At 41.5% G+C, this 144,179-nt stretch overlaps 3 protein-coding genes and 1 pseudogene across 5 annotated transcripts; 3 read left to right on the top strand and 1 right to left on the bottom strand.

The window, feature by feature from the left end:
- The first annotated feature begins 8,843 nt into the window (after window positions 1-8,843).
- Window positions 8,844-9,362, top strand: LOC118586784 (annotated as a pseudogene).
- A 35,057-nt stretch (window positions 9,363-44,419) lies between these two features.
- On the top strand, window positions 44,420-45,451 carry Xcr1 (X-C motif chemokine receptor 1). Its single transcript, XM_036191946.1, has one exon. It carries the CDS (start codon window positions 44,450-44,452, stop codon window positions 45,449-45,451), a length of 1,002 nt encoding a protein of 333 aa, XP_036047839.1. The 5' UTR covers window positions 44,420-44,449.
- Window positions 45,452-48,963: 3,512 nt separating this feature from the next.
- Fyco1 (FYVE and coiled-coil domain autophagy adaptor 1) lies at window positions 48,964-136,982 on the top strand. 3 transcript variants are annotated; one of them, XM_036193560.1, is made up of 18 exons: window positions 48,964-49,064; window positions 71,038-71,188; window positions 73,860-73,966; window positions 75,539-75,664; window positions 82,314-82,420; window positions 83,765-83,908; window positions 86,527-86,617; window positions 87,707-90,073; window positions 94,006-94,098; window positions 94,549-94,667; window positions 98,195-98,362; window positions 100,589-100,738; window positions 101,366-101,577; window positions 104,588-104,732; window positions 124,696-124,791; window positions 129,954-130,164; window positions 132,884-132,993; window positions 136,295-136,982. In XM_036193560.1, the coding sequence occupies exons 2-18, from the start codon at window positions 71,134-71,136 to the stop codon at window positions 136,368-136,370; spliced, it is 4,377 nt and encodes a 1,458-aa protein (XP_036049453.1). In that variant the 5' UTR covers window positions 48,964-49,064; window positions 71,038-71,133; the 3' UTR covers window positions 136,371-136,982. The 3 variants fall into 3 exon arrangements, with proteins under 3 accessions (XP_036049453.1, XP_036049455.1, XP_036049454.1); XM_036193562.1 differs by lacking the exon at window positions 48,964-49,064 and adding an exon at window positions 49,409-49,523; XM_036193561.1 differs by lacking the exon at window positions 48,964-49,064 and adding an exon at window positions 64,834-64,870.
- Window positions 112,813-113,841, bottom strand: Cxcr6 (C-X-C motif chemokine receptor 6). Its single transcript, XM_036192352.1, has one exon. It carries the CDS (start codon window positions 113,839-113,841, stop codon window positions 112,813-112,815), a length of 1,029 nt encoding a protein of 342 aa, XP_036048245.1.
- Window positions 136,983-144,179: the final 7,197 nt, after the last annotated feature.

The following is a 144,179-nucleotide window of genomic DNA, read 5'->3' as shown; positions in this document are numbered from 1 at the left end:
TATAGTAAAATTATATATAACAAACAGTTATCAAGCAAGAATTACAGTTACAATATCTAGTCTATTTGTATTTGGCAAAATTAAAGAAAATATTTTATCATCTGTCCTATATCTGTGAGTCTAAAGTTTCATATCTAATTTATCTTTTATCATAACCAAGGAAAATTATAACTATTTAGTCGTCAACTACATCAAAGACCCCAGAAGGATATAATAATACCTAAATAAACAGGAAGTGCATTGTAAGCAAGTGCCAAAAATCTATAATGACAGAAGCAGCTGGCTGCCTAGACCGTCACCCAAAGTTCCTCTGCAATGTTGGGGGATCCATCTTCAGTCTATAGACCTATAGTTTTTTAGTCGCTTCTCCCTGTGCCCTATAGAATATCTGTCAGTCTCCTCTGTGAAGCAGGAACCTGAAGGACCATCTCACCTTTTTTTGGCAAAATTTAGTGGTCAATTTTCTATGGGTTCTGTATGTCCAGTTTATATAGCATACTGTCAAGCAGTCCAGGTAAGAGGAGTTCTTTGCCCAACAGGCCATTTTGTGCCAAGAAGACCATAAACTCCATATGCAGTATCTCTGATGCCCATCTTCCTCTTGGAAGCAAGTCAGTGCTGCCAGGAGCAGATATGTCTCACTGTCCAGAAAGTCTAAGTTTTTAAAACATTTTAAATGCCATATTCTATAGGTCTTTGAAGTGTTTGAAGATTACCTACCTAATTGAAAACAGCTTATTTTTTCACCAATGTGAACAGCATATGTTCACAGAGTACAGAAAGATACCCCACAGCACTCGCTGGTTATTGCAGCAGATGATCTGGCTCTATACCTCAGGGGAGAGCTTGCCTCACACTCAGGAAAGATGGTTCCACCCCTCACCATATGCATGCACCTCACCTAAGAAGCACACTAGAGCTGACCTTGTAGTTGGGCACAGGTGAGCCGACCCTGAAAGCTTGAGAGCATGAGAGCTGACTCTGCCCCACCACCTTGTCTGCCATGTGGTGGCATGAATAAAGGAAAGATGCCCTCCCCCACTTCCTCACCCATTACCACCTGTGGCAGGTGAAAGAACTGGCCCTGGGGTCATAAAAGTGGGAGAACTAGCCCTGACCCTCACCAGCTATAGCATACAAAAAGCAGCCTCTGCTTCCCCTCTGGATAGTACACTAGAGCTGATCCTATTGTTGGGTATGCAGGTGAGCCAGCCCTGAGGGCATGAGAGCAGGAAAGCTGATCCCACCCTCCCACCCTCATATGCTCCATGCAGCAGTTAGGAAAGAGGGTCCTGCACCAAGCTTGCCTGGGCAAAACAGTAGAGCTGACCCTGGCAATATGAATGAGGGGGACCCGGATCTGAGGGATCAAGAGCAGGAGAACTAGCACTGTTCCTTGCTATAGACTGCTTTGGGTAGTGCTGAATAGCTCATCTGGGTTGTGACAATGACAGAATGCAAGAACTGACCAACTCAGCTACCACCGAGGTCCAGAAACAGGGCTGAGTTGGTCCATTCCAACATCTACCGAATCCATGAACTATTAGAGCATGTGAAAGGGATGAACCTTCAGATTCAAAAGAGTAGGATTTCCATGACAACAATATGATATCCAAAAAGAGCCCCAGTGGTGTAGCAGAAACCAGAGGCCTTGAGCCAGACCAGTTACTTGTGGTAATGAACACTTGCAAGTAAAGATGAACAGACTAAGGGGTAAACTGTGTGTCTCAATGTGCGACACTACAGCTTCAACAAGATGATGATAGTGAAGATGATTATCCTTTTTTGGTTTTGTTTTGATTGGTTGGTTTAGTTTTTGGTTTTTCTTTTTAAATTTGGTTTTGATTTGGGAGGAAGTTTGCAAGGGCAGAGGGCAGATTCAAGGATATAGAGAGATAAGTGCGATTGGAATACATGCTGTGAAATCCACAAAAAAATCAGTTAAAAAAAAGTCATAATCCTATGATTTTCTGTGATGGTCTCCATTTGTTGAAAGAGAGGCAGACTTTGATGAGAGACAGCAGATACTTTTATCTGTGAGTATGAGGATAAGATTTAGAATAATTTCCAGTACCCGTATGGTCTTCCTCCTATTGAGTAAGCCTTAAGTTCAATTAGACAGTTGTTGGTTGCCACCATGTGAGTGTCACTTATTACACTTTTATGCATAGCTTATCATAAGGGTAATTATTGAGATTCATAAGTGTGGCAGCTGTTTAATTGTTTTCCTCCCTTGGCAGTTTGCATAGTATTTCTGGAACCATGGAAGCCAAGCTGCAGGAAAGAGGCTTTCAAGTCAGGTACAGATCAAATCATCACAGTCCTGTATCCTAAGAGTGTGGTGTCTTCAGCAATAGGGGCCCATCTCAACCCCTGATAGGCAAATAAAGGTTACATCTATCATTTATATTTTGAGGGGAGTCACTTGGTCTACCATAACCAACTATTTGAAAGGAGGTTTCTTATGCTTGGTACTGGGATTTTTGTTAGTCTAAGGTTCTTGTGGAGAGCACTGTCAGCCCAAGTAGCTTAACTTCCAGATAGATAGATAGATAGATAGATAGATAGATAGATAGATAGAAGGTAGATATGTGATAGATAAATAAAAAATATGATAGATGATAAATAAAAGATAGGTGATAAATCGATAGATGATAGATAAGTAATAAATAGAACATGTTAAATAGATTATAGATAGATAGATATATACATACATACATGATAAAGATGAGTAAATAGATATATGTATAATAAAATAAATGTTTCCTTGAGGATTTGTCAAACAATCTTGGTGTTATTTTCCCTAGTCCCTCCTTCTTCTTCTGTATTGACTTCCCTCCCTCCTTCCCAGTTGGAGGCCACTCCAATTTGATGCAAAGATCAGCAGATTATGGGGACCTCAGATCCAATGGTTATATCTACATCAAAGCATCTACATCTATGGTCCAGGTAACATTGAGGAAGAGGAGGTAAAAGATAAGAAGGGCCAAAACACCAAGAAGTATGCTGTAGAACAGTCTCTCCTAGAAATAGCTGCATAAACAAGACCAGAACAATGGCAGTATCAATACACATGTTAATAGGAAAGGGGTAAATTTGTGGGCAAGTAATGACTGCTGGGAGAAGGAGACTTAGCCTCTCCCAGGGATGAGCCTCCTTGTTGGTTGTCCAATACAGAGTGGTCAATCTTGAAAACATTTACACACAAACAGCAAAAAGGGACTCAGAAAATTGTGTTTGAATGTATTTGTCCATATACATAAATACTTAAGTATATCTATGATACAATAATAATCCAATAAAAAGAGGCTATCAATCTGAGAGTGGATAAGTACATGGGAGGGGTTCAAAGAAAGGAAGGGAGCTGGATAGGTGAAAAGGTAGGGGGAAGTGGTATAATTCTATTTCAATTTTTTTTTATCTTAAAAGTGAAAAACAAAGTCATTTAATCTTGGAGCTACAGAGGGAAATGTGAAAAAAGATGACTAATTGCAGAAAAACACATAAGGGATCAATTCAGCTAGGACAGCATTCACATAACAGAAGTTATAAGAAAGGAGAACCTTGAAGACATAGAGAAAGAAATAACCAAACAAATAATTGAGTAGCAAGATGTCTGACAGTAAATAAAGGCACTTGTCACCAAGTCTGATAACCCAGGTTCCATCCCTAGGACCTACATGTGGAAGAGGAGAGCCAGCTCATTCAGGTTGTCCTCTGACCTCCACATAATACCCTGGCATGCACACACCCATATATACAAACATTCACACACAGAGAACAAGTAAGTAAAATATAATTTAAATGTTTTTAAAGTAAAAATTGAAGAAAATCCCACAGCATTGAAGAAAGACAAAACCTCCAAAGTATAAGATCACAAGTTCCACACAAATGAAAAAAGAATAGTCCATAGACAATCTCATGGAACTCTAGTAATAAAGGGGATCCTAAATAGTCTAAGAAAACAAGAAACAGAACCAAGAATAAAAAACAGACAAGGATTCTTGTTCTTACCAGGTGTATCCAAGAATTGATGACAAGGGGGGCTTTCACCTTCACAAGAGGAAGAAGTCACCTGATATCTTGCCTAGCAATCAGTCCAATGTGGAAGGGAAGAAAGGCTTATCACACACACATACACACACACAAAGTCAGTGAATTGACTCCCTTTTCATTTGTTTCTTAAGATAAAAACTTTTGATGATGTATTACCCATAAATGAAATGGATATGCAACTAAAAAGGACACAACAGAACTATACATATATGAATTCACAGAGACTGTGACTGTATGCATAAGACATGCACAAATTCAAACCAGACAAAAATCCCATTAAGAAGGGGAAATATGAGCAAGCCGCAGAACTTGGCAGCTTTGGCCATGTGGTTCTGACTTTAGAGTTAAGGACAGAAGAAAGGAGTTAAGATCCTGTGGTTCTTGTTAGCTGGGGCTGAAGAATCAGCTGTGATTAACAAGATACCAGAACTGCTTTGCTGGGATCCTTGATGTTGGTTGGCTATAGCTAAGAAATTAGTGGTGATTAAGAAGAGACCAACATCACTGAGGTGAAATCTTCTGGAATCATTTTCTGAGAGCACAGAGAAGCTGTGTCCCAGAGGCAGCCAAGGTTGTACTTTGTGCTGGCAGCCAGACTTGGTAATATGTGTCACCCAGGTGGTACTGGCTTTGAAGGCATGGAGGGGTCATGGGGAGAAGCTGAGCCTTGGCACTGTGAGAGGCCAGGAAAGGCTGTTGGTGAAGGTTCAGCCTCAGAAGCAATTGAAGGCCCAGGACTGAAGGAGTCATGCAGAGAAGTTGAGGCTTGGCACCATGAGGAAGGCCTATGAGAGGATATTGGTGAAAGTGCAGCATGGATGCAGCAGAAGATCCCAGGGTTTTGGAGATGCCAGTGCCATGGGATAACCACCAAGAACAGCAGCAGCAGTAGAATGGAGCCAGCCTGAGCCCAGAAGACCAACTGTGTTGTATGTACTACAGAGGGCGGAATCAGAGAAGTGACCCAAGCCCTTTGGAGGTGTCCAGAAGATCATGAGTGGATTCCAGATATTGAACAGTTGGAATTTAGTAATTACCCAGACGTTAGAGATGCCAGAGTGGTGGAATACCTGCAGAGAAGAACTGCAGACAGGGAGTGGGACCAGCCCAACAGACAGAAGTGAATTGAAGTCAACACAGCTGAACAGAATTGGAGACCCAGAAAGCGTTTTGACATCAGAGATGTCATGGAGATTCAGAATTTGGAGTTTGCCCAGCTGGTTTCAGTCTTGCTTTGGTCCAGTATTTCCTCACTATGCTTCCTTCCCTACATTTTGAAATGGTAATATATATCCTGTGCCATTATGTTGGAAGTATGTGATCTTTTTTTATTTGACTTTAGAGGAGATTATAGTTAAAAAAAAAAAAAAAAAAAACTGCATGAATCCCAGAAGAGACTTTGAACTTTGGGTTTTTAAACATTGTTGAGACTGTGATAGCCTATGGAGACTTTTGAAATTGGACTAAATGAATTTTGCATTATGATATTGTTAAAGGTTTATGGGGGCCAGGGAATGGAATGTGGTAGTTTGAATGTCTTTGGCCCCCTTAAGCTCATAGGGAGTAGCACTCTTAGGAAATGTGGCTTTATTGGAGGAGATTGGATGACACATGCCTTTTTTTTTTTTTTTGACACATGCCTTTAATGGAGACCTTGAGACTGTAGGGCACACCTTTAATCCTGGCCACACCTTCTGTTGCAGGTGTGTCACTGTGGGGGGCAGGCTTAGAGGTCTTTCTTAAGCTTCATTCAATGTGACATTCAGTTGACTTCCTGTTGCCTACAAGATGCAGGACCCTCAGCTATTTCTCTAGCACCATGCCTGCCTGCATGCTGCCATGCTCTGTGCCATGATGGACTGAACCTCTGCACTTTAAGCAAGCCCCCTCAATTAGATGTTTTCTTTATAAGAGGAAAAAAAAAGAAGGGGGAATAGACACAAACTCTCATCCCTAACCAAGAAGCTATTTGAAAATGATAAATGAAAGGGAAAATCAGTTTTCTCCAATGGAATGTCACTGGGTATATCAACCATACTTTAGGGCAGGCCCAATGCCCAGGAGTAGTTGGCCAACACAAAAAATGGACTACCTTTTTTTGTGTGCATATTTTGTTTTCTGTTTGCTTAGTTGGTTTGGTTTGGTAATTTCTGTCTTAGTGATGTTTGTTTGTTTTGAGGGTTTCTTTAATGTATTTATTATGCTGGCCTGGCTTGTGCACATCTCATCTTTTTTAAATTTTTTATTCATTTTATATACCATAGATTCCCCTCTCATCTTTCCTCCCTTTCCCCTCCACCTCCTCCTTCCCACTCATCCCTCATTCTCTGCCTCCAACAGGGTAAGTTCTCCCATGGGGAGACAGCTAAGCCTGGTACATTCGGTTGAGGCAGGACCAAGCCCCTCCCTGCTGCATCAAGGGTGAGCAAAGCTCTGATCATAGGTAATGGGATCTAGAAAGCCAGCTCATGCACTAGGGATAGATCCTGATCACTCTGCCAGGAGCCCCTCAAACAGACCCAGCTACACAACTATCTCTTGTATGCAGAGGGTCTAGTCCAGTCCCAAAAGAAAAAAAATGGAGTTGAGTGAGTAGGGAGATGAGGCAGATCTGGGAGGATTTGGGAAAGAGGAAAGAATATGATGTAAATATAATGTGTGGAAAATGTTAATTGAAAAAGAAAAAATTCAACCAGGCTTGAAAGGCATTGAAAAAAAATACCAGTACAGATGGACAATCAACCTCAGCACAGATTAGGACATTGCTGAGTCTTGATAAATTATATAATTCAAGACCTTGAAGGTATTTGCAATGTTATAAAGATGTGTTCTTCTATTATAAATCTGTTAAATCTGTTAATCAGAAAGTTCTCAAAACCCATAAGCTATAAATGTGTTTATGTGCCCATGCTTTGTGTGTGTGTGTGTGTGTGTGTGTGTGTGTGTGTGTGTGTGTGTGGTTGTGTGTATAACTGTGTATATCTAAATGGGTTTTAGAGTTCTTGGGCCCTGTTCAGTTCTAGCAGCTTACAGATTTGAATGTGCGTTTCTGTCAAATGTGAGCATTACCACTAAGATAATGTGACTCAGACCATTCTGGCTACAAGACTATCTGGGTCCTACTTTCAGTTGTTAAGAGAGTGAACAAGAACCCTGCTTTAAATCCAAGGCTGTGAAGTTCTGTGAGTCTCATGTTTCTCTAACAGCATTGCAATAATCTGTTCTGAAATCTACTCATATTAACTTTGACATACATAGACCCAATACACTGAGAGACAACAATGCACCTTGAAGATACTTGCAAGCATTTGGGCTATGAACAAATGATAAGCAATCAATGTTTTGCAAGCAACGCAGGAAATATGTTGAAAGTCATAACCACAGCAAAACTGCCACATTAGGCTAAGATGTCCCCTAAATGTGGGGACACCACTCAACACCAAAGACCCAGATAGGATCAAATCTCACTGCCTGTAAGCTTAGATGTCTAAATACACCTTGGCCAAAATGTAATCATCTAATCCAGTGGTTCTCAACTGGTGGGTCATGACCCCACAGGGGTTGCATATCAGATATTTACATTACAATTCATAATAGTAACAAAATTACAGTTATGAAGTAGCAACAAAATAATTTTATAGTTGAGGGTCACCACAACATGAGGAACTGTATTAAATGGTTGCAACATTAGGAAGGTTGAGAACCACTGATAATACTAAATGAAGTTCTATATATAGCAAGTTATTCACAAAATAAAGGCAAAGAAACCCCACATCTCACTTCTACAAAATGAGATGCACAGTGGTGAGATGGTATAATAAATGGCAGTTTGTTGCATAGTGTGGGGTCAAAGTTTGAAGATAAGTGGTAAAAACTAAGAAGTACCCATAAGTTTCTATCCATGTTGTGGTCTATGATGGTCAGCTGTCTCTCAGGAGTGGGACATTTCATTTGATTAATCAAACGCAGTTAAAAGCATGTAAAACCTTGGAGTCCACAGGTTTAATATGTGGGGAAGGAGCCTCCAAGCCACATTAGAAACATTATGAAGAAGCTTTTATGCCTGCAGACTCAGCAGTACCCTATTCTCAAAGCCTCCAAGTGGTACATCTGGAAATTGAAGGGTCAGAGGCACTGATATGGAAGACCTAGAGACTCAGCACACCTATCTATGGCCCAAACTACTGTCAGACCTCATATCTGAGCCCAGAATAAAACCCCAAGGAAGATGTGAATCCAGGCATTCATCTGAGAAAACCTAGTTTAATGTCAGAAGGACTGCTTATTTAGAGGTCAAGAGCACAAAGTGAAAACTTAAATTCAAGATCAAAAGTTCAAGGTCAGATTGGCAAGATAATTCAGTGGGTAAAAGCACTTGCCCCCAAATCTGATGACCTGAGTTTCATTACTGAATCACATAGTGAAATGAGAGAATTGATTCCCAAAAGCTATTCTTGGACCTATATGCATGTATAATGGTATGCACATACATGTACAGAGAAAGAGAGAGAGAGAGAGAGAGAGAGAGAGAGAGAGAGAGAGAGAGAGAATAATAAATATTAAGTTAAATATCATATTCTTTAAGTTAAATGTCATATTCTTTAAGTTAAATGTCATATTCTTTAAGTTAAATGTCAAGGGCTTGAAACCAGACTTTGAAATTTCTATTCATGCTATTGTCCATTATGGTCAGCTGCCCCTCAGGGGTGGGACATTTCATTTGATTAATCAAATACAATTAGAAGCATGTCGCTTTTGTGACAGGCGGTGAACGAGGATGGACTGCCATGAAGGTCTCAGGCATACTCCGGGAGTACAAGGTGGTGGGGCGCTGTTTGCCACCCCAAAGTGCCACACGCCACCATTGTACCGAATGCGCATCTTGGCACCCAACTATGTGGTGGCCAAGTCCCGCTTCTGGTATTTTGTGTCGCAGCTGAAGAAGATGAAGAAGTCATTGGGAGAGAGAGTCTACTGCGGGCAGGTATTTGAGAAATGACCACTGCATGAACAGAACTTCGGCATCTGGCTGCACTATGACTCCCACAGTGGCACACACAAGTACCGAGAGTACCGGAACCTGACCACCACTGGTGCTGTCACACAATGCTACCGAGACATGGCACCATGCCGGTGCACACTCCATCCAAATCATGAAGGTGGAAGAGATTGCTGCGGGCAAGTGCAGCTGGCAGGCTGTCAAGCAGTTCCACGACTCCAAGGTCAAGTTCCCGTTGCCACATTGTGTGTTGCGGCACCAGCACAAGCCTCACTTCACCACCAAGAGGCCTAACACCTTCTTCTAGACCCAGAGACCCACTGGATAAAATTCCAGAGAGTCACAACATTTTTAGAATGCTTTCTTTAGGAGATGCTTCTTTGCCCACCCCTTGAATGACTCCTCTGGGTGGGTATAGATGTGCTGGAGGGGTCACTTCCTGGGGTTTTGCAACAGACCATTTGAGTCACTTAAGCAATCAAGTATGAGTCACATATAGGGTAGATGTGACAGTCAACCCAAAAGTCTAGCTTAGAAATGCTTGTTTTAAAAAAAAGAAGCCCTGGCTTCTTGGAAGAATGTCTCAAGTTTCAGAATGACTAGAAAGCCCCTCATCTGCCTTCTCCAAGCTAAGCATCATCAGATACCCAGAAACCTTACTAGAAAGTCATACATATATGCAGAGGGAAGACATGGGAGGACCCAGTAGTGAGCTACTCAGCAATCCCTCCTCTAGTCCTATACTCTCAGGGCCCCCACATGGATATCACATAGTCTATCTGCAATAATTAGGTTCTGTGGGTTGATGGTATAGCTCAGTTGGTAGAGTGTTTTTCTAACAGGTGTAAAGTTCTGGATTTGATCCCCAGCACCAAAGAAACAGCATAGTCATGAGAGCTGAAATCCCAGAACTTAGGAGGCAGAGGCAGGAGGACCAGAAGTTCACTGCCATCCTTGACTATATAATGAGTTTGAGGCTAGCCTTAGATACATGAGATCAGGACTCAAAAAAAAAAAAAAAATTAGCTGCTAGAAACAGAAAATTCTAATAATAGTTGTAAGTAACAATAAACTAGTGCTTCTCAAGTCATCATATATACATGGAACACCTGAAGATCTTGTCAAAATTAGTACTCAAAGGTCTGGGTTGTCTCTAAGGTTTGGAATCTCTAACAAGCGTCCACCAGTGCCTATGTTGCTGGCTCTTACTCAAGGCACATGTTCATTTCTCATTTAGGTGCAAGAAACCTAAAATCTGACCCTTCTGAAAATATGGAGATCAATAGCAACATCAAAGATAAGAATTATGACTTCTGCTTACCCATCTTTATTCTGTGACTTCCACACTTAAGATCACCTTGTGAACCAAGATGACTTCTGGAAAACCAGACCACTCATGCTCCAAGCAAGCAGCAAGAGGCAACAAGAGAGGGGAAAGTAATATTTTGACAAACTATAGCAGCTCCTTCAAAGATTATTTTTGTTTGGTTTTATATCTGCTACTTCATGATTTGGCCACCAAAAAAAGCTTGCAGAGACTAAGAAAGGTTAAGTTTTCTCTGGAACCAATGTGCTCAGCTTTAAAAATGTAAAGTTACAATATCAACTCCATCTTCCTATCCTGCTGCTTCAGGTTGTACCACCTGCCAGAGGGAGTGTGGGTTTGGCACTTCTTCCAACTGTCATTTTGAGAAGGAAAAGGCTGGGCTCCATTGTCATTACCTACATCATGACAATGTACCAAGCAGAGACTTGGACTCTTCTGTTAGAACCAGACAAAGAAACTGGAAGACATTAGGCCCTGCTTTGAAAACTAGCTTTAGTCTTGCTTTTAAGATTTGAGGTCCATCTTATGCTCCAAAAGCCTTTTCTCCTGGGTCTGGGAGCTTCTTTTGGTGCCTAGAAGAGAATCATCCTCTGTAACATTCTGGCTAGACTACCCACTTCCCTTCCTCCTTCAAAGACTTGATAATCTTGTGCCTACTTCAGCTAAAGTCTGTATCCATGGTTCCCTTCTACTTTCAATAGAACCTCTGGGATGCTAAGGCTGACCCACCAGCAAAGTCTGGTGTATACTCCTTGATGTTTTAGGCATTTTTTCCTATGCTTAATGTTTGTTTTAGCTAAAACTGTCTGTATCACACACAGCCTTCTGTCTTCCCACATAAGGAGGGAAGTTCTGGGATACTTTGGGGAAAAAGCATTGATGATCTATCATAAACTACTAGTACAAGGGAGCTGCCCAACCCAAATGGCAGCATTAACTAAGTGCTATGGTTTAGGTATGGTTTAAGTATGAGCCCCAGATATTCATGTGTTAGAGGCTTGGTAGTCTATGTGGTGATGTGGAAGAGGACAAGACCTTCAATAGGTGGATTTTAATGGGAAGTAATCAGATCAGTAGGGTTGTTGGCCATCATTTCCTGGAAGGAACTGATGCAATTTTTGGGGGGTCCTCCTTCATTCTTGAAAGAGGGTTGTTAGAAAATAGCAGCCTCACCTCCTGTCTCTCCCTGTAATCTCTCCTTTTATGTTAACCACCAGAAGGGCCTCACCAGAGAGCAAAGCCAATGTCAGCCTCCAGAACTACAACCAAAAAAATAAATATATTTTCTTTATGAAGTATCCAGTCTTGGGTATTTTCATAGCAAGATAAGCAGATGAACACATTAAGATAACTGGAGTCCCTCACCAAGGAATGAGGCAAGATGTCACAGAAAAACATTTATTTGTCAGTAACAGTACAAAAAAAGAGGCAGATTGTGAAGCCACAATAAAATATATTAATAGTGTCATAAACTCCTTATTTCCCTTGAGTTAGCATCTTGTTATAAGCCCAGCATGGCCTCAAACTCATATCTCAGCTCCTTGAATGCTATACAGGCATGTGCCTCCATACCCAATTCCCCCAAATTCCTTCTGAGGCTTCCATAACTTCCTACAATAATCAGAAAAAAAATCATAGTTGTTATTTTCTATTCATATCAATAATGTGTGGCATCCCACAATGTGTGTAATTGGTCCATGCAAGGTGCTTATTTTGGTGCCTGATGTGCTAGTTATTCATTCCTGGCTGAGAGTGACCTTCCAGCAGCCCTAACAGAGGAAAGAAGTGTCATTCTGCTTTCTGTACAAAGATGACATTGATTGGGATAATATGAGCATCAACTCTAAGGAGCTCAGCCATAATATTTCCAATTGAGGCTGATGGCTTGAAGGCATTAATGGTTTCCTGAATGTCATAATGATTCAACCACCATAACCAAACCCCTAAGAACATGGCTAGAGCAGACATGCTCACTTTTTTCTCATGTAAAATGTTAGCTAGAATGACAGCTCCATTCTGAAAAAGTGTCAGAATGTCAGGTTCTTTCCATCTTGTCAAAGGTGTCTCAGCATATCCACATTGTATCAAATAGGAAAGATGATGTGGACAAGTTTCTCCCCTCTAAAGGTATCACCTGGAAGTTGCATGGATAGTTGTCACTCAAATTCCATTGACCAATACAAGCATGAGAAATATAGGGAAGTATATTAATCCTATTCTAGGACTAGCTCAAAATCAGAGTTATGTTACTATGAGAAGGAGAAAGTGACAGAGAACATTTCTAGTTTCTGCTGGAGAAATCAGACTTTAGTCTTCTTGAAAAAGAAGATAGAGGGATGGCATACAAAAGTACTATAGCTGCAGGTTTATAAGGGAAGAAACCACGAACAAGCCCCAACATTCTGTGAGGCCAAACATCAGTTAGCACAGCTCTTACCAGTGGCATCCTAACAGAAAACTCTGCCCCCAGTCTTAGAGGATGCAATACCCAGAAGTCTTGGCTGCATCTAAGAAATTCAGTCCTTTTGGACAGTGGTGCCTTCTATGGATAGGGAAATGGAATCTTAAGTGCTTCATCACCTGTCTTCAGGCCTTTGGCCTTAATAAATTAAAGAAGAAAAACTATATCAGAATCTGTTGCTTTTTGCCATTGCTCGATGGGATAGAAATAAACCATCAGTAAGCAATGTTATCTAGCTTCCTTTGTGTGGAAAGCACAGATAGAGATCATGAGGGTCCTCTGACTAAGACCACAAACTCAGGATGTGTGGGCCATAATAATACTTCAACAGATGAGCTACGGGGCCGATGTTTTTCATTGTGTACAGCATAACCAGATACACAGCTCCCTGTGTTATCAGGATTGTTGAAGTTCATAGCTCAGTTAGAAAGTAGGGATTGAGGCCAGGACCTGACATGCAACTGGCTCTGAGGGGATGAACTCAGGTTGCTGGGAGAAAATCCTCTCAGGAGGCAAAAATGGTTCCTGAAGGCTGTGGCTATGGCTAACAGGACTCTTTGTCCAGCAATAGTTAGTTGTCCAAACCACAGAGACTTTTGAAAATAAAAATCCAAAATCACTTATTAGATTTGCAATATTCATGAGCCAATATTGGGCAAGCTCAGAGGTATGGAAACCCTGATAACCTTAAGAGTGGGCATCTGCCAGGCCAGAAGCAGATTGTACCAGAACAGTAAGGATCCTAGATGGCCCTTAAGTCAATATTAAACATGTCAGACAGCATCAGGAGGTCAGAAGCCAGGGTAGGGATTACTGTGGTCCTTGACAATAAGTAACAACTGAACAGAACTGAGCAATGAGTTAAAGTTCAGCCCTGTGAAACAACTACTGATAGTAAATGAATTCATCAGAAACTCAACTCAAGACAGCTTGAGCAACATTGGGCTACATAACCAAACTACCCAGAATTTAAAGGTACAGATGGACTCACAGACAACTGAATTTAAAGATTTAATTATTTTCAGGACTTTCTGTGGACCCACATCTTCATCAGCTCAGCCTCATACCACGAAGTGCCATAGACTTGGTGGCCTCCACAACAGACATTAATTTCTCACAGCTCCAGAGGCCAGGAGAGAGAGAGCAGGTTTGGTTCTCAGTAAGGGTCATCTTCCCACCTTATAGATGGGTGCAGATTTATGCCTGCTTGCTCACAAATGTCTGTCCTGTGGGAGTAAAAATCAGTCTGAAGTGTTGCTATGGTAGTGAGAGTGAAGTCACTAACAAAAAGTTGGCCCTGCCCTTCTATGACTAATGGTAGTTGCTAGTGTTAACTGAAAGGCATCACATTGACCAAACCAGAAAGTAGGAGGTAGCCTCAAAAGCCTACAGCACCAACAGTTTCATCAAAAGGCCTGTCAGCTGCCAGAACTCAGTATCCCAGTCACTGGGCTAGAGTCTGAGGCAAAATGGTTTAAAGTTCAAGGAGAACCCATTCTAACAAAGTACTAGGAATCAGCAGTTTCTAAGAGGGATGAAGAGAAGGAGATCCAGCAAGACAGACAAGGGGTGAGAATAATAATAGATAAACATAGATCTGAAACAGAAGATGCAGGAGATTTCCACAGATGTGAGTAAGTGTCAGCTCTGGGATGGGGTCTCACAAACCACAGTCAGGAAAACAGCATTCATTGTGATGATGAGGAGGCTGCAGAAACAGGAAGCCAGCCAAGCCTGACAGCCTTCTGACCATCCCAGCAGCATCCGGAAACAGTGTGAGAAAATGCTGAGAGTTTAGAACTTGGTTGGGATGCCTGGCCTTAATCAAAAACCTTGAGCTATCACTGTTCTGTAATGATCAACATTTCAAGGTTATCACATAGCCTATGGCAAAAAAGTCTTTGTAACCATTGGCATGAGAATTTGTTTGAAGAAGAAAGGTCCTTGAGAAATCTACTTCCTGAATGACACTCCCAGAGTGAGCTTTGGGCAGCTCTTAGATTTTTCTGCTGAAGGAAGGTCCATCTCTTCACCGCAAAGGAGGAAGGAGGGGGCAGAGCTGGTGTTGCAAGTAAAAGGCCACAGGAGATCCTGCTGTAGTCAGAAATATTTCAAGGAGTTTCTGGGACTTATATGTATGAGAATTGTTTTCTCTGAGTCTCCTTACTGAAATCCTTAGAAAACTTCCCTGATCACTTGTGTGTGCTCACTTCCTACTACCAAGGTGTTGGAACTGAGTGGAACTACTCTAATTACATATGATGTTGCAGTTCCTTTCAGTAAAATCAGAAGTTGTGAGTAGTTAAAGAAGTTGAGGTTCACCTACTACTCTGTAGCTGTACCCTAGGTTACCCCAAAAGCAAGTCTCAGAATGAATTCTGCCCCAAATACAGATAGCTATGAACAAGCAGGCAATGCCTTAAAGCACAAGATATGGGAGGACTCAAACAAAAACCCCAAGCAAAGAAGTGTGCACATGTTAGTAGTATAACTGATACAACTAATTTAAACATATTTACTTACATGCACTTGGTATTTCAGTCAGATACTCATAGGAAGTGGGGTCTACTATTTTTGCTTTCAAAGTCCCCATGTCATCTACTCACCCAAAGAAGCAGAGAAATAGGATCAAGTCTGATCCCTGAGTGCATACCAAGGAGACTTATGCACTAAGAAACATAGAGATGACTTTTTTCAGTGAAAGTGTAAATGTTACAAGTGGAGGTACATTTTGTGTCTCCTAAACCAAACATTTCCATCCAAGGTGTGTACGGTTTCTACCAGGAAGCTCTGCACCAAGACACCTTCAAGGAGGAATAGGGGTAATTGTGAGTAAGGCAGGGTTCATCCAGCCAGCTGCAGGCACCAGAAAGATAATGATCTAGTATACAGGACCAGGTGTCTGGAATCTTCATAGTACAATAACAGAAAAAAAACAGGTGAGCAGGCACTGAGGTCTACACAGCCTTGTATGAAAAATCAAATAACTCAACAAGGAGGCTCCTTAGGAAAGCAGCCATTCTCTCACATCTAGGAAGACATCTGAGACATAGCCTGTAACCACTGAGGTGACACTTTAGAAGAGATTAAGACTCCAGTCATGAGTAACCATTGAGAATGATATGAATAAAAGCAGCAGGTTCTGGGGAGATTCAACCACTCTCAAATATGAATAGAGAGACTGAGAGGAAATTCCAGGTGTCAGAAACCAGATTCAAGTCAGGGACACATGTATAATACCTGAAGATTAGGCCTGGAATATTAAGCTAAGTCTCCTTAAGCATCCCTTCTCAAAGTCAGAATTAACCCCAGAAGTAGGAGCATTTCCATTAGCATTTACAGAAAACTAACTTCAAGTAGCTTAAACAGTAAAGGGATTATTGAGTCACTAATGAGTTATTAATGAGAACTTGGCAAAATAGGCCTGAGGCTAGCTTCATCCAATTACTCCAACTCTGTTTTTCAGTGATTGCTTTGACTCTGCCTCTCTCAGGATGGCTGAGGGAGGTAGTCATCTGCAGGCTAATAGCAAATGATATTCACTGTGCTGACCTTGGGTGTGGATATATCTGCACATCAGGGTCCCTGAGTATACATAAGCCACATGGTATAGTGAATATCTGAACAAGGCTATCTTTTCCAAAAAAAAATTATTGATATATATTCATTGTAAATAGTAAGTCATGTATATTGATTATATTTGCCCCATGCCCTTTCCTTTCTCCCCTCTTCCTCTAGTTCCTTCATTCTACCAGTCATGCTTCTAATCTCATGACATATGTGAATGTGTGTGATTTTATGTATTTATTTTAAATATAGGGTGCAAAAATGAGAGAAAACATGACACTTGTCTTTCTGAGTCTTATTTCATTTAATATGATGATCTGTCCAGTTGCATCCATTTTCCTTTGCATGACATAATTTCATTCATTACTGAATAAAAGACCAATTGTGTATAGATTCCATTTTATTTATCTATTTGTCTGTTGGTGGATAATTAGGCTGTTTCCATAACTTGGTTATTGTGAATAGTACAGCAATAAACATGGATGTGCACATTTTCTATACTATGTCTGCTTAGAAACTTTTGAAAATATTCTAAGAAATGAAATACTGGGGTCATATGGTAGTTCTGGTTTTAGTTTTCTGAGGAACTTTCATTCTGGTTTTTTTTGTAGTGTCTAGACTAATTTACATTCCCACTAACAGTGTACAAGGGTTCCCTTTCCCCTTGTTTTCTTAATGATAACACTCCAACTAAAAGTGTATAATAATTCCCTTTTCCCCACATGTCTATCAGTATCTGTTGTTATTTGTTTTCTTAATGATAGCCATTCTGACAAAGGTGAGATGAATTTTAATTTTAATCTCCCTGATAGCATGGAAGTATGCCAATTTGAACATCCAACCCAGTCTAACTGGCAGATAATGAAGCCTAAGTTGACATCCTACTGTAACCATGTGAGAGATCCCACAGACAGATGAATTTGGTAGAGACACACTTGTTATTGCTGCACCAGGGAGACTGAAACAGGAAGGTTACAACAGGTTCAGGGCCAACCTGAGCTACAAGTTCCATGCCAGCCTGGGCTACACAATGAGACTTTTGTCAAGAAGAAAGGAAGGAAGGAAGGAAGGAAGGAAGGAAGGAAGGAAGGAAGGAAGGAAGGAAGGAAGGCAGGCAGGCGGAGAGAGGGAGGGAAGGAGGGAGGGAGTGAGGGAGGGAAGGAAGGAGGGATGGAAAAAGGGAGAGGGGGAAGAAAGAAAAACAAAAAGGGAATAAAAGGAGAGGAAATGGAAGGGAAAGGACAGAAAGCAGGGGGAAATCCAACAGGTGAACACCCCAGCTGAGCATTCCTGAATTCCTATTCCATGAAATCATAAGCAGAATGGAATGGTTACTATTATATCTACCTATGATATGGAGTGATTTATTACACAACTGAGATGATCAATACATTATTATAGAAGAGTATGCAAAAATCAACCAGGAAAGAGTCAAAATCAACTTTAAGACATAGTCTAGCCTGGTATACATAGTACCAGGACATTCAGGGCTACAAAGAAAAACCCTGTCTTTTTTTTTTAAAAAAAAAAAGTTACCTAAAACTTCTTTATGTGACTATTTTAAGGAATCAGCCAAGATATTGGGAAATTATATGGAGTCTTGCCAAGTCTTGATAATGGAACTATATTTGTTAGCATTGGTGAAGAGCACATGATCCCCTCTGAGTCTCAGAGCTAAGGGCTAATATAAGTCAATCTCTACCTTGGATCAGACCTTCTCCTAGAATGCCTGAAATTTAGAGAGAAGACTAATGAATTATCAAAACCAGCCTAGGGTGAGCACTGAAATGTGATGGGCAGATTTTCTAAACCACCTTAGTTCTTTCCATGTTGTCTTCACACAAGGACAACAAAGACAGCTAGATATCCCTGAGCTTCCAAACTTCCCAGTTGTCTGTCCCTTAGCCCTTCGTGGCACTTCCTCTGATGTCTCAGGGCCCAGCTGTAGCAGTCCCCTTAGCAGCTATTTTTAGTAATTGCACCCTCTGATTGTTGGTTTTATTGCAGTGGCTTTATTAAGGTTTGAATATGAAATGTCTTCCACATACTCATGTATTAGAGCCTCAGGTGTCAAGCTGACAGGCATTTGAGAAGTAATTGTATCCTTCAGATTCTGGCCTGATCAATGGACTCATGGCTTGGTAGATTCATAATATGATAGCATTATCATGAGGCAGCCAAAATAGGAAGTGGCACCCAGATAGAGGAAGCAGGTCATTGAGGGTGTGCCCTTGAAGACTGTTTCTCTCCCCCTTCCTCTTTGTGGCCTTCCTGTCTTCTTTGACTTATGCTCACTGTGGGGTGAACAATCTCTGCCATGCATTCTTTCGACCATGGTGTTCCACCTCACTGAAGGCCTAGAAACACTGAGGCAAAGGGTCATACACTAAGCATCTGAAACTATAAGCCAAAATAAATTCTCTCTTTAATTTGTTCCTCTCAGATATTTGTCACAGTGGGAAAAAAATCTAATACAGAGTATGTCTACAAGGCCTCAAAATGGGGCTGTTGATATAATTCAGTTGGTAAGGTGTTTGTGTATCACCAACAAAATCCTGAGTCCTATCCCCAGCACTGCATAAACCAAGTATAGTATTAGACATCTGTAATTCCAGCACTCAGGAAGTAGTAGCAGAAGGATCAGGAATTCAAGGGCATCCTTGGCTATATAAGAAGTGTGAAGCCAGCCTAGGCTACATGACACACTGTGTCAAAACAAACAAGTAAATAAAAAGTACTGGCATGAAATAGGCAGAACTGGTATTACTTCACTGTGTTAATAGACTTCATGGTAGCTTACACTTCCTGGTAGTCATTTCCTTGACTTGGGCTGACCTTTGTAACAAACAGAGTACAGAAAGAACAGTTTTCTGTCTTGCTATCTTACATTGCTGCTGCTTGAGGCCATGTCACAGGACTCTGAGGCAATATCTGGGGAGGCTCATGAGATAAGGAACTGAGATCTCTGCTAGCAGCAGGAATGAACACCTGTAAGCAATCGAGTTCCACCTCCAGCCAAATCATCTAATGGTGGAATAGACATTTTTTTCATCATCAAAGAAAGATTGTAGCAAAACTTCCCCATTAAGTTGTCTCTAATTCCCTACCCACAAAAACTGTATGACACAATACATGCTACTTGTTTAAGTCCTGGTGTCTTATGGTAATTTTTACTAGCTATATGTAATATATTCATCCTACAAATGAAAAAGTAAGCTCAAAGACAGTAACCAAAGCTGCACAATAGAGAGCACCCTTATCCTGTGACCCCAGAACACATCAGTTTGGGGTCTCTCAAATTCCCATGGTTCAGCAGCCTTCCAATTGACTATAGATAAGAGAGGTAAGGTTGGAGGTACACTGAAGCCATTCCCAAACAAGGTGGGCCACCAGATCAGGTCTCTTAACTGGCAATCCCCGGTAAAAGAAGATGACTCTGATTCTTTTCTCCCCTTGTTTGGAGCCTCCATGGGCAGAACTCTTCTCACCTAGGCAGACTAATTGGTTCATGCTTCTGTGCCTGGACCTCCACTGCCACATAAGGAACAACCACTGACTCTCATGGCTATAGCTCTGTCAGCTATGTCCAAGAAGAGCTATGGTGCAGGGCTTGCACCTGGGATCACTTTGGCCTACAACTCTGGCCTTGCTTCCCAATTCTCCACTATTGATTCATAGGGTCATTTTTGAGAAGTTTCTAGGGGAGCTTTTGATATCCACATGAGTTCTCTCTGATCATGTGAACCCCAATGACCCCTGTACAGGCAGGGCTATAGATTACTTGAGCTCTCAGGCATGAGCAGAATGTGATAGTCAGTGAGTAAGTGTGCAGCAAGTCCTGCTGGTTCTGTCTTTTCATCCTTGACCAAATCCCATCAAGCATTACTATGGCCCCCTAGGCACAACTTGAATTGAGCAAGTCAAAGAGTTTTAGACAAGGAGGCCAAGAAATTCTGAGCAGCCCACTGCCAGTTTTCAAAGGTTTCTAGTCAAGAGAGACCTGAGATGGTGAAACTTGCTGATAAGGTAAAGTAGTATAATAAAAGCCTAGGTCTTCATGTGGAACTCAGGGACTCAAGCACAAAAGAGAAATAAATAGCAAGCAAAGTATAGGATATTTGGGTTCTAAAGTAAACTCTATAGTCTATAGTGGAATAAGTAGGATTGTGTTGCTAGCCAGTCTCTGTCCCAGTCTCCGCAACCTACTCCTTTTCAGACTGCATCTTTGGATCTCTGATGCTCTTCAGAGTTACTTTGGAGTTTGACACTGGAAAAACCTGCTGTCTGATAGAAATATAAAACTGGTCACATATGTACTTTTAAATCTTTTTATAGTCACACTACTGTTTAAAAAAATCTAAAATAGATAAAGAATGTATAGAATTTATCTAGTATGTGCAAGGTCCTAGGTTCACTCTCTGAGAGACTGGGGAGCAGGGGGGTGGGCTTGAAAGGGGTTGAGAAATTAATTTAATGTTATCTTTAACATACCTAAACCATTTTGCCATGTAATTAGTTTACTATATGTACTAATAAGACATTTCACATTTTTTTAGTGTACTATCTTCAAAACCTGGTGTGTCATTTGTACTTAAACACGTTGTAGTTAACATCAGCACACTAACAATACACAACAGCTTCAGTCAGAACTGTGTGCTTGACCTGTGATAAGGAAGGAGAAATTGTCCTTTAAAAAAAAAAAAAAAGGAGATGGTCTCCCCCTGGTGGGAAAATCAGAAAGTGCAGGAAGAACCAAAGGATTCCAGAAAGCAAAATGCGGAAGGCAAGGTAACCTACCAAGCCTTTCACACAGTTGAGTCCAGTGAGTTAAGGAAAGGATTGTATCAACAGGACACTGAGAGTCAGTCACTTGGCCCTCTCCTACTTCATGTGGCATTTGTAACATCAATTTCTCTATAAATATCCTCAGATGGTAAACTAAAATACAAGAGACACTGCTCTACAGCCAGGCCTGTTATAGCCTGGGGCATAAAATGAAAGTAGAAAGCCAAGCATGATAGTACCACACTAGAAGCTGAAGAAAGAGGCTCTCCATAAGTTCAAGACCAGATTGGGCTACAAACTGAATTTAAGGCCATCCTGGGCTATAGAGACTCCATCATCAAAAAGGTGACAGTCATTTAATGCCCTAAAGCAGAGGCTGTAGAGCTCACTGGCTGGGTCTTAGTCCAAGATCTACCATTCATTCTATGATAAGCTGATACAATTTGTATATATATGTCAAGCAGTACTTCCCACCCTTCTTTGTACATACCTGCTGCTCTTCCAAACAAGATCTGGAGTTTATTTCCCCTCCCTTGAATCTAGGATGACTTTGGCATTTACCTTGCCCCACACAATGTGATGAAGTGATCCTGCTTTACCCCAGGCTCAGCCTGGGCCTCTACAGTATCATGATGAAAGGAAGCTTGACTGTGGAGAAAAGGGGGTCAAATGAGAAGCCCAAGGCACTAAATCTGGCTGAATCCTTCTTAATCTCCAGTGTGAACCCAGCCACCAGGTGGATAGAGCCAAGAGAAAGGGAAAAGAACAGCTTGGAAAAGCTTTGGTGGCCTATCCTGAAGAATTATGAGAAATGATCTGTTGTTTTCAGTCATTGAGCTTCTTAGACAGTAACATAAAATCAAACTATATGTGATCTTGATAGTATTTATCCCACAGCTATATGAAAAATGAAAAAGAAAGGTATGAGAATCACAATGCCTACAATAAACACTCGTTCAATATTAAATATTATTGTTATGGTGGTGATGAGTACAGAACTTGGTATTTGTTGTCTCCTCTTGATAATAGAACATGCTTAAGTCATACAAGCCAGACTCACCTACAAGTCCATCAAATTAAAACCTGCATCTTTCAACAGTCATTTCATTCCAAGAACACCATAATCAGAACTCTGGGAACTGAAAGTAGGTGGTGACTGTGATCATCTGGCAACATGAGCATATTCTTAAGATATTTCATTTCTGTTATTCAAAGGACAACACAATTTCAAGATTCTCATAGAAAATTGAAGGGCTGTAGACATGTGATAAGATTTGAGAAATACTACCGAGTATGACAGCAGGGGAGCCCCTTGACACTTCCGGCAGGAGAATGACACAAAACAGCACTCTGCAGACCAAGGTGTGCAAGGTGGGACAGCATAGTCACGTCAATAGAGCACCCGCTATACAACTGGAATAAATGAGACCTACAGTCTAGAGTTTAAGGGCAAGTGCCAGCCATTTCTAGATTAGAGGAAGTATAGGTGGGTGGGCAGGAAGAAGCAAGGTGAGCAGGGAAGACTGTGAAGTTCAGACTGGAATGAGTAAAGCCTTGGCAGAGTTATCCTTGTGCCCTGGGCAGGGTTCCCAAGAAGCAGGGCTTAGAAAAGAGATTATGTGCCATGAAAGAGGGAGGCAGGGTGCAGAGGAGGAGTTGGGGCCAAGGATAAGTCTGACATTAGCAGTATCCCCCTTCTAAGACATGGAACAAGAAGAGTCTACAATAGATAAACCCTCAGCTCAGTGCAAGGGAGAGTAGCATAGACCTTCCAGGGCATTCTGAGCAAGTCAGTGCCTATCAGATATAGAATAAGTCCAAATATGTCTACCATATAAGAGAATCTCCCCCAAACTACTGATGCTCATGTCCCTCCCTCAGAGGCCAAATTCACTTGGTTTGAGATGTGATCTGGTTTTGGAATTCCTAAGATTCCCAGATGACTGGAGTTCAAAGACAGGCTTGAAATCAGTGCTGTCCTCAGAGAAGGGTACAGATATGATCAGCTAGCAGCTAGCATAACATTCCAATACCTGCTATACCCCACCCTGTTAGCACTACTAGTCTCTGTAGTACATTAAGAATCCACTGTGGTTGTGGACATTCACTAAATTGCAGAGTCTGAGAGCTGGAGAGATGATTCAAGGATTAAGAACACTTTCTGCTCTTGTATAGAACCTAAATTAGTTCCCAGTACCCACATTTCAGGAGCTCACCTGTAATTCCAGCCCCAGGTGATCTGTTGTCCTCTTCTGGACTCAGTGGACACAAACATGCATGTGCATATACAGACACACAAATATACACATAAATAAAGGTAAAATGAATCTATCCAAAAATAAAATTAAATGCAGTTTGATTCACAGAGCCCAAGACTGCATTATTAATGAGCTTTGGTGGTCATAAGGCTGATGCTGATGAGTGAGAAGGCTCCGTGCCAAAGCTAACCACTGTAGATGTACAGCACAAGACAGGTGTGTGTGCTAAGTTTATGGGCTGAGTACACTGGCTTGTATTTGTAGAGAGAAAAAGGTCACAAATTTTAAAAAATTTCCCCTCTAACAGTTATAACACTAAATGCTTGGAGCCCAAATGAAAGACTTGTGATGCCTTATATAAACAATCAGAACCTGAGCTAAATAGTTGGCTCAGCAGGTAAGAGTACTTGTTCTTACAAAGGACCCAGGTTCAATTCCCAGCACCCACTTGGCAGCTCACAGCTATCTGTAACTCTAGATCCAGGAGATTGGATGACCTCTTCTGACCTCTGTAGGCACTAGATACAAACATGGTACCCATATGTATGCTCATATGCATAAAATAATAAAGTAAATCTAAAACACATTAAAAAATCAATTTTTAATTTATTCTTTGACAATTTCATATACCTATACAAAATACTTGTTTATGTTCAATTCCCTTCTGCCATCCGACTTCTTCTGGACCCTCTAATATACCCCTTACAAAATCCTATCATCTTCCTTTTATTTTTAATAACCTCCTGAGTCCAGTTAAAAATGTCTGCATGTGCATTGGTATATGACCATTCACTAGAGCATACGCAATCTACCAGGGGCCACACACCCTTAAAAAAGAAAAGGTTCTTCTCCAGCAGTCATCAGCTACCAATAACTCCTCCTCAGCTTGGATGGGACCACATGCACCCCATCCCCCCATTCCATGCTAGAAAGCTGACTGGCTTGATCTTGTGCAAGCACAACTTGTGCTGTGAGTTCATGAGTACAATGGTCCTGTCATATCCAGAAGATACTATTTTGAATCCACAAACTCTGGCTTTTACAATCTTTCCATCCCCATCCCTTACACAATGTTGCCTGAGTTGATAAGAGGGGTGTGTAGTGTGCATGTGTATGCGTGCGTGCGTGCGTGTGTGTGTGTGTGTGTGTGTGTGTGTTATAGGTATCTCATTTAGGGCTGAGGACTCCACAGTCACTTGTTTTCTCCACTTTGACCAGTTGTGAGTCTCTGCATTACCGATGTCCACTGCAAATAGAAGCTTCTCTGATGAAGCCAAGTGCTGCACTAATGTGTCAGTATAAAGGTAAGTATTTATAAGGCATTTTGATACTATGTCCATTTAGCAAATTAATAGTAGTTGTTCCCCCCAAGGGCTTATGTCCTTCCTAGTCATGGGTACCATCTAGTCCAACTTTTAAAGACCCCCAGTGCCTCACCCCAAATGACCAGTCTCAGGAAGAGAAAATAATGTTATAAAATTTACTATATAACTTCCAGGAGCCATCCCTGGTGGTGGACAGGTCCCAGCTGGGAATGTAAGGAGGTAGCAAGGGAAGGAGGTGAGCCAGGCCATAGTGGTGTGAGAATCTTGCAGCCTGACCAACTAGCAGCTAGAGTATTTCTTATTATATTCAGTAAGCAAGGATACATTCATGATGCTCCAAAACACACATCATATCATTTTTGGTTTGGGGCATGTGTTTCACTTCCTCTTGCTCATCTTTTAGTCATCATTAATAAACTATGACAGAATAGTTATCATTTCCAATCATTTTTCCTTAAATATTGCCATCATTGATAAACAGAGTTAACATTTTTACTCATTAATCCAAACCCACAACTCAATTTTTAAGAATATCGAGGCATATGACAACCTGTTCTCAAGCTAGTATCTTTTGTGGCTTCAAGGATACTAGATCAAAACAAAATCTTCAAGCCAGCCTTGGCATATTGCCATATCCCAAGCAGTGTATTAGTATCTCTTAATGGTCAGAGTACCCAAGAAAAGTTCTCAGACCAAAGATACTGCAGTTATTATTTAAATTCTGGCATAATACAATGTTTATATTTTATATCTTTATAAAGTTTGTTTATATGTCTAATCTTGACATTCTATTGTTCTTTGATCAAATGACACCATAGTGGCTCTGCATGTGCTAACTTGCCTAAGAAAGGTATGTCCTGACATCTCATTCTTTTATCATCTTTTTACTCCATTCTCTGTGTAGGGCAGAGGTAACTTCAGCTAATCTAACTTTGTTGTTGTATATGCCACATAACTGCCTGAGTGTATAGTGGGAAGAGGCTTACAGTATGATCTGTAGCCCAACTCCTCTCTAGCCCACTGAATATTGTTGGTCTTTTTAAGTTTACTTTGTTTTGATTATCTTATTCCTGAGTAAGTACAGAAACAGATGTTTCAAGGATGTCTCATAGCCTCATAAAGAGACTTCTGGCTTCTTTATGTGTGTCACAACCTCCAAGGCGTAAGGAAGACATTCAAGTAGATAAGGACATTTCCCTAAAAGCAGGACGGGTAGTATTTTCAGGACTTTCCTGGGGAAAATCAGAAGCAATACTCCTGGGAGAAGGCATAAACAATTCATAAAAGATTTTCCATCGATTCAATATCCTCTAATTGTACAAATATTAAAAGTCCCCCAAGTATACAATAGGTGGAGAGGAAAACCAAAGGTGACATGGAGCCATCATGTAGCTCAGATTTGCTAGATCTTTGTCAAGCAGCTGTGCTGGCTTTATGACTTTTGCCATTCTCATCAGATATGGCTGTACCACCTAAAAAGATAGTCAACTGCCCACTTCCTATCTATTCAAATACAACCCCACACACATAGCCTGGGTAACTTTCCTTAACTTCCCTTCACTGGCATAAAAGAACCCCATTTCTCCTTGGGGGTAGAATTCTATCTGAGTATTCATCTACTGTGTTTCTATCCACAGTATTTATACTTTATAAAAACTTTTATGTCAAATCTGGCATGGTGAATACTTTTACTACCACACTACCACCACCACTGTCACTGCTGATGCCTCTATTGCCATACTGGGCTTCTCCTTGCCTACAAGGCAATATGTGACACATAAGAGGACAGACTACAGAGGAATTTGGCAGCAAAAACTGTCTGACTCCCTGTTATGAGGATAGTGAGCAGGTACTATCCCTCAAGGAATTCCTTTGCTGTGAAGGGAGAGCCCACAGGTCAAAGTTTGGGGAGGTGTGTGTGTGTGTGTGTGTGTGTGTGTGTGTGTGTGTTAGCTTTGTTCATTTTGAAAATAGTCTCTTGCTGTGTAGCCCAGGTGGCTTGTGAACTCCAAAATCCTCTTGCCTCAGTCTCTTTACTATTGTTGAAATTATTCCAATGGAGAAAATAAAATGTTCAGACAATAATATAGGTTATAGAATGGTTGTCCTGATCACAAGGAAGAATACTAAAGTACATTCTGATCTACTTAGGACCACTGACCCTGCAGCTAGCTTTGTCACTACCTGGTTGTGTGACTTGGGCAAGAATCTAGCCTTCTTGTACTTAAGTTTCCTCCACTGTATAGCAAAGATCTTCATAGCACCCATTTCTTGCATTTGCAGTGTGATGAGTCACTCGTGGTGAAGTTTAGTTCTTTAAAAATAAAATGCCAAATGCTTAGAACAGACAGTGAGAAGCCCAGCTCTTGGCTTTCATATACCACCACAGGAATCCCTTAAGAAAACAGCATTTTCTATGAGTGCTCACAAGAGGTCAGTTTTTACTCAGAGTTCAAGAGCAATCTGAGGTACTATTCTCTCCACAAAGCATAGCATATCCTGACAGAAGGATAGTTCTTCTGACAATTACTTTGCTACTTTGTTGCTCCAAAGCCTCATAAATACAGCAGAGGAGCAAGGGAGCATGATGGATGACTGACCAATGAGTCATCCACAAGTTATCACTGATACAAGGTTAGGAGCTCAGGTATCCTGAGCTCTCATTCAGTTATTACTACTCATTTATGTTGAGTCTGGAGTCCAACCAAAAGAGCTGGCCCCCCAATATCACAAGACTCAAGTGTGTGTGAAATGGCTGAGGTATTTTTCAGCTTCATTTCTTTTATCAGCTTCATTAGAGTATAATTGACAGTAATATGCATTTGCTTTAAGCAGGTACACATGAGTACAGATCAGTGTAAATATCACAATCTAGATTCAAAATATATCCATCATTCTCAAAGTCCCCTTATAATTATCTACTTTCTCAGACAATGGCCTACACAAGCAATCACTGATATATCTATGCTGTGGATGTCTTTCTGTGACTTATGAATATGTGTTGCTCTGATTGGTTGATAAGTAAAATTCTGATTGACCAGTAGCCAGGCAGGAAGTATAGGCAGGGTAAACAAAGAGAATTCTGGGAACAGGGAGGCTGGGTCAGCAGATGCCAGCCTGCTGTCCAGGGAGCAGCATGTAATGACACACAGGTAAAGCCACAGAACATGTGGCAACATATAGATTAACAGAAATGGGCTGAGTTTAAATGTTAGAGCTAGTCAGTGGTAGGCCTGAGCTTATGGCTGAGCAGTTTTAATTAACATAAGCCTCTGTGTATTCATTTTGGGTCTGAGCAACTGTGAGACTGTGAGACTGCGAGAGCTGGGACCAGGAAAACTTCAGCTATATACCTATTGTTAGTATATGTTATATACTTTTTCAGAATTTCTCTTGCTATATATTAGATTCATCTTTCCCAGATTTTCCTGTTTCATTCAAAATATGCATTCTTCCACACATTCACATGAAAGTCATCTGCACTATGGTTTGTATTAGTGGCTTGTCCATTTCAATCACTGAGAATGTCATTGTACAGTTATGCTACAGTTGTTGATCCTGTCACTAGTGTTTGGACATTGGTTTGCTCCAGTGCCTGTACCTACAGCATTTAGAAGAAGGTGTTGGATCTCCTGGAAATGGCATTACAGACCATTGTGAACCACTGTGTGGGTACTGATCCCTAGTCCTCTGAAAAAGCAGCTAGTACTTTAATTGTTAAGCCATCTCTCCAGCTCCTGCTGAAGTTTTTTTAGTTAATAATTACAGTGTCAAGCCCTTATAGTCAACTACAAAACAAATGTAGATTAACAGGAAGCTACAAATATAGATAAATTCCATCTAAACTTTACCTGGTTTCTGGCTGAGGTTGTAGCTCAATTAGTAAAATGCTTGCCCAACATGCATGAAACACTGGGTTCTATGCCCAGCACTGCCTTTTATCCCAGAACTTGGAAGGAAGAGGCAAGAGGATCAGAAGTACAAGCTCATTCTTAGCCAGTTCAAAGCCAGCCCAAGATACATAAATAATAATTTATATATAGTAATATATAATTTACATATAGTTCTATAAAATATAAAAATAAATAAAATTATTGCATATAAATAATAAAAAATATAACAATAATCTCAAAAATAATAATTTGGAAATAATAATAACAAATTTAACCAGTTTCCTCTGATAGTTATATCTTCCATAATTATATACCATGCCCATATCAGAAATGGGACATTGCTATATAGTTCAGTGTTATTCTATCCCATGTATGGAGTTCAATAATCTGTAACAGTCCAAATAGAGAGCTACTCCACTATCACAAACTGCACCTTCAGGCTACCTACACGTTTATGGTCATCCAGCCGGCAACACCTTTAACTTCAGCTGCTATATAATTCAATCTGGCCGCATGAAAGTTTCATCTCAGTGTAGTGATATTGGAAGGTGGAGCCTAGTGGTAACTTTTTAATCACTGAACTGAGGCTTCTTTCAAGTCCCAGACTGAAGAAAGGTGAATAGTTCTTCTCCACCAGGCACTCCTGCCAAGCCCCAAACAAATGGGCCAATGGATCTTGAACAGAAGTCTTTTTAAATGAGCCAAAATATAGGGTGTGGTGATACATAATACAACATCCAAAACTTGGAAATTATAGCCAGGAGAAATGAAAATTCAGTCATCATTACCTACGTAACAAGTTGAAGACCAGCCTGGGCTACATAATATCCTATCTCAACAAAAGCAACAACAACAACGACAAAAGCCAAAACAAACCTTTCTTCTTTCTAAGTTAATTATCTCAATTATTTGTTATAATAATTAAAAATCAACTAACATTTTGCCAATCAGAAAACATGAATTTATTTCCTGGCTCTATAAATTTTGTAATCTCAAGAATGCTATGTAAACAGTCAGAGTATGTGACTTTGTGAAGTTTTTTTGTTAATATTAAAGCCCTTGATATCCATCCAAAATATCACATTTATCAAAAATTCATTTTTTTATTGATAAGCAATATCTCATTTGACTACTCATCTGTTTAGAGATTTTGTGTTGTTGTTTCTATCTCAAGGCTATTAAGAATAAATCTATTATAAAACTTAAGTGTGTATGGAAGACTAAATTTTCAGTCCTGGGATAAATGTCCTAGGGCTGTAGTTCTCACCCTTCCTAATGATGTGACCCTTTAATGCAGTTCCTCATGTGTGGTCATCCCCAACCATAAAATTATTTTTGTTGCTACTTCATAACTGTAATTTTGCTACTATTATGAATTGTAATGTAAATATCTGTGTTTTCTGATGGTCTTATGTGACCCCTGTGAAAGGGTTATTTGACCCCCAAAGGGGTCAAAACCCACAGGTTGAGAACCATTGTCCTTGTGTCATTGGGGGGAAAATAACCATTATCTAGTCACTGAAATTTTGTTAGAAACGTTTCACCCTTATTCATCAGGAAAATTGGTTTTTAGTTGTGTTTATTAACTTTTGTACTGTCTTTGTGTAATCTGGGCACTAATATAATACTAATCTTTTAAAATGCATGTGGAACTGTTGATATTGTTTAGAAGGAATGTGTAAAAATTGGCATCATCTATTTAAACATTTGAAAGAACCTTCTAGCTGATCTATGCTGACCTGGAAATGCTTTTTTTGGGAGATTTCAATTATGAATTCAATTCCCTTAATTGTACAAGTCTAGGTAAGTTGTAGTTTTTGATGAATTCATTAGTCTTATCTAAGTTGTTGAGTTTTTTGTACAGACTTGTTCACAATATTTGATAAATATCCTTCGATTTCTAAGGGCTCTGGAGTAATACTACATGTCATGCCTTTTACCGAGCATTTTTCTGTGTTCCTTCTTTTTTGTCAGTCTTTCTACAGGTTTATCACATTGTCTCATGTTTAAGGAACAAATTTTTGTTTTGTTTCTTTTGCTTTTATGTTAATTCTATCCTTTCTTTTTTCCTATTTCTACTTAGCTTACTTTACTTTGCTCTTCTTTATTCTAAACGTTTCAGATAAGACTTTGGATTTTAAGTAAAACACAATCTCTTTTCAAATGTATGCCTTTAGTGGTGTGACTTTCCCTACCAACATGACTTCATGACTTACCTGTATCCCACAGAACTTGATATCCAGACTTTCAGTTTTATTCCATTTGCTGTTTTGTTTTTTTTGTTTTTGTTTTTGTTTTGGTTTGGTTTGGTTTGGTTTGGTTTTGGTTTTTTGAGACAGGGTTTCCTGTGTAGCTTTGTGCCTTTCCTGGAACTCGCTTTGGAGACCAGGCTGGCCTCGAACTCACAGAGATCTGTCTGCCTCTGCCTCCTGAGTGCTGGGATTAAAGGCATGCACCACCGCCACCCAGCTTGCTGTCCTTTTTATCCCCCCTAAGACTCCCATAATCTTAGATTCTTTACAGGTATGTTTACAATAAGACTTGATGCAGATTTTCAAGAACAGTTAGTTTGCATACATATATGCAATCTCTCTCTCTCTCTCTCTCTCTCTCTCTCTCTCTCTCTCTCTCTCTGTCTCTCTCTCTTTCTCTCTCTCTCCGTGTGTGTGTGTCCTTCTATACATGTCTATATATAGATATAGAGATATTCTTCCTTTCTTCTGATAATTTCATAGTGTTGGAAGGAGAACCACACCTGTAGATGGAATTTTCTGTCCCACCAGCCAGCTCCCAAATCATGACATGGAGATTTCTTATTAATTAGGAAAGCTTGGCCAGTAGCGTAGGCTTGTTTTTTGCTAGCTCTTATAACTTAAATTAACCAATTTCTATTCATCTATGTTTTACCATGTAGCTTTTACATCTATCCCATTTTGTGTGTCCAATTCATTCCACATCTGTCTGGCTTCTCTGCCCTTCTTCTTTCCAGTGTCCTCGATGCCTGGAAATCCTGCCTACCTATTGGCTATTCAGCTTCTTATTAAACCAATCACAGTGACATATCTTCACACAGCGTAAGAGAATATTCCACAACATTTCTCCCTTTTGGTCTATATAAAAAAAGGAAAGGCTTTTAATTCTAACATAATAAAACTATATACAATAAGAATAATTATCAGGTAAGAATTACATTTACAATGTCCAGTCCATTTGTATTTGCATATTTGGAGAAAATACTCCATTTTTTTTATCTTGATGAGTCCAAAGCTCTGTACCTAATTTGCCTTCTATCATAACTAAAGAAAACTGCAACTATAACTTCCTCATCTTCAACTCCATCAAAGACCCCAGAAGGATACACTATTACCTGAGTAAACAGGAAATGCATAGCAAGCCACTTCTAAAACACACAGTGTTAAGAAATATTCCACAACACATACCTTTACTACTCAAGGAGACTAGAACTTTGTTAGTTAATTGTGTTGTCATGAAAGCATTGTGAACTGTGCAGTCATTTGCACACACACAAGCACATGCACACATATATGTCCATAGTATGCTTATATTCACACATAATCAGCAGAACTCAAATACTCATTTCTCAAACACAAAGCTGCTAGCAAACACTATGGTAAATGAGAAACACACACACACAAAAAAAAAGGAAGTTGTTTGGTAGGGAAAGTACTAAGTCAGCTTCACATCTTTAAAGAATTAGGCCAAAGCAAAATTTGCAGCGGAAATATCAGAGACAGTGTGTCAGAGTCTGGGTTAGCAGGAACACTGCATTTAAGTTGACAGAATTTACCTTCCAAGTCAATCTTGTAACCACTTCCTATCATTACCACCTCATCTTAACAAAGTTAAAAAAACTAATTCTATTTTAAAGTCTGAAAAGGAAAAAAGATCCCACATTTAATACAACAGTAAAGTGAAAAGTCCAGGAACAAATGATGTATTAAGAAGAAAACAAAGCCAAGGAGGAGAGGAAAAAAATTAAAGAAAGAAAACTGGATCTTGCATAGTAATTCAGTGGCTGATAATAGCATTGCTCTTCTCAGATGCTACAAGTAACATATATAAACATATAAACTACATCTTCTTCCATCTGTTAATTATTAATGTCTTCTGGTTTTGTTTTATCTAGTTGTGTGTTGGTTATTTAAGGAAGGTAGGGTTTATTTTTGTCTTGTGGCTTAAAAAGAGATGTAGTCCACCACGGCAGGAAAAAGGCGTGCCAGCAGAACACTAGACAACTAGTAACATCTACAGCCAAGGACGTGCAGAGATGACTGCTGGAACTCATCTTGCTTTCTTGTAAAGGTGTGTCTCCAAAGTGATTCCAAAACCAGTCAAGTTGACAATCAAGGCTAACCATCATAATCTGGAGCATCACAGAGCTATAGTTTTGCAGAATATTTACTTATCTGGTTGTGTCTTTTGTCTCTTAGCAGCAGCTGAAATGGGGTACTAGATCTTTGAGCTCCAACTTGATTTCCTCCATTTAGCTAAGAGCACTAGATCAGTTTAGTCCAGGATTCCTCAACCTCAGGGATGTTGACATTGTGGTAATTTTCTTTTGTCATTTTTCCAGTTTAGCAGAACCCTGCTTTATTCCCTACTACTATTCAGAAAACCTTTTGAATCACAGAGTCCTTTCAAATAGCCTTGATTTTTTTTCATTTGTTGATCCCCTCAATGTCACATTCTTCCTCCTCTTCCTTCTCTGTTCCAACTACATGCCTTTCAAAACAGTTCATTCCATCACTTTCAATAAGTTTTCTTTAAGTGTCCATGTGGCAGTACCCAAACTAAAAAACACTCCCTCAAGAGTGGTCATATACTCCTCAATTAGGAATATGGGCCTCTGTGACATTTCATAGTTCTGGGAATCAAAGCAGTCCATGATTAACTAATCTAGGAAGGAGTTCTGTTGTGAACTATTACAGTGTTAAGTGTTAAGCTGTCCAGGATTGAACCATCCCAACTCTCCTAAGTCAGTTGATGCTGCTTCTCTTTCCAGCCACAACCCTGGTGCCTGTGCCTTTTATACCCCCACACTTTACCCACTCAGAACCACATTGTGGCCCAGAGAAACCCTCATGCAAAAGTTACCTCCACATCTAGCATTCAGCCCCCTCTTCTTGGATAACTCTTACTCATCTTCTGATTGTCCTTTGAAATACCCTCCCGCAAGAAGCCTACTCTGCTTCTCCAAGGCCTCTTAGAGCACTTAGCACACTGGCTTTGAATGTTCCACTTCCACACCTGTGAGCCTGTGAGCCTGAGAACATCATAGGGGTCCATGCTTTATTTATTGTGAACCACAATGATATAGAGTAATGCCACGCTCAGATGTGAAGATGAGTTTTGTGAAATATCATTCAATGACAAAACTCTTGGCCTCCATCCAACAAACATACCAGAAGTATACAGCTTTGTTACAGGTGTATATCAGGGTCTTTGTAGTCAGAGTTTTCCTGCCTGGCCCATAGTCAGGACAAATCTCTCTTACCCACCAGTCCCACAATCGCTCAGACACAACCAAGTAAGCACACAGAGACTGATACTGTTTACAAACTGTATGGCCATGGCAGGCTTCTTGTCATCTACTTCTTCTATCTTAAATTAACCCATTTCTGTTAATCTATACTTTGCTACGTGGCTCGTGGCTTACAATTACCTTTCATCTTCCTTGTCATGGCAGTGGCTGGCAGTATCTCCTCCCAGCCTTCCTGTTCCCAGCCTTCTCCTCTTCCTTGTCCCGCCTACCCTATCCTTCCTGCCTGGCAACTGGCCAATCAGCACTTTATTTATTTTAACCAATCAGAGCAACACATTTGACATACAGAACATCCCACAGCAAGGGTCCAGTGACACCTACTGGGATTTCCAGGCTCTTCTGTGTCAGAACAAGGAATTAAACCAAGGACACATGGATAATGGTAGAAGCAGAGACCAATTATTAAGAAAGAGGGAACTTCCAATGAAGAAAGCTTACCAGAGCTGGGGAAAAGGTCAGAGGCCCAATGGCAATTGCTGTCCAAAAATTGGCAAGTTTACATCCCAATATCATTAGCTTTCAGATCATTCACATAGTGTGATTCCCCACCCCCCTACCCCACCCCCAGCATACTGTTATGTATCGGTCTTGTTAGAGAGGATCTAGTCTTTCTGTCTTTTGGGGTGTTTTTTGTTGTTGTTGTTGGTGGTGGTGGTGGTGGTGGTGGTTTTGGTTTTGTTTTTTGCCTGCTAATTTTGACCTCAGTCTTTGTCCTGCTCTCCACCCACAACTTCCTACATTGCATCTACCATGTTCTTCCAGGCATCTGCGACTAATAGGGCTGTGCATTCACTAGGCACTTTTCCAATTATTTGATATATTAATTCATTTAATCCTCATAACTCAGTGAGGTTGGTGCTGTCACTCAGTTGTGGGAGGCCAGCTCCCACCTTTTCCAGGGTTCCTAAGAGAAGGAGAGAGGGATAAGAAAATATTAGATAGAAAGATAAGGGAGAGGAGAAAGACAGAAACACAGGATAGCTTCATGAGGACCTGGGTCAATACCCAACAGCCTTTTCTGTTTATTCAAAAGAACCTTTTATAACAATGCCAAGGGGTGGGGCAAAAGACCTCCCCCTTGCTAGATCAAAGCACATAGCACAGTCAAGTGTAGACCCTTCCAAACACCTGGTAACCACTACCGTGGTCAAATCATCCCCTTACACAGCCATGCTGGGTAAAGCAAGCTCCAGATTCTCTGACCCTGAGTAATTTGGGCCTCCACAATCTGTAGTTCAGAGAAACTAATTGTCAAGATTATGTAAGTACAGAGTCCTGGAGTCTGAGCTTAAACCTTGAGAAATTAACTCTAGAGATATGACATTAACTCCATTTTGTTTGGCTTCCTTCTCCCACACCAAGCTCCTCTTCTCTTGGGTCTGGGTTGGGCCTGGCTAAGTGAATCGTTCACAAGAGAATCCAAGTGTGGCTACTACAGCTCTCTCCATTTTCCATCTCAATGGGACTGTTTCTTTGTATCACAGACATGCCATATACTTGACTCCAACTCACTCCTCTTCCAGGAATCCTGTCACCATCTGTCATTCATCCTTTCTATATGCTTGAGGAGCAATGGCTGAAGTAAGAAAGGGTGAACTACTGCCACTGGACCATCCTCTCAGAAAAATTTTCACAGAGTTATCCTTTCCAGAGTTCCTGCATCAAAAGAGGCCTCCCGCTTCTCAAATATATGTTTAGTTTTGCTGCCATCAGAAAACACAAAGACTATCCAGAGCACCCACAGAGTTCAGTGAATTCCAGGAGGTTGGTTTTTTTGTTTGTTTGGTTTGGTTTGGTTTGGTTTGGTTGTTTGTTCGCAAAAGAGTAATTTAGAATGGGGACCAAGGAATGTCACAAAAAATCACACCATACAAACCTCACACAAAAGACTTATTGGGAAAGGGTGAACAAAAAATGGCTGCCTCTGAACGCAGATGGAAACAAATAGCAATAGACCAGATCATGACCATAGGCTTTATAGGAGATATGGAGCATCCACATAGGGAAAATTCACAATGATGGAAATGTGTCACTTTAGTTGGGCCATTGGCATTGAGTCATTAAAGGCAGAAAGGAACCTGATTCTGGAATATGGGTAGTTCTTAGTTGGCTAACAGAGACAGGCAAGCAAGTGGAGCTGCAACAGCCATAAATAGGCAGCTGAGTCTCCTCAAGACTAGAGTAATTGTATCTTACTAGGCTGCACAGGTAGGGTAAGAGGACAGGCTTCAAAGGAGAGAGCCTCTACCTAAGATACAGAAATTTTGCTGTCAACCAAGATTGAGGGGGTACCCTGTCTACAGAGTAGGCAGGCTTACTCTAATGGAAGCCAAACTAAGAAAAGTCACTTCTCTTAGAGGCACACCAAAGGCAAATTTCTGAAGTCATCAAGGCTTGATGGAGGCCTTGATGGGGTGGCCTGGGGTGGGGGGACTGAGATGAGAGGTGAGAAGGGTAAGCACACAGATTGGGAATATTTCCCTAACTGATATTTATTGTTTTATCTATTGTTATGTAACAAGTATTCCAACATATAGAGGTTTGAAAATAATTGTTGGATTGTATGTCATAATTGTATAACTTACAAACTTGAGCAGAATTTGTCTGGGTAACTTTTCTGTGTGTCAACATCAGAAATTCCACTGCATACTATATGATATAAAAGTCATTGTAAAAAATCCTTTACCTAACTATCCCTGATCCTGGAAATTGAGAGCTGAGACTTTCTTAAATCAACCAGAAAATTGAAATGTGGAGGCCTGAACTCATAAACAACACAGCTGAGAGTTGGGATATTCATTTATTTTTTCACAAAGAATGAACAATCAGGTGCAATGCCTAATGTCCTTCCCCACAAGTACCAGTTCCCTCCACCACTGTCCTTTGTTTTGTAATGTCCCAGAAAGAAGTTGTAGCACTAGAGCTGACAAATTTTGTTAAGTTCCTGCATATCATGTGGACTCACCCGGAAACCAGAGACCCCTGTGAATGCACCAAAAAGTCAGGCCCAGATGCTATTCCCAGGGCCCTCAATGCAGCAGCAGTGCCTTTTATTTTGGGGTCATTTGTTTGGATGTTCAGACAGGGTCTTACTATAGTTTGATCCTCTTACCTCTATCTCTAAAGTTCTGGGATTACTGGGAATGTACCATCACACCTAGAAGACAGCAATGCTTTGTGACAATATGTCCACATCTGGTCTCATTTTGCATGGGATTGCAGCAAAAACAGAGCCATGTATCTTGTTGGAGTTGATTGGCTGGACAACTAGACAAAAAGATTCCCAATACATGTCTAAACAGTGTTTTAGAACTTTATATTTTAGAATATAAGAGAAACTGTGCTGTTCATACTGAAACCAAGCATAAGGAAATATTAAAAATTAATTCCAAAACTTCATCCTTAATAAAGAGGAAGTTTAAGGCCAGTCTAAACAACTTAATGGAACCTGTATTAATCACAGGTTATCACCTAGCATATGTGAGGTTCTAGCACTTGAAGAGGAAAACAAAGGAAGCACAAAGCATACAGACTTGAAAAAGTGACATGGAAAGTGGTGCAGACTCAGGTGAGTTACTTTGAATACATTTTAAACATTTTCTTCTTTTAATAGCCTGTACCAGGGATTCTGAAGTTTGGTGATCATCAGAACCACTTAAGCAGGCTAATAAACTTTAAGAGTTCTGAGGCTTGCCTCTGAGACTCAGATTCCTTTCATATGTATTTCCAAAGAATCTGTGCTTTTAGAGAAGGCAATCTATGAATCTTTCCTTGAATAGAATGGATATATAATGTTTTCCTTGCTGAAAAAAGTGGAGGGGTTTGTTTGACTCTAAGTTGCTATGTAAATTCTTATTAATTTTGATGGCTGGATAACTTAGAACTGTTTCTCAATCTATATTATCCCATGGGGCAAAAACTAAATTCACTCCTTTAGAGTTAAATCATGGGGATGGTAAGGAGGAGGGACAATAGAAAAATGGAAGCCAAATTCCTAGAATATGTTAACATAAAATAACAACTTCATTTTAAAGAATATGGCAGTTTACTTTATGCCAAATATAAGTGACCATGACCCAGAACATGGAGTTAAGTTATCTTGAAAGACCTGGTGTACTAGGGACAAGGTTACATGATATTTTGTTTTTTGAGACAGAGTCTCACATAGCACAGACTGACCTCAAATCTGCTGCATTGCTGAGGATGGCCTTAAGCTCTTAATTTTCCTGCCTTTACCTCTTGAATGCTGGGATTACAGGCATACACCAACACATCAAGCTTTGACATGAACTTTTATACTCACAGAACAAAAGAAAGTTATAAATTAAGGCCTTGACTAAATATATGGCTGTGTCCTCAGGTAGGCAGCTACACATGACATAAGGATTTCCTATACAGGCCTGACTGAGATAGTGTGTGTGGCCTTCTTAGCTTTAGTGCTGGTAGGAGTTAGGATATTATACCAAATGCAGAAGCTGATAGAAAATGGATATTACAAGACTTCAGATAACTTTGGCTCTTTATTTGCAACATTCCATCTCTCCACAATCACAAAAGCCTAGTAAGCTAAGGACAAAGTGTCTTTAGGCTCCAATATGCAGCAACTTTTTTAGAGAACTTCAGTTCATAGATGCTACTCAGGAAAACTTGGAATTTGCCACCCTTCTCCTTGGAATCCCAACTTTTCCTAGTACAGATCAGGATTGCTTCCAAATTTTGCAAGAAAATTGAGTGGTCTTGCAGATGTTCAATATCATTTCTAACTTGTTGAGAGTCTGTTTTGAAAATGGATGTTAAACTGGTCAAATACTTTTCTACATTTAACTACAAAAATGAGATAGGTTTTATTTCTGTTCTGTTAATATGGTGGCCTAAATTGTTTAACATTCAAATATTTATGCAACCTCACATTCTGGGACAAACACACTTGGTTATGTTATTTTACCTTTTAAAATGCATTACTGGACTGGGTGATGGTGGTGAATGCCTTTAATCCCAGCATTCAAGAGGCAGAGGCAGGCAGATATCTGTGAGTTCGAGGCCAGCCTGGGCTACAAAGTGAGTTCCAGGAAAGGCTCCAAAGCTACACAGAGAAACCCTGTCTCAAAAAACAAAACAAAACAAAAAAACCCACATTACTGGGGCCAGAGAGATGGCCCAGTAGACAAAGATACTTGTACCAAGCCTCATGACCTGAGTTCTATCCCAGGGATACACCTGGTAGAAGGAGAAAGCTGACTTCCACATGTTGTCCTCTGACCTCCAAATGCATACCATGGCAAGTGTGTGATGCATACATTTATAAACACAAATAAATAAATAAATAAATGTAATAAATATTTTAAATGTATTATTGAACTTGGCTCAACTTACATTTTGGAAAGAATTTTTGTTTTGAGGTACAGATGTAGCTCAGCTGGTAGAACATTTGCCAATTGTGGACAAAACTCCGGATTTCATCTCCAGCACTGCATAAAGCTGGTATGGTGTTACAGGCCTTGAATCCTACCAGTCTCAAAATAGATCCAGGAAGATCAGAAGTTCAAGAGCCTTGGCTATATAATGAGTTTAAGACCAGTCTCTTTCAAAAAGCAAAAGGATAATTTTCGTGTCTGTGTTCATGAAGACTATTAGTCTGTAGTTTTTGTGTATTGTAAATTTTTTGTTTGATTTTGGTATCATAGTTATATTTGCCTCATAAAGCAAGTTGAAGGGGATCTATCTTCTATTTCAGATATTTGTCTAAGGTTAGTGTTGTTTCTTCCTCAAATATTTAAAAAAACAAATGCTGACACTAAGCTCTGACTCCCCTGCAGGGGGCAGCACTTCAAATATCAATTCAGTTCTTTCAGGTACTACTAGCAGCACACTTATGGTTAAAAGATAACCATTTGAGCAGAATATATGGATAAAATATGGGACTTTCTATCTTTTTTGTTTGTTTCTGTAATTTATACTCCTCACTTTCCAGTATTTTTAGTTGCCCCAAACCTGGCTATCTGGTTCTTTAAGACAGGGGAAAAATAAGCAATATTTGTACAGCTTATTTCATTTAACACAATGATCTCCAATTACAACAATTTTCCAGCAAATTACTTAATATCATTTTTCTTTATGGGTGAATAAAACTCCATTGTGTTATATATTAGTTACTGTTCTATTGCTGTGAAAAGAAACCATGATGGAGTCAACTCTTGTAAAAGAAAGCATTTAATTAGGGACCTGCTTAATAGTTTTAGAGAGCTAGGCCATGATCATCATTGTGGGAAGCAAAGAAGCATGATACTATAGGTAAGAGCTTTACATTCTGATCCACAGACAGCAGTCAGAGAGAGAGAGGGAGAGAGAGAGAGAGAGAGAGAGAGAGAGAGAGAGAGAGAGAAACTAGACCTGGCTTGTGCTTTTGAAAACTCAAATCCTATTCCCAGTGGCACATCAACTCCAATAAGGCCACACCTCCTAATTCGTCCCAAACTCTTCCACTAATTGGGGTCTAAGCATTCAAATATATGAGCCTATGGGGCCATTCTCTTTCAAACCACAACGTTAACACATTTTTCTTTACCAGTTCATCGGTTAACAGATGACCTTTGGCTGATTCTGAATAGTGTTACAAGAAATATGGATCTGCAGGTATCTCTGTGTTGTATAGACTTAGAGATCTTTAGATATATACTCAAGAATGAATTGTGTGGTAGTTCTACCTTTAGGTTTTGAGGAAGCACCAACCTTATCTCTCCAGCTCTGCAGCTACCAAAAGTGTGTTACTTCCTGTCAACTAGCACCTTTATTGCATTGCTTTTCTGCCCTCTCATTGGCTCTTAGCCCAGCTACTTCTCTTCCTTGTCACTGCCTGTCTGTACAGACCTCCAGGTCTCTATGGTTGGTACTGGAATTAAAGGCATGTGTCACCACACTTGGCTGTTCCCTAGTGTGTCCTTGAACACACAGATGTAGCATGAATCTTAACAGGTCTTATTAATAAAATCAAACCTGAAGCCAGGTATTGGGGTGAATGCTGGAAGATCAGAGAAGCAGAACAAGCCACAGCTTCCTCACCTTGCCAATTCCTCAGCTGATCCTGTTTCCTCAGACTGGAAGCTTCTGTGTCCTCATCCAAAATGAATCTCAGCTGAACTGCTTCTTGAAAACCTGAAAGCTTAACCAGCTCTAGTTCCTGGTCCTCACACCTTACATACCTTTCTGCCTTCTGCCATCACTTCCTGGGATTAAAGGCGTGAGTCACCATGCCTGGCTGTTTCCAATGTGGCCTTGAACTCACAGAGATCCAGAAGGATTTCTGCTTCTGGAATGCTAGGTTTAAAGGCGTGAATGCCACCATTTTCTAGCCTCTGTATCTAGTGGCTGTTCTGTTCTCTGACCCCAGGTAAGTTTATTAGGGTGCACAGTATTTGGGGGAACATAATACCACCACAGAGACTCTACCTGTCATGTAATCAGATTAAGGGCGTGTGCTACCACTGCCTGACTTTTGTGTTTACTGGCTTGCTATTTCCTCTGATCTCCAGGCAAACTTTATTAATATACAAATAAAATATCACCACATTTCAGCACAAATAAAATATCACACCTCCATAATAATTTCCATAGTGCTATACCACTTTATATCCCCACCAGCAGTGAATAAGGGTTCCTTTTTCCCTACACCCTCACCACCATTTGTGTTTGCATAATGATAGGCGTTCTGACTGGGGGGATAAAATATCAATATGTTTTAGTTTACCTTTTTCTGATCCCTAACAATATTAAATATGTTTTGGGCCATTTTTACTTCATCATTTGAGAACTATCTGCTCATTTCATTAGTCTATTTATTGATTGAGTTGTTTGGGTTTTTAGTATTCAGTTCTTAAAAGTTCTTTATATATTCTACACACTAATCTTCTGTCAAATGTATCTCATTCTATAAGCCATCTCTTTCTCTGATTGTTTCTTTTGCTATGCAGAAGCTTTTTAATTTCATGCAATACCATTTATCTATTCTTATATTATTTTCTGAGCCATTGGAGTTCTTTTATAAAAGGGATCCTATGACAAATCCTAAAGTCTTTTCTGTTTTCTTCTAGCAGTTTCAGAAAGTTCAGGTATTCAGGTATTAAAGTCTTTAATCCACTTTGAACTGTTTTTTATTGGGATCTAGTTTATTTTTCTACATGTAGATAATCAGCTTTCCCAACACAATTTGTTGAAAAGACTGACTTTTCTCCAATGTATGATTTTTATATTTTTGTCAAAAATCTGGTAGGTAGCTATAACTGCATGTATTGGTTGCTTTTTACTCTTTCACTCTTTTGGGGCCCGACACCCAGCTCCCAAATAAATCACACATGAAGGCTGATTCTTACTTATAAATGCTCAGTCTTAGCTTGGCTTGTTTCTTGCTAGCTTTCCTTAAAACTTTAAATTATCCCATCTACCTTTTGCTTCTGGGCTTTTCCCATTCTCTTACTTCTGTAAACCTTACTCTTACTCTGTGGCTGGCTGTATAGCTAGGTGGCTGGCCCCTGGGTCCTCCTCCTTCTCTGTCTGCTTCTTCTTTTCTTCCCAGATTTCTCCTTCTATTTATTCTCTCTGCCTGCCAATCCTGCCTATTTCTCTCTCCTGTCTCGCTATTGGCCATTCAGCTTAGACCATCAGGTGTTTTAGACTAAGAAAGTAACACAGCTTCACAGAGTTAAATAAATGCAACATAAACAAAAGTAACACACTTTAAAATAATATTCCTCAGCATGTGTGGATTTTCTATTTATTCTATTGATCTACATGACTCGGGTTGTTTTGTTTGTTTATTTGTTTTGGGTTTTTTCCACAACCATGCTGTTTTATTATGACACAACACACTTTTTAAATTAAAACAAAAACAAAAAAACATGGTTCCACTAGATAGCCATGGATGACTTCTAATTCATAATCTTCCCACCTTAGTCCTAGAGTAGCCAAACTATAGGCATGCCCAGCTTATTTCAATTTTAATTTCAATTGAGAAGCTCAGACTGTTTCTCCAATTATCTTCCTCAAAATACAAGTACATAGGAGTTTGAGTTGCAGTCTTAGCTGCTCCAGCTTCCTGGTTTTATAATGCTAAGAAAGTATTTTCACCAGGCTTGTACCACTTTCCTGTCCTATGAAATGGAGGTAGATATATCTTATAGAAAGTTGAAGGATCACAGAGAATTGCTATGGTATATAGGCACAGTGTCCTACACACAGCAGGTGATGAGAACTCACTTATCTGACTCAGATAGCTGCTGCTTCAAGCTTTCCATCCTCCTCATATGGCCCAGCAGCTTCCATGACCTATCGAAATGAAAATTCCAGCCCTTCCAGTCATTTATTCAGTCTTCTCATCTCACTGTTTCTAATACCCAGTTAAAAAGGAGGTTGAATAAGTTTGACCCACTACAGTTTTCTTAGTTGCTTTCCTCCTTCCCTACTTCAGACACTTGCTTACCTCTATAATACCTGTAAACTAAACTCTCAACTGAATAAGCTTCCTTAGCAAGGATTTTTTATCTGTAACCCTGGTATTATTTTGCTTTGTGTGTGCTCTCGCTTTTTCAGGCTATCCCAAGAAAGAGAAAATTTTTCAATGCAAGCCTTATATCAAGATGTATGCAGATTGTGAACAGAAAATAAGAGAGAATGGAGAAAGTGAAAGGAGACAGAAAGGGAGAGAGAGAAAGACAGGGAAGACAGACACAACATTCTCTAGCCATATATTGAACAACTGAATGAATGAATCTAGGAGCATGATCCCTTTTGTAAATGAGAAACTAAGTCTCAGAAAGCTTTTTAAAAAATGGCACAAGGGCACAATAGTGGAGCCCACTTTGGTTTCAAGTCTTTCAGTCAGTTCCATTTCTCTTTTCATCTACATCTACTATGGACCTAAGCTGTCTTAAGACTTCTCCTTTGCCAGTCTCCCAGGAGAACAGAGCTTATGAAAGAATATAAATCAATGTTATGTGTCCTTGGTCAAAAAAGTCTTTCTATGGGAAAGAAAATCATTCTTTAATAACTTTATATAACGTTCCAATCCTCAATCTTGTTATAAATAGTTCAATGGAATCTGGACCATCGACCTTACTTTTTTTGTAACATGGGTCCTAATGATCTCTATTCAAACCATATGGATTTAAACCCCACACATCTATCATTTCAGATACTCTCAGTATCCCTGCCTCCTGGGTCCAAATGGAGTCCTCTACAGCCTTTGAGAATGTCACCTTTTATTATGATGATACACCAAGTCGTCTATGTGAGAACAAGACCATCTTTGCCACCTTCTCCACCATTGTCTTGTATTCTCTGGTATTTCTCCTCAGCCTGGTGGGTAACAGCCTGGTTTTCTGGGTCTTGGTGAAATATGAGAATCTAGAGTCACTCACCAATATCTTCATCCTCAACCTGTGTCTATCAGACCTTATGTTCTCCTGCCTACTGCCTGTGTGGGCCTCAGCACAACACTGGGGTTGGTTGCTAGGTGATTTCCTCTGCAAGCTCCTCAACCTGATATTCTCCATCAGCCTCTACAGCAGCATCTTCTTTCTCACCATTATGACCATCCACCGCTACCTGTCTGTAGTGAGCCCCATCTCTACTCTGGGTATCCATACCCTCCGCTGCCGTGTGCTGGTGACTATATCTGTGTGGGCAGCCAGCATCCTGTCTTCCATCCCTGATGCTATCTTCCACAAGGTGATTTCCCCAAAATGTGATTATTTTGAACTCCGTGGGTTCTTGGCCTCAGTCTATCAGCACAACATCTTCTTCCTCCTCTCTATGGGGATCATCCTGTTCTGTTATATACAGATTCTCAGGACCTTGTTTCGCTCAAGGTCCAGACAGAGGCACCGGACAGTCAGACTCGTCTTCACCATCGTGGTGGCATACTTCCTCAGCTGGGCTCCCTACAACCTCATCCTCTTCCTAAGGACACTGCAGGAAACTGGAATCATCCAGCAGACATGTGAGACCAGGCAGCAGCTGGACATGGCCATGATCATCTGCCGCAAGCTGGCCTTCTCCCACTGCTGCTTCAACCCAGTGCTTTATGTCTTTGTTGGGGTCAAGTTCCGTAGACACCTAAAACGTCTCCTCCGGCAGGTCTGGCTGTGCCGGCAGAAGACATCTAGCCCTGTCCCATCCTCCTACTCTCCTGGTGCCTTCATGTATGAGGGCCCCTCCTTCTACTGAGAGGAGAAGGCAGCCACACAGAGGAGTTGGAGGAAGGCAAGAAGTGGATCAGGAAGGAACACTGCATATGACACAACAGTGGAGATGCCAGCAACTACTGCAGGGGTGCAGAGAAAAGACATGACAGCTGTGGGAAAGTGGCTTCCAGATGGGCAATCCAAAGCAATACTTCCTGGACTCAGCTCATCCTTCATTCTCTCACTTAGACATAGATTAGTCGGTGGTTAGTCAGAAGATCCTAAATGGAAGAATTCCAGACTTTGTGAAGGCTCAAAGCTCTCAGTATGTGCTAATTGTGCAATGAGGTTTCTGGCACATAGGATTGTCCCAACTGATCTCTTTCACTTTGGTGGTGCTGGTTCTGTGCTTCTTTGCAGCTATTGGAGAAAATGTCTTCAGGATAAGAATAATTACATCCTCAAATAAGTACAGACAGAATGAAGTCTAGACCATAAAATCCCACTAAACTGAAGATAGTTCTGTATTGTGGCAACAGCTGCTAACACACAAACTAGCATTTAAATAGTCACCCTATAACTGAATGCAATATGTGCTACCATCTGCACTAAGTAATTATTTAGACAATACAAAGATGAATAAGATATTGTTTCTAACTTCTAAGTGACACCAATACATCCATGAAGGTTCAGATAAGCAAAGTCCACTTAACAAAGGCATGTTGAAGATTCCTCTGTCATTTTCTCTCTTCCAGATTGAGAGAAAGCTGATTTCCTACCATCTGGATGATAGTGCCAACATTCCCCTTACAACCATTCTCCAAACTGAATCCTCCTCAAGCATGCATTCCCTTTCCCTAAGCTCACAGAGTCAGGTCCTGTGGATTCTGCCTTTCCAGCATCTCTCTAGCTTATTCTCATGATCACATACCCATGACTTTATCTCTACAATGGCCTCTACTCCACAGTGTCTTCCTGATGCTTCTTTTTATTCTCTGTTCCATCTTCATCCTCTGGAAAGCTGCCTGTCTGGGATTTTTCTTTGATTTACAGCTTGTCTGTAATAATAATAAATAATAAATTTTATTAAAGCTTTAATAAAATTGTCATCAAGCCTCCTTCTGAATTATTTCTTAAATTCTCTTTTCCCCCCAGAGCTAAGGACCAAACCCGGGGCCTTGTGCTTGCTAGGCAAGCATTCTACTACTGAGCTAAATCCCCAACCCCTCTTAAATTCTTTTATTAATGAAACTAAGAACCCCAAGAGAGGACCCAGATTTCCCTGATTATAATATGAGGTGACTCCATCAGAATGCCCCTTTGGGGCAGTTTAGATTGTCATGTCTGCCAGAGGTAGAACTCAGATCCTGTTCTTTCAATCAAAAATACATAAACAAAACCATATAACAGTAGATTTTAAAGAATTAATGAAAAATAAAAATAAAGCAATAAAAATAGCTATGATTTATCAGGAAGAAGTAACTTTCAAGGAGATAAAGAGATGGTTCAGCAGTTAAAAGCACTGACTACTCTTCCAGAGGGCCTGGGTTCAGTCCCCAGAACTCACAACCATTTTTAACCTCAGTTCCAGTGTTGGGATAATCTTTTTGTACACTGTGTGAAGATGTGTCTCTGCCCTTCCTCACCTGCTTGAGACAGGCACCTTCTGATTGATTTAATAAAGAGCTAAATGGCCAATAGATAGGCAGGACTTCCAGGGAGAGAAAGGAACTGTGAGAAAGAGTCTGATGATGGGGATTCTTCAGCAGACCCAGAGGAAGTAGGACATATGCTACTGAGGAGAGATTAATGAGCCTTGTGGCAGAACATAGATTAATATAAAGAGGTCAATTTACATTCTAAGAGCTAGTTGGGAACAAGCCTAAGCTAAGGCCAAGCTTTCATAATTAATAAAAAAAAAGTCTCTCTGTCATTATTTTGGGGGAGTTGATGGTCCGAAGAAAGACCAGTTATACCCCAGGGGAATCTGTTGCTCTCTTTTGGCTTCCTATCCTTTGTAGACAAAGCTGAGCATTTCGAATACCAGACAATGTCTTGGGTAGAGACTCCTCGGGGAACTTCCACTCCATCCTAGTTTACAGCTCTGTCCATTAGACAAGTGAGTTTGGTATTTCTTTACTTCTCTGAGCCTCAGTCTCCTCAGCTTTGAAGTACAGAAGTGAATCCTACCTACATCACAGAGTTGTGTTGAGTTTTAAACATAATGCTATATAGATTTTTGGTTAGGGTATGACATATTAGGTTCTTACAATCATCTGCTGCACAACATTTTGGTAAATGTTGAACCAAATATAACTGTCATCCCTTAAGACTAAATTGCCTAGTGATGTCATAGTCATCTTAATTTGTGTAACTATACCCCAGATGAAATGCCTAACTGTGAAGTTCTCAAAATGCACCATTATCCTTATATAAAACACCACTGTTTGGGGCCTGTTTTCTTCTTCTCTGTAAACTTATTTAGGGTCTAAGTTTCAAATAAGGGTGCTTGAAATCTCTCTCATCCTTAATATCCCAAAGCTGTTCAGACTGTGATTGGAGCAAGTTTTTCTTACTCCACTATGTTGATAATTCTTCATTTATATTGTCATCTCCTCCCACATTTCCCCCCCCCCCCCCCTTTTTTTTCTTTGTTAACAGAAAATGGAATCATTTCTGTCAGGAGAATCCTTTTTATTCCCATCCACAAACTGCCAACTCCATCAAGTTAATGTTATCTCATATACATCTCATGTAAAACATTAAATTAATTAAGAAATCTTTGTCCTTCCTGTGTGACTCTATCCTGAAAACATGAAATGCTGAGGCCTGGCATATGCCACTAGTTAGCTAAGTTCTGTGAGGCAGACAGGCATTTCTAGCTAAAATGGTAAAAAAGTAAGGCAGAGTAAAGAGTGGCCAGCCAGAGCCAAGGAACAGAACCTAGTCACAGGCTGACATCTTATATACTCCCCCTTTTCTTTAGCATGTTCATCGATACTGGTCTTGGAATGCAGTGTTCTACTGCATCAGGCTTCAGGGTACTTTTAAATGCAACAACAAGCAAAAACACAGGGCTGAGGAAGATAAACATGGTAGGTAGTTCATTAGCATATAATTTCAAATACTGATTTATGTCTCTGTTAATGAGGAGAATAAAAAACTGAGAATTTAGGTCCAGCAATACGTAATGGGTTCATTCTTTTAGTTCAGTAAGATTAATAACACAAAATATTAATGAGCTATTTTCACATTGTTTGGGGGATTTTTGAATCAGATACATTATTTTATATTTATGGCTCACGCACAATTCAAAGCCAATCAGCCACATTGCAAGTGCTTAACAACTGTAGCCAACAACCCTAGCTCAGGAATCCAGACAGACGACTTCCCGCCTTGCACCGTGTATGCAAAGCTTGTTCAGGTTAGCCCAAAGGAACGCCACCTCGTGGAGCATGCCGGGAGATGTAGTTGGTGTCCATCGGCCCGTGGCACGTGATGAGAGTTGTAGGCCATCTGTGGAGCATGCCGGGAGTCGTAGTCCGCGCGCGCCCTTGGTGTACCGTGCGCTTCATGGCCGCTGGCACTACGCTCTCCTACTCTTCCGCTCGGCCTTAGAAAGTTTCGTTTCTGCCCGGCGGTGGACCCAGTAGCGTGTAAGTGCCGAGGGCGGCCGGCGAGACTTCGGGGACATTTGGGGCCGTTCTGGACCCCGGCGCGGAGGCTTCTCAGGGCCTTAGTCACCTGTTGCCGAGGCTGTCCTCTCCAACCCAGGGTGCCTGCCGCCTCGGGAGAACCCTCTGGTCAGAGGGACTGGCTCCAGTACCCATGTTGTCTGTGGGGCCGGCTAGAAAAACCTTCAACACTGTTCCAAGACCTGAGCCGGCAGAGAGAGGGACCACCCTGTGGAACCTCCTGGTGAAGCCTCCCTGTGAGGCGGAGCTTTGGCATTACACATGAAACCCCTGGCACAGGAGCTAAATTCTCGAGGGCATTGGGACTTAGTCTTCAGGAAGCCAGCTCCTCCTCTTTGCAAGACTCCTGATGCCCCTTCGATCCAGGAATGATCCTTTGTTCCTTTCTGTGCCCTCGCTGACCACTTCCTTTGTGCTCAGGTGCAAGATCTCAAAGTGAAGTTTCTGGAAACACCTGTAGGACAACTTAGTATATTGGGTGTGATGGTAGCACTAGGCAGTGAGAGCTTGTCCTGTTGGCATCTAGGCTGAGGGTGGGGAGGGGGCAGGGCGATGTCCTATTTTCACAAAAGAAGAGAACATGGCATGTGAATGACACTTAAGCCACGTAGCTTCCTATTAATGCACTTAGGATACCTTATGTCACTCTTCAGTGTCCCCACTGCTGCCTCCTACAGAAAAACAGCACTTGTTGATACTGCCTATGTTGACCAGAGTCTCTCTGTCCCTCTGCTTGCCTGACTTACCACAGTGGTTTTCTTTACAAACAGAGAAATGGGTCAGGGGTTTTTAGGGGCAGAGGATCAGGGCTTAATCTACTTAAAGCCTCTCTCAGCAGTGGGCCTTGTGGTGTGAGGCAAAGTTAATTCCTCTGCCATCTGCCTGCTGCTGCTGGATGCAGGGGAAGGATGTTGAGCTACAGGTTTGTGCTTTTAGTGTTGTGACTTTCTTGATCGAATTGCTGCCCCCTGACCCTCTCACTCTGTGACAACCAGTTCTGCTGTGTTGAAATTCAGAATACTAGTTATGGGGCAGGATTGTTAGCATCCTGGAAATAAGCGGAGTGCTGATTCTCAGCCTCCTTTCACTAAAAGTATCTGAAAAGACTATAGCTTTGGGAAACAGGGTTTATCTACTATTGTTTAGTGTTTATCTCTGTATACCACTTCATTTATTTTGAAAATTGTTTATTTTATAAGAAAATAGGTAAAGTATACAGTCCTGCAATGTCATCCATATGTTGTGTGTGTGTGTGTGTGTGTGTATGTATGTATTCTTAATATTTTACTTTATTTTTGCAGTTGCTTTAGAATTTGGAAATGGTCCCAGGTTCCTTTGCTTCTTAGGGTTGGGGCTAGGATACCAGAATGGCTAAGAGCCAAGTGTTTTGCCCAGTTCTTTAGGGTGAGATAAAAGACACTGCTTGTATTAGCAAGATCATCATAGGCCTTGACCTATGTTGGTTCTTGAAGCTGGAGGCCTGCTGCCTTAAGAATACAGAGTACTCAAGAAATGTCAGTCTCTAGTCCTGGCTTCCCTTTCTTTATAGGGGAGGATTGTATGATAGGTTACCTCTGATTTTTGGAGATTCCAAAAGCAAGATAATTGATAACTCAAGATTGGAGTGTATCAACATGAGCTAGAGGAAGTATGTTGACTACCTATGATCTTATGTTGGAAACCACTGGTAGAACTTAAGAATTAGGAGTCACATTCTCTGCAAGCATTCCTAGCAGCAGAAAGGGTCATATCTAGAGTCTGTAAACTCAGAGGTACCTATAAGCAGAGGACAGTTGTCTGTGGTCATGTTGACATCTGGTCACCTAGGTGGCTATTGTGTTCCTACTTCTCTCAGGCAGCATTTGAACCTCAATTTGTGCAGTTACTGAAGGGTAGAAATTGGGATGTTTCTGTGGGTCTACACATGGAAAAATACTACCTATGTTCTAGTTACTTTTTTATGAGTCACTAGAATTAACTAAAGAATCTATATTATCCTAATAACATAGCTCATTCAACTCCCATTCTCCCACATTGGAGCCACTTAGCCTGGTGGCCACCAATGGTCATTTTTGTTCATGAGCCTCTCTGGCATTTGAAAAGCACCAAGGGGCCATTTTAATTTGGTTCAGATCGCAGTGGTAGAGATAAGGACATCCACACACTGTGGTTCAGAGGGAAGCGTAGGAGAATCTGTGATTTCATTACCAATACTGTGGCCTAGTGGTTGGTTTCAGTACCTATGGGCTGGCCTACTCAGTAGCCTGAGGTACTGCACTTTTGGCCTGAGGGGGGACATCACATTCAGGGATTTCTTAGCATCCAAAAAACTTGGTCCAAAAGAGCTGTCAAGCAAAGTTTTCATGTGTTTGGAGCTAGGCCAAGAGTAAAATTCCCACAGAGATTCAGTGTAAGTCTGGACAGTTGAACTAGAGATGGACAGTTGAAATGAAGCTGTAAGGAATTTGCTGAAGCTGTAGCCCTGGATGCATTTTGGTTTTGGTTTTTTGAGACAGGGTTTCTCTGTGTAACAGACTTAGCTGTCGTGGAACTTGCTTTGTAGACCAGGTTGACCTTGAACTCACAGAGATCCTCCTGCTTCAGCCTCCCCAAGTGCTGGGATCAAAGGTGTGTGCTGTCACACTGGCTAGACCTGGATGTTTTTTCCAGGACAACTGAAGACTTGGTCAGGAACATGGAGAAGATACTTTAAATCTTAGCTAAAGTTAGCCATTGAGAACATCTGTTCTTCCCCATTCCTTTCCATTACTTTCTTAATCTTAATTCTTAGTCTTCATGTGAAAGAAAATAAAGGTTCACTGCAGTCCCACAACCCACGTATAAAATAATCACTCAGACGCTTATATTGTTTATAAACTGTATGGCCGTGGCAGGCTTCTGGTTACCTACTTCTTCTATCTTAAATTAACCCATTTCTATTAATCTATAACTTGCCACGTGGCACATGGCTTACCGGTACCTTACATCTCACTTGTCATGGTGGTGGTTGGCAGGTCTCTCTGCCTCAGCCTTCCACTTCCCCCAATTCTCTTCTCTTTGTCCCACCTATACTTGCTGCCTGGCTACTGGCCAATCAGTGTTTTATTTATTACCCAATCAGAGCAACACATGCAACATATAGACCATCCCACAGCAGTTCACCACGTGCCACCCTCCCCCCACTGCATCTGAAAAACAAGATAGAAAGTGGTCAGATAACTTCAAGTAAGCTAAATGTACATTGAGTTTCATCTAACCATGCTGTGATCTTCATCACATTACTCATTGAATAATAAAGTTCACATAAATAGTCTAAAAGTCTGAACAAGGTACAAATTGACAGAACTCACCTACTCCTGCTAAGGGAAAGTGCTGTCTATTGTTCCTAGCTCAAGCTTCAGCCACCCTGGGTCTTAGTTTTATTCTTTTCCTGTCATGTCCCAGGGGCACACCAGAACCTAGACTCCAGACACCACCCCACCTCAGTTTGTCTAGTTGATATTGTCAGATCCACACATCTGGGAATGGAAAATGGCTCTGGGGAAATGTGTTGCCTGTTAGGCCACCACGACAAAATGCCACAAATTAGGCTTATGCAACAGGAAGTTCTTTTCCCACATCTCTGAGGTCCTAGATAAAGGCTTGCCTGGTCCTGAAGCTTCTTTTCATTTGCATCTGGCCAATTTCTCACTATATTCATGTATCTGTAGTGTTTTGTGTGCTCATAGTTCCCCTTACAAAAACACAAATAAGATTGAATCAGGACCTATCATCAAAACTTCATTTAATCTCAGATATCTTTTTACTAAAGACTCTGTCTTCAAATACAATCATGTTCTAAGATATGGAGGTTAAGACCTCAACCTAAGACCAGGTAGTAAACACAACATTGCCCCTAACAAGAAGGTTAGGTTACTGGGGACTAGTGGTGGGTATACTAATTATTGTTCTGGATCAAATAATGATTTCTGAGGAAGACTTCTTTAGAGAAGAAACTGATACACAATTCTTTCTTTCCAAAGTAAGACCAGAAAGACTAGAGGAGTTGGTTGGGGGAAGGCTTAGGGAGCATGAGGCAGAGCTCAGCCTTGATAAAGGGCACAGAACATTGAAACCTGGAGCCAGAGCCTTTGCTCTGGATAGTCCAGGCCAACACAGCTAAGAAAGGATTAGTGGACAGTCCTATCACCCCAGAAAATGGGACCTTATGTCCCAGACTAAGATGTGAACAACAGGTCCTAGAGAAATCCCTTAAACACTCAGAACACTGTGGATCTGTTTATACAGGCTAGGATAGAGGATATACTCCTTGTCCATCCCTGAATTATGTTATTCCACTCATTCTTGGAATAGTAGTTCTGGAAGAGTCTCACAATAAGGACAATATAATCTCCACAATTACATGGTAGATTATTTATGCACATAATTTGTGCTCAATAAAGAAACATTTTAAAATTGAAAAAATAGAATTTTCCCTATTTTTTAATTTTATTTTGAGATTATAATATAATCACAACATTTTCCCCTTCCATATACTCCCTTCAAACTCTCTCCTATATCCCTCTTTGCTGTATTTCAAATTCATGGCCTCTTTTTTTCAATAATTGTTGTTAACATGGCATGTGTTCCTAAATATAACCTGCTCAGTTTGAATAACATTACTCATAAGAATGTTCTCAGGGCTGACCACTTGATATTGAATAACCAGTTGGTGTGTTCTTCCCTGGGAAAGACTGTTTTTCCCATTCTCAGCATTCTCTAGTTACCTGTAGTTCTTTGTGTACAATTGAGGCCTCATGGTCTTAGTCCACTTTGACATGTGTTTTGTTGTCCTTTTTCAGCTCACATTTAGGCAGATTAGACTATTGGTGAAAAACTGTTGGTGTAGCTTCTACATCACTAGGAGACACAGTTTCACAGCATACTCCTAGATCCCCTGCCTCTTATAATCTTTCTACCCCCTCTTCTGCAATGTACCCTGAGCCTTATGTTCAGGAGTTGTTTTGTAGATGTATCTGTTAGGACTGGACTCCACAACTTTGCATTTTGATTGGTTGTGGTTTTCTGTAGTGGTCTCCATCTGTTGTAAAGAGAAGTTCCTTTGATGAGAGATCCAGACTACACTTATTCTGGTGTATAAGGACAAATTGTTGAAAGTTTGCCCATGTTTCCAAAAATATTTAAAATATTTTTATTATTTACTTTTTGACATATTTTAATTCCTCAAGGTTTTGTTTGGTTTATGTACTGAGGATTCCCCTATATTCTGTCTCATTCATTTGGCAAGTGACTTACTGAGGAGTCTTCATATACTTGAACTGTACTAAGAACTGGGGAAATAGGAACAGTAATGGAGTTATTAGGACAAGTAGGAAAAATAATGATTAACAGATAAAGTATTGTGATATAAATAGTATCCAGAACCATAGAAGGAGAATGTGAGATTCTGGGACAAAGGCTTAGAATAATGAGTGCTGGACAATTTGTTTTCTTTCTTTCTTTTTTTTTTTTTTTTTTTTTTTTTTTTGCTTTTCCAGATAGGGTTTCTCTGTGTAGCTTTGTGCCTTTCCTGGATCTCGCTCTGTAGACCAGGCTGGCCTCAAACTCACAAAGATCTGCCTGGCTCTGCCTCCTGAGTGCTGGGATTAAAGGCGTGCACCACCACTGCCCGGCCTGGACAGTTTGTTTTCATCAAAGTATTTATCAGGCCTCAAATGATTTTTCTCCTTTATAAATTTATTGGAGACATGTCTGTTTTTCCCATTGTGCTAAATTCCTAGAAGCCAAGGCTCCCCACCACCACTGTTGTTCACAGTTACAGCATCCCTATTCCTGAATGAGACCTTCTTCCTTAATAATGGTGCCAAAAAATATCTTTTGTCTGGTTATCAGCTTGTTAGCACCAGAGGTTACTTGAGCTTCCTCAAGGCCATGCTTAGTGGCTGTTGTGGTTTGAATGTGAAATGTACCCCCATAGCCTTGGGTATTTGAACCCATAACCCCTACTTGACAGGGCTATTTGGAAAGATTGTGAATCCTTTGGGAGGTGGAACCTCACTGGAGGAAGTAGATTACTTAAGGCAGAACTTGAGGTACCCACTTCTTGTTCACCTGGGCTTAGATCTTTCTTACCCTGTTCTGGATCCATGGGCCAAATTGTGGTTGGTTGGTTTGTGATCTAGGGAAATGACTAAGGTGTAGTTGGAGATCCAGGTGCCACCAAGCCCCCGCAGTGCCACAACCCACATATAAAATATTCACTCAGATGCTTATATTACTTATGAACTGTATGGCTGTGGCAGGCTTCTTGTTATCTACTTCTTTTATCTTAAATTAACCCATTTCTATTAATCTATACTTTGCCATGTGGCTTGTGGCTTACTGGCGTCTTTACATGTTGCATGTCATGGCAGTGGTGGCTGGCAGTGTTCCTCTCCCCTAGCCTTCCACTTCCCAGAATTCTCTTCTCTCTCGTCCCACAAGAGAGACCTGTCCTGACTCTGGACCAGGCAGGAAAATTCTAACTACAAATGGTGCCCAACGTGTTGGCAAGAGTTTCCACCTAAAACCTGAGAAAAAATATTCTAAATCGGAGCTAAAAACAGCTTCCTACTTGTCTCTCTCAAGTTAGCAGCAGCCTGCCGGTTTGAGCTACTATGGTGGGTTCCTGGCGTGTGCGTCTGACCTGCAGTGTGGCGGGAATGAGGAATCTACAAGCAGCATTTTACTCTGCTGCATGGTGGATTTAGCCTTTGCTAGTTTTTTTTTTTTTTAAAAAAAAAGTTTCTGGGCTATGCACTGCTTTGATAGAACTGCTTCTGATAGTTGATGGTACACATGGCTCCAGACCCAGAGCTGGCAGTAAACTGTACCACTGCCATGTTGGGAAGCTGAGGTGGGCGGAGCCAGCAGCCACAGTGGTGTTTCAGTCTTACAAAGATGGATATTACACAGAGAATCTGGTTTATGTTGTCTTTGGGATTTTTAACTGCAGAAAAAGATTTGATCATAAAAGCTGTTGAGTTAAACAAATATGTAAATTTTAGAGGTACCTTGACTTCAAAATTTGTATATAAGGATATGTTGCTTTGGAAAAGAGTCTCTGCTTTTGTTTCCACAGAAAGCCAGAGGCTGTGGGTTTGTTCCAGATTAAGATACATCAGGTTTGATCAGCCAAGACCACCTGAAAGGTCTCTGTCTGACATCCAAAATGGTTTCAAGGCAACTGGCTCAGAGGTTTACCCTCATGGACTACTCCATAATCCTAAAATTTTCTTTGTGTCCCCATAAGATACAGCGCCCCCATCCAGCAGGAAGTAGTAAGAGAAACTACGCCCAAATTCCCAGCTGGCTTTGGAGATGGAATTGGCTCACTCCTTCTCTAAACCCAGACATATTGCTAAAAGAAAAGGTTAAGAGATTTTTATGTCCCACATCAGAAGAGCCCTCTGATGTGGGACAGAGAAAAAACCAGTATTTTTATTTAAAGCAGGTTGATTATAAATGTGATCTTTCTAAAGAAAAAAAGGGGATATGATATAGATATAATAGGATGAAAGGGTAGATTAAGGAACTTACTTCTAAAGAGCAACAACTCATTTAAAATGTTTTACATTGGTATAGATTTTAGTCTATTGATACAAACTTAAAGTTAATTTTGTTATACTGTGTGTATATTTCTACTCTTGTTTAAGATATTATGTTTGTACAGCTCATTTAAAATTGTAATGGATAATTAAAAATAGATTAATAACTAGTCATCTATGATAATCATACTCATAGCCATGTTAGTTAAGTCTTCCAGGTATACACAGATATATTTCAGATAGACAGGTACTCTTCAAACACTTCAAAGGTCTACAGAATATGGCATTTAAAATATTTTTAAAATTTAGACTTTCTGGACAGTGAGACATGTCTGCTCCTGGCAGCACCAATTTACTTCAGAGAGGAGGATGGGCATTAAAGACACTTCATATGGAGTTTATCTTTACCTTGACAAAAATAGCCATTTGGGCAAGAAACTGTTCTTGCCTGGACTGCTTGATCGACTGGACGTGGAGGACCCATAAAAAGGTGACCACTAAACTTTGCTTGACAAAATGGTCCTTCAGGTTCCTGCTTCACAGAGGAAACTGCCAGACATTCTACAGGACACTAAGAAAAGTGACCAAGAGACTCTAGCCCTGTGGGCTGAAAACAAATGCCCCAACTTTACAAAGGAACATTAGGTGACTGTCCAGGCTCCCAGCTGTTTCTGTCTACTCTTGCAAGACTCCCGAAAAATGCTTGCATCCTTTTCCCAGTTCTCAGGTAATATTATATCCTTCTGAGGCCTTTGATGTAGTTGAAGACTAGATAGATATAATTTCCTCAGTTATGCTAAATGATAAGTTAGATATAAAAGCTTAAACTCACAAATATAAGATATATAGGATATCTTCTTTAATATTGTGACTATAATTCTTGCTTGATAATTGTTTTGTTATCTGTAATTTTACTATGTAAATGTTAACCCTCCTTTTTTAACAAAAAAGAAAAGGGGAAGTGCTGTGGATATCACTCTGTATAAATAAAGTACTGATTGGCCAGTAGCCAGGCAGGAAGGATAGGGTAGGCGGGACAAGGAAGAGGAAAAGGCTGGGAACAGGAAGGCTGGGAGAGACACTGCCCGCCACTGCCATGACAAGCAACATGTAAAGGCACCGGTAAGCCACAAGCCATGTGGCAAAGTATAGATTAATAGAAATGGGTTAATTTAAGATAGAAAAAGTAGATAACAAGAAGCCTGCCATGGCCATACAGTTTGTAAACAATGTAAGTTTCTGTGTGTTTACTTGGTTGGGTCTGAGCGTCTATGGGCCTGGTGGGTGAGAGAGACCTGTCCTGACTCTGGACCAGGCAGGAAAATTCTAACTACATCCCGCCTATACTTCCTGCCTGGCCACTGGCCAAACAGCATTTTATTTATACAGAGCGATATCCACAGCACTAAGGTGTTGTTGGAGAGCTTCTCTCCAGGTTCCACCAAGCCCCCTCCCACAACCCACGTATAAAATAATCATACAGACACTTATATTATTTAAACTGCTTGGCCATTAGCTCAGGTCTACCATTATCTAGCTCTTACTCTTATATTTAGCCCATTTTTGTTAGGCTATACTTTGCCACATGGCTTGTGGCTTACCGGTGTCTTTACATGTTGCTTCTCATGGCAGTGGCTGGCAGTGTCTCCTCCCAGCCTTCCTGTTGCCAGCCTTCTCCTCTTCCTTGTCCCGCCTACCCTATCCTTCCTGCCTGGCTACTAGCCAATCAGCACTTTATTTATACAGAATGATATCCATAGCACTTCCCCTTTTTTTTGTTGTTGTTAAAAAAGGAGGGTTAACTTTTACATAGTAAAATTACAGATAACAAAACAATTATCAAGCAAGAATTATAGTTACAATATTAAAGAAGATATCCTATCTATCTTATATTTGTGAGTCTAAAGTTTTATATCTAACTTATCTTGTATCATAATTGAGGAAATTATAACTATCTAGTCTTCAACTACATCAAAGGCCTCAGAAGGATATAATATTACCTGAGAACTGGGAAAAGGATGCAAGCAACTTTTGGGTAGACAGAGACAGCTGGCAGCCTGGACAGTCACCTAATGTTCTTTTGTAAAGTTGGGACATTTGTTTTCAGCCCACAGGGCTAGAGTCTCTCGGTCACTTCTCTCAGTGTCCTGTAGAATGTCTGGCAGTTTCCTCTGTGAAGCAGGAACCTGAAGGACCATTTTGTCAAGCAAAGTTCAGTGGTCATCTTTCTATGGGTCCTGCACGTCCAGTCGATCAAGCAGTCCAGGCAAGAACAATTTCTTGCCCAAATGGCTATTTTTGTCAAGGTAAAGATAAACTCCATATGAAGTGTCTTCAATGCCCATCTTCTTCTCTGAAGTAAATTGGTGCTGCCAGGAGCAGACATGTCTCACTGTCCAGAAAGTCTAAATTTTAAAAATATTTTAAATGCCATATTCTGTAGACCTTTGAAGTGTTTGAAGAGTACCTGTCTATCTGAAATATATCTGTGTATACCTGGAAGACTTAACTAACATGGCTATGAGTATGATTATCATAGATGACTAGTTATTAATCTATTTTTAATTATCCATTACAATTTTAAATGAGCTGAACAAACATAATATCTGAAACAAGAGTAGAAATATACACACAGTATAACAAAATTAACTTTAAGTTTGTATCAATAGACTAAAATCTATACCAATGTAAAACATTTTAAATGAGTTGTTGCTCTTTAGAAGTAAGTTCCTTAATCTACCCTTTCATCCTATCATATCTATATCATATCCCCTTTTTATCTTTCGAAAGAGATTGTATTTATAATCAACCTGTTTTAAATAAAATATTGTTTTTTCTCTGTCCCACACCAGAGGGCTCTTCTGATTTGGAACACAAGAATCTCTTAACCTTTTCTTTTAACAATGTGCTTGGATTTAGAGAAGGAGTGAGCCAGTTCCATCTCCAAAGCCAGCTGGGAATTTGGGCGTAGTTTTTTTTACTGCTTTCTGCTGGAGGGGGGTGTTGTATCTTATGGGGACACAAAGAAAATTTTAGGATTATGGAATAGTCCATGAGGGTAAACCTCTGAGCCAGTTGCCTTGAAACCATTTTGGATGTCAGATCATCTGGGCCATTGTGTCATTGGAGACCTTTCAAGTGGTCTTGGCTGATCAAACCTGATGTATCTTAATCTGGAACAAATCCATAGCCTCTGGCTTTCTGTGGAAACAAAAGCAGAGACTCTTTTCCAAAGCAACATATCCTTATATCCAAATTTTGAAGTCAAGGTACCTTTAAAATTTACATATTTATTTAACTCAACAGTTTTTACGATCAAATCTTTTTTTTGTAGTTAAAAATCGCAAAGACAACATAAACCAGATTCTCTGTGTAATATCCATCTTTATAAGACTGAAACGCCCTTGTGGCTGCTGACTCCGCCCACCTCTGTTTCCCAACATGGCAGTGGTACAGTTTACTGCCAGCTCTGGGTCTGGAGCCATTCTATCAAAGCAGTGAATAGCCCAGAAACCTGTTTTTTGTTTGTTTGTTTGTTTTTGTTTTTTGTTTTGTTTTTTTACTAGCAAAGGCTAAATCTACCAAGCAGCAGAGAAATGTAGGTTCCTCATTCCCACTACACTGCAGGTCAGACGCACACGCCAGGAACCCACCATAGTAGCTCAAACCGGCAGGCTGCTGCTAACTTGAGAGAGACAAGTAGGAAGCTGTTTTTAGCTCCGTTTTAGAATCTTTTTTTCTCAGGTTTTAGGTGGAAACTCTTGCCAACAGGTTGGGCACCATCTGGGGTCTTCCGCTTCCTCCTCAGCCCCGCCTTGTGGGCGTGACCATTACCGAAGTCTCAATAGGGGTTGGAACTTCCAGGCCAATGCTGGGATGGCTATCCACTACACTAAGGAACCTCTTATAATTGTTGAGAGGGAAGGAGCCAAGAGAAGGTTTAAGAAACAATGGCCATGTCATAAATCCTCATTCCCTTTAAAAGATGATTGCAAGAGGGAAGGTTCAGAAAGATGACAGCTTGGAAGTACTCTAATTATAAGTCCAAGGAGTTGGATCACCTAATGAGCTTTTGTTCACATGGGCTGAAATGCCTGCCTCTGTGCTGGGCTCTGGAAGCCCCTACAGAGTACTATAGTCTCTTAGTGAAGTTCTAGTGAGGGTGGCCTGCCTGTTCAGCAAGTTTCCAGTTCAAGCCAATGGGACCTCCTGGTCTTCAAAGGTAAAAGTACCAATCAAAGGCACCCATCTCTGTTGTTTGTGACCAGGTATACACTGCTGGGTGTGTTGACCCAGGTCAAGGCTATTTACTCTTCCAAAAGGCCATCTGCCTTTTGATATCATGTATTTGTTTTGATTGAAGTGGAATTTACAGTTGTTTCACTTTGTTTGGGACTGGGGAGGAATCCATATATATCCTGTTCTCTCTGGGTCAGTTCTTAGTTGTTGTCTTAGGAAAGCATAGCAAGGTTGATTTCCATATCCTAGCTGCCTCCCCTTATGATTCTTCCTGGTGTGGCTCCTCAGACACTGTGTTGTTCATGCCTGAGCCAGTTTGTAGGCAACATTGTGAATACTAGTCATTTGAACAATGGTGTAAGTAAGCTTTACGCTGAGTGAGTGTCTTTGTTTCTTAGTTTGGAATTAATATACTGTATGTGATGTATATAGCATGTAGGGCATCTGGGCAAGTGTAGAGTTAAGTTGGAAATCAGAGAACCTCCTTCACCTCTAAAAGAATACCTTGGTCATGAGTAGAAACTCAGTACTTGGTCCTAGGTAAAAATAATAATTTTTTAAACAATATATTTAGTCTCTTCTTCTTTGCCAGGAAGTTGAATGGCTTAAAGTATTTGGATAAGTTTAAACATAATATTGAGTTGTTGACAAGAAAGACTATAGCTACATGTGTGGAAGCTCTGGTATTTTCTGAATTGGGGAGCAGTCTGCTCAAGAGTTGTAGACATTAGAGTAGACTTCATCATTCTAGAAGTTGCATAGAGACACAAGAAGGAAGTTGACCATGTGTGGAGATTGCCCCCTTCTGTGTCTTCTCTTGTTAATAAGGCTCCAGATCAAGGATACAGTATTGTCAGGATGGCAATGTTCTCCTCAGGGAGTTTTAATGTTCTTCCTGAGTCACTGTGAGGTGACTGCCCAGAGTGTAGCCTATTTTGTTTTCCTTGCTTTTTTTTTTTTTTTAAGCTCATTGACCAGTGGTTCTCAACATGTGGGTTGTGACCCCCATAGGGGTCATATGTCAGATATTCTACATATTAAATATTTACATTATGACTCATAAGAGTAGCAAAATTACAATTATGAAGTAACAATGTGATAATTTTATGGTTGAGATCACCACAACAGGAACAATGGTTCTTAACCTATAGGTCAAAACCCCCTTTGGGGAGGGCGTCAAATGACTCTTTCACTGGAGTTCATATTTATAATCAACCTGATTTAAATAAAAATATTGGTTTTTCTCTGTCCCACACCAGAGGGCTCTTCTGATTTGGGACAAAAGAATCTCTTAACCTTTTATTTTAGCAATATGCCTGGGTTTAGAGAAGGAGTGAACCAATTCCATCTCTAAAGCCAGCTTGATAATTTTGGGAATTTGGGCATAGTTTCTCTTACTACTTCCTGCTGGAGGGGGGCGCTGTATCTTATGGGGACACAAAGAAAATTTTTGGATTATGGAGTAGTCCGTGAGGGTAAACCTCTGAGCCAGTTGCCTTGAAACCATTCTGGATGTTGGATCATCTGGAGACCTTTCAGTTGGTCTTGGCTGATCAAACCTGATGTATCTTAATCTGGAACAAACCCACAGCCTCTGGCTTTCTGTGGAAACAAAAGCAGAGACTCTTTTCCAAAGCAACATGTCCTTATATACAAATTTTGAAGTCAAGGTACCTTTAAAATTAACATATTTATTTAACTAAACCGCTTTTACAATCAAATCTTTTTTTGTAGTTAAAAATCCCAAAGACAACATAAACCAGATTCTCTGTGTAATATCCATCTTTGTAAGATTGAAACGCTGTTGGGGCTGCTGGCTCCACCCACCTCAGCTTCCCAAAGTGGTGGTGGTACAGTTTACCACTAGCTCTAGGTCTGGAGCCATGTGTACCATCAACTATCAGAAGCAGTTCTATCAAAGTAGTGCATAGCCCAGAAACTTTTTTTTTTTTTTTTTAAACTAGCAAAGGCTAAATCCACCATGCAGCAGAGTAAAGTGCTGCTTGTAGACTCCTCATTCCCACCAACTGCAGGTCAGATACACACACCAGAAACCCACCATAGTAGCTCAAACCGGCAGGCTGCCGCTAACTTGAGAGAGATAACTAGGAAGCTGGTTTTTAGCTCCGTTTTAGATTTTTTTTTTTTTTTTCAGGTTTTAGGTGGAAACTCTTGCTAACACATTGGGCGCCATTTGTAGTTGGAGACCTTCTCTCCAGCCCCCACCAAGCCCTATTAGTTTAACAACCCACTTACAAAATAAACACACAGACATTTATATTATTTAAACTGCTTGGCCATTAGCTTAGGCCTATCATTGTCTAGCTCTTACTCTTATATTTAGCCCATTTCTATTAATCTATACTTTGCCACGTGGCTTGTGGCTTACCAGTACCTTATATCTTTCTTGTTATGGTGGCTGCTGGCAGTGTCTCCCTGCCCCAGCCTTCACTTCCCAGCATTCTCCTCCTCCTTGTCCCACCTACCCTATCTTTCCTGCCTGGCTATTGGCCAATCAGTTTAAATAATATAAATGTCTGTGTGTTTATTTTATAAGTGGGTGGTTAAACTAATAGGGCTTGGTGGGGGCTAGAGAGAAGGTCTCCAACTACAGCTGGGATCACCACAACAGGAACAATGGTTCTTAACCTATGGGTTGAAACCCCATTTGGGGAGGGTGTCAAACGACTTTTTCACTGGAGTTGCCTAAGACCATCAAAAAACATAGATATTTACATTATGATACATAACAATAGCAAAATTACAGTTATGAAGTGGCAACGAAAACAATTTTATGGTTGGAGGTCAACATGAGGAACTGCATTAAAGGGTCATAGCATTAGGAAGGTTGAGAACCAGTGGTATTAAGGTGTTGTGGCATTAGGAAAGCTGAAAACCACGGTCTGTCATAGACTATGTGAAATCAGTAATGGGGAACAGTTCACCCTGTGACCTGGGAACTTGATACCAGCCAAGTACAACCAAAATAAGGTCCTATAGAGAGTGCCATGGACATGTTATTGTGCCATGAACAATGAGCAGCAGTTCTCAAGCACCACAAAATCTAGTTGTGTGTGTGTGTGCGTGTGCGTGTGCGTGTGCGTGTGCGTGTGCGTGTGCGTGTGTGTGTGTGTGTGTGTGTGTGTGTTTAATACTGGACCTTAGCTGGGCAGTCGTGGTGCATGCCTTTAATTCCAGCACTTGGGAGGAGGCAGAGCCAGGTGGATATCTCTTAGTTCAAGGCCAGCCTGGTCTACAGAGTGAGATCTAGGACAGGCACCAAAACTACACAGAGAAACACTGTCTCAAAAAAAACTAAATAAATAAAATAAAACTGGGTTTTACTATGTAGCCCTGGATGGCCTGGAGTTTGCTATGTAGACTAGGTTTGATTCTAACTCACAGAAATATACTTGTCTCTGCCTCTTGAATGCTGGGAGCTCAGCTACAAAATCATAAAGGAACCCATTTTTGTGTGTATCCAGCTTCCTTGTGCCAAGGTCTTGGTTTAATTGGCATACATCTTTTCCTTAAGGCCAGACTCCAAATAGCTAGAATCCAGAAAATTCAGTGGGTTGTATGATACACACATGGTCCTATCCTCGGCCTGGATGTTAGCCACAGTTGCTTGTTCTAACCTCTTTTCCAAGCTCCCCTCCCCCAGGAGCATGCACCTGAGCCTCATTTCAACACTTATGTTGCCTGTTCATATAGCCATGGGCTTCATGGAATAAGGGTGCAGTCATCTTCCCTCATGATTACATCTGGAAGCCACATGCCCTGGGTTGGTAACAATGGAATAAGTAGTATAGGAAAGCTGTAGACTTCATCTTCACTATACCTCCATCTGGCTTCTCTTCTACCTGCTTCTTTTCAGGGACATCCTGGCATCTCAGTGGTCATCACAGGGAATCTATCACTCTTTCCTTTCAGCATACAGAAGTAAGTTGTCCCTTTGTGTTAAACATGTGTTCCATCATGTTTTAAAAAATTATCATACTTCTGCTTTGAGGGGAAATATAATTCACAGTTAGGTGAGTTTTTATTTATTATTATTGGGGTTTGTGAGTTTTTTTCTGACTTGTTGTTGTTTAAGGATTTTGGTTATTTTTGTTGTTTTTGGTTTTTTTGGTAATTGGTTTTTGAGTACTTAGGGCTTGAACCCATACTTTGAGTATCCCTAGGCAAGCACTACCAGTAGGGCTACAACCCTAGCCCTCTGATTTTTGTTTTGAGATAGAGTCTTACACTATATATCCCAGCTGTTTATATAGAACAGGCTAGATTAGAACTCACAGCAGTCCTCTTGTCTCAGCCTCTCAATTGCTAGGATTATGGGTGTACTACCAAGTACAGCTCATTATGTGAATTTTGACACATGCCACCATAAACAAGATATAGAGCATAGTTGTTCCGTTTCCTCTACCACCACATGCCCTTTTGCAGTTATACCCATCTGTTCCCCATTTTCTGCAACAAGTATTCTGGTTTTCTCTTTGAAAAAACATTGTATTAACCTAAGCATAAAAATGTAACCTTTCCAGGGGTTTCTTTAAAGTCAGAACAACACCTTGAAGGCTCAATGCCTGGTTGTAATTTCTATGACTCATTTCTCTTTATTGCCAAGTACCTAGGAGTTGTTATCTATAGCCTTGTGTGGGCCGCTTGTATTCTATCTGGATACCAGATGTTTTTCTCTTGTTCTACTTGATAGCTTCTTAGATAGTTACTGTTGCTATGATATTTCACAATGACCAAAAGCCACTTGAGGAAGAAAGTGTTTGTTTGGCTTATACTTCCACATCATAGTCCATTACAGAAGGAAATCATGGCAGGAACTCAAACAGGGCAGGAAGTTAGAGCTGATGCAGAGGCCACAGAGGGGTACTGCTTATTGGCTTGCTCCTCATGGCTTGCTCATCCTGTTTTTTTATAGTACCTAAAACTCCAGCTCATAAGTGGCCCCATCCACAATGATTGAGGCCCTCCCATATCAATCACTAATTTAAAAAATACCCTACAAACTTGCCTAAAACCTGATCTTATGAAGGTATTTTCTCAGTTGAGGTTCTCCTCTCAGATGACTATAGTTTGTGTCAGGTTCACATAAACCTAGCCAGCACAATTGACCCTTGTCAGCTTGACACACAAACACATCATTGTTAAGCTACAACCTTTCCTTTCTTGTTCATCTCCATGATCACACATTAATATTAACACCACAACATAAAACATGTTATAAACTTAAAAAGTCTAATAGTCTTACAAATGCCAATACTTTTAAAAAAAGTTCAGTCTCTTTTAAAAAAAAATTGAAGTTTCCCAACTGCAGACTCCTATAAAATCAAAAATAAGTTAGATACTTTCAAGAGCAAAGAACCAGAGCACAGTCAAAATCTAAACAAAGCAAAGCCAAACTCCAACTTTGTAAATAACTCAGTGTCCAAGGTCTGGAATCCACTCACAGTCTTCTGGGCTCCTTCACAGGTCACTTCTATTCTACTCTCTTCAGCACACATAGCTTGTCTCTTAATCTCAGGAAGACTTCATTCCATGGCTATTGCTGTTCTTGGCAGCCAACCCATGGTACTGGCATATCCAAAATGCTGGGGTCTCTTGTTGCAGCTGAGCTGTACTTTGACCAATAGCCTCTCCTGTGCTCTCTTCAAGGACTCCAGCCCTGCCACATAGAGCCAAGTCTCAGCTACTGTCTATGACCCTTTCATGTCTTCAGCCTATACCACTTGGGTGACTCTTACACAGCTAAGTTCAGTACCAGCATGAGGTAGAACCTTGGCCTCTCCTGGAACACAGTTTCTGTCTGCTGACCCTGAAAACACTTTCTAGAGGACTTCACCTTGATGATGCTGGCCTCTTAATCACAGCTAATTCTTCAGCCACAGCTGACCAGCATCCATTGTCCCAGCAAAGCAAAGGTTTCACTTTAGTGTTTCTGATCTCTTGTTAATCACAGCCAATTCTTCAGCCCAGCTGACTAGAACCACAGGTTCTTAGTCCAAAATAGCAAATGGCATTAGTAGAGTCTTTAAGGCACTCTCACCAGGCCTCTATCATCAGCATTGCTCTCAATGTTGTCTCCCAAGCACCTACAGAACAGCCCACTGAAGTCTCAATACTCAATGGTTTTTTTAGCCCAAAGTTCCAAAGTTCTTCCAAAATCTTCTCCAAAACAGTTTGGACACAATAACCTCACTTCTGGTATCAGTTTCTGTTTTAGCTAGGATTAGTATTGCTGCAATGAAATACTATGACCAAAAGCAACTTGGGGAGAAAAGGGTTTATTTGATTTATTCTTCCACATCACTGTTCATCACTGAAGGAAGTCCAGGACAGGACTCCAGCAGAGCAAGAAGCTGAAGGCAGAAAATTGTGCAGAAGCAATGGAGAAGTGCTGCTTACTGTTATGCTCCGCTTGACTTGCTCAACAGTTTTCTTATAGAATGCAGGACTAGTAATTCATGGGTAGCCCCACCCACAATGAGCTGGACCATCTCGTATCAGTCACTAATTAAGGAAATGTCCTACAGGCTTGAGACCCCCTCCTCTCACTTGTATCAAATTAACATAAAACTAGCCAGCATAGTAGCTCAGCTTTGGCAAAGCTAGACTGTACCTTATGAGCCTCTCTGCCTGCACAAAACATCTAATAAAGGGTGATGATAGGGCCACATACAGAGTCATCCCTACCTCACCAATAGGGGCTGCCCTGGTTAGATTTCATGTTTGTTTGTTTTGTCAGCTTGACACAAGCCAGGGTTATATGGGGAGAAGGAACTTCAGTAGAGACATCAGATTGGCCCAGAGGCAGGTTTTAGGGGCGTTTTTCTTTCTTTCTTTCTTTCTTTCTTTCTTTCTTTTCTTTCTTTCTTTCTTTTCTTTCTTTCTTTCTTTTCTCTCTTTCTTTCTTTCTTTCCATCTGTCTGTCCTTTCCTTTCCTTTCCTTTCTTTCTTATTTATTATGTATACAGTGTTCTGCCTGTATGCCAGAAGAGGGTGTCAGATCTCATTACAGATGGTTGTGAGCCACCATGTGGTTGCTGGGAATAGAACTCAGGACCTCTGCAAGAACAGCCAGTGCTCTTAACCTCTGAGCCATCTCTCCAGCCTGGGAGGGGGGCGCATTTTCTTAATGAATGCATTGGGAAGGGCCCAGCCTACTGCAGGCAGTACCTCCCTTGGGTAGATGGTCTTGACTTGAATAAGAAAGCAGGCTAAGTAAGCCATGAGGAACAAGCTAGTAAGCAGTATGCCTTTATGACCTCTCCTTCAGTTCCTGCCCCTGGGTTTCCTTCACAAGTTCCTGCCCTGACTTCCTTTCATGATAGACTATAACTGTAAACTGAAATAAACCTTTTCCTCCTCAAGTTGCTTTTAGTTATCAAGGAGTTTTTGTTTTGATTTGGTTTGGCTTTTGGTTTTTCAAGACAGGGTTTCTCTGTGTAGCCCTAGCTGTCATGGAACCTGCTCTACAGACCAGGCTGGCCTTGAACTCAGAGATCCACCTGTCTCTACCTTCTGAAAGCTGGGATTAAAGGCATGAGCCACCACCACCCAGCTTGATCATGGTGTTTTATCTCAGTAACAAAAAGCAAACTAAGACAGAAACTGTCTGCCTGGGCCTTGTATGAAGAGGCTAGGGGCTGGAGAGATGGCTCAGTGGTTAAGAGCACTGGCTGTTCTTCCAGAGGTCCTGAGTTCAATTCCCAACAACCACATGGTGGCTCACAACTATATGTAGTGAGGTCAGATGCCCTTTTCTGGGGTGCAGGCGTACATGCAGATAGAGCACTTGTGTACATAAAATAAATAAATCTTTTTTTTTTTTTGATTTTTTGTTTTGTTTTGTTTTAGTTTTTAGTTTTTTGTTTTGGTTTTTTGTGGAGCTGAGGATCGAACCCTGAGCCTTGCGCTAAATCCCAAACCCTCCCCCCCACTTTTTTTTTAATTAAGGAAAAAGAGAGGTTAACTGAGCATAGGTTTTGGCTCTCTCTAGAGCTATGACAAGACTCTACCTGGTCTCTATGTTCAGCATGTGACCTGGGAGAAACACTGGGATGAGAAGCAGGCTTTTCATAAACTACTCCTGTCCCCAGTCTTTTATACTTGACGAGTGGTACCAGTATTTGTTGGGGGCCTTTATAGAGTGGTTCAAAAACTCCTGAACCTTGACTCTGTGAAGTTCTGTGTCATGCATTAGTGGGACTGTGGTCTAGCTGAGTGCTCTTTCTTCCTGGGCTTGAGAAGTCCTCTTATGTTTCCACTGAGTCACAACTGTGTTGGCTTGTGAGTTAAAAATAGACAAGCCTATGCTGACCTGACCAGTCACCTGACTGGTCACTAGAATGCTTATAAATATTTGGAGTTGTTTATAGCTAGAGCCATTTCCTTTCCAGGGCTTCCTTGCCCCATCTCCTGAAGCTAGAAGGAAGCCCAGCACTGAATGAGTAAGAGCTGGCACATGTTAGACAGACTCTGTGTGGCATGTTATTGGGAACCACTGAAGTTCAAAGTAGTTCCTAGGAGCCAGTAGAAGAGTTAAGTCATTTTTCTGTAGTGATGATTATACTGTCCTAAAGGTTCAGCAGGATTTACTGAGAAAACCCCAGGTTTGAAATCACATAGAACAGTAATCAAGTCAGTTCTACTCATTGGCCTTGGGCCTTAGGTTACAGAACATCAGATTTTCCCTTGTAAACAGGAAGGTGTTTACTTTACCATGATGATTGTGAAAAGTAAGTGCTCTGTGTAAAATATAGACCAGAGCCCTGAGCAGGCTGTCAGTAATGTGGCTGCTACTGTCCTTACAGCAGACATTGCACCTTCACACAAGATACTTAAAGGGTAAATTAAAGCAACTGAAAGGCCTTGAGTCCAAATGCATAGTCATAACTCCCTTCCAGACTCACATTCCTTTTTGTTGGACTTCAAACACTACTGTGTCCTTAAATGACATTAACAGCTGCCCAAGTAGGGGACTCTCCAAGCTGGAGAAAACTATGACTGAGCTTAAAATAGTACCTTATCCCTGGGCTGAAGGGAGGGCTATGTAGGCTCCTGGGTGGCAGGTCAGGGAGTATTTTCACCCTCAGGTTTAGCAGAACACAGGGCAGAAGAGGTTCAAACTACTGACAATGGAGGAGCCACTTTCTACTAGACAGGCTATGCTGTCCCTGTCAGAAGCAGGGTATGTATCCCCTGCCTCTTACCCCCACCCTCACCCACCAACACTGCCTAGCTAGAAGTTTCTGACTGTTCCTTAGAAAGGAATATGAGAAAAATGGCTCTGAACAGAGCTGGCTCCTCAAGGTTTAGGGATGTCAAAATTTGAAATAAGCAGGTTTGACCTCTGTGGAAAGTGGTAAGGGAGCCACTGAAGACTTTTCTGAGGATGAAATATGAGGCACTTCTGTCCCAAGAGACAGGATGGGCAGCTCAGAAAGAACCAGCTATGCTATTAAGTTGATCTCGCTTCTTGCTAAGTCTGTATTTTAGTTAGGGTTTCTATTACTGTGATAAAGACTGTGACCAAAAGCAACTTGGGGAAGAAAGAGTTTATTTTATCTTAAAACTCTCCAGTCACACTCCCATTACTGAGGGAAGCCAAGGCAGAAACTGGAGTAGAAGTCATGGAAGAGTGCTGCTGACTGAATTGCTCCTCATGACTTGCTCAGTCTACTTTCTTACACCATCCAGGACCACCTGCCCAATGGTGGCACCAACCACAATGGGCTGGGCCTTCCCACATCAATCACTAAATAAGGAAATGCTCTAGAGGCTTGTCCACAAGCCAGGCCAGTCTTAAGAGGCATTTTCTCACTTGTGGTTCCTTTTTGGATAACTCTAGATGTATCAGGTTGACAAACAAAACTAAACAAAACGTATCTTGTGTCAAATTGAAAAAAAAAAAACAAAAAACAAAGAACAGTCTAGAAGCATGTCATAGTGTCAGAGTATAAATACGTCAGAAGCAAAAGTGAGAGTACCTGCTAACAAGATTCACACAAAAAAGGTCAATCCATCTCTTCCAGGAAAGTGCCTAGAGTGGAGGTCCTCTACACTCTTTAAATTGTGGTCTCTTCCCTGTATAGGTGCCACCATGAAGTCTGACCACTGCTGACAGGCAGCCACACAGCACTGAAGTGATAATCTGTCTTGGACCTACACATCCCAGAAAGGGGGACACCATGGCTTCTAACAGCGCTGAGACCCAGCTCCAGAGGATCATCCGTGATCTACAAGGTCTGCTTGAGTGGCTGGTGAATTGGGCTTGGTTTTGAGGAACTTGGGCCTGTACCTTGGCTGTTGATTGTCAGAATTCAGCCCTTTCCTCTTTGTTCACACATAGTACGCATCATATTAAAATATTTGGTTCTCAGATAGCCAGCCTCTGTGTAACTGGGAGGGCTTACTTTATATTCCTCTCATAGCAACACAGCTAGTTTGTGAACAAAATCAAATACCAGTAAGAGGGCTAGGGCTAGTTTCAGTTCTCTGTGCTTTAGGCTGCCTAGTTGCCTTTGGTGGAGTCACCCCCACCCCTTGTTGGACTTTGGTGAGCTTGACTTTAGGGGGGGGATCATTCTCCTGTTTTCAAGCACCAAGGCAGGTGAGGTACTTGGAGGTTTCATGTTATATCTCCCTACACCAGCCCCCAGCCACTGGTGGCCATTGTCCCACGTATTTTAGAACCAGGCCAGACCTCCAGGCTTCCTGAGGGAGTCACTTGGGTTTGTAGTCCTTCCCTATTGGAGAAAGGCAGGAGAAGGGAAACAGACAAAACTACAGTAGACCTTGACAGCATTTCTGTGGACTGCAGAGTCCAAGTTTTACCCTTTTAGAGGACTTCCCAAGTACCAGATTTTAGTAGGTCTCTCACCCTTAACTCTGTCTGGCTTGATTTTTATAATCCTCTGGAGTACCAGCACATTTGCCACTGAGCTGTGCCTGCAGAGGTCATAGTGACACTTCCCTGACAGCCTAGAAATCCAGGTTCCTGACTGCTTAGACTAGACAAGTAGAAATCTCATAGTAAAGGCATTTAGTCTGGGATACCCTCAGTGCAGTCCATAGTCTGCATCTGAGATCCAAAGCCAACAAGGTCCCACACATTTTCTTAGATTTGCTTTTTATAGTGCTTTGGGGACTCTCATAGCTGATTAGTTGAGTGTCCATTATCTGAAAGGCAAACCAAAAGTGTTCCAGATTTTGATTTTGTTTGATTTTATAATATTTTGTAATTTTTTTGGTTATTTTAAAATTTTAGAATATTTTGTGAGTTGAACATCCCTAATTTAAAACTCTGATAAATGAAATGCACCAAAATCCAAAACTTTTTGAATCATATTTTATATGGTGTTTCATGTACATAAGACATTACTGATAGTGACCTATAGAATCTTCTTGTTTGGTCCTATGAGGTAGATGCCATTGCTACTACCGTTTTGCAGTAAAGAAAATAGACACAGTGGAGTATCTGCCTTTCTTACTATCACAGAACCAGTACAGATCAAAGCTTGGGGTTATACATCATCAGTCTTAGCTCGTGACCACATTAGACTTTCAGCTAAAATGTTTAGTGTTTTTTGTTTTGTTAAATCTATGCAGACATATAGAGAAAATAAATGACAGTTTGGGCAAATCTGTGTTTGCCATTGGCCTTTAGAAATTTCACCACAATATAGTCTTTTCTATGTCACAGTGGCTAGTTTTCAAAGAAAGCCTTATAAATCTATATTAGCCTCACAGAAATCTCACAGTTGATTTAACAATCTTGAAAACTACATCCTGTCATCAAACCTAACCGACAAACAAGGGGAGCAAACTGCTCACCGGAGAGGTGAAGGGACCAATGTCTGCTTGGAGCTCTGCTGTTTGCCAACAGGATCTTAAGATGAGTCTCTGGCCCCTGTGTTCTTTAAATGTAAAATAGGGGTGATAATAAGAGATTTCCTGGATTCTATATCATACTTAACTTTTTCATCTTTTTCTCAGTGCTAAAATTAGAGTGCATATTACATAACATTTCAGGCTTATTGAAATAAGGCAGACACTCCATTAATGAAAAATACATGTAAAAGTCTGACCCCTCTTGGGCATCCAGTTAACAGAAACAGATATTGTTATCATTGTTACTGTTACTTGTACTTACTGATGCTCTGAAACCTGTATTCAACCTGTGCTGATAGGGTTGTAGTGAATGCTATGATTTGTGCTAGAAGCTTAGCTCCCACTGTTGGAGAGAAATGGAACCTCTTTAGAATCTAGTGACAGGTGATTGGGTCATGACCACCCTGAAAAGAACTCAATGCTGGTTTCACAGAGTCATCTTTTAGGTATGGTTTATTTCCTGTGGGGAAAAATTATAAAAGGGAACTTCACACTATTAAATACCAGAGACCACCACCGTTGGGGCCTCCAAAATTGATGCCTTGTTTTTAGGTGTGTTTTTTGTTTAACGCACCATTGCAGAGAAAATATTGCCTTATTTTTCAACACATCTAACATGAATCCCAATTCCAGGGCTGCTAAAATGTTAAATAAATATTTTTACTTTGTGAATACCCAGTATTGGGTGTTTTGTTTTGTGACACTGCATGATTAATCCACATAGCAACCATTTGTTGACTGGCTGTGTATACATAGTGCTAGCTTGATGGTGGATACACAGGGATGAATTTTAAAATGTGTGCCCAGTCCTACCTGAAGTTATATCACCTGAATATTTACAAGTCCCATGGGTTTCTAAGGTGACCCTCATTGACCACTTATCCTTGTGCTTTCTGTTGTTATTTCTGCTTTCTCAGACTTACTTTTCAGTATATCTAAGATGCATGCTAATTTAAGGGCTGTTAAAATGTAAAGTAGACAGATATGTCTCTCTAGTCCTATGTTCCTGCTTGTTGTCTTAAAGATGCAGTGACAGAACTAAGCAATGAATTTAAGGAAGGAGGAGAGCCAATCACAGATGACAGCACCAGCTTGCACAAGTTTTCTTATAAGCTTGAGTATCTTCTGCAAGTAAGTGGCTCCTATCATGTGTTGTTTTTGTCACAGTTGTCTCTTGTTCCCCATTTGAGTGACTTTTATCAGTTTCCAGGATGTGGTTCAGAAAGCACAATGGAACAACCAAGCCCTTGTGGTGAGACTAAGAGTCAGAACAGTCCCAAGCACTCAGTCCTCCCATATGAGTCAGGACGTTCTGGGAACTGAAAACATTCCTCTAAGATTTAAGCCATCTTAAAGCAAGTCACAGGCCTGTCCAACAAAGCTCTTAACTGTAGGGTAGGGTAGTTACTTACACCCTTTGAGAACTTCTTGAACCCTGTAGTTTGGTGTCTCACCCTTACAGACATACTCTATGTACATAAGGTATAAAGGTGGTTTCCAAGAGAGCAGACTCTGGAAGATCATCAAGGCCAATTTCAGAGCCTTGCTCAAGCATGGTTACTGTGTATATGGCTATTTCTAAATCAGGGTTAGTCAAGCAAACATTCTTTTAACATTTTCATGCTGTAACTTTTGTGTCTGCTTAATTTGACTCAGACAACTGTGCTGATTTCAGAATCACATACTTTTGATATAGGCAGGAAAGAAATGGACCTGTAATCATTTTACCACAATTGTATGAGGCATTACTGTTCTCCTGGGTTTTTTTTTGTGTTACCTAGATTTGAAAATAGCACATTTGAATCTTGTTCCATAACCAGGGAGAAATTCTCTAAATGGTATAGAAAGATACCTACCATACTTTTTACATTATCACATCCCACCAGAGAACATAGGGTGAGAGAGCTGCTAGAAATAAAGACAGGCATGGAAGGACTTGCCTTATGCCTCCAGCGGGTTCTTTGACACCAGGTGGTTATGAGGGTTTGCTTTGTTTGTTTGTTTGTTTGTTTAACCTTTTCTAGTTAAGCCCATTTTAATTTTGAATTTTAAAGTACTCAATACTGACATTCATTTGAATTTTTCATGTATTGTAAGATAGTATTAATTCTTGAGAGTTGAGTAATGGATAAAATGTCAATACCTCAGTTCCCTAAGTTACAGCACAGTTAATATTCTGAATGTTGACATAAGACTCTTCACTTGAATTTCCTTATCACATTGGAAGTTTTCCACCAAACTACACTAGTAACCCTTAAAATAAATCTTTCTCTTCTTTTTTTCTTTTTATTACTTTCCTTTTATCATTCTTGCCTTCCTTTCTTCCTCCTTTCTACCTCCCTTCCTTTCTTTTTCTATCAGTCAGTCACTCTAACTTGCTATACTGGAACTACAATTCAGGCTTTGTATATGCTAGGCAAGTACCAAGAGATAAATCTTTTAGGATAACTATTATTATTATTCCTAAATCTTACTAGTTAATATGACTTTGAACTGATATTTACTAGCCTCAGTTTCACATCTAAAAGTTTGTGAATTAAAACACTCTTGTTTTGAGATTAACACACTTTGGTTTGCCAGTAAATTAAAGTAAGAACAGCAAGAGACCTCCCTCAGTGCCTGTCCTCAGGAAGCTAGGAATGTGTTAATGGAGCATGAACAATAGTGAGCTCAGACTTCCTCTCTGTTCCTTTCTTTGCTCAGTTCGATCAGAAGGAGAAGGCTAGCCTCCTGGGTAGCAAGAAGGACTATTGGGATTACTTCTGTGCGTGCCTAGCCAAGGTGAAGGGGGCAAATGATGGGATCCGATTTGTCAGGTCCATCTCTGAGGTAAGCCAAGCCATGAAGGGAAGGACCACCTGTCTTCCACTGGCCTGCCTAAAGTTTCTTTGTGAACACCTCTTCTACAAATAGCTAGATATAGCATGAAGTCTATGGGTAACCAAGAACCCAAGAAATCCAGTCCAGGCACATTGGGCGCCTATTATATTATTCAAGCTCATGGAAACTACCTGAGTTTAGACTAAGCAGAAATGATCAGGGTTCTAAATGTTACTTCCCAACTGGGCTATACACACTGGAAAGTCTGTTTATGGCACTCTTTGGAAGTGTGTAACACTGCCTCCCTCTTTTAAAAAAATCATTTTCTTTAGTTGCTAGTTCTGGGGGGCTTTGTTATGAATTATTCACATATGGGAAAGGGTATTGCACTCGTGCTGGGAACCATGCTAACATGCTGTGCAGATGCAGCAGCAGGCTGGGCAGATGCACACCATGCAAGTATGGTGGTGGCAGCAGCCAGCAATTCACAACCCAGATGCTGTATACACATGGAGAGTTTAAGCTAATAGAGAGATGAAGAGAAAGATAGAAAACAGAGAGACAGAGAAAAAGAGAGAGGTGGTTCGAGGGGTGCACACCTCGTGGGAGGAAAAGCAAAAGAGAGAGAAAGAGGAAGGAGCAGAGTTTTTCCTTAAAAAGAGGCTTCTACATCAGGACACAGGGCAGCCCCAAGGGGCGGGATTTCAAAGGTGCAATCAGAATATTAACAGGCTTGCACAAGAATTCATTAGGTAAAGACATTGGCCATCATGCCTGATGACCAAAGTTTCATCCATAGAACTCACATGGTTGAAAGAAAGAACAGATTCCTGCAGGTTGGCCTCCCCACATGTCCACATGTGCCATGACATATACATGGCCTGGCATGAATGAATGAATGAATGCATGAAAATAAATAAATAAATAAACAAACCAGAAAAATTTTTCAGGTTGCTAGGCTACTTTTCCAGCAGTTTGCTGAGGAAACTTAGATTTGAAGTGAGGAGAGTAAGAATCTCAAGAATATTTCTCTTTTTTCTTTCTTTCTTTCTTCTTCTTTTTTTTTGTGTGTTTGTTTGTTTGTTTGTTTTGTTTTGTTTTTCGAGACAGGGTTTCCCTGTGTAGTTTTGGTGCCTGACCTGGATCTTGCTCTGCAGACCAGGCTGGCCTTGAACTCACAGAGATCAACCTGGCTCTGCCTCCTGAGTGCTGGGATTAAAGGCTTGCACTACCACCACCTCCCTGATTCAAGGGTATTTCTTATCATTCAGAGCTGCTAAGTAACTTCTTATATCTGGTTGGGGCCTCATCCAGGAAGAGCTTAATGCCCTGGCTTTGACTTACTATAAACTTCTAAAAAAACACACAAACATATCATACCACCTACACACCCTTCTTCCTTTGTTGATCCTAATTTACAGTCCTGTCTAGAGATCTCTGTGGCAATTCCTTTAATCCATTTATCTTGGCTGCTTTGCACTAGAAGCTAGAACGTCCTGTGTTGAAGCCCTTAGCAGAGTCTGCTCAGCACATCATATTGTGAGTGACTAAACCTCAGATGATTTCCCTTATACCTTTCTCCCATCTCCACCCCCAGTGACTCTCTCCCTCTCTCATCACCCCATTCAACCCAGAAGTGAAGCACACATACATGGGGAGCAAGTAAACCCGAAATTTGAAGAAAGGTTAGAAAAGTTTGTGCATTTTGTCTTGTCAGCATCACTGACAAGTATGGAATCACTTTAAAATTAGCACATAGGCTCTTTGGCTGGCCTCAAAGGCCACAGTGTTAGAGTGTGTTGGGTCTTCTAGCAAAAGTGCTTCCAGGCATACCATGGTGTTTCTTCTTATAGATGGAAACAGTATTAAGAACACTAACATCAAAGGCTCAGTGATTTCTACCAGCTGCATCTCCAACTCTGGGCAAGTCAGGAAAGATGGCGGTTCTGAAGTGTTTGTTCTGTGTGTATCTTTAATGTCACTGTGGTATGAGTTGGTCTTGTGAGATTGGAAAGAAACTCGAGTTCATGATGTAGAGCAGTGTGTAATGATGTATCAGAAATCTGGAAAGGTTCCTGCTTCACTCTCTTCTCCCATTCCTCACCCATTGTATCAGCACTGAAACCTTCAATTGTATGACTTTGGACAAGTAAAGTCTAACAGTAAGTTACTCTTCATTCCTAGAATCATAAAGTGTTTTCTAAAACAGTCTGTTTTTCTCCTCTCCTCATAATGTATTCATACCTTTTGAGGCCATGCAGATAGACTTCAAAGAAGTTAAGGAAGCTGTGTGCCGACTTCTGCCTTGCTTCTCCAGGTTTTAGTGGCATTGTAGGTGATTTCCCATGGGGCCCAGTTGTTTAACTATGGTTGAAAGCTCTGTTCTCTGTCTTGGAATGTCACTAGGTGGGGAAATTTCTGTTCAGTTACCATAGTACTTGGGTGTTCTTTGGGTCTTCAAGTGTGACTAGAATTTAATGGGTCATAGCATTTCTAGGACTCGTCATGGCCTTTTGGAAGGGAGGTAGCCTTTTGGGCTAACATATGTGAGAGTTCTAGTAAGCCACTCCTAGAGTTTCAAAATGGGCTCTTCTGGGACTGTTTCCCTGAAGTATGTGGAGGCCAACTCTGCTGTAGGCTCATGGCACAGTAGTCTGGTTTAAAGCAGAGGCAGCCCATGTTCCTTGCAGGTCTCCTGTCCTGTGCTGCTGTTGTATGCCTTTTCAACGTGGTAGATATGGGATGCTAAGAAAACAGGGAATTGAGTAATGAAAGCTGACCTATGATCTAAAACATTTTTTTTTAATTACAAACTGTATGGCCTATGGCTTCAGCCTCCTTTTATTTATTTATTTATTTTTCTATTATCAGCTTGATAAAGTATAAATTCTTATCCTAATAGTGATAGTGAAATGTTTCATTGAGACTTGCCCAGTAATTGAGTAAAACCAAAACTTATTATAAGCCACAGTCATCCTAGAGTACCCCCTGCTATATAGCCTCTCTGGTTTTGTGGTTTGTAGTCTGATTGTTCTTTGCTTTATATCTAATATCCACTTATTAGTGAGTACATACCATGTTTGTCCTTCTGGGTTTGGGTTACCTCACTCAGGATGATATTTTCTAGTTCCATCCATTTCCCTGCCAATTTCATGCTGTCATTGTTTTTCTCTGCTGTGTAGTACACTCCATTGTATGTATGTACCACATTATCTTAATCCATTCTCCAATTGATGGGCATCTAGGTTGTTTCCATGTTCTGGCTATTACAAATAGTGCTGCTATGAACATAGTTGAGCATGTATCTTTGTGGTATGATTGAGCATTCCTTGGGAATATGCCCAAGAGTGGTATGGCTGGATGAGGTAGATCATTTCCCAATTTTCTGAGAAACCACCATACTGATTTCCACAGTGGTTGTACAAGTTTGCATTCCCACCAATAGTGGAGGAGTGTTCCCTTTGCTCCACATCCTCTCCAACATAGACTGTCATTAGTGTTTTTGATCATGGCTATTCTGACAGGTGTAAGATGGTATCTTAGAGTCATTTTGATTTGCATTTCTCTGATGATTAAGGATGTTAAGCATTTCTTTAAATATCTTTCAGCCATTTGTGATTCTTCTTTTGAGAATTCTCTGTCTAGCTCTTTAGCCCATTTTTTTTTTAAATTGGATTGTTCAGTATTTTGATGTCTAGTTTCTTGAGTTCTTTATATACTTTGGAGATCAGTCCTCTGTCAGATGTGGGGTTGGTGAAGGTCTTTTTCCATTCTGTTGGCTGTCTTTTTGTCTTATTGACCGTGTCTTTTGCCCTACAAAAGCTTCTCAGTTTCAAAAGGTCCCATTTATTAATTGTTGTGCTTGGTGTCTGTGCTGCTTGTGTTATATTTAGGAAGTGATCTCCTGTGCCAGTTCGTTCCAGACTACTTCCTACTTTCTCTTCTATCAAGTTCAGTGTAACTAGATTTATGTTGAGGTCTTTGATCCCCACTTGGACTTGAGTTTTGTGCATGGTAACAGATATGGATCTATTTGTAATCTTTTACATATTGACATCCAGTTATGCCAGCACCATTTGTTGAAGATACTTTCTTTTTTCCATTGTATAGTTTTGGCTTCTTTGTCAAAAATCAGGTGTTCATATGTGTGTGGATTAATGTCAGGGTCTTCAATTCGATTCCATTGGTCTGTATGTCAGTTTTTATACCAGTACCAAGCGGTTTTTATTACTATAGCTCTATAATAGAGCTTGAGGTCAGGGATGGTGATGCCTCCAGAGGTTGCTTTATTATACTGGATTCTTTTAGCTATCCTGGGTCTTTTGTTTTTCCATATGAAGTTTCTTTCCAAGTCTGTAAGGAATTGTGTTGGGATTTTGATGGGGATTGCATTGAATCTGTAGATTGCTTTTGGTAAGATTGCCATTTTTACTATGTTAATCCTACCTATCCATGAGCATGGGAGATCTTTCCATTTTCTGATATCTTCGACAATTCCTTTCTTTAGAGATTTAAAGTTCTTATCAAACAGGTCCTTCACTTGTTTAGTTCATGTTATCCCAAGGTATTTTATATTATTTATGGGTACTGTAAAGGGTAATGCTAAAACATTTTTTAAGGGGATATGTAGTTACTTTCATTTGTAGTACAAAAGAAATATTTCTTTTCCTGAAACATTTACAAATCCCTTTGAAGTATGCAGCTAGCTCTCTTTATATATTATCATTTGTTCAGGTATCAAATGTTACCATTTAAGAAGTTTTACTGTCATGTAGGAGGAATTAAGGACTCACTTTGGCTCTTAGAGCTTGCAGACAAGAGTGGTTTTGGAGGGCTAGAAAGATGGCTCAGTGGTTGAGAGCACTGGCTGCTCTTCCAGAGGACCAGAGTTCAATTCCCAGCACCCACATGGCAGCTCACAACTGTCTATGACTCCAGTTCCAGGCCTTCTGACACCCTCACACAGTCATACATGCAGGTGAAATACCAATGAACATAAAATAAAAATAAGTTATTTTTTTAAAAAGTGGTTTTGTGGGCAGAGGTCTGATTAAATTCCACTATTACTCCAATTTTGAAGTATGTGGATGAGTACCTTTCCTAGCTGTTCTTGGCTGCTCAGATGTCCCTGTTGTCCCCACTGAGCACTTTGTTCTCACCTCATTCATCAGAGGAGAAAGAGTTTGTGCATGAGTGCATCGAGTCTGTCCTCTAAGCATCTCTTGAGATAACTATTTGTAAGCATACCATAGTGCTTTATATCAAATCAACCTTCTGCCCACTTCTATTTCAACCGTTGTGACTATGCATGGAGAAATGTCTTATGGCTTCCATAGTTCATGAGGTTTCACATCTTTTAAAATCACCTTGTATTATATTATTTCTCTGAGTCATCAGTAAGAATGACTCAGGGTAAGAAATAATTTGAGTTAAAGGTGTGAACTGCTACTGGGATGTTTACAGCATAATTGGTGCCTTGGTGGCATACCACTTACTTCCTGTCTCATTCCAGGGCATCTTAATAGTAAGACCCTTTTTTGACAAAACTACTGTCATCCCTCTCCTACCATATTCTGACCTTTAAGGGGGTAAGAGAGTGTTGGCCCTGCCTACTCTACTCAGATCCAGAGCTTGTGCCAGTAGATACCGAGGGTAGATTAAGTGTGTGTTGAATGCCTGACTGCTTCTGGGACTAATATATTAAGATTATGAATCTTAATTTTCAAACCAGTCTTAAGTGTCCTCTATTGCAGTTCCCTTTAATCCACTTGTCTTGGCTGCCATGTGCCCACAGCTAGTAAGGCCCTGTATTGCAGCCTCATTACAGAATCTATCCAGCTTACTGTAAGTATGCTGTAAGTGACTAAACCTGAGATGGATCCCTTTATGTTTTTAAATGGTTTTGTCATCATCATCATTGTAGAGTTGTAGACACCTGGGCTTTTCTATGACATTTACTTCCCGGTGACAAGATTTCCTGGAAAGCCCTATTCTCATCCAAGCACATTGACTAAATGCAATGAGTTCGCTTATCTGAAAAGAAAACAGCCCAATTAAGAAAGCATGAACAAATACATGGGGGGTTGATGGTTTTATGGAGACAAAGGAGACTGTTATACATCTGGCAAAACCTTTGCACAGCTCCACTTATACAACTCCACTCTTTCTACTTTTCCCTTTTCTACACATGTTCCAACAAAGCCACTGAGGCCTCTCTCTCCCTTACCCCCTAGTACCTTGGGCCCAGCACCAACCAAGTTTACTATCCCTTCTTCCTGTAGCTTCTATGTGAGAAGCCATTCAGTTACCTCCAGGTTTCACACTTTACTCCAGATTAAATCAAGGAGTTTCCTGTCTGACTCAGAGATTCTAGTAGGAAGAAGATCAAGAGTTACTCCATTCAATGTACAGGTGTTTGATTCTCATTCTTATATCTTTCTTCTCATGTTTGCAGAGTGTTCTCAGATAGAGGCCTTAGATAAGCCCACCCACTTCAGGTTTCACTCTAGAGTGACAGTACCAGATGTTTTGTGTCCTTTGATGGGTATAAGGGCTGCCAGTGTCAGAGTAGGGTCGGATGGCATGTTCTGTCCTATATGTGGCCTTTGCTAATCCTCCATGAGGCAGGTGTTTATCTCGATGTAATCTTTGTTTTCAGCTCCGAACATCTCTGGGAAAAGGCAGAGCTTTCATTCGCTACTCTTTGGTACACCAGAGGTTGGCAGACACTTTGCAGCAGTGCTTCATGAACACTAAAGTGACCAGGTAATTGCAAGACTAGCTAGGCTTAATCCCATACCACTGTCAGCCAAACCAGAATGTCAGTGGCAGTGCCTTCAGTTTCTTTTACAGCCATTATTCATTGTACTTCCTACCAGTCTTTGAGCACATAGGGTAAACGTGGTAAAGAGGGGGAATGCTGCTTTTCTCTAGTTCTATCATGTGCTCAACTATGATACTAGAGCTGAGCCAGATCTCTTAATTCCTGATGCCATGTGTCTTTCCCTGATGAGTGGTGGCTCATTGGAGCCAGTGTTCCTTTGCTTCCCAGAAGAATTGCCTGTGTGGTTCTCCTTTACTCAGCCTGGGCCCCCACCTGCCACAGAACCAGTACCCATCAGCAAGCATATCATGGCTCCTTGGAGACTGAAGGGCAACCACTGTGAATCCAGGTTGCCCATATGTCAGCCTTTGTATCTTCTAAATGCTACAGCCTCACTAGGACACAGGGAAGGAGAGAGGTGGGCATGAGTGAGTGAAGATAAGGGAGCATCAGATTAGGAGCTGCAGATCTGGGGCCCACCAGCTGAACCTCATTGGATTGCCCAGCATTCTTTTTCTATTTCTGCCCTGCCTCTCCCTAGGTATTTGAGTTCATGAAAGAAAGGACTTTTGAAATAAAAAATAACAGGCAGATGTTTATCTTTATTTTGTCACTTTTAAGGCTGATTTACATTCTAACACATGTGACAGGCTTATGAGTTAAAAACATTTGCACATTTGATTTGAAGAGTATATTGTTGTAGGTATTTGGTAAAGACTGCAGTAAACAGTTCAGCATCATAGACCACAAATATGAGCCGAGTAATTCTTTAAACACAACTGTACTATCTTTTTAACTTCTTATTGCTTCATGTGAAATGGATAAACTACAGTAACAGTGTGTATATAACATTTCTGGATAGACATTTGTTCCTTGGCTTTTAATGTCTGAACAGAAGTTAAAAGTGAGCCCAGTGTGCCTTGTTGGATTCTGTGAAAGGAATAAAAGCTGAGATTATTTTCTCCTAAGGAACTGCCCAGTCTCCTACAGTTGCCCTTTCTTGGCAAGTCACTAAGATTTAAGTATCTCAAATTCTTTGGAGGAAAAGAGATATTATATAAATAATAAATATCCAGATCATTGCCAGAGTTTCTTTGAAGCAAAGAAAGCTTATTTGAGAACCCATGGTCCAGCAGTGAAAGATAAAATGGTTTGCTTGTTTTTTGATTTAGTAACATGAGTAACTGGATTTGATGAGGCAGAACCACACTGGACAGTCTTGAGTAGATTCATTGTTTGCTTATTCTTGTTTTTCCTCGATTCACATAAGTGTATGTTTTCTGCAGTGACTGGTATTATGCAAGAAGCCCCTTTCTGAAGCCAAAGCTGAGCTCTGACATTGTGGGACAACTATATGAGCTGACTGAGGTTCAGTTTGATCTAGCATCAAGGGGCTACGACCTGGATGCCGCCTGGCCGACATTTGCCAGGTACTTTGGGGAACTGCTTTTTTTTAAAAAGTGAAGGAAAGAGATGTTCAATGTTTTGAAGACAGCTACCCATCTGCCTAGCCATTTTGCTTGCTCAGGAAATTATATATAGCTTCACATTATTTTTTCTGCCTTCCCCATTTATTTATTCACTTATCTCAGTATTGACCCTGGTGAGAGGGTTGTTGGTGGTGGGTTTTTGTTTTTGTTTTGAGGGGATTGTTTTGTTGTTGTTTGGTAGATTATATTCTGCAGTTATTTATGACCTTAACTTACTCATATTTGTACAGTGGGAGACCTTTCGGGCTAATACTTGTAGGGTTTCTTTCTTCTATATGATACATTCTTTTTTTTTTAAGAAATAAAATACTGTAGATCTAACTAAAGCCCCACCTTTCTGCTGTCTTTTTCTTCTTCCTTTCCAGAAGTAAACACAGCACCATGGTTGAGGCATGTCAATAGCAAGGCTTTTTTTTCATTATATGTATATGTAACCATAAATACTTTATGATAATGTGTATATATATATATATATATATATATAAAATTTTTTTCAAAATGTTACACACAATGAATCATGAAAAAGCTATTATTTCATACTTGCCTTTTTCATTTCATATTGTTTAGTTTTACTTGTGTTTATACTTGTGGTTCTATGGCTGTAGGATAGAAGCAAACCATAGCAATAAGTGAAGCAACTTTGTCCATCTCTTTTTGTATTCTATGACAGATTTCATGCAGGAGTAGTTGTGATATAGACTATTTATTTCACAAGCCAAAATATTTAGCACATCCACAGTGTAGAATATTCTACTGCATGAGTAACCATAACCAGGTGTGACACCCTCTGGTGGAGTTAGGCTTGTTCTACCTTTCCACAGTGATAATGTACCAAGAGTTTCCTTCCTCCATTCTCACACCACACACACATGTGTGGTTGTGCAGCACTCTTGACTAAGGTCCTTGCTAGGTTGAGAAGACTAATAGGTTTGACAGTTCAATAACTATAGGTTGATTCTGGTAGAGTAAAAGTGAGATTAGATTACAGTGTTCCTGTGAATTGAGAGTTATCATATAAGCCTCTCTATTTCAGACCCACACCATCCAGTAAAACTGACTTCCATAAAGGAGACTTTGTATATGGTTGCCCTGTCCAGTATGTCCACATGAAGTGCAATCACGTCTTTAGCCACATTGTAGATGAACCTCTCATCACAGTGAGACTTTTTTAAAAACTAGCTTTGATGTTGCTTTTCCCTCATTGGCCAATAGTCTGTGACAGGCACCTAAAACTCAAAGAAACAACCAAAAATTAGAATATGTATCTACTGGGGTGTTTTTTTTTTTTTTTTTTTTTTTTTTTTTTGTGTGTGTGTGTGTGTGTGTGTGTGTGTGTGTGTGTGTGTGTGTGTGTGTTTGTTTTGGATAGTGGGAGAAAGCATTTAGATTCAGTTGTTTATATGTGTATATATGTGAGTGCATGCATATGTGTGTATGTGCATGTGCATAGATGTCAGAGGAGGACAGCACTCTATTACTCTATTCTTTCGAGGCAAGGTATCTCCCTGAAGCTGAGTTTTCTCCTGTAAGCTAGAAGCCAGAAAACCCCAGTGATCTCCCTGTCTTTACCTCTCTTGGAAATGGGATTTCAAGGGTGTCTGGGATACCTGGTTTGTTTCATAGGTGCTGCTGGAATGCAAAAGCCAGTATAACAAGCTTTCTTAACTGCTAGGCCATCTCTACCCCCACGCCATGATGTTTAAACTACAGCAATGGAGAACCTGGCACAAGCCCATGGAGATCTGCTCTTTGTAGAGAAGTGTTGTGTTTTCCTCTTTATGTTTCATTAAGGAAAGAGTACTTATGCATTCATCCATTGTTTACTGTAATGCAAAACCCAAAGCAGACTAGCTTTATAAAGAAAAGACATTTCTAGTCTGAGAACATGGCTCAGCAATTAAGAATCCTTCTTACTTTTCCAGAAGACCCACATTCAAATCCCAGAACCCATGTCAGGCAGCTCACAACCACTCCAGCTTCAAAGAATATGGTCTGGCCTCCTCTGGCTTCCCCCTCACACGTATACCACACATAAAAATAAATTTTTAAATTTAAAGAAAGAATCTGAAAGTCTTCCTTTTAGGAGGAAAAAAAAAGAGTGGCTTGTTTAGTTCACAGTTTTAGAGGCTGAAGGCCTGATGGCCCAGGCTCTGGCAAGGGATCCCCTTGACTATCATTTTAGAGCATGTGGAGAGGAGATGGGGTGTATTTTATGAAGAAGTAAGAGATCACACAAATAGTCCCAAATAGTAAAGCAGAGGTTAGAGTACCATAGTACCTTCAAACAGCATATACCCACTTGATCTAAAGGCTTATATTGGCCACACTTTTTAAAGGTTCCACCATTTCTCAGTACCACCATTCTAAGGACCAACATATGAACCCTTTAGTAGACATATTCAAATGATATACAGACCATATCCTGGTTGCCTAGTAACTGTCAGCACCACTGCCTGTGTGTGTGTGTGTGTGTGTGTGTGTGTGTGTGTGTGTGTGTGTACATACTTGAGTTTGTTTTCTTATCTGAATACAAGTGTGTCTGTTCTATGGCCCCACAGGAGGACACTGGCCACCAGCTCTTCTGCTTACATGTGGAAACCCCCCAGCCGAAGTTCCAGCATGAGCAGTTTAGTGAGCAACTACTTGCAGGTAATGTCAGGAAGGCTGGAGTTAGCAGACTGTTAGGGTGGCCAGGGTATGTCTTTTTCCTAGCAATTCAAAGATAATCCTTTCAAATACTTGTTGTTTTAAGCAGAATGATATAACCCCTCAAACTATATCCTCTATGTCCTGGAATTCAGATTTTTACAGCCAGATAAAATTTAGATCCTTTTAAAACTGAACTCTTAAAATATTGTAAAGTATACTTGTAAAGTATCTTACAAGATATAGGTTAGAACTGAGGTTAGAATTGACCCTGCCACCTACCAGTATTCAACTAAGGGGAAATCACTTAACTTAGAAGCTTCAATGCTTTCTTCTTAAGAGGAGGTAATGAAATCATCCTGGTCCTAAGTGGAGGAGTAAGTGAAAGGGTGCTTAAGAACAAGGGATCAGGAAGTACTGAAAATATGAACCTATTATAACTGTATAATAGAAATTTATTTGCAGTACAAAAATGCTCATTATGTATAAAGAGCATTCAAAATAGAAAAGATGAGCTGGGCATGGTGGTGCATGCCTTTAATCACAGCACTCAGGAGGCAGAGGCAGGCAGAGCTCTATGAGGCCAGACTGATCTACATATTGAGTTCCAGGACAGCCAGGGCTGTTACACAGAGAAACACTCTCTAAAATAGATAGATAGATAGATAGATAGATAGATAGATAGATAGATAGATAGATAGATAGAAAGAAAGAACTGCTCTTTGACCTCATTTTTGTGATTTTTGTCATGCTATGGTGCTATGGGTATAATACAGTGGGTTAACCATAATTTCAGTGTAACTGAGTTTAGATTTTCTAAGAACCAATGTCCTTTAAACTCATAAAGCTGATAGAGGCTGGATAGAGATGTGAGTCTGCTTACCAGTGGGGTTTGTGGAACCCTGAATGTGCTCAAACCTTGTGGCAGATGCTTTGAACATAAGAGTTCTAGTCTTTGGAATGGCTCTAAAAGCTTACCTTAGGTTAGGTAATCCCTTTATTTTTACTTCTGTTTTCATTGAATATAAAAACCTATCCAAATAGTTGGGCAGCTTCATTCTAAAAAGCCTCCTGTCCTTTACTTCCCCTTAGACTCAAGAGATGGCCTCCAGTTTTGACCTAAACAGTTCTCTAAATAATGAAGCACTAGAAAGTTTTGATGAGATGCGGCTAGAGCTGGACCAGTTGGAGGTTCGGGAGAAACAGCTACAAGAACATGTGCAGCAGCTAGACAGAGAGAACCAAGCACTTCGAGTGATGATCAGCAGGCAAGGGGAGCAGCTTCAGGTAGAAAAGGAGAAGGGGTACCCTACAGTGGAGGATAGCATTGGCCTCATGAGCCTAGTGGCAGAGCTCCAGAAGCAGAGGGAAGTCACTGTGGCTACAGTAAAGAAGCTACAGACATGTCTGCAGGCCTTGGAGCTGAATGTAGACAAGAAAGAGAACAGCCACTTAGCCCTGCAGCTTGAGACCATGGCACAGGAGCTTGAGGCTGTGAGAAACTCTCTGGGTAGGAATAGCCAGCTTCTAGCCAGCCTTTCAGATTGCCTAGCCAGGACTGAGAAAGCAGCAAATCCAGCTCTGGACACAAAGTTTCATCAAGAGCCAGTTCCTGCCGACATGACCCTGAAGTTCCAGGAACTGAAGGGAAAACTTGAAGTCCTAGAAGGAGAAAACACCAAGGCCCAGGAACTAAATAAGCAGCAGAGTATTAAGCTAGAGCAGCTGGCCAAGGAACTAGAGCTGAAGGAGGAGGCCCGGGCTGGCCTAGAGAACTTAGTGAAGGATGTGGCCCCACTTCAGGAAGAGCTAGCTGGGAAGAAGCAAGAGTCAGCGCAGCTCCGGCGACAGCTACAGGAATCCCTGGGCCACTTGAGCTCTGTGGAAGAGGAGCTGGCAGAAGCTAGGCAGCAGGAAAAGCAGCATCGAGAAGAAAAGCAGCTGCTAGAACAGGAGGCCAAGTCTCTAACATGGCACCTACAGCTTCTAGAGACCCAATTAGCACAGGTGAGTCAGCTTGTGAGTGACCTGGAGGAGCAGAAGAAGCACCTTATGCAGGACAGAGACCATCTCAGCCAGAAAGTGAGCACACTAGAGCAGCTAGCTGAGGTGCATGGGGCCAACAAGAACAGGGAGGCTCTGGCCTTCCTAAGCTCTGTCCCACCACAGACTGGGGAGATGCCAGAAGAGAAGCAGCAATACCTCCAGGAAGAACAGCTAAACAATACCACAGTGCCAGGGGGAGATCAGGAGGAATTGCAAAAGGTCAACCAGGAGCTACAGAAGGAGCTGCAGAACATGGCTGTGCGCAACCAGCTCCTAGAAGGAAAACTTCAAGCCTTGCAAACAGATTACAAGGCACTGCAGCAGCGAGAGACAGCCATCCAGGGTTCCTTAGCCTCCCTGGAAGCTGAGCAGGCCAGCATCCGGCACCTGGGAGACCAAATGGAAGCAAGCCTCTTGGCTGTGAGGAAAGCCAAAGAGACTATGAAGGCCCAGGTGGCAGAGAAGGAGGCTGCCCTGCAGAGTAAGGAGGGTGAGTGCCGGCGGCTGCAGGAAGAGGCAGATCAGTGCCGGCTTCGGACAGAGGCTCAAGACCAGGAGCTCAGGGCTCTTGAGAACCAGTGCCAGCAGCAGATTCAGCTGATTGAGGCACTCTCTGCAGAAAAAGGCCACCAGGGACTCAGCCTACCCCAACTCAACACAGCCCAACTGGCCCTGTCTCAAGCACAGCTAGAAGTTCACCAGGGAGAGGCCCAGCGGTTACAGAATGAGGTGGTGGACCTCCAGGCCAAGCTCCAAGTGGCCTTAGGTGACCGAGACAAGTTACAGAGCCAGCTGGGTGTGGCTGAGGCAGTCCTGAAGGAGCACAAGACCCTGGTGCAACAACTGAAAGAGCAGAATGAAGCCCTCAATAGGGCCCATGTTCAGGAACTGCTACAGTGCTCAGAGCGAGAAGGGATACTGCAGGAGGAGAGCATCTACAAGGCCCAGAAGCAGGAGCAAGAGCTACGAGCCCTGCAGGCAGAGCTGTCACAGGTGAGGTGCAGCTCTGAGGGAGCCCACCTGGAGCATGCAGAGTTACAGGACCAGCTGCACCGAGCCAACACAGACACAGCTGAGCTTGGCATACAGGTCTGTGCCCTGACAGCTGAGAAGGATCGGATGGAAGGGGCCCTGGCCAGCTTGACCCAGGAGCTCCAGGACTCCAAAGAGGCAGCACTACAAGAACAAAAGGGCTTGGAACTTCAAGTGATGGGACTACAGCAAGAGAAGGAGAGCTTGCAGGAAAAGCTAAAGGCAGCTGAAGAAGCAGCTAGTTCATTCTCTGGTCTACAGGCACAGCTGGCTCAGGCTGAGCAGCTGACTCAGAGCCTCCAAGAGGCTGCACACCAGGAGCGAGATGCCCTCAAGTTCCAGTTAAGTGCTGAGATCATGGATCACCAGAACAGATTGAAGGTAAGCCCGTCTCTCAAGGTATACCTGGTGGCTCCACAATTAGATGGCCCTGCAGCAAGAAAAAGCTGAGAATGTCCAGAGAACGTCCTGGTTCCATTCAACTTTGGTAGCTCACATTTCTTTGCAGAAACACATCAGGCAGAGCATTGGAGAGTAATGACTTCACTTAGGAGCCTCCAATTTGGCCATGGCAGATGTTGACCCACACAGAACTTTTTTAAAATTTGTATCCAACAATGACAGAACAGATGTACACAAATTCAGTTTTGTGACTTTGTTTGAATTCTCAGATCTAATAGCCCATTTCCATATCCCCACAAGGTAGCAGTCAGCAACAGCTCAAAGAGTACACACACCCTCCTGCTGCTTTCCCTTTTGTGTGTTTGTGTATAGCCCCTTCCACACATAAGTTTCAGCCTCGAAGCCCTGCCTTATCTTTTGGAGCCCATCCTTCATAGGGTTATCAGTCTATGACATCTTACTAAATAATCACTTTCTGCGGATACTATTCTGAGGGCTAACAGAGTGTATGGAACTGGTTCAGTTTAGAAAAACAAGGCCCTTAAAGCAAACAAATCTGAGACCCAGTAGACCATGAGTCTTTGATACTGCATGAAGAAAAGGGGCTAAAGAATGGTAGATAAGAACATGGACAAGTAGCCACAGTACTTTGATTTCCAGTGTGTATCCTAGTGGGCCTGAACCTAGGCCTCTGTGCTCTCAGGCCACTCTGCACTCTTCCCTGCCCTTTCCTAAGAGTACCTTCACACCCCATGAAGCCACATGGGGCTGATGGGCCACTTTTTTCACTTTTATAAATTAATTCTGTTTGAGGAACAAGCTGAGACTCTTTCCCTTGTAAACTTTCAAGTATTTTGTTACCAGTAGAGAAGAAGCTTATTGAAGAGCCACTTTGGGAAACAGTGCAGTTGTGTTTCTGGAAAACATTTGGGTGATAAAGGTGAAAGAGTCTCAGAGTAAGAACCTCTCTCTTATGATGCTGTAGGTGGAAGTTTCTCTCCCACCCGGCAGCTGCTTCTTAAATAATTGACTCTGAGGCTTTTTATTATTCATAAATGCTTGGCCAGTAGCTCAGGCTTATTACTATCTATCTCTTACACTTAAATTAACCCATAATTCTTATCTATATGTAACCACATGGCTTGGTACCTTTTCTTAGTGTGACATTCTCATCTTGCTTCCTCTGTGTCTGCCCTTCTTCCTCCCAGAATTCTCCTAGTCTGGTCACCCCACCTGTACTTCCTGCCTGGCTAATGTCTAAACAGTGTTTTATTAAAGCAGTTTGTGTGACAAATCTTTACAGTGTACAAGAGCATTATCCCACAGCATTTTCCCTTTTTTGTCTAATTAAAAAGGAAAGTCTTAACCTTAATGTAGTACAAAAAGTTATTAAGTAAGAATTATAGTAACAATATCCAATCCATTTGCATTTGACAAAATTCAAGAAAATACTTAATTATCTATCTTATCTTGGTGAGTGTAAAGTTTTGTATCTAATTTACTTTTTATTATAACTAAGGAAAACAATAGTTATAACTATTTAGTCTTCAACTCATCAAAGACCCCAGAAGGATGTAATGTTACCTAGTGACAGGGACATCTGCCTGGACAGTCACCCAAAGTTTCTTTGTAACATTGGAGCATCCATCTTCAGCCTACAGGCCTAGCATATCTGACAGCCTTATCTTTGAAGCAGGATTTTTGAAGGACTGTCTCACTTTGTCTTGGCAAAGCTCTGCAGTGACTTTCTTTTGTGTCCTGCTTGTCCAATTTGTACAACATATTGTCAGCAGTTGAGGCAAGGGCACTTTTTTTTGCCTACATGACTAGCTTTGCCATAAAGAAAACAAACTCCATATGGAGTTTCTTCGATGCCCATCATCCTCTTTGAAGTAATTGGTGCTGCTAGGAGTAGATGTGTCTCACTGTCAAGAAAAGTCTAAGTTCTTTTTTTTTTTTTTTTTGGTTTTTTTGAGACAAGGGTTTCTCTGTGTAGTTTTGAGCCTTTCCTGGAACTCAATCTGTAGCCCAGGCTAGCCTTGAACTTACAGAGATCTACCTGGCTCTGCCTCCCAAATGCTGGGATTAAAGGTATGCACCACCACTGCCTGGCAATAATTGTTTTTTTGGATTAAAGTTCTACCCTTTTATCCTATCATTTCTGTATCCCGTCTCTTCTTTTCAGAACAAGATCCCTGAATCTAATCTTTGTTTAGCTTTTTTCCTGACCATTACCTATAACTACTTATAACCAACCCCCCTAAATGATGACAAACATTCATAATTTATTTTTGAGAGTTTCGGTGTAGTTCTCTAGACTATTTCCTGCTGCTTGAGGGTTGCTGGTAATCTCTGGGGAACCCTGAGAAAATTTAGGGTAATGGTTAAGTCTTAGGTGGAGTAGTCTTTGAGGCTGGATCATCTCAGCCAGCTACCTTGAAGCCTTTCTGGATGCAGAACTCAGAGGAAACTGCAACAGAGGCACTCCAAAAGGTTGGATCATCTGGGCCATCTGTTCCCATTGGAGATTTTTTTCAGGGGTCTTCCTTGACCAAATCTGATTTTTTTTTAAACACAGAATGAATCCACAGCTTCTCATTTCCTGTGGAAATAAGAGCTGAACCTCTTCTCCAAAGTAACATATCTCTAGACTTAAATTTTGAAGTCAAGACATTTTCAAAATATATAGGTTGGATTAATCCAGCAGCATTTATAATCAAATGTCTCTTAGCAGCTGTTCCTTCCTCAGCTGTCAAACAATCAAAGACAATACAATAATATGCAGTATCCAGACTCTCTGTGTATTTTCCATCTTTGTGTGGCTTTTTTAATTACTCTATTTCCTTTTTAAAGACTTTATTATTTTAAAACTATATATTTCTTTTTTATGACTGTCTATACCTTCTCTTTTCTCTCCCAAGCTTATGCATATTTTAAACTGTGAACTGTTTAGAAGTTGTTGTTTTTTTGTTTTGGTTTTGGGGTTTTTTTTGGTTTTTTGTTTTTGTTTTTTGGGTTTTTTTTTGTTTTTATTTTGGCTGATTCTATCTTTACTTCATATCTCTGCCTTTTTCTGTTGACATGAGCATTTAACCTGCTAAGCAGGCTTGACTGGGACTAAAGTGGCAGGCTCCACCCCATCCCTTGGCTTCCTGAGAATCTAGCTTTATGGCAGAGGTACTGGCAGGAGCCACACACATGTATCGCCCCCAACACTGGGGAGGTTTTAGGTCCACATCACCACCACTGAGTAGCATGCCGCCAGCTGCTCATAAATACCATATAAGTTTGGCAGCAGGGCCTCTAAAAGAGCTGTGCAGTTTATGGCGCTAACACGGAGTCAGGAAGCCATCTCTTAAAGGAGCCATGCCTCTGCTCACCACCAGCAAACAGATCCCACCAGAGAAAAAGCATTTACCAAGAAGCTGAGTTTGACTCTGTTTTTATGTGCTTAGAATCCTTTTTTAAGCTTTCTCAGGTTTTATGTGGAAATTCTTGTGAGCCATATGTAGGCAGAAGTTTCTCTCTCACCTGCCTGTTTCCAAATACCTGGCAGCTGCTTCTTCAGTAATTGACTCTGAGGCTTATTGTTACTTATAAATGCACAGCTGTAGCTCAGGCTTATTACTAACTAGCTCTTCAACTTAACCCATAATTCTTATCTATGTTTAGCCATGTGACTTGGTACCTTTTCTCAATGCAACATTCTCATCTTACTTCCTCTGTGTCTGGCTGGTGACTCCTGACTCCACCCTTCCTCTTCCCAGAATTCCCCTAGTCTGGACACCCTGCCTATACTTCCTGCCTGGCTACTTGCCAGTCAGCATTTTATTAAACTAATTCAAGTGACAAATCTTTACAGTGTACAAGAGCATTATCCCACAGCATGATGTCTTTCTCATTCTTTCCAGACAGCCAATGAAGAGTGTGGGCGCCTCAAGGCCCAACTAGAAGAGCAAAGCCAGCAGCTGCAAATGACTCAGGAGGCTGTGCAGGAACTGAAGGTAGGCCTGGCAGGGTTGCTATCAAGGAAAGGGAATCTGGTGTGCTTTTACTACATTGTTGTCAGATGCTCCTCAAAATGATGCCAGTTCTCAAACTGAGACTGTCATTGATTCAGACAATATCCCAAGTCTATGTCATGACTCTTTTTCCCTCCCTAGACTTTGGGCTAAAAGGAAATTGTTCTTAGTCACTTCTGTTGACATTCTCTAGTGCCAGTGAAGTAACACTGGTCCCACTGATAACCTCACTCTATGCCATTGCCCTCTAGCACCCCACTGAAGAGCAGATCATACCCCACACATAGAGAACACAGGTTTCTGACCTCATGAGCACAAAACCTTCCCCTTACAAGTGGCCCTGTCAGGAAGTGTGAATAGCATACCAGTCTCTTCTTCCATGGAGGGTAAGCTTTGTAAGTTTTGTGTCTTCTCTTGCCTATCTTATACCAGGTCACCAAGGCAGCCATGGAGGAGAAACTAAACTGTACCAGCAGCCACCTTGCAGAGTGCCAGGCCACTTTGCAGCACAAAGACGAAGAAAGCACTACTCTTCGAATAAGCCTAGAAAGGTCAGTCACTGGGTCACCCACACAGCCACTGGTGATCTTCAGGGAGTAGGTAGGTGAATTCATTTTAGAAAGTCAGCCACTTGTACTAGATGGGGAAATCGTGCAAAAGTCATGCCAGTGGAAAGCACAGGGGCCAGAAGCTTACCACAGAAAAGTCAGCTATCTTCCTGCCATAGTTCACAGGAGGCAATGTGCCTTTCATCTGCTGCAGCTTTTTATCTCCAGCAAGGTACACACTAACTGCATGTTTCCAAAAAACTGAAAGCAGGCACAGTTAGAGCATGAGAATAATGGGAATAACAATAAGCACTGAGTCCTGCTTGCAGTGTGGCTTGTTCTAAATGCTGCTTGTGCAGACTGAGCATCTTTAGCTGAAAGGCTTGGGAGCAAAAGGGCATTGTTTTCATATTTCAGAGCAGTTTGGATTTCAGATTTTCAAATTAGGGATGTTTAACCTATAATTACCTATTTCATCTTCCTAACAGTCCTGTGAGAGGATTTAGTTTCTTCTCAGTTAGTTTATCACTCTCAGTTTGAGGACATGTGGAGTTGTGAACCTGAGCCTGCTTCTGGAGATGGGGCCAAGATGGTGTAGCTAGGGCCTGCTAAGAACAGTTGATCAAGGAGAGGATCCCTCGGGTGCCGCCAGCAAAAGTAAATATATCAGATTGTCCTGAGCCTGTACCCATGCCTTTTCTCCTGTTACCTGCCTTCCTGCTTAGGTTTGGATTCAGTGAAGAAGCCCAGTGACAGGCTTGATCATGTGATTTAAACAGAGGACACATTTGAACTGGTATTTTTAAATGCTGTAAGAATGAAAGCCAGGTATGCTGGCATATTTTTTAAAACTTTATTGATTCTTTGTGGATTTTACATCATGCATCCAATCTCACTCATCTCCCCATTCCCTCACCTCCGTTTTCTGCCCTTGTGACTCCTGCCCCCCCCCCAAAAAATGTAAAAGTATAGCTTCAAAACAAAAAAGAAAAAGAAGAAGAAGAAGGAAAAGAAAAACTTTTGGTGTGGAAGCTGTAGTGTGGCCCAGTGAGTCACACAGTATACCCATTAGTCCATACATCTTTACATGTAAGTGTTCTTTGCAGTGGATCATTAGTCTGGCTCAAGGCCTCTGGCTTCTACTACTCTATAGATACTGGGCCCTCACTGGGACTCTACCTAGATATGCTGTTGTTGTCTTGTGTCATGAGGATCCTATAGCTTTGGATCTGCAGATCCAGCCCCTCCAGCAGTTCATAGATGAGGTAGATGTTGGGGTAAGCTAATTCATAGCCCTGTTTCTGGGCCTGCATGATCACTGGGTTGGTCAACTTACTAGGTTTCCCTCATTTTCACCACCAGGGCAGCTCCAGCACTGTCCCAGCTAGTTCACCCAAAGCAACAGGCAGTAGGGCCAGTTCTCCTGCTCTCATGCCTTGCTCACCTGCACTCACATCACTAGGGCCAACTCTACTGTTTTGCCTAGGCCGATTATATGTCCCAATTGTTGCAGTTGGTGAGAGATGGGACCAACTCTTCTGTTCTCTTGGCCAGCTCTCTCACCTGCTACAGGTGGCACTATTTCCCCTATCCACATTACCACATGGCATATGAGAGAGGGGCAGGTGCTGTGACATCCACAGAACTGGCTCACCTGCGCCCCTACCAGGGTCAGCTCTAGTGTATTCCCCAGGTGAGTTGTAGGGCCTGCTCCTTATGTGCTGCAGCCAGTGAGGGGCAGGACCAGCTCTCATGCCCCTGAGCTAGGTAGCAAAGGGTGATGGCGGATATCTTTCCCTCATCCATGCCTCCACATGGCTGATGGAAGTGTCAGCTCTCCTGCTCTCATGCCGTCCAGGCCAACTCACCTGTCCACACCCCCTCACCTCATCCCGCTCCAAAAGAGTCAGCTCTACCAGTAGTGTATGGGTGAGGTACAATGCTGAGTACCACAGGTGGCCGGGGGAGAAGGGAGGTATTCTCTCCTTACCCATTCCACCATATGGCAGAGGAGGAGTGGTCCCAGATCTCCCATGCATTTTCACAGGGTAGGAGGCAGGAGGGGGAATTACCTACAGGCCTGTCAACAGGGTCAGCTCTACTGTGGTACATGCTTTTAATCCCAGCATTTGGGGAAACAAAAAGCAGGTGGATTTCTTTGAGTTTGAGGCCAGCCTAGTATAAATATCAAGTTTACACTAGCAAGCCAGAGCTACATAGTGAGACCCTATTTCAAAAAACAAAATAAAATGCTATAATAATGGTCATGTGGAAGATCTCAGAAGATTTGTTTTAGCTGCTCAGAATTGCACAATTCATCTGCCTAGGATTAGACCTCGCTTGATGTTTTGTGTTATATACCCTAAAATCATTTTGTGGACATTGAATAACAAATAACCTCTGATAGCTATGTATTAGACTTGACTGGAAAGCATGCAAACAATGTAGACTTTTCATGGAACCTCTGTTTAATGGAGTTCTTACAAATACCTTACTGGGTCTTGGGGATTTTTTAACATCCTTAGAAATTGCCATCTAAGGGGATAGTTAAACTACATGTGGAATACATGGGGTTGGACAGACAGACAACTCCACCAGCCCCCTCTCTCTGCTGTATGCTAAGATTCCACAGGGCCTAAGACAGAATTTTGGGGGATTGGAGGACTTATTGGGTAGAAGACCTACTAAAGGTCCTGCTCCTCCTCAAGGCAGAGTCCTAAAGACACCTGAGAGCAGGTCCTTCTTTATAACCACCTTTGAGAGACCCCACCTCTCTTTTATGTCCTGACTCTTCACCTCTACTCCTCTTCCATCACCACCCTATTGGTGAAATTATTAAGGCCTAGAGCATGAGACTCTTAATCTCAGGGTCGTGGGTTCGTGCCCCATGTTGGGCGCCAGATATTGGTAAAATTATTAAGGCCACTCCACATAGTTAAAAGAGAGGTTTATTTTGTGGGGTAACTTACAAATGAAGGGGTAGGTTGCAGGGTCTGGCAAAGGTATAGTGCAGTCCGGTGGTGTTCTCTGGAGAACTCTGCTCTGTCTACCTTCAGCGTCCAGGGTCCTGGAACCAAGAGAGCGCGACCTCCTCTCAATCCTTGGTCTTTCACTCCATCCTCTGCCCTGCCTTGTGAGAGTGACCATTACCGAAGCCTCACTGGGGGTGGGAACTTCCAGGCCAATGCTGGGATGGCTATCCACTACACCACCCCATAAGCCTTTTCCCATCTGTCTCCTGCCAACCTCAACTCTTGTCAGAAATCCCTACAGGAGTGTCATGTCTCACTCACTAAATATGTTAGCATCCTGGAATGTCTCTGCCATCTCAGAATACCCCTTCATGTTTGAGGGGGAGGTAGGAAGAGTCTCAGATTGTAGCATAATGCATAATTCACTGGTTAGTGAGCAGGTCATGCCTCACCATGAGAGGGAAAGGCCAACAGGACCTTTTAAAACCAGGAGAACCCAGAGATTCCAAGAAGCTGAATATCAGAGCTAACCAGGGAAATTTATTTCTCCTCTCCCAGAACTCAGAAGGAACTTGAAAAGGCCACATCAAAAATCCAAGAATATTACAACAAACTCTGCCAGGAGGTAACAAACAGGGAAAGAAATGACCAGAAGTTGCTTGCAGACCTAGACGACCTGAACAGAACCAAGAAATACCTTGAGGAACGGCTGATAGAGCTGCTCAGGTGAGTGTGAGGCAGTTGGGGACTCTGACTAGGATGGGCTTTTCTTAGAAAAAAACATTTCTGAAAATGACAGTTCAATGGAAATGACCCTTCTCCTCAAGTTTTGCCCAATGGTGTGCTGTTAGGGAGCCATATGTCTGCAGGATCCAGCTAGGCTTTGGCAGTCTTGAAGGCTGGATCTCCTTAATTGCACCAGTGGTTTGGGTTTTTGTGTGGATGCAGGATTATGTTCAAACTCTGGGTGCCTGGCAAAGAATGACAATAGAATGGCATTTAGGAACTTTGGTCATTTCCTCATCTCCAAGGAACCCTCTCCTCTTGTACTGTCCCACTTTCCTAGGATTGGGGCTCCCTGTAGGGACCTAGCAGCAGTGTCTATGTGGGAACCAAACTAGAAGGGTCTCTGAGGGACCCAGCAAGTTACACTCTTGCCACTCAAAAGGAGCTATGATGCCTTATTTCCTAAGACAGATGTGGGAAGCTAGTTTTTTATGTGAAATGTCCTGGTTGTTAAATGCTTATAAGTCACTCACAACTTTAACTTTTTCTTAAAGGAATTAAAAATGCAAAATAAAATACTATAACTGTACCTTCCTTCCTTCCTTCCTTCCTTCCTTCCTTCCTTCCTTCCTTCCTTCCTTCCTCCTTTCCTTCCTTCCTCCCTCCCTCTCTCCCACCTCCATTCCTTCCTCTCTTCTTTCCTTCCCTCCTTTCTTTCTGTGACAAAATATTGACAAAATCAACAAGAGAGGAAAGATTTATTTTGGCTCGGAGTCCAGACAGTTTCAGTCAGTCTTAGCAGGCAAGGCATGCCAGTGGGATTGGTTCAGTCCATGGCAGTAGGAACTTAAGGCAGTAGTAACACTTCATGTCTTAGCAGATGAGAAAGTAGAGACTGTTAATAACTCACCTCCACCAGCCATGCCTTCCATCCCAAAAGTTCCATGGCCCCCTCAAATAGCACCACTAGCTTTGGGATGGAGGAGAAGGGAGAGATCAAACACATAAGGGGTTATTTCAAACTCAAGTTGTAACAATTATGCATCATTCAGCCTCAACAGGAATCAACCCATGACCATTTTAGTATTCCCACCTCTAGATTGCTTTGAAGCAAAACTCAGACATATTACTTTATCTATGAACACTGCATATCAAACTTTCCAAGACAAGGAATCTTTTTGCTTTGTTTTGCTGTATTTTATGTTAAGATAGGGTCTTACTATGTAGCCTTGGCTAGCCTGAGACTCCCTATGTAGATAAATCTGGCCCCAAACTCACAGAAATCTACCTGTCTATCTGCCTCCTGAGTTCTGGGATTAAAAAATTTATACTGCCACACCCAACTTCCAAGACAAGAGCTCTTATACAACTACACCTTGAAAAATGAATGTGTCAAGAGACACTTGATAAAACCCAAGGCAGATAAGATCTCATTCACTTCCATTTGTAGTGGTAGTAGTCATGAGTATACCATGCCTAGACCTACTCACTCATTAGAATTCCAGGTATTTTCTTGAGGAATGTGGTAGAGAAACCAAGTAGCATTCTCACATTTGAGGGTGTGAGTATCTGGCTTCCTAGGGACATAGAGGTCAGATGCTGTGGACTAGCTGGAAGAACAAGCTGGTCCAGAAGATGTGTCAGCCTGTCTTCTTACAATTTAGGTATCTGTGAAAAAAGCCAGCAATCTCTGTTCCTAATACCCACTTCCAGAGGACCTGGGTTCAATTTTCAGCATCCACAAGGCAGCTCACAACTATCTTTATAATCCCAGGGGATCAGATGCCCTCTTCACACTTCACAGGCACTACACACACATGGTACACAGACATACATGCAGGCAAATTGCTTATTGCATGCACACTCATAGCATGCCCATTATTAACTTGATAGCATACTACTTCTAGTAATAATTTGTTTTTAGTGTTAGATACCTGAATGATTTATCAGTGCTGGAAGTTCCTTGTGGATGACACAGCCTTTTGTATATATCATGTGCCTCTTACATGTTCTCACATACATGGGGTCAAAGAACCAATGTTTGGGGGCTCCTTTGGAGATGTCAGCAGAGAGCCTGTGTTTTGGATTCCTGTGTTTGGGGAGGGAGCATTTACAAGGAAAGTGATTTAGCTTCTGTGTCCTGGAACATTTGATATCAGCTTTCTGAAATGAAGCAGGGGTCATTCTCTGCTTCTTGTGGATTCTTAAAATGTGGTATTATTGCAGGGACAAAGATGCTCTCTGGCAAAAGTCTGATGCACTGGAATTCCAGCAAAAGCTTAGTGCTGAAGAGAAATGTCTTGGGGACGTGGAGGCCAACCACTGCCATGACTGCAAGCGGGAGTTCAGCTGGATAGTGCGGCGGCACCACTGCAGGTTAGCAACAGGCAACTCACCAGATCAGGACAGATGCCTCTGGTGAGGGATCTGAGATAAGTGTGGGCACCATAACTGTCTATCTAGGAAAGGCACTTTGCTTCCTAGCAAGACACTCAGGCTCCCTGAAAGGAAATGTGGGTGGGATTAAGAGAACTCACAGGCATATGATATACTCAAAGACCAGCAACCCTTTAGCTATTCTTAAGCCTTTGCGGGAATGCAGATGGTGCCAGAGAACACAGATTCTATCAGCACGTAGGCAAGATAGATAAAAAGAAAGGGCACATTGGGAGTTGGGTACAGTTAAGTGCTCTCTTAGAGATTTACCACTCCCAACAGTAAATGTGGAATGCATACCTGTAACCTGATGTTAGTCAGACCTTTTCTCCCTGCCTCAAGGACCTATGGAAGTAAACCATTCTCTACTAAGCTAACCATGATGGTTTTGTTGGAATCTTATGAAATGAGCTTACAGCACACTCTACATTGAGGGCAAAGCTAGGTCTGGAGAGTCATGGGCCATCAGGAGCCTAACATAGAGACCTGTTCTGGTGCTTAGCAGATCTCAATGATGCACAATCCTTTGTGCACCATCCTCACAGCCTGTGCTTGTTTCATTCCCAGGATATGTGGCCGAATCTTCTGTTACTACTGCTGTAACAACTATGCTGTGACTAAGCCCAGTGGCAAGAAGGAACGCTGCTGCCGAGCCTGCTTCCAGAAGTTTGGCGAAGGCCCTGGATCCCCTGATAGCAGTGGTTCTGGCACAAGCCAGGAAGAGCCTTGCCCCATGGTTTCACCAGCTGAAGCAGGCCCCCAGGCCATAGGAAACCCAGGTTAGGCCTCTGCCTCCTGAGTTCATAGATGTCACTGTTTTCTCACTATGCTTTCTCACTTGAGCAAACTTCATTCAGTACTTCCCAAACTGAGGTGTCTAAGAGATGCTAAATATATACTACCACCAGCCTAAAACTTTCTTATATTACTGGGGTTGATAAGTGAGTAACTTTATCCTGCCATGATTGAGTGTGGTTTAATATGAGTGTGTTTACACACATACAACCAGTGGAATACACTCCATACATTGAAGAGTCAGTCCTCCAGGACCTCCTTCCTGATACTCATTATCTACCCTATGGTAATGTAAGACCAGAAATCGTACCTTTTCAAAAGTTAATACCTTTTATCCCTTTCTCTTAATGATCAAAGAGGATGTATTCTTTGTGTCCTCCATCTCAGTCAGGAAACAGACACAGGGTTTAATTCCTGCTACTTCTGCATCTAGATCACCCTAATAGGTGACCCAAGCTGTCTACTAGACACTGGATTTTAGGTGTAGAGCCCAGGATCAGAGCTGAGATGGCAGAGATGGGACTTCTCTCTGTTCAGCCATCACTGCTGGCTGCAGTTAATCCTTCTGAACTCTTCTTTCCTGTTCCTCTCTTATTTAAATGGATCAATGGGCCCTACCAATCAGGAATGAGATTTTTCACACACAACATTGGAGTCTTCAAATCTTTCTCAGTCTTTTAAAAATTGAAGTTTGCAAGTCCTACATATTCTGGATATGCATTCTTTATCAGATATGTTTTATAAATGTTTTCTCCAAATTCACAGCTTTTCTTTTTGAAGAGCAGAAGTTGTAGTTTTGATAAAGTAATATTTATATCATGTTTTATGTATCAGTTTTTTTATGTATCTAAGTTTATATCTAACTTTGCTTACTCCTGTATTCAAAAGGTTTTTTTTCTTTAAAAAGTTTTGGGTTTAGATTTTGTTTTTGTTTTTTTTTTTTTTTTTGGTGGGGGGAGTTGGTTGGGTGAGTGGGTGGTTGGGTGAGTAGTTTGTTCATGACAGGGACTCACTTTATAGCCCAGCTGTCCTGTTACTCTAGGTAGTCTCAGCTGGACTCAAACTCAGAAATCTGCCTGCCTCCACTACCTGAGTGTTAAGATTAAAGATGTGTGCTGCAACACCTGGCTTCTTCTAGTTTTTATTATTTTAGGATTGTGTGTGTGTGTGTGTGTGTGTGTGTGTGTGTGTGTCAGTAACCTGTTTTGAGTTAATTTGGGGGTAAGATGATAATATAAGTAGAGTATTAGGTGGTTTTATCTTTTGCTTTGAACACCATTAGTTAAAAGTCTATTTTTCCCCCAGAATTACCTTTCTATAGGGGCTAGAGGTAGAGTGATTTCTTAGCATGCACAAGGCACCAGATTAAATCCCCAGTCTCTCTCTGTCTCTCTCTCTCTGTCTCTCTCTCTCTCTCTCTCTCTCTCTCTCTCTCTCTCTCTCTCTCTCTCTCTCTCTGTCTCTCTGTCTCTCTCTCTCTCTCTCTCTCTCACACACACACACACACACACACACACACACCAATGCTTTTGTATATTTGCCAAAAGCCAATTGAAAACAACCAACAAAACAAAAACTGACCTCATATATTTGAGTCTGTATCTAGACTTTCTTTCATTCTGTTCATCTGTGTACCTTTTCATTCTACCAATTCCTTACTGTATGGTTACCATAGAGTCTGGGTTTTTTTTGTTGTTGTTGTTTAGTTTTTGGTATTTTTGGTTGTTTGAGACAGAATTGGTTTTTCTATGTAGCCTTGGTTGTCCTGGAAATCACTATATAGACTAGCTGGCCTCAAACTCACAGAGATCCAGCTGCCTCTGCCTCCTGAGTGCTGGGATTAAAGGCATGTTTATACTATGTCCAGCTGGTTACCATGGATTCTTAATGCATCTTACTGACAGGCAAAGAAAGCCCTCCAATTTTGTTCTTTATTAAACATATAAATTTTAGAATAAGTTTCTCAGTTTCTAAAAATAAATCATGATGAGGTTTTCATTGGATTTGGCAAGATTTGACATCTTAATAAAGTGATGTCCATTTCAATCCATGAACATGATATAGCTTCTGTTTACCCTGGTCTTTGTTAGTCCCTTGGTGAGCATTCTTTTATATTTTCCTTGCCTATTTCCCATTCCTTTGTCAGCCTCAGAAAACAAATTCAGGAATGTAACTGAGTCCTTTTTGTCAGTTTGTTCTTCTTCTCTGTTACAGGAACTTGAGAGGAAAAACATTGCCTCTAAAGCATAGGACAGCTAAACTGTTCATACTTAGTAGCCAAAATTCCCTTGCCTTATGTCACCAGTAGGTATTCAGCAATGACAAAGTGATACTATGTTAGGGTGCTGAGATTGCTTGTTTTGATTTCTTTCATTTTCTGTCTGCTCTTTTTTTTTTCTTCTGCCTCAGACTTACCCTTATATTAAACATGATACATGTTTATGGGCTGTCTGGCATAGTGGCCTTCAGATTGAGTGGTCAAGGTCAAACACAAGACCCAATGCCTCCTGTAGATCCCTGAGCAGAAAGAAGTTCTGTTCTGCCCAACAATGAACTGGAAGGGGGGAGGGGATGCAAATCAGGTAATCTCCTGCTTCAAATTATTTCTGACTGTGTCTAATGGCGCAAGGTCTCATTGGATCCATATATTTTCTTTGTTAATTTCTTTTCTGATATAGTTTTGATAGATTTTTTTTTTCCTTCTAAATAGGGGTCTTAGAGGATGTAGAAGTAGCTGAAATTTCTACTTTGCCTTTGAGAGAAGTCTTAAGGCTATATATTCAAAATCTTCTGTAGTCCCTCTGTTCTCCTGTAATGTCCTACTAGACTTTCTCTCATACCTACATAGAACAGTAGTCAGTTAAAAGACCATTTAAAATGTATTCCATCAGCTTGTTCTCCATAGCAGCACCTCTCACTTCCCTATGTTATCTCCAATCTTATGCATAATAGTATGTATGTCTTTTTCTCTCCTGCTTTGCCTCCACCACCTAGGAGCAAATTCAGTCTGCAGACCACCAGATGATGCTGTGTTTGACATCATCACTGATGAGGAATTGTGCCAGATCCAAGAATCTGGCTCCTCTTTGCCTGAAACACCCACTGAAACTGATTCAATGGACCCAAATATGACTGAACAGTGAGTAGATATCACCTCCATTTCCTAAATACTTATTAAGTGCCTGTTCCTTGTACTTATCAAAAGATCAGGAAAATAAGATACTGGAAGCAGGATTAGCTGTCTCTGCCAAGGGAAAAGGCCCCAGAACAGTGTTCAGAGTAGGGTGGCTCTTAAAAAGGTGACAGTGTTCAGGAAACATTCAGGAAGGTACTATATCAGAATTTCTTGGGAAGTGTATGTATGGTGCTCTGATTCAGCATCTTCACTAAGGCCAGTCTTTGGCTTAGACAACTGTATTAGCTCAGGCTGCCACAGCAAGAGACCACAGATTGAATGACTTAAACCATGGAAATGCAATTTATTGCTATTCTGGAGGCTGGATACCAAAGATCAAAGTATTGGCAGAGAAGATTTCTTCTTTCCTGGTTTGTAGATGGCCACCTTCTTGCAGCATCTTTACATGGTCATCCTGGATCTATACCCATGTGTCCCTTAATCTCCATTTCATACCAGACAGTGGTAGATTTTTTAATCACCTCCTTAAAGGCCTTTTGCAATTAAAATCAAACCTATGATGTACTGAGACTCTATGAATCCATGAGCCAAAATGCATCCTTCCACCCTTAATTTACTTCTGTCAAGTATTTTGTGATGAAAACAGTAGCTATTATAGAAAACTGGGGTCGTTGTGATTAAATCTGCCTATGGTTCTAAGACCTTTGTGGAAGAGTGTGGAAAGGTTTAGAGATTCCAGCCAGCAAAGCCATAGAACACTGTAAGCAGAGCTTAGTGAACTGTTCACAAGACCAAAATGCCACTAGAAATGTGTACAGTATAGACTGTGCCCATAAAAGTTTTGGTTGGGAACAAGGACTCTATCAGGAATTGGAGTAGAGGTCATTAGTGTTACATCCTGGCTAAAAAAATTAGCCATGTGTCACTTTTCCCCTGAAACTTTGAGTAATGCTGAACTTTAAAAAAAAAAATAGACTAAGGACTGGAGAGATGGCTCAGCAGTTTAGAACACTGACTGCTCTTGTAGAGGACCCAGATTCCCAGCACCCATATCATATATCAGATAACCAACCATCTGTAACTCCAATTCCAAGGGTTAAGACACCCTCTGACTACCATGAGCACCTGCACACACATGATACACATAACCTCATGTAGTATACACACATATACGTTTAAAAATGAATTTTAATTTATTTATGCTCTGGCCTGTGCTCTTTGTTTCCTGATCTATGCCATATGAACAAGCATCTTTCTCTCACTTTACACTCCTACCAAGCATAGCATTCAGGCTTACTACTCTCTAAATTTAGCCAAGTTTATGAGCATCAGAGAAAAAAAGCAGAACAGCAAGATACAAAAGTATTTAGCTTGGCAAGGAAAGAAGCACAATTATATCTGAAATTGTATACAAAGTAACTGTGGACATAGTAGATACAACTGTTAGGAGATTAATGCCACTAAAAGGAAACAACTGCTTTGCATTGGGACAATAGGAAATAAAAGGACCCTAAGGGAAAGAGTCCTTACATCAAAGGCTTCAGAATATAAAAATCTAAATGCTTTTGACTTTCCTTTAAAAAGAGAAGGTCTGAAAAGATAGAGCCACACCTAGAAAATACTTTTCCAGGTTTCACTACATAAACACTCCTACTTCAGCTGTAGTCCAAGAAGACCCAGCTACTTATCAAGCTGGCAGCAGAACTTGACATTAACCACATGGTACTGGCTTTGTAGGCATTGCAGAATGTAAGAGTTGCAAGTCATGGAAGTTTGCACTAAGAATCTAGAGAAAAGCCTGGGAGGCCAGGCAATGTGTAGTAGGGTCAGATTCTCTTGTAGTCTATTAATGGCCTATACATGAAAATTTGAGGGGAAAGCCTAAATTGCAGTGGAAACCCCAATATATTAGAGATACCAGGAATGTAGAACATTTACAAAGGAAAGCTTCAGGCACCTAAGTAGAACCAGTCCAAAAGAGACCCTATATGTGCATCAGGCAAGAAGGCCCATAAAGTTAGGAACATACCAAATGCATCCCACATGCTAGACATGAAACTAGGATTTAATGTTTTCACTGTTAAGTTGTCATGTCTTTCTTTGCTCTACTCTCATACCCCCCTTTTAGAATGGGAGTGTCTTTATATATTAGAAGCTTATAGTTTAAATTTTGATTTTACAGGATCTCACAATTGAGCATGCCTTAAGTCTCAAAGGGGACTTCAAACTTTGAAGTTTCAGACAGTGTTGAGGCTGTTAAGACTACAGGTCTTTCTTTGAAGTTAAACTAAGTACATTTTGTGTTGTGAGATGGCAGTGAGCCATTGGAGATCAAGGGCTAAATGTTATCTTCTGAATCTGATTGGTTTGGAATTGGTTCTAGGCTTGTGGCACTACTTTGAAAGCTGTGGATCATTTAGAAGGTGTGTCCTGACTGGTGGAAGTAAGTTAGAGAAATTACTGGATGAGCCTATGAAAGTTTTACCTACCCCTGGTTCCAGCATGAGTTCTCTGCGTCCAAGCCCAATATCATGTAAATAAGTCTAGATGGGGCTGCTCTACTATGTTTTCCCTGCTATGATGGACTGATACGCTCTGAGCCAGAATAAATCCTTCCTTAGGTTGCTCCTGTCAGATATTTTATGATAGCAATGAGAAAAGTAGCAAATACAGTCTCAAAATTGCTTGGCCAACTTTTCTTCTGGTGAAAGACTTTTGTGAGCTCATGCTGACTCACAGTGAGATCTCTCTCTCCTACTCAGAATCCAAAATAGAGCCAGGAGTTACCTGTCATCTTTATCATGTCAATTTCTGCTACATGGGAGGGGCTGTACTTAATCTTCATGAGGCTGTTAGCCTAGATTTTAGGCTTAGTGTATCTCCACACTTGTGTGTTCTCTGACTAAAGTCACTGAATTCAGCTCATGAACAAACCTCCTCACTGCCAAACCTAAGATAACTCCTATTCACTGTTGCTTCTATGACTTTGGACCAATTCCCTCCTTCCTTAAACACTTCTCTGACACATAATGGTCAGTAGTCATCGGTGTTCACCCTAACCCCCATGACCCAGTGTTCCCCAGAGTGTCTTCTCTTCCTTTAGCAGTAAACTACATTCTGCCCCTGGTACCTGGCAAGCTGCATGGACAGAAGGGTGAGTAGATTTGGAGCTAAGAGCCCAGAAGGATGCTATTGATTTGAAAGTGTCTTCTCACAAACACCTGTAACCTGCATAAGGTGACTGTTCTCTAGCTTCCTCCCTCATCTTTTCACCTTCCTCTTTCCTAGTAGGAACAGAAACAGAAAGCTTCCAGACTGCTGACCTGTATGTGTAGTTTTTGGTCTTGGGAAATCAGGAACTGTTCCAGAGAAAGGAAACTGCTAGCATGCTGGCCTGCAGCCACCAGCACAGATCTAGGACTGACTGGTGGGAACCCATGGCCTTTATATCTTACCTATGTGAACAAAGAGCCACCTTTCTACATTTCTACACTATAAGTTGTGTGTTAGCATGTATGGGAGTTTTTCTTAGCATTTCTTTTATTCCTATGTTTAAAACTCAATCAAAGACCTCAAGAGTCTGAGAAAGTATAGGAAAGAGAGCCCTAGACTTGCACCAGCATCCCCCACAGGAAAGTTAGAGGAAAGGTAAGCAATATGAGGAACACAATCTGAGGAACAAAGTAATGAAAGAGGAATTAAGCTCTGATCCTTCCTGGAAATGATAGAACAAGGAAAAGTCTCCAAATCCAGCTTCACTCTCACAAGGAAACCTAACAGGATGTCCTGGTGACAATTGCCTTTTCCCCAATTCCTGGCTTATCTTGATTGGTGATACGTAGCAGGAACACAGCCCTCACCTGGAGTAGAAGATGTCCTTTACAACCTTTCAGACATGCCTGCAGCCTTTCTCTTAGTGTCCTAAACACCACTACCCAGATTTTCACTTGTTCTCAGAACTGAGGTGATAGGTAGTTGGCTCTCTTGGCCTGTGCCCAGCTCACACACAGCCAAAGTCTCCACAACATGGCCTCCTCTCTACTTACCAGATATAACGGCCATTCAGGATGAGGAGCTTAAGCTCCAGACCCAAACAAGCTTCCAGGCCCTGTGGCCATGGCAGTGCAGCCTCTAAATGCAGCTCCTATAGCTGTTCAGGAGAGCCTAGAATACCATCTACCCCTCCCTAAGAAAGGCAATTGGAGAAAGGATCTGGGCCAGAAACCTCCTGTGGAGATAGGTGGTTTTCCTGATGTTGATGCTGAGTTTTGATGTCAGCCTGGGCTGTACGTGTCTACTGTGTACACATGCTTCTCAGTATCTCAACTTGTAGCTTCATTTAAAAAAAAAAAAAAAAAGGCCTTCAGGTACCCAGATTACATGAAATGATCTGAAACCTACTCTCAGAGCCTGCTTGCCAGCAATTGCTTCAAAACCAGGGCTTTCCGGCCAGAGTGCTTAGTGGGGGAACTGTGGTCACCAGCCAAGAGATCTGATGCCTGCTATCTCAGAAACGAAACAAGGACAGGATATGGTGATCATGGTTAAAGTTCAAAAGCCACCTTATGCCTGCATTAACCCACAACCTCTGACTACGGAAGAATACAGAGCAGGCAGGCCCTCTGTGTGGTATAACACCTGCCTGAAAGCTCTGTGGCCAGTGTTAGGGGCAGAGAGGCTGCTAACAAGGACCAGCCCTCACTCAATTTTCCTCTGAGAAGTGGAGATGACAGTACCAAGCTGCCTGTAAAACATCACTAGTGACTATGGACCTGAAGATCCAAGCAGCTGGCCAAGGTGCTACTTTGAAAGCTCTGTGGGAGCCAGAGTGACCAAAAGCTTCTGAATTCTGTGTTCCCTTTTCTGCCTTCTTGTGGCACTATCTCCTCATCCAAGACACCAAGAATTCCTGGATAATCAGATGCCTCTAGAAGGGAGTCACCATGCATTCACTTCTCAGAAGACATAGCTATCTATTGCCTTCATATGTCTAACTGAAGCCAGAGCCCATAAGCACTTCCACCATCCTCAGAAATAGGGAGCCCAGTGGGAGGGGAGCACACAGTCTTTGCTGTCAGGCTCTGAAACATATCTAGGGCAGTCTGAATTCAAGCAGGGTCCATGTTCATCCAGCTCTAACCCCTACTCCACCATAGCAACCTGGCTTTTGATATGATCTGCTGCTGTGAGCAAGAAGGGGAGCCAAAGGTAGGAAAAAGTGATGACTGAATGCTTGAGACTTCTAACACCTCTAAGGGAATGGAGCCTGCAGCAACAGCCTTTCCTGGGCAATGATGCAGGTAGCTTGCAGGCCAGACACAAGCCCTCTTTAACTAACACATGCTGGGGTTTTTGTTGTATTTTGTTTTGTGTGTGTATTTATTGCTAATGGTGGTGTAGATACAGAAGGAGATAGTAACATTCCCCAGGTGGAATAAATAGATGCCCAGAGAATAAGGTAAATAGTGGCTGAGGAGGCAGACAGAAGGAAGGTTCTATTGCTATTTTTTCCTGGCAACAGACAAACAAGCTTCTCTTAAGCTGCAGAAAAGCCACTATAAACATTTCTGTGGGGAGCCGGGAAGAGGGCATGATCTAGCAGGTTCTCCCATCTCATCTGATTTGTTTGTTGAACAGACAGCTGGTCAGGGATGGTCCAGGGAACATTGTCACTTAGCACTGTGAGTTGAGCCAGGCCTTGGAGAAGCTTTCTAGGATTGGCCTAGGGTGGCACTGTCTCTGAGTGCTGAGTGCCCAGCCCTGCCTCTCTCTAGAATACCTATGTAGATAGTACAGGGCCCTGATACCTGACTCATCTTCCTTCCCATTTAGAGCCTTTATCTCCTGAGCTGGAATATTAGGGAAATCAGGGACTCAGGCCCCCTCCATCAGCAGTGTTGCAAATAAAGATGAATGCACAGAAGGTTAGCCTTATCACCCTGTATAGAGCAGGCTATTTGTTTGAATAAGCACTTGGTCTTACATGTCACATTGTACATAGCAAGGAAGTGTACTATAGCCCTTATGTGTATGTTTGATAAAACAGTGCATGGGACCATGTGGGTGCTCCCAGACATCTTGATGAGCTCCAATTCATGTGGCATGCCCTTCATGTCCAGAAAAAAGTACACAACAGCCTAGTCTCTCCACCCACCCATAGGGATGGCATAAGGAACCACCAGATCTCCTAAGATAAATAACTGCTGCCAATTTGGAGACCTTTTACCTACAAATAGATTGTGCTGTGGGTGATTTGATTTGATTTTGTTAAAGACAGGGTCTCATGTAGACTGAGTTGGCCTCAAACTTTCTCTAGAAGAGAATAACCTTAAACTTTTGATCCTCCTTCCTTCACCTCTCAAATATTGGAACTATAGGTGTGTTTTACCACATCCAATTTTAATGTAGTGCTGGAGTCCAAACCCAGGACTCCATGCATGCTGGGCAAGCATCTACCAACTGAACTATTTCCCCAACCCATTGTGCTAGGTGTTTCATATGTGTAATCTCAAGTCTTCCTCAGATCAACTGAGAGACATGTGCCGTCTCACTAAAAAGAAATGGCCAAAGGTGAAGAGATTTGTTCAGGTCAGGTATGCTGGTTTGGCTTTAACCCAGTACTTGAGAGTCAGAGACAAGTAGATTTCTGTGAGTCTGAGGCCAGGCTGGTCTACACAGCAAGTTCCAGTCTGGTCAAGGCTTATAGTAAGGGAAGAGGGAAGGAGAAGTGGGGAAAGGAAAGAGGTGAGACAAAGGGAAGGAGCTACATCATGAGTGCAAGCATGTTGACAGAGGTTGAGATGCTTTTGTTCCAGGTCTTACTTAGTGAAGGGCAGGGAGGCAGCCCTAGGCTGCTCTCTCCAGCCTCTGAGCCCAGGATTAGCTAACCTCTTATGCATTCTAGTCAGCCTTTTTAGGTAGATGTTGATATTTAGGTAAATGATTTGGTGATACAAGCACCCAGTAAGCACCTATAGTGCTATTAACCTGATTGTCAGGATCTAGTCAGTATCAGTCTAGTCTGGCATATAAAATTACCTCATCCTGTAGCAGTATTATAGAGTTAAACAAATGCACCCCACATCTTGGGTAGGAGCAGGAAACCACCGTGAAAGCAAGGTTGTTACCATTGGTATAGTCTATTTCCTTCATAGACCACTGCCTCCCAAGTTTAATTTTAACTTATTTCCTTTATTCTAACTGAGTTGTTTTTGTGTTGTTTGTGATGGTTTATTTTATTTTGTGTCCCAGGCATACCAGATTAAAATAGAATGTACCTAAAGGTGAAAGCAGTTTGAAAACTTTTAAATGTTTTATTTCTTAACCATAAAACTTATAATATTTGATATATTTGTGTGTACATATTTATTATGTGTGGCAGGCATTGGAAAGTTCTGTTTTTGTTTTTCTTTTTTTAAGATGAGCAAAGCCACCAGAGTCCCTCTAATAATGCTGCTTAGATTTGTTATAGTCATAAGCTCCTTTTTATACATTTTTCTAGTATTATATGGACCACTGAAATTCAGCTATTTATTCTGGCCTAATTGCAGTCTCTTATGCTGCACTTTCAAAAAGTAATCCGAGAAAATATAGGCATTCCACCAGTACAGAAGTCAGACCCCTGGATGAATCAGAGCTTGGTCTCATCCTATTAGGTGCCCAGTTACCAGCATTTGTGTGGGGAGTTTCTCAGTTCTCCACTGCTTGCCCATAGAAGAATCTTCTGAACTCAGGAACCTTGCATGACACCTGCCATCAACAGCTTTGTTGAATCAACTCCTCTTCAACTTCTAGCCCCAAACTTGGTAAAAGAGATCCTGGGGTCTTTAGAATTAGCATTCTTAGGGATGGAAGAGAGAAAGTGCTTAAAAAAATAATAAGACATTTCTCCTTTGAGCATTGAGGTTTAGATATTAGGAACAGGATATATTTATATCTGAGAAGCTTTGTATACCAGCCACAGTTTTCAGTGACTTCTCCACAAGAGTTCGCATGCTATAAGCAAAGCCTTTCTTGTTGCATCCAAAGGACATAGCTATGCTCCTAAGAATTCTGATGCTAGTTTCTCCAAGTCTGGCCAGGCCTACTGCAATTGGAACATGCTGGTGGTCTCTACATTGTGGGAGGCAGAACAAGTCTTGGAACTGTCCTCAGAAGATTTCCACTGACTTGAGACTCCCAAGTAAGGGAGGCAGCCAATGTCCTTCGCAAATTTCCAGAGGTTCTTTCGGAACTTTAAGCCAACAAAGGCATAGAGTACAGGATTGAGGCAAGCCCGAAAGTATGCTATAGCCTCTGTCACTAGGATAGCATACTGAAAGCTGGTGATGATATAGTGCTCCCAGCTTGTGCTCTGGATTAACATGGCAAGGTTGAAGGGTGTCTGGGTCAGCAGGAACATGGCCACTACAACGAAGATGATCTTTAGAGATTTGTGCTTCTGGAAGCCTCGAGCATGAAGCAAGGTCTTGATAATGCCTGAGTAGCATATAATCATAGTGAGCAGTGGCAAGAAGAACCCCAGAGTCATCTGCGTGGCAAGAACCACAGTAGAAATCGCCTCATTGTGGTACTGACAGGTAAGCTTATCAAAACGTTCAACATTACCATAGATGATCTGTGGCAAAGAGACCAACAGGGAGACCACCCAAATGAGCAAGCAAGTGACCTGGCCCCAGATCTTCCACTTAGCCTGCTGGTTAAAGGCCTTAGTAGCCTGGACCACTACAATGAAACGATCCACCGTGATGCAGGTAAGAGTGAGCATGGACACGTAGAAGTTCACTGTATACATGCCTCGAAGAGTTTTGCACATGGCTGTGCCGAAGACCCACTCATAAGTGCCTGCATAGGCCCAAAAGGGCAGAGTACAGACAAATACCAGGTCAGCCAGGGGCAAGTTCACCAAGAACACATCTGTCAGACTCTTCAGTTTCTGGTAGAAAATGTATATAATCAGAACCAAGGAGTTCCCTACTAGTCCAAGGACAAACACCATCAGGTACATGCAGGGCAGAAAGATCTCCTTGAACTTTAGGAAGTGTTTGTGCTCCTGGCTGTTATCACTGGAATTGTTGGAGAGCCAGGGATCTGCCTCGTAGTCATCATTCATGGTGTCTGTTGTGGCAAACATCTGTGAGTCAAAACCCAAAAGTTATATTTAGTTCTATCCGAGTGATGCTTTTTCTTCCCACTGTCCTTATTAATTGCATTTAGGAAACAAATTTTCATCTCTAACCCCACTCGTTATCATGCTCAGTGATAGCAGTGTGCTGAAGGTGGCCATTTCCCATGGGAAACTGCTCAGTACTCTTCATTAACCCTAAAAGTCTCAGACTCCTCCCATGCATATCCCATAAAACACTATGCTCAATTGTTTTCAAAAAAGATACCATACAGTCAAGTGGACACAGTAGTCCTTTGGTTTTTTGTTTTATTTTATTTTTTATTTTATGTGTTTATGTATTTTATGTATATCGATGTTTTGTCTGCATGTATGCCTGTGAGCTCTGTGTGTGTGCAGTGCTTGCCAATGCCAGAAGACATTAGATTGCCTGGGACTGGAGTTACAGATGGTTGTGAGCACCATGTGATGCTGGGATTCAAGCCCAGATCCTCTGGAAACTCTCTGGTCTTAACTGCTGAGCTGTCTCTCCAGGCTGCTATCTATCGGGAGGCCTGCCTCCATCTTCTTCTCATAGCAGGTCCCTACCACTCTCTGCCCTGTGCTGGTCAATTTTATGTCAACTTGACACAAGCTAGAGTCATTTGAGGATTCTCACTTGAGAAAATGTCTCCATAAGATTGGCCTGTAGGCAGGTCTGTAGTACATTTTTTTTTTTTTTTTGTACTGCATTTTCTTAAGAGTGATTGATGTGTGAGGGCCCAGCCCATTGTGGGTGGGGACACCCCTAGTCTAGTGGTCCTGATTTAGCTCAGTGGTAGAGTGCTTGCCTAGCAAGCACAAGGCCCTGGGTTCGATCCTCAGCTTCCAAAAAAAAAAAAAAAAAAAGAGAAAGAGATGTAACTGAGAATAACCTTGAACTTTTGGGGCTGGAGAGATGGCTCAGAGGTTAAGAGCACTGCCTGCTCTTCCAGAGGTCCTGAGTTTAATTCCCAGCAACCACATGGTGGTTCACAACCATCCGTAATGAGATCTTGTATCCTCTTCTGGCCTGCAGATATACATGCAAGCAGAACACTGTGTACAAAATAAATAAATAAATCTTTAAAAAAAAAGAAAAAGAAAAGAAAACAGGACAGGCAAGCTAGGAAGGAAAAAGCCAATAAGCAGCACTCCTCCATTTGTGCCTCTAGGTTTCCCAAGTTTCATTTGGCCATGATGTTTTATCACAGCAACAGAAACCCTAACTAAGATAACCCCACTTAGTGTTAAAAATTATGAAAGCTGATGGGCAGTGGTGGCGCACGCCTTTAATCCCAGCACTCAGGAGGCAGAGGCAGGCGGATCTCTGTGAGTTCGAGGCCAGCCTGGGCTACAGAGTGAGTTCCAGGACAGGCTCCAAAGCTACACGGAGAAACCCTGTCTCCAAAAAAAAAAAAAAAAAAAAAAAAATTATGAAAGCCAAATCAAATGCCCCTCCAAAGAAGCTTCCTTAATGGTATCCTTGGGGATGACAAGAACTATGTCTGACTGGGGAGTTCTTCCTGTGTACTTTTCTTCAGCTGTATAGTATGAAGGGCAATTGATGGAGCAACAAGGGAAAGAAAACCCCTAAGTGCCCAGAACTTTGACTACCAGGGAATAAAGGTGTTTTTCTGACTCCCCAAACCAAACTTTTCCATTTATTATCTCTTCAGTCTATGGCATCTATGCTGGAGCCTCAGATCCTGGAGAATTAAAATGGTGCATGAAGTAGAGTGGCTGCTAAATAGATTTGTAGCAAAGACCACATGCCTGCCTTTCTTGCCCAGGACTTCATCCTCCATGGCTGTCATGTCTGTGACCCTGCTCTGCCCTCTCACTTTACCAAGGACCACAAGTAGGTCATAGGGTAATGTAACCTGTGGCCTGACTGTAGGGGCCAGGCTAACCTTGACAGTGTCCTGGATACATAATCCCACTAGTGTGGCTTCTAGAAGATGTCTTAAGATGAGCAAGTGTTTGGGTAGAACCTCTAAGATTTACCAAGACAAAATATTCCCTGGTCAGATGAGGACATGTGAAAGTTGAAGATATCCTCTTTTTTTAATCCATGTGGTCATTTCTTGCCCTGAAGTTGAGTCCTAGGAGGAAACAGTGTCCACTCTGATGGTTCTGCAATCTCTACCTTCCCTAAAGCCATAATGCCTTTTCTCACCATCAAGGAAGGACTGTGCCTTTAAGGCTACTACTCATAGTCCCCAAGCCTAGACCTCAAGGCTGGGTCTTGATAGGCTGGAGTTAGGCATCCTGCTCCACAGCTTTCTGAGGTGCTAAAATAAGGTCAGATATTGGTGTGTATGTTATTGACTCACATAGGGATGATTTATTTTTCATTATTTATAATAAGAAATAAACAGCTTTACTTTCTTAAGGATATCATCCAGTTCTCTGTTGTTACCTGACTTGTATTTGCCTTTTTGTTGTCCCTGTTTTTTCTGGATCCAACCCTAGCATGACTCTTCAGAAAATGTATAGATTCATATTCAATGTTATATTGGCAGATAGAGGCTAGAACGTACAAATAGAGTATTGAAAATCATTGGACTGGGGAGATGGCCATCAATAAAGTGCTTGCTTTACAACCATGAGGACCTGAGTTAATTCCCTAAAACTCACATTGTAAAGAAAGGTGAGCATGCTGGTGTACACTTGTCACCCCAGCACTAAGAGGCAGAAACATATTCCTGGGGCTCACTGGTCAGACAGTCTTACGAGCCTATAAGGTGAATTCCAAGCCAGTGAGAGACCTTGTCCCAACAAATAAGGTGAACAGTGCCTGAGGGAAGACGCTTGCTTGCGTATGCTCGTGTACCCACAAATACACAAGTTACATGCACACACAAAATCACTGCCCCTTATAAAAAATGTTAAGAACATTTCTTTATCTATAATCAAAACATTGATTTATAAAAATGAAAAAGTAATAAACTTTGGACATGGTGTAAAAGCCTGATAATAAACTATAATTGTATCTGAAGCATAAAATGTAACTCAAATATTTAAGAAGTACTTTTAATTATTTTGGAAGTTTCATTGTATTTAAATTACTGAAAACATAATAAATAGAAAAACATGCAAAAATATCATGAGTTATTATGGTTATAACAAATAGATGGCACCCCCAATCTTCCTGCTTCCACCTCCCAAGTGCTGGGATTGCTGACACACCTAGCTTCTTAACCTTTGGTGATCACAAACCTTGAGAACTCATTAAAGCTGTAGATCTTCACTGAGAAATAAGTAAAGGTCTATAGTCCTAGGACTTCATGAACCACATATTCTATAGACTCTTGTTTAAGAATTTTATAATTTTGACTACAGTCTTAAAGGACCAAACTCCGTCAGCATTGGCCTTTGGCTGGCAGAATTTCAAACTACTTAATTCATCTCCTTTTTATTTTTCTGTAGTCTACAGTGTCTGTAGTTTTACAATGATTCATACTGAAAAAAAAGTGAATGGTAATTGAGGACTATAGCTTGTTTTGTAAGATACAAAAGAACAGAAAATAGAAAAATTATTGATAAAAATAGGAGACCAGCAACTAGACTGCTTTATGTTCCTGGACAGATCTGGTTACTCCATTACTACCTTTTTAAGCATTTGCTGTATGCCAGAACCAATAAAGTTTTCATATTTCTCTAGCCCTTACAGCAACCATGGGAGTGGGAGGTGGAAGCCATATGTAGCTGAATTCAGTAGCTTACGTGGTGTATACAGGTCATGCTGCAGGCAGGAATCTAAGAGAACCAATAAAAACAAATGACTCACCAATAGGGAAGCCCCAGAAGCTTTGTTCCAGATTGAAGTTTGCTCGCTTAAGGTCTGCCTCTGCTTCTCTATGATGTGTGATCTGTGTTTCCGTCAAATATTTAAAAGCTTTCAGCTAGTGACCTACCCCTCTCTCTATCCCACAGGCAGATTCTACATGACAGTCTTGACAAGCCCGCCCACTTAATTTGAGTCAAAAATGAAGCATGATTCTGATGCTTCATACTCCCTTTTTCTTGGCTTGGCACATATTCTGATGTTAAAACCTAATAGGTTTCCATTTGTTAACTAAAGGGGAGCAGTAAGTAGATTTGACTTTTGTCCACTGAAAATGGTGGACTATGTCCATTGAAATTACTTTGTTTACTAGTCACCCATATCTTTGGAACACTTTGGGTCTAGGCCAACACAAAGTCCATGCTATGGACTAGGCTGTGTGTAAGTATCCAACATGTACCACAGATGTCTCACAGCAACCCTGAGGGCTCCATTTATAGATGAGAACATAGAAACCAGAGTCAAAATAACTAGTGAATTCAGAACTATAAGCTCAGGTTTCTGGTCATTCCCAGACAAGTGGACCAGGTTGCTTATAGGTGTCTGGCTGTGCTGGAGGGCCTGGTGTAACTCTGCAGTCAGCCCCACAGGTCCCTGGCAGGCAGTGCCCACCTACCAGGCTTGTCTAGAACTGCCTGGGGTTGCCTTCCTAGACCTTCTCCATGTAGTAGACATGATCTTAATGCAGTCTGGTTATTAGTTTCCATGAGCTAACATTGCTGACTTCTCTGGGAGATTACCCTGGAAGTCAGGAACTGGGAATATGACCAGAATCTAGAAACAAATATTCAATTTTGCTGCAAGACAGGTGTGTTGGAGGATTCCATGTACAACTGTTGGGTTTTGCTCACTTCCTCATGGATGCAGTGAAAAATGAACAACAGATGAATAGATGCATAGGCTGCACCAAATACTGAGAGGGACATAGTTGAAGCACCTCTCTTAAAAGAACCCTTTGGGGGCTGGAAAGATGCCTCAGCAGTTAAAGAGCACTTCTTGTTCTTACAAAAGACCCAGATTTGCATTTACAGAGTAGCACTAGAATGGCCTGAACTTTGTCAAGCTTTGCTATATTCTTCTCAGAAATCATTCGTCTCCCCCAGTGAGAACAGAGTCCTATCTCAACCCTTAGTGATCGTGCCTGAACATCTATAGGAACATGCGTGGGTGCAGCATGAATCTTAAAGGTACTTGTTAATAAAATCAAACCTGAGGCCAGTTATTGGGGTGAATGCTGGAAGATCAGAGAAGCAGAACTAGCCACGGCTATCTCACCTTGCTAGTTCCTCAGGTGATCCTGTTTCCTCAGGCTGGAAGCTTCTGAGTCCTCCTCCACATGAATCTCAGCTGAACTGTGTTTCTCCAAAGCCTGAACGCTTAACCAACCAAATGCTTAACTAACTACATGCTTTACTCCTTTAGTTCCTGGTCCTCACGCCTTATATACCTTTCTCTTTCTGCCCCCACTCCCTGGGATTAAAGGTTGGGTTTCTGGGATTAAAGGCGTGGGTCACCATGCTTAGCTGTTTCTAAAGTGGCCTTGAACTCAGAGATCCGGCTAGCTCTGCCTCCCAAGTGCTGGGATTAAAGGCGTGCACCACCACCGCCCAACTTCTGTTATGGCTTACTCTTCCCATTTTCTAGCCACCATTTTTGGCTTTGTTCTAGTGGCTGTCTGTTCTCTGCCCCCAGATATGTTTATTTCGGGGAACACACAATATTTCAGGGAACACAATACCCACCACATTTCCCCTGTTTTTGTCTAAAATTTAAAAAAAGGTTATAACTAATACAAGAAAAATTATCCAATAAGTATATGCAATATATACAGTCAAGAATTACATTAACAATATCTAGTCCATTAACATTTGACAGATTCAGGCGAAAAACTCCATTATATATAATAATGTCCAGTCCAGTAACATTTGATAAACTCAGACAAAAATTTTTCATTACTTATCCTATCTTTTTTCTTTTCATAGTAGATTCAGTAGTCTACCTTTTGTCATTTTTATATCTTCTCCTTTTTCTTTTTAGAGTAGATTCAGTGATCTACCCATTTATCCTATTATTTCTTTATCTTTTTTTCTCAGGGTAGATTCAGTGATCTACCTCATATCTATATTCTCTTTTTCCTTTTCTTTTTTCAAACAAAACCTCTGAATCTAATCTTCATGTTCAGCTTTTTTCCTGACCATTAACAATTAACAACTTGTAACCAATCATCATAAACAATGACAATATGCAAAACTCATTAAACGACCGAAAACCTCCCATCCCACCTTTTGGGGATATGGGCGTTGTCTTCTTAAAATTACTTCCATCTTTAGGGGATCCTGAAAAGAAAATTTTGGGGTTAATTGTCAAGTCTTGTATCATTTGTCCAGCCGCTGCATAATAAGAAAGTACAGGGCTTGTTTCAAGTCCTTGTTCAGGTAGTCTGTCAGGCTGGATCATCTCAGCTAGTCATCTTAAAATTGTCCTAAGTAGTTTGTAGTCCAAAGTCGATCTTTCCGTGGTGTTAATCAGCTTAATGGCTTTATCATAGTCCACATGAATTCATCTTTGTTGGGTCCCATCATCCTTTTAAAGATTTCAAAGTTGCTGTTAGGCTTGGTCATGGTTCTCTGAAGACTTTTTTTTTTTTTTTGCCTCCTCTGTGGTTTGGAGCAATCACAGTCTGATAAATGTCTGGCTCTTGGAACCATGAATGTTCTTCTCTAGAAGAGAAGATCGTCACAACAATTTCTCCCCGTCATTTGTCTTGCCAAATGTTTCCAAACTGACCTTTGCCGATGCTTTCTTGTAACACACTGGTCCTGGCAATTCTTCTCTGAACAAGCAGGAGTAAATTCTTTGTTCTAGGTAGCAGTATCACCGAAGTCACCAACACGATGAGAAGCAGCTGGCACATGGGTGAATGTAGGAAATTGGTGGTATGTAGTTGAGTGTGTGGTACTTTTGTCATAGCTACACTGCAAGGAAAAATTCTGTATAAAACAAAAGATTTGCAACTAAGTTCAAGGAATTAGTCCATTTGGGACCACTTTACAAAAAAAAAAAAAAAAAAAGCCTTTTACTATTTATAGTTGTAATATAATTGTTCCAAGGTCCTTAAGTTCCTTTGAATCAAAGATCTAAACTTCTCAAGAGTGAGTACCCAATTGTTTGTGTCTTGCATTTCCTCTGGAATACTTGAAGATCTAAAATAGAATTGAGAAAAGAATGGAGGGGAAGTGGTAGACACTTTTGATGCAGTCTTATTTTAGAAGTCAGGTTGTGCTAACCTGTCACCTTTTAGAGAAACCTGGCATTCTCAAGTCAGAACTATTAGGATATCACTTCCAGGACCCAAGGTTTTATACATTTCCTACTGTTTGGGGAGCGGTTAGCACAGGGCACTAGTGAGCGGCAGAGCTGTGGAGGACAGATTCATGGCTGAATATCCCTAAGGGAATAGCTAGCCATTTGCAAGTGAGCCAGGAATGGCTTATTTATCAGCAACTGTTGGCTGGTCACAAGAGTGGGCCTGCAGGTTTGTATGTTGTGATCAGACCATAGGAACTAAGTCTTCAGAAGCCAAGATCTTAGAAGTGCTCTTGCTGGCTTGGTTGTTACACAGAAAGGAAGTCAGTTACTATTGTAGATGTGTCGTATGCCACACTGTGTAACACCAGCCTGTGTGGTGACTGAACCCTTGAAGTGTAACTAGTGCATACTTGGGTCTGAGATTCCAGTTTATTTGATTTTGATTAATGTAAGTTTGGACAGTGCAGTCTGAACTGAAGACTCCCAGTCCCCTGCTGGAGCCTGGGATTCAGTGAAGCAAGTGACAAAATGGAGAGAGACCTCCAAGGAAGACCATAATAAGCAAGACATCACAGGCTGCTAGGCATTCCTCAGGTGAAGCTTTTGTTCTTGGCAGCCTAGAGAATTGTTGTCTAATAATAAAATGAAAAGCAAGTTAAAATATTTAGACTTGTGAAAAAGAAATGCTAGAGGTCTAACTTGAAGTACCCAGGTGCCTGCTTGCCCAGAGAGGTATGAGCTTTTGATCGCTTTAGGGGTAGGGCCCTTAGCCTCTGCCTTGTTTCTGCACCTCTCTATTCCTTTTTTCTTCTTAAGATTTTTATGTGTGTAGGTATTTTGCCTGCATGTATGTATGTGTACTATGTACATATAGTGTCTGTGGAAGTCAGAAGAGAGTGTCAAATCCCCTGGGACTGAAGTTACATATAGTTGTAAACCACCATGTGAGTACTGGGATCCAAACCTGGATCCTCTGGAAGAGCAGCAAGTGCTCGTAACAGCTGAACCATCTCTCCAGCTTCAAAGATTTATTTATTATTTAGGTACAACTGTGTGTGTTTGTACATGTGAGTACTCATGCCTAAAGAGGCCAAAAGAAGGCAGGGTGTTGGATCTCCTGGAGCTAAAGTTGCAGGCAGTTGTGAGCCACCTAACATGGGTGCTGGAAACTGAATGTGGGTCCTCTGGAAGAATAGCAAGTACTCCTAATCATTGAGCCATTCTTTATTCTTTAGTAATTTGGAGTATTGATTACATCCACCTTTGATGGCATTTGGGATAGGAAAGTCCCTTACACTGAGGCTTATAATGCATACATTTGTTAAGCATAGACTGTGTATGCAATGAGATTCCTAGGGAACACTTGAATCATCACCTAAGAGCAATGTTTCTCAACCTGTGTGTTGCAACACCTTTGGGAGTCACATATCAGATATCCTGCATATCAGATACTTACATTGCAATTCATAACAGTAGCAAATTTACAGTTATGTAGTAGCAATGAAATAATCTTATTTTTTGGGTGTCACCAAAACATGAAGAACTGTATTAAAGGATCACAGCATTAGGAAGGGTGACAACCACTGCCTTAGAGGGAAGAACATATCAATGTTCTGGTGAGCATGTCACTCTAAGAAGCCAGAGAAGCTAATAGTAGGCCCTACTGCTGAAGCAAGGGAGGGAGAAAGGTCACTTGAGAACACTGATTTTGTGGGCTTCTGAGAAAACTTTAGTAGTAAAGAAAGGACATGGCTATAGAAAGAGATAGGTTGCCCTCTAGTGGTCCTGCTTGTGTTTCCTGCCGTTCTCAATTTTGCTTTATCCCTTAATGCATTTACAAAACTGCCTAGGAGAGACCCAAGTTCCCAAAAATGCTGCAAGGCTTTTGAAACCATGTGAAGCTGAACTAAATGTGCCTGAGGTCCAGGCAGACAGGAGCCTTTTGTGAGAGGAAAGTTAGAGACATACTGACCATATCCATGGAGCATTTCAAGAGAGTCCTCCAGAACTCTTGAGACTACTTACAACATTTGGGGAAAGTCATGCTGGGCAGGAGACCTTCCTAACTAAGGCCTGAATGTGAGAGCAGAATATTTTCTTTTGGGGCATAATTGTCAGCTGAAGTTTGTTAGATTATGAGACCCCTGAGAGCTACTAGGCAAGCTGGGCATAGAGTCCTGGGTGGGAACACACTAAGCTGCAGTCCATTCTGCCTTGGAGAAATACCTGGGGCTTGAGTACCCATCCAGGGACTTTTATCTGCCAATGTGTTTCGAGAGTCAGTAATTTTTCAGGTGTTCACAATGTTCCATGGTCAGATAAATACAAGAACATAAGACAGGTTACTAACAGCCAAAGAAACTTCCATCCAAATCTAGCTTGATGAATCAGTGAATTTAATGGTGTTACTTACAGGTGTATGGGTGACATGGGGAACTGCCACACCAAAAAGCACAATCTAGAATAGGTGAAAACTCATGATAGCTGCATCTCTGAAGTTCTTTGTACAGCTTTCAGATGGTTCCACAAAAAGAGTCTCCTCTCTCCGGCAATTTATTTGCTGCTTTAAAAGTAGAGGAGTAGGGGGATGGGACTTGTGAATCTTGTACCTTTCTCTTTCTTTCCTTCTTTCTTTCCTTTCTTCCTTTTTTTCCCTTTGAGACAGGGTCTATCTATGTAGCTACTCCTGGATGTCCTAGAATACTCTGTAGACTAGGCAGGCCTGGAACTCATGGAGATCCACTTGCCTCGGCCTCCCAAAGCCTAGCTAAAGGCATGTGCTACCATGCCGGGCAAACTGAGTTCTATAACTTTTATGCACTTCTGTCATTAGCTTACTGAGTCTTAAGAGCTCTCTCCTCCTTCTAAAAGGGAATGTTTGAATGAGGAAGAAAAACCTAGACAACTGCCTAAACTCACTGACTTTTTAAGAGAGAGGTGTTATATGTGATACTTGCTCCCTGTGTATTGGTGGTCCACAGAGCACACTTTGGAAACTGGGACAGCCCCAGTGCTAATGCAGCTCCTTCTGTACTCCTGATGGTGCATTAGGAAGGAAAGAAGAGGTAGGTATTCACCCTGTCCTCTTTGTATATGGCCCTGTCCCATCTCTGCCTAGACCTATTCTTGTACTGACTGGGCTGCAGTCAGTGTATCTGATTCTGGAACCAACTTTGCAAGGGCTCTAGTTCTTGTGCCCCATGGTCAGTACAAAGGAAGAAAGAGACAATGGTGCTGGTATCATGCCTGCCTCCCCTATGCATAATAATGAGATCTGGTGCCCTCTTCTGGCATGTAGGGATACTTGCAGGCAGAACACTGTATAAATAAATAAATAAATAAATAAATAAATAAATAAATAAATAAATAAATAAATAAATCTGTGTGTGTGTGTGTGTGTGTGTGTGTGTGTGAGAGAGAGAGAGAGAGAGAGAGAGAGAGAGAGAGAGAGAGAGAGAGAGAGAAGGAGAGAAGGATTTGTTGATGTGGAAGAGTAGAGTGACTCATTGGTGATTATACTCACTCACACTCCTTCCTGGCAATCTCTTGCAGCCCTGTTGTCTTCTATCTGCTGTCCCCACTGAAGTCCTTACATGACTCCATGATAGGCTATATGATTTTGTGTGCTAATAGCTAATGGCTTGTTCTCCTTTGTGATATTTCAGAGATACCACATCAAACTCACTAACCCCTGAAGACACTGAAGACATGCCAATGGGGCAGGATGCTGAAATCTGCTTGCTGAAGTCAGGAGAGCTGATGTAAGTGGCAAGCTGCTGAGTGGACCTCTTGTGCCAGTGGAAAGGAGTCCCAGGAGAATGGAGTATGGAGGAGGGACACTGGTCCTATCAGAGCAGGAGCTGGCCCCACCCAGTGCTCTATTTTTACCACCAGTGGAGTGATGCATATCTTTGAGGGCAACGGGGCCTTTCTCAGCCTAGATGTATGTGATTCAAAGACTCAGATGCCAATCAGTCATAACCAAAGGACAGACATCCAGCCAAATGGGCAATGATTAAAGACACACATATAGGAGTAAGTAGAGCAAAAGCAGGCATTGTTAAGAACGGCTAACAAAAAAGTAAGAAAATTTAAAGAAAGTGAGAAGAGTGCTAAGAAAGGAAAAAGCGCCGGGCGTTGGTGGCACACACCTTTAATCCCAGCACTCGGGAGGTAGAGGCAGGCGGATCTCTGTGAGTTCAAGGCCAGCCTGGTCTACAAAGTGAGTTCCAGGAAAGGCGCAAAGCTACACAGAGAAACCCTGTCTAGAAAAACCAAACCAAACCAAACAAACAAACAAACAAAAAAGGAAAAAGCATTGAGCTGTTTTCTGGGGGCAAGGGAACTAGACAAAGACTGAGGTGATTTCTGTTGACATAGGCTAATTCTCTGAGCATATCACAGGCCAAGCCAATTGAAGAATCCCATACTCTGCATGTTCTCTTCACCCAACTGAAGAGATAATTGTGTGCTTTTCACATGCTGTTCACACACAGGGGAGTAATCACATTTTGAAGTGTTCTGTTCATCTCTGACTAGCTTTGTTAACTGTTTGGTCTTGACTGTCTGCTGGCTACTAGCCCTCTAGTTGTTGATTTTTACAGGTGTTGCTGGTCTCAGAAATTGGTGGAGTCTGTTGGTAGTTCATTAAATTATTCTCTTTGTTCTTACTTATATGTGGCCAGTTTGTAGAGCTTGTTTCATTTGGTTGTTTTGTTTTAGACAGTCTTTGGAACTCAGAGTCTCATGCATAATAGACAGGTTCTTTACCACTGAGCTGCATTGCAGTCCCACTGGCTTGTGGTGTACTTGTTTGTGGAGAGGTAACACTAAGTCCTGTCACACCTACTAAGATCTAGCTGTAGTTTTTCTGTGTTGCCTCATATCCAGCTCTTTGTTTACAGGGTGACCTGGGGTGGTCCCCTTTTTGGACTAGGTGGAAGAATCATGTTAGGAGCTATTTTTACCCACAATTCAGTCTGTTGCAGTTAGCTGAATTAGAAGCAAGAATATGTGAAAGGGCAACAGTGCCTTGTGTTATGTCTCTCAGTAGGGCCTTCGTTGAAGTGGGAACTAGCCAGAGACTTATATATGTCCCTCAATAGGGCTGTTGTGGAGAAGGAACCAGCTAGTGCCTTGTGTATATCCTTCAGCAAGCCATTGTGGAAGTGGGAACCAGCAATAGCATACAGACACTGGCTTTCCTCTTATGTGGTCACTTTGGCTATCTCATACCCAGCTGTAAGCTCTTTTTTTTTCCCCTTCCTAGGTGTTTCAGGCCTCTCTATTTGAACCCTGATGTCTATTTTAACTGCATCAGGGACTTCAGTTTGTACTTTCTACTTTTAAAGCACAATTTATATACATTAAGATTTGTCTTTTAGCCGAGCAGTGGTGGCACATGCCTCTAGTCCCAGCACTAGAGAGGCAGAGGCAGGCGAATCTTTATGAGTTTGAGGCCAGCCTGATCTACAGTGCGAGTTCCAGGACATCCAGTGATACACAGAAAAATTCTGTCTTGAAAAACCAGAAAAAAAAAAAAAAAAAAAAAGACTTGTCTTTTAAAGTGTATATTGCTTAGATTTTAACAGATAATATGGTATCATAAACAACATAACTACAAAATCAGTCTGTCACTGGAAAGTTCCCTGTGCATCTTTATAGTCTTCCTTCCCTGCCCTGTCCCCTTTTTTTTTTTTTTTCGTTAGTTTTGTTATTGTTAATGGTGGGTTTTTTTGCTTGTTTTGTATGGGTGTTTTACCTACATGTTTATCTGTGCACCGTGTGCAAGCCTGGTTAGGGCCCACAGAGGCCAAAAGAAAGCATCAGATCCCCTGGAATTAAAATTACAAACAGTTGTGAACTGCCATGTAGTTGCTGGGAATAGAATCCTGCTGAGCCATCTCTCTAGCCCCTTTTGTTGTTGTTGTTGTTTTATTTTATAAGAGCAATGAATTTTTGCTGTAGAAAATAGAAATAATCAAACTATTTTGGTCTACCTAAATACCAAACAGAAGCAGTTTCCAAAGATTATTAAATTTATTTGGGAGTAACACTGCAATGGGAATGAAATACCTAGTAAGCTGTATGACGAAGGAATGTTGTTAAAGGACAAGAGGAAGACTACTGTTTTGAATCCTTAGCTACCATGATCCATAAAAATGGTGGTATCCATTCAGGGCTCTTTGTGAAAGTTTGTAGTTCTGGAAGACATTTGTGTTAGCTCTTGTGAACAGGCATCCTAAGAATGAGATTCCTTCCATTACAACCTCTGCTTTTTTTTTTTTTTTTTTTTTTTTTTAAGTTTTGGCAAAGGTGACTTTTTTTATTTTTTTAAGACAATACATGCTTTTATTTGGGAGAGAAAAACCTGCAAAGGGTTGGAGTCTCTGTAAGAATCAAAATTAGATCACACCCTCTACTTATAAGCTGGGATAGTTATAGGGCAGAAGGGGTTGGGGGTAGGGGAATTAAGTTGCTAAAATGGATAAAGAATGGTGAGTAAAAGAATAAGAAGTGAAAGATAAATATCTCTTATGGACAGCCATTATCAGGATTCTACAGTGGGTGGGAGGGGCAGAAATCTAGCCAGGCTTTAGCTCTAGAATGCTAATTACAGTGGACTGAGAAAATTGACTTAGTTTTATTCTTACTGCTTTCACCATAGCTGTCTGTTTTCTTTTATATGACTATATACTGGTAATTGTTTTTTAACATGAATATTCTAAGTTGTCTCTTATGTTATTTGTTTCTTTTAGCTTTTTTAAAGACAGAATCTCATATAGCTCAGGCCTAAAACTTAGTATGTAGCCTGGGCTGGCCTTAAACTACTGATCCTCCTGCCTCTGCCTCCAAGTGTGGGTTATAGCACTTAAAGTTTTCAAGTTTTTCTAGCTTTACTATAACTTGATACCATAGAGTTAGTTTTTCCAGTATGGATTCCAGTGGCTGCATTGTCATTGCTGAAAGAACCATTCACTCATTTGCTAACATTTATTCATTTCTACATCAAGCTTATTAGGCCACAAAGAAGATGAAGACCCCCTCCTGGGGGCAGATTTTATGTTATACTGAGTAATGGCAGACAGTGATCAAGGAAAATGAGCAAATAAGAGGACACAAAGTGGTGCTTGAAATAGAAAAATATAACTGAAGAGTAAGATTAGAGGAGAGGGAAATTTGCAATTTCATATAGACTGACACTGTGGTGGTAAGACTTGAAGGAAGTGAAGAAGTTGCTAGATAGCCATCTGAGAGAATAATATTTCAGGCAGAAGGAATAGCCAGGACAAGGCCTTAAGACAGGATAGTGCCTAGCAAGTTCAAGGTGTTAGAAATAAGTTCAGGGATGCAAAGAAAGAGACTACCACTCCAGGTGAAGTGTCTGGACAATGCAAACATTATTCACAATAGTTTATTTTGTTTTGTTTTTAAGGTTTATTTTAATTTTGTGAGTGTGTGTGTGTGTCAGTGTATATGTGTGTGTGTGTCTTTCTGTGTGTGCAGGTGCCTATAGAGACCAAATTTCCTCCCGGAGCTGGAATTGCAGGCAATTGTGAGCCAGTCTGCTTGAACTCTAAGAACTGAACTCAGGTCCTCTGCAAATAGAAAGGTAATAATAGCTTTAGGTCAGACCTGAGAGAACCTGAGTCAGATTTCACAATTACCTTGAGTTTTGTTTTTCAAATCTGTAGAATGGGAACAACCATGTTTTCCTCAAATGTCCATTGTGATAACACTGAAGACTGTGGAGCTAAGGGGAAGCCTTGCAAAAGTTGAGGAACTGAGCCAGGGTACTCAGCTCCGCTTGAAGGCTCTGTTCCCATAAACCTGGGTTAAGCTTTCTGCCTTTAAGTGACTGAGAAGAGGAAATCTACTCAGCTGGTTGGCATCTGGGATTAGTGGCAAGGATTCCCACCTAGTCAAGTTCATCCTCTGATGTCATCTCATACAGTATTTGTGGCTGAGCCTCAGACTGTCACAGCACTGTCCCCCTGCAAAGTGGATCCAAGGATGCTTGCTTGTAGAGGTCAGAGGCTTCCCCTCAGCTGCACAATCTTCAGTGTTATCACAATGGCCATGTGAGGAAAATGTGGTTGTTCCCATTCTACAGGTTTGAAAATGAAAACTCAAGACAATTGTGAAATCTGACCCAGGTTCTCTCAGGTCTGACTTTTCATCCCCTCCAACCCCTCTCACATAAATCTACAGAGAGACTGTGGGAGGTGTGTCTAATTGGGTGAAAGGAAGAGGCAGGACATAAAGGGGAAGAAGACAGTGGCTGAGCTGTAGACCAGCCTCACAGGTGTGATAGGACTAAATCATCACACTCAAATCCTACCCATAAAAGGCTCAGACTGTCCCCATAATTTCCATGTGGGCAAGGACTTCCTGTATCTTTGACAGCTGTGACTCGCTACCAAGAACTATTCCAGCCATGTGGTAAGCACTCAAACCAAAGCTTCATCTCATAAATATGTTAGTTACATGTGGGGGCCCGTTTTCATGTTCCTCGTGGCTTTACTCAGCAGGTCCGCATAGAGGATGATTAGGGCCACGGGCCTGAGTGCAGGTGTCTGAAATGGTCTGCATTTGGCTGTGCTGGGGGAGGAGGTCTTTTGCCCACCCCTTGGCATCTCAATAAATACCCTGGGGCAGAGACAGTCAGAGCCCGTTGGAAAAGGTTCCAGGCCCTCTCAAAGCTATCCTTTATTTTCTATCTGTTTATCTCCGCACTATAAATCCTTCTAATATTTCCTGCTGCTCACACTCAAGAAAACTCTGGGGAGCTGTGGGGTTGGTGGGTAAATGCCCCACAGTCACAGGTGCCCATGCTTATCCTACCAAGAGTCTCAAATCTCTAGTTACCTTAAAGTCTCAGACAATCCACTGAACCAGGTTTCTCTTTGCATTTTTGTTTTAGGATCAAATTACCCCTCACAGTGGATGAGATCACCAGCTTTGGAGAGGGTAACAGGGAGCTGTTTGTGAGATCCAGTACCTACAGCCTGATCCCCATCACTGTAGCTGAGCCTGGCCTCACTATCAGCTGGGTCTTCTCTTCTGACCCCAAGAGCATCTCCTTCAGTGTGGTCTTCCAAGAGACAGAAGACACACCGCTTGACCAGTGCAAGGTAGGCCAGGCTCCCTATCAGGGTCCTTAACACACACTCCAGGTGCCTGAGCAGACCTTCCCCAGAGCAGGCAAAGCACCTAAGACTTGATCAGCTTGGGTAAATAAGACCCAGAAGTCAAGTTCAAGAGAATTGTCTTCACATGGCTGAAGGTTACTTCTGTGCCTCACATGTTCCATTTGATCATGGGATAGAGCTGTAGGTAAATCTCAGAGACATGTAAGAGATAAAATTATCAAGAGGGGAAAAAAAACCGATAGAGAAAAAAAAAAAAAAGATTCTCACAGAGCTTTGCAGAGCAGGATAAGGATACCTTAGGAGTTTGCAACTCCATCTCCAATTATTCAATATGAATGTTCCATATATTACCTACAAAGACAACAGCAAAGATGGCCCCAGTATGACTTGGGCAATTGAGCTTTATAAAATCCAGGCTATTCTAGGTGTAAAATGTTGGCAGTGCAGAACTGCAGTTCTCAATCATGTGGTTATATACTAGAAACCCAGGGAGAGACTTTAAATCAAAATCCTTAGGCCAAAGCTCAGACCACCAAATCAAGGTATCAGGAATACAATGCAGGCACCCTCAGCAACTCCATTGAGCATCCCAAATTGAGTAGTTCAGAGCCACAAAGGGGCTGGGTAGAATACAAGTCATAAAACAAGGGCTGACTAGAACTCAGAGAGTACTGATTCACTGTGGAGTGAGAAAAAGAAATTCGCATTCCCAGCATCTGAGTTCCCGTGTTTGTAAGGCAGAAGAGAGTAATGAAGGGTAGAAATCTGAGTTGTATTTGAATTCTGAGAGAAAGGAGTGGTAAACCTGTCAGACACAATAGGTTGGAACAAAAAGTGAATTTTAGGCAGTTAATGGCAGTCAGCTGGCAGAGGCTTATTTGCTCTACCTAGATAGAAATCAGTCATGGGTAGGCAAATGGCTCTTCAGTGCTTATTTTCAGCAGCTTTCATGTCTCTGTGTTTGGCACCATTAGGGCAGATGAAGCATCAGCAATTGAAATCCTCTACTGTCAGAGTCCTCCTGCAAGCCTCAGGTGCTAGGCCCTTAATTCTATAAGTGTCTCTGAGCTGTGGGCTTCTCCCTTTCTCTGTTACCAATCCCCATGATGAATGGAGCTTAGGGACCTGGTTCAGCCAGCCTTGTCTTAGACTTACAAGGTGTCCTTCCTGGGTTTAATGACCACCACTGCCTTTTCCCACAATGAAGACAGAGGGGCAGAAAAAGCTCATGTCTAGGATACTTAGCTGTTCCTCTGCCTTTCCAGGCCCAGGTCACCAGTCAGCTATAAAGGATGCTATTTTCTCTGCCTGTGGTTCCCTGAAAAGTCATGAACCTAAACAGCCTATTTCTAGGTCTACATCTTTAGTACCTATTCATAGTACTTCTCACATACTCTTGACCAGCCTATACCTTTCAGAAAACAGATGGCCATATATAGGTCTCATAACAACACATAGGAACCTTGCTGGATCCTTGGACAACTAATAGTTGAGCTCTTGCTATGTCCCACATTCTGTAGAGTCTACTAGGGACTTAAGGTATAAACAGAGAGAGACCTGAAAAAATAAATACCTGTGATTCCAGCTAGAAATCACAATGTGAGTAGGTAGGCATTATAGGTACAACTGGAAAGGGACCCCTGTGTCTACAGTGAAGGCCACACTGAGTGAGACTGTCTCATTGCAGGGTAAAAGGGGTAGATAAAAATAGTCACTTCTGATGTCATTTGCTAATATTAGGAGCTCAAAGTGGCCTATATAGAGCTGATGGTCTGTATAACACTTTATGTGTAGGCTTTGCTAAGTGAACAGTGTAGGGCACTGAGGGGACACCCTCTAAGATGGAAAAGAAAAGGAAACAAATTAGAATACTGGTCATCTGTTCCTGTCACATTTTCAGTTTTGTTTTGTTTCACTTTTTTATTATTGAGAGGAAGGGGAATGCAATAATGGCTTGTACATGGAGAACAGAGGAAACCTTTATAGAGTCAGTTCCCTCCTTTCACCTTTTTACAAGGTTTCCAAGTTGTCAGACTTGCAAGTCAAACTCTTTTACCTACCGAGCCATTTTGCTAGCCCATATAACTTCAGTTTTAAGTTTAGGCCTATGATTTAGCTGATAATCAGATAATCTTCTGACTTTGCCTCCATGGGGATAAGGTTGACCATCCAAGGACTAGCCCTAGTCCATACACTGTATGCCTAGATTTGTCCTTAGGGGATAAATTTGTGATTTTTGAGAGAATACACAGGAGGCTAAGAATTAGGCTTGGAAAGATAAAAATCACATGGACCAGCCAGGACCCATCCAAGAGAAGGGCCTCTGGTGTTGCCATGTGAGAGATCATGGGTGGATTTGGGGCTGTCTTCCCTGGAGGAGGGTGGGCCCAGGAGCTTTATAGAGAGCCTGAATGTCATCATCTGGAAAGAGGACTCAGTGTTCTAAGGACAGCACTAGGACCTACACAAGGCAATTGGTCAAATGGACATTTAGAATGTCTTCCTAAAAGCATGAAAGTTCAACTTCTCCAAATGCTGGAATAGCTTGGCACTAGTGTGGTCAGGGATGCTTTGAATGGTTCATGATACTGGAAGAAACACATACCCACCATACCCTATACAGCTATGACCTCATTCAGCTTGCCTAGAGGACTCACAGGCCTCAGCTTCTGTGATACCTTCTTATTGCTCTCCCTGCCAGGTCCTCATTCCCACCACTCGGTGCAATTCCCACAAGGAGAGTATCCGGGGCCAGCTAAAGGTCCGAACTCCTGGCATCTACTTGCTTATCTTTGACAACACCTTTTCCAGGTAGGTGCCTCAGTCATGGCGTCTCATGGGTCCACCTGTCTCTATGCATCATTGTTCCTATTCTCTAGCACTGAGGCAGACACTCAATATCAAGACTTAGTTGTCAAAGTTTTCTGTTAGTGATTCTGTAATTTAGACTCCTCTGCTGTTTTCACTGCTCAGGGTAGGTTTTATAGAGCAGGTCTGTCAGTTACTTTTCTGTTACAGGATAGAATACCATGATTAAAGGCAACTAGAGTTTAACTGGACTTTTAGTTTCAGAGGGAGAGTCCATAATGGCAGCAGACAGCCAGGACAGGAAGTTGACAGATCACATCTTTATTCACATGCAAGAAACAAAGAGAGCAAACTGGAAGTAGAGCAAGGCTATACATTCTCAAAATTCACCCCCAGTGGCATACTTCTTTCAGCAAAGCCTCACTTCCTGAAAGTTTCATAACCTCTCTAAATAGCACCACCAACCAGGGACCAAGTATTCAAATATGTGAGCCTATGGGGGACATTTCTCATTCAAACTGCAGCCATAGGCCAACATTTATAGGCTCTTACCATATACTAACCACTCAACTATTGCCATACAACTTCCACCTTTTATACAGGGCCAAGGACTAGTGTGTAGAATAGTGACACTCCAGGTCATATGGCCAATTGTGATGGGGAGGTGCAAACCTGAGCCAGGCACCTGGCTCTAGGCTAGACTCATCCCAGTTATGCTCACCTTTCTCAGTTTAGTTCCCACTGCCAAGCCATAAAAGGACCCTGATAAATCCAGAGGAAAGGCTAAGAGTGCATGAGTGAAAAAGAAAGAAAAAAAAAATGAGGCCCAAAAAGACAAAACCTCTAGGCCATGTGTCGTTGGATGAAACATGATCTTATCAGTAAAAACTAGGAGTCAGATATGGGATAAATGCTGAAAGATCAGAAAAGCAAAGCAGCCACTAGAGACTTCTTACCTCTATGAATCCTCCAAGCAAAAAGGGAGTGAGAGCCTGTCTCTACCCACCTTATATTCCTATCTCCTACCTCCCAAGTGCTGGGATAAAAAGCATGAGCCTCCTAAATGCTGGGATCAAAGGCATGAGCCTCCCAGGTGCTGGGATCAAAGGAGTGAGCCTCCACCACCTGGCCTCTATGGTTAACTAGTGGCTAGTTCCTCTGATCTCCAGGCAAGCTTTGTCAGAACACAAACAAAATATCACATAACAGCTGGGCTTTTTTTTATTCTTTGGGGGCCTGCTACCCAGCACCTAAATAAATACATGGAGACTTATTCTTAAGAATGCCCGGCCTTAGCTTGGCTTATTTCTAGCCAGCTTTTCTAACTTAAATTATCCTGTTTCTCTTTTAGTACATTTTGCCTCTGGGCTTTTTACCTTTCTTTATTCTATATAACTTCTTTCCTTCTTACTCTGTGCTTGCTGTGTGGCTGGCCCCTGGTGTTGTCCTTTCTTCCTTTTCTCACTCCTCCCTCTTCTGTTCTCCTTCTATTTATTCTCTCTGAAGCTCCACCTATTTATTGCTCCTGCCTAGCTATTGGCCATTCAGTTCTTTATTAGACCAATCAGGTGTTTTAGACAGGCAAAGTAACACAGCTTTACAGAGTTAAACAAATGCAACATAAAAGAATGAAATGCATCTTTGCATCATTAAGCAAATATTCCACAAACATAAACAAATGTAACACATCTTAAACTAATATTTCACAACAGCCATGTAGTATATCACAGGAGCAGCCTTTGCCATCTTGAGCTCCTCAGTTACTTCAGGCAGTACTGAGGGTCAGCTGAAGGCACAAGGGGGTCTGATATCAGGAGTAGTCAGCATGAGAATATAAAAAGGAATGGTAAGCAGATGGCTAGAAAAGGGAACAGGACAGAACAGCCATACAGACAGCATCTGTCATGTGCATAAGTCGAGACATCTGTCCCTAGAAATGGCTTTCGGTTTCCAGATAGCTTCTTCACTGGAGCTTGTAGAAAGTTTTCCTTTGCCTGCCCAGTTCCCGTGCCTCACGGTTCCACAGCTGCTCAGCCCCAAATGAACACACAGAGGCTTATATTAATTACAAACTGTATGGCCTACTGGCTTAGGCTTCTCAATAACTAGATCTTACATCTTAAATTAACCCATTTCTATAAATCCATGTGGCTCATGGCTTACTGTATCTTTACATCTTGCTGCTCATGGCGGCAGCTAGCAGCGTCTCCTCTGTTCTGCCTTCCTCCTTCCTCCTCTCTAGTTAGAATGTTCTGCCTAACCCTATTCTGCCTCACCATTGGCCAAACAGTGTTTTATTAAACCAGTGTACAAAAGCATTATCCCATAGCACCTTTCTTGAAATAGGCCTGTCTAGGCTGTGACTACCTTCTCCCTCATAGTCATTTGGCTTTTAACAGAGTAACTTGAGAGGATACTCTAGGCAAAGGTGTCCCCATATTCTACCCCAGCTCTTCAGGTCCTGAGCTCTTAGGCCTGTGGACAGGGTTGTATGCCACCCAAGAGGCTGGAAATAACCTTCCCACTTATTCCATGTTGCCCTGGGTAATATAACTGTACCTAAATCTGTAGGACTTTAGAGTGTTCTCAGCCTTTCCAGGAAGCTGTCTGTGGAATCTTCATCTGGGTGAGCAACACTAGCAATAGGGGACAGGGTTAGGAGAGGGTCAGTGCCCATGTAGCCAAGCCCTGTTCTTCCTGATGTAGCTCTAGTTAACCATTTCTTTTTCTGTAATGACCCCAAGAACTATCAGTGCATCACTGAGCCTGGCTGTGAGTCCAGAGAGAGGTGTGACAAGGGCCTCATGCAGTCTTTAGCAGGCTCCTGGAAAACCTGGGGTAGTATAATGCTCTGGAGAATGATCTCTGCCTATGGCATATGGAAATCAGAACTGATACAAATGTCCAGTGGGTTTGATGTACATTTTGGCTTCTGCTGTGACCACCTATGGCACCCAGTCCATCTTCTCATGCTGTTCTGACCACTGGCACCTGAGAGCAGCTAGGGAGGACAAAGACTTACAGCCCCACTCTTCACTCAAGCCCTAGGAAGCCCATAATGACAGTACTTGGACCTCCTGAAGGGAGAGAACTTTACTAGACTAGACAGGCAGAAGATGGGGATAGGGAACCAAGGAACACTAAAATGGTCCATGAGTTGCCCCATTCCCAAAAGCTGTTTCTCTGGAGACTTTGGCTTCTACACCTTGCCAAGCCCAATCAGTGACACGAGGCCACAGTAGCAGCTGCTGTTCTTGGTCTTCACTAAAGGTAACACCTTCATTTTCCATTTTTGTTTCTTCAGATTTATCTCCAAAAAAGTATTCTACCACCTGACTGTTGACCGGCCTGTGATCTACGATGGAAGCGATTTCCCATAGCATCAGTACCTGAACTTTGATAGCTCTTCAGCATCCACAGGAAACACTACTACTCTTCACCCATCCCATTAAACATATACTCTCACACACAAAAAATTTTAAAAATTAAAAAATTAGAAACAAAGTAAAGAAAATCAGCTGTACCACAGCTCACCAGCTCTGGCAGAGGCCTTGGGCTGCACCTTAGAAACTACTCTCCCAAGATTCACAGGGTACTTGGTTCCATGCAGCCATCACTCTCAGTTCCCAGGGCTCCTAAGGACCAGATATGAGACTCAGCTATCTTCTCACCCAAAGGGACACCTTGCCAAATGTTTATACTCTAGGGATACCATTGGCCTCACTTGGGATCACAGTTAGTAACAATCTGCTGTGGTATTTTTCAAGTCAAGATTGACTTTGTGAATCCTTTGATAGTCCCCGGAGAGAAGGAGGCCATAGGGCCATAATGTGAGAGATACCCCTTCCCCTTAATTTATCCATAAATAGAGGCTGCTTCTCCTACTCAGCTATTTGGGGGAGACCTGAGCTGTGCTGTCTTTCTGAGCCTTTGTGTGTTCTGGGTCTTTGCTCAGCCTGGCCACTCAGCAGCTCTAAATTCTCTCTCTCTCTCTCTCTCTCTCTCTCTCTCTCTCTCTCTCTCTCTCTCTCTCACACACACACACACACACACACACACACACACACACACACACACACACACACAGGAACTAACTAGAGGTCTAGGAAAGAGCAGCCACTACCTGAAGACTTCAGCTCTGCATATGGATGGCAGGAGTAGAAAAACAGGCCAAGTTCCCTATAGTGAATTCAGGTTGGCTTCAGAGCTCATGTGTCAGCCCATAGCCCATCTTTGTACATAAACACCAGAATTTCTGCCTCACGTGCAGACAGCTGTTTACTAGTGAGTAGAGCCAGTTAAGAACCACTTTCAATACTGGAACCTTTCTAAAAAAGTCTTTGGTAACATAAGAAGCAACATAGCAGAAGAAAGAACAAGGTATAACTTCCTTTTGGCCTCCATCTGCTAGTCACTCCCTCCCCATTTTCCTGCATCCTGCTCATGACCTCATATCTGATACTGCAGACAGCTTACTCTTTCCTTTTCTAGGACAGATAGCTTAGATAGCTTCCTGTTCTCTGTGGTCCTTTTTTACTCCCACCACCAATTTACCTTTGTTGGCAACTTTTTTTTTATGTGAGGCCAGGATATGCAGCTGAGTCTTTGAAGATTGACATGGGTCCTTATAGGTCTGTATGTGGCCTGAGATTGCTGAAGACCAAATCTTCTTGCCTTTGAACCTTCTACCCTCTTGCAAATGGAATACTGAAGCCAGCTTGTTCACTAGGCCAATAGCATCCAACCACCAACTAGGATCTCATTTTTATTACTTGGCTTTTCCAGGGTATGTTGGAGACACTGGCCAAGTTCATGGCTTTATGTTGGTGTCACTGCCACCATCTGCATCAAGAGCCACCCTTCCCTGAGTTGCTGTTGTATTGGTGGCCTGGGAGGGGCCTGAGGCCTTCCATCTGAGTTCATCCTGGGCCTCTGTCACTTACCAGGAGACCCACATGGCTCTTATGAAGCCAACTCAGAACTGAGGTGAGAGGCTTCAGTGCTGACTGCCTGGTGCTCCAGTAGGTGCTTACCAACTCTTTATCTTTGATAGTGTATTTATTTCTGTGCTGAATGGACTTTGTACTGTATTCTCTATTAGTTCACTGTTAATACTCCTGAGCACTAGGTCACTAGAGAACATTTGGCTCTTTGTAAGTGTGCCTTTCACACATAGCTTTATTATTTTAAGTAGTTCCCAATGTTAATGAGGTTTAGTCATTAGAATAACTTTTTAAAAATGCAAATGACAATTGAAGGATCACTGAAGAAGATGGTGCCCCAGCTAGACTTAATTACACTAAAAATCATAAGGAAACATCCTTGAGATCCTGGGTCATTCTTTTTTGTAGTGTTACCAGCTGCCTGTTTACCAGTGCCACTACTAGACTTCACTCAAAAAATAAACCAGCCACCCAGACACAGGGAAGCATGTCTGAGACAGAGTGGCCCTCCATGTCTGAGTGGACTTGGAGAGCATTGTTGACATAAGCACCCTGGATTCCAGCTAGCCCTGGACCGAGAAGGCAAAGGGATTCTCAAGCAGAAATCTAGAACTGAAAATCTCCATATGGTTTGGGAAGTCGAAGTAAAGAGCCATATATAAATAAAGGTGTACTTTCTGAACAGTTTCAATTGTTCCCCAGGTCTCAAGCCACTCCTGGCCCAAAAAAGAAATCTTGCAGATATGGTTTGATGTTCATGGGGTTTTTTTTTTAAACTCAGACTCAGTGGTTCTATCTGTGAGAATTCTTTATACTGAGAAAATATTCTTAGCTCAGAGGTTTTGGAAAAGGAGGCAGAGAGGAGCCATCTTTGGTGCTCAGAACCAGGGAATGCAATACAAAGACCATGAGTGCTGTTCACATTTACAAAAACAAACACTACTTGGTAGAATCTTAGCACAATTTTCTCATCTCAATTTCTTCTAACAAAACAGAAAAGTTAATTCAAAATTTCCTTTTCCTTCTCAAGCACTTTTTAAATTTCAGGAGACCTCTCTGATCAAGGGACGTTTTTAGAGCCTTTGGATATGTGTTTAATCTAGGTGTTGGCTTTTGGTGAATGCAGTGACACTGAGCCTCTGTGGGAAGGCTTAACAATTGGAGTGCACTTTAATTCATTAATCCTCACTTTGTGTGGCCTTATGAGATAATGGGTCAGGGAACCCATTTTATTCTTATCTGCCAAAGAGTTACTCAGAAGCACATCAAACACCAGCACTTCATCTGCACAAAGGGATGAGACTTTGGTATCACTGAATATACTCCTTTAATAATATCTGCTATGCCATTTGGAAATGTTTTTTAACCTCAGGTTTTAAATAAAGCAAACACTATGGCATTTGGAGTAACATTGTCTTTCATTCTTCTGACAAGAATAAATCATAAAATGAGTGACAGAACTACCCAGCAGGAAGCAAAACATCTCACAGGGACCCTGCAGAAGAGAGTGTAAGTAGCAGATGTCTTCTGGCATTTGATACTCCCTAGTCCTCTCTGGGAATGGTACTGAGACCTGCCAAAACCTGCAGTTCCTTCCACCTACCCTCCTCTGCCATTCATATGGCTCTAGGTCCTCTTTAATGGTATCAGAGTGCTCAAAGAACAAACTTTTTAACCTGCCAAAATAATGATGTAAAAAAGGCCACAGATAGCTTTTAGCTTATTGTCAGTAAGCATGTGGCACTGATGCCTTGCAGAGAAAGAACAGCACTCCTACCAGTGTGTGTGCTACATTTGCTCAACAGCAAGGAGGTTAGAGACAGGCTGAGTGAATGAGAGCTGCTCACTCCTGCACTGTTCCTGAACTGGTGCTCAGCACCTTAACTCTTGAAATGACCAGAGACCCCATCTCTTGAGAATCCTATGCCTCAAAGAACACTGCCAAACGCCTGTCTCAGTCACTTCCTCTGATCTTCCCCTCCCCTAGATTGCCTCTGGTTGCTACTTACATCGTTGATGTTTCCTTTTTAAAGATTTATTTATTATGTATACAGTGTTGTTTGTATGTATGTCAGTACACCAGAAGAGGGCACCAGATCTCATTATGGATGGTTGTGAGCCACCATGTGGTTGCTGGGAATTGAACTCAAGACCTCTGGGAGAGCAGTCAGTGCTCTTAACCTCTGAGCCATCTCTCCAGCCCTCATTGACGTTTTCTATAACTCTCTGGTTCTCACTTGAGGGCAAGGAACTCTGTCCCATTCAACTTTATTATCCACCCACCATCTGAAGCAATAAGCTCAAAAAAGGGGGGCTAAAAAAAACACTGCACCAGCAAAGATCCTAGTCAGTACCAATGCCTTAGGTTAGCAAAAAGTTATTCAACAATCACACTGGCCAACCATCTCTGCTGGAGACAACTGAAGAAAGACTGTGGGCAGAGTTGTGGGAAGAGTGAGCATGGTATTGTCACTTAGTCGTGTGTGTGTGTGTGTGTGTGTGTGTGTGTGTGTGTGTGTGTGTGAGAGAGAGAGACAGAGAGAGACAGAGAGAGACAGAGAGACTGACCCGTCCTGCAGGCCAGGTTATTAGGTCGGACCCGAGGAGGCACCACCTGAAAGACCAATGGGGGTGAGAGAGGAAGGAGACCAGGCGCATAAAGAAAGACAGAGACAGTCTGAGTCGCATCAAGGTCTTATTTATTGCAAAGTAAAGCAAGCTTATATACTGGTGGATATGAGGGGAAGGGAGGGAGATGAAAAAATTGTTAGAAAAGGGTTCAGGACGAGGTCTCTTTGGTCCAGTGCTCAAGCAACCGATCAATCAATTAGAAAAGGGTTAGGGAGAGGTCTCTTTGGTCCAATGCTTGAACAACCGATCAATCAATTATACTCCAGGAAGTTTAATCTAAAAGTACACTTTGGTTTTTCCGGGAATGATTGTTTTGCAAGTCAATGGGTGCAGTTATGCCAGATTATCCAAGCAAGAAAAGTCAAGGCGCAGCAATCCAATTTTTGGTTCCCAACGAGAGAGAGAGAGAGAGAGAGAGAGAGAGAGAGAGAGAGAGAGAGAGAGAGAGAGTATGTGTGATGACAGGGTCTCAATGTGTAACCAAAGCTTGCCTCAAACTCCCAAGTGTTGGGATGTAGTTATATACCATCATACCTAGCTTCACTGAAGACTCTTACAATGCAGATGCCTTCAAACCACAGCTCTAACTGTAGTGACTGGGTGAAGTGAAAGGCAGGTTTATATAGGTGCCTCAAATGAGACAGCAGAGACATTCCTTGGCTAATACAACAGTGACTTGGACTCTGGGGTGGGGACTAGAACATGGACCACAATAAGGCACCCAGTCTTGCATGCTGTATCTGAGATGTTCAGGTCAAAATGCTCATACTACCCACAACACAGCTGAGTAACTACAGTGGCCCGAGTCTTGCCTATTAAATTATTCAGTAGTTGTCTTTCTGTGTTTAGTTCTTTTCAATTGTCATAGTGTCCTACAGACTCATCCAAGTTACCACATATTGGTTGAAATATTAAGGCAGCTCCACTTAGTTAAAAGGGAGGTTTATTTTGTGGGGTAACTTACAAGTGAAGGGATAAGTTACAGGGTCCAGGAATGGTGAAGTGCAGTCCAGTGGTGTTCTCTGGAGAACTCTGCTTGGTCTACCTCCAGCGTCCAGGATCCAGGAACCAAGAGAGCCAGCACTTCTGGATCTCAGGTCTTAAGCAATCCAAGGTCCTCTTCTGACCTCCATGAAAATCATACACACACAGGGTACATGTACATGCATACAGACAATCACATCCTTAAGTACATTTTTATATTATTTTCTTAAATCAACATAAAAATTAGTATTTCTGGGTATAGTAGCACATGCCTTTAATCCCTTTAATCTGGAGGCAGAGGCAGATAGATCTCCATAAATTTAAAGCCACCCAGGACTACATAATGAGAACCTGTCTCATTATGTACTTTTATATGCAAATAATGAATTATCTGAAAAGAAAATCAAGAGAGTAAATCTTTTTACACTAATTACCCAACAAAAGAGCCTAGTAGCCAGGCGGTGGTGGTGCACTCCTTTAATCCTAGCACTCAGGAGGCAGAGCCAGGTGGATCTCTGTGAGTTCGAGGCCAGCCTGAGCTACCAAGTGAGTTCCAGGAAAGGCACAAAGCTACACAGAGAAACCCTGTCTCAAAAAAACAAAAACAAAAACAAAAACAAAAAACAACAACAACAAAAAAAGCCTAGTAATAAAAGTTAACCAAACAGATAAAAGCTCTCACAATAAAAATATTAATGGGAGAAATTGAAGAGAGCACAAGTAAATGTTCATAAACTGGGAGAATGACTATTGTTGAAATGTTGATGCTACCCAAAGTAATCTGTAGTATTAATGTGATCCCAATCTCAGTGTCCATGTCCTTCATAAAAAACAGAAAGCAGTCAAATGTGTATGGAACTGCAAAAGAGTGCATATGTCCACAGCAGAATATACAGAACAAAGCTGGAGTCATCACACTATCCAACTTCAAAGCCTATTCCAAACAGGGTTCACTCTGTGCATATCTGCAGACCCAGCCACTTAGAAAGCTAAGACAGAAGGATCACTTGAGTCCAGGAGTTTGGGAACAACCTAGACAACATAGCAAGACATTTTCTCTTAACCAAAACACAAACAAAAGTACTACAAAGAAATAGTAATCCAACAGCATGGTACTAATGTAAAAAGTATAGATACAATGGCACAGACTAGAGAACCTAGAAATAAACCAGTGCATTTACAGCCAAATGATTTTCAACAAAATTTGTTCTGAACTGTAAACTGTATATACAAATGTAGGAAAGGACAATATCCATAAACAGTTCCAGGAAACTTAGATAGTGGCATGTGGAAGAAGGAAAACTGCTGCTGTCCAGGGGACCAGCCTCCAGCAACATAGGGCTCAAAGGAAATCCTTGGAATCGTGTACAACGGTACTACAATGTTTTTATCTGGGGGTAAGGGAAAAAGACACACACACACACTCTTGATAGTTTCCTTCAGACTTTTTCTTTATTCTTCTTTTGCATTCTCTTATTTATTTGCCTTGTGATTGCCTTCTCTTATTTTTGATATTTTCCTTCAAACTCTTTCTAAGTATCTTTTTTCTTTCCCTTACATCTTATATACCCCAGCAAAATCTTTCAGGCAACATAAAAATTACAGTGTGGATACATTCAATTTTTCAAGTGAATGATTTGAATGCACACAATTAAAAAACACCATGTTATCCATATCCCTTACAATATTAAACATTTTACATATTACAGGTGAAAAACAAGTTGTCTCAAGAACCCATGTACATTCATACCCAAGCAATTAGTTATAGTGTAAGCAAGCAAGGTATTCTTCTCAGCCAGTTCTTTTACTGGCATGCTGCGTTTTGTGGTTGCAAAGAAAGGACCAATCATTTTATTATTTATCTTAAAAGGTAATCTTATAAGGAATTTTAAAGGTATCACAAACCTAAACTTTTATGCATGAAAAATAATCAGTCAGCTCTACTTTAAATCTTTAGGGGACATACCCACTCATCAGTTGTTTTTTATACCAGGAGATTGAGGGCATGAGGAATTCATCATTACTTTTGGTCATCAACCAATCCTAGCAAGAAAGGTACATCAGCTACTAATAATCAGGCTGCTTTGTTCTTGTTCCCTGACCTTAATGAGTTCCTCACTTTGTGCCTTTCTAAAATATTTGACTGTCTTCTTGGGTTTTTCACCTCACAGCTATTTGACAAAAACATCTTAGTCTAACTTTTAAGTTATTTTCAAAGCTTTGTTTCAGCTATGGTACACTCTGAAACCTGTGAATACACCTCCCAACATTAAGATTAAAAGAATTTGAACTAGCTGGGCTACTAGGACTCAATTGTTTTCCTTAATCATTAATCTAAGCCACAGTCTTTATGGCTCATCAGTAGAAACTCTTATGTTCTAGCTGTGTGACACTTCCTTGTTTTATTTTTTATCCTCTGCAGCCTCCACTTTATCAGAGGCAGGGGCAACATTTTACCCTACTTTTACCTATGTTAATTTTTCCACTAAACTAACCTCTATCATAATCCCTTACTATATTTATGAAGATACCTCAATCATCAAAATCCTATTTAAACTAACATTATTATTGTATAAAATCATTGTTTCAGTTAAACAGTACAGCTTAGGAAGAAATCATCTTCATAATAAT

Source organism: Onychomys torridus, chromosome 7 (assembly GCF_903995425.1).
Source record: "Onychomys torridus chromosome 7, mOncTor1.1, whole genome shotgun sequence".
NCBI classification, from domain to species: domain Eukaryota; kingdom Metazoa; phylum Chordata; class Mammalia; order Rodentia; family Cricetidae; genus Onychomys; species Onychomys torridus.
The sequence above is the reverse complement of the archived record's forward strand: the minus strand, read 5'-3'. Positions and strand labels throughout refer to the sequence as shown.

Coding starts and splice junctions, on each gene's coding strand:
- Xcr1 (XM_036191946.1), top strand. CDS start 44,450: ATGGAGTCCTCTACAGCCTTTGAGAATGTCACCTTTTATTATGATGAT.
- Fyco1 (XM_036193560.1), top strand. CDS start 71,134: ATGGCTTCTAACAGCGCTGAGACCCAGCTCCAGAGGATCATCCGTGAT. Junction 73,967..75,538: donor AGCTTGAGTATCTTCTGCAA/GTAAGTGGCTCC, acceptor TTCTTTGCTCAG/TTCGATCAGAAGGAGAAGGC. Junction 100,739..101,365: donor GTGCGGCGGCACCACTGCAG/GTTAGCAACAGG, acceptor TTTCATTCCCAG/GATATGTGGCCGAATCTTCT.
- Cxcr6 (XM_036192352.1), bottom strand. CDS start 113,841: ATGAATGATGACTACGAGGCAGATCCCTGGCTCTCCAACAATTCCAGT.